We start from the raw sequence: 119,808 nt of genomic DNA, 5'->3' as shown, positions 1-119,808 counted from the left end.
TTTAAAATCATCAAAAGACATGTCGACGTTTACATGATCATCGTAAATGTGTTTTAAATTTAAATTGTCTTGTTTGAATAAAATTAAAAAATTGCAATTGTCACGTACGAGTTGTTTTGATATTTTGGTATATGTTTGCGCTAGATAAAAACAATAAATTTTATTATGACGGCCCCGTGCAAAATAAGCACCGATATTATTTTGTTTCTCTTTTATTACATCATCAAAAATCATTATTGAATGTGGTTCAATCGCCTCTGGTTGAGGGACTTGATCGTTTTCAGTATATTCATAATAGCCCATTTCAGGACTCATCATCATTAAATTTGACAACATTCTATAGAGAGGTTGATGAAGCGATTTTGAGTAAATGTACAAGTTTTGAAAACGTACACCGTTTTCTTGAACTAAAAGATTAAAAACTACATTTGTTTTACCACAATTAGATGGACCGCATACAATACACCTAATGGTGTTTGGTAATAGAGAACCATGTTTACTTTTGTTTTTAAATGTACATCCACCCAATACATTTACAATAGGGAATTTTGTTTTTTGTTGAATTTCCTTCATACCTCTCTAGAGAAAAATTAAAATTAAATATTAATAAATTATTACCAATCTAAAGTTATTTTGAAAAAAGGATGCCTGTGAAAATTAACTTTTGACAAATCAATGGGAAATTCTTTTTTAAACGACTCTACATCAAATTCATAATATTTTTCAAAAATAGTCTCACATTTATGAAAAATGTCATATTCTATTTTCAAATGTATTGTTTTACAGCCATCTTCTGTAATGTAATAAAACCAATCAATTGCAGAATTAATTTCAGATTCTATTTGCACTGGAATACATTCATCAAAATCTACATAGATTGAACATTTAAATCTAGGTGTTGAATTTGGTGAAATAATTTTATTATTACGAAGCTTCATTTTTGGTATCTATATAAAAGTTTACTTTTTAAATTCAAATAGACTATTGGTAAGTAGGTCTATAAAATTAACAATTTAAAATTAAAAATTATTACCATTCTAAAGTTATTTTGAATAAAGGATAGGGACGAAAATAAACTTTTGACACATAAATGGAAAATTCTTTTTTAAACGACTCTACATCATCAAATTCATAATATTTTTCAAAAATAGGGACCTCTGCTAACTGGTTGTTAAAAAAGTCTATCAGACTTATAGGCCACTGAAAATTTTTATTATGAAAAACCTAACATTCTATTTTCAAATGTATTATTTTATTATTATTGAAATTTTCAATAATAGAATAAATTAAATCAATTAACCTTGTTAAATTATTTTAACCAATTATAATTACATATTCAGTTGTAAATGATGGACATGGTAAAATAATTTTATTATTACAAAGCTTCATTTTGGTAGTTAAATTAGGTTTTTTGAATCTGTATAAAATATTTAAAATGAATATTATTACAATAATTTAAAATATTCAATATTTCTTGCTCTATATGTAAAGTGAAGTTTTTCTAATTCAAATAGACTATTGAAAGTATATTTTTACACAAATATTGCCAAGTTGTCGAAAAACGCTGTTTTTTAACATTTTGCAATTTTGAACTATTAGCAGTTTAAAAGGTTATATACAAATATTTCCAAGACGCTGTTTTTTAACATTTTGCCATTAGAAATTGTTTTTATACTTTTGTTGCCTATTATTCATAAAAATTAGTCGGCTGGAATTCCAGTCAACAAAATATCCTATATAAAGTGAATCCAAAGGGTACAAAATCCATTAAATTTAGTAATTTCTGGTTAAATTTAAACTTTTCAATTTACAGAAAATATTAGACATTTTTGCAATTTTGTAAAAAGTTGAAAATATTTAAAAAATAATATTTCATTGTTGATGGAAAAATTTTATTTTTATATAGATTCAAAATGACTAGTTTATAATTGATGTTTGTTACGAACAAATAAAAGACAATTTTTCATATGTTATATTTGGTGATTTTAAGCTAATTATCGACACAAATACGGATTTTTTAACGCAACAAAATTATGTCATTATGGTGGCAAACAATTTAAAAATTGGTTTCAAAATAAAGAATCTAGACAATTGATTGCTTATTATTCACAAAAATTATTCGGCCCGAATTCCACCCAACAAAATATCCTATATAAAATGAATTCAAAGGATACAACAAATCCATTAGATTTATTGATTATTGGTACTTATTTAAGGGAGAAATTAATTTTAAATTTAGCTTGTTGGATATCAAAAGAGTTTTACAAAAAATGTTTTAAAATCATAAAAGAGTATTTTATTAATGATTTCAAGTCGTATAAAGATGATATTGCTCAGTTGCATTCAAAAATGGAATATATAGAAAATAAGCAAAAACAATTGGAAATTGAAAATAATAGACTTGAAGATGTAATTTTAAAACGCAAGTTGCAAATTGACAAATTGAATGGTAATGTAAAGAAAATTAAAGCAATGGCCACCCCATATTTATCGTCACTTTATCCGCACGATGAAAGTGACAATTGTCTTGTAATTTTAGACAAAAGTAAGGATGACGAAGAGTTTAAGTGTTATGTTGTTCGTGTTCAATATAGAATTCTAGAAGATAGATTGAATAAACTTGAAAAAATTTATCCCAATTTTAAAATTGTCTATAAAAAATTAAAAGATCCAAATAGTACACGATTCTTTAACCTTGCTTTTAAAGAATTGAAATTTAAAAGAAAACGTAATCATTTTAATATAAATATGGAAATTGTTGATTTTTTAGAAAAGATGGAATTGTTATATGAAAAAGCTTTCAATACGTTGAATATTACAACACCAAAAGTACAAGACGAGTAAATTATTGTTTCATTTTATTTTTTTTATATTTTAGAATGTCTATTCAAAGTGATTTAGCAATTGAATTGCACAGGCCAGCTAGACGTAATTATCCTACTAGAAAGACGGAATTAAAGGATCTAGACGACCTAGTATAAGCAGATATAGTTGAAATGATTCCTTATTCGCGATCGAATAAAGGTTATAAATATTTATTGACTATAACTGATTGTTTTATTAAATTTGCATACGGTATACAATTAAAGAATAAGACGGGTAAAGAGGTCGCCTTTGCTTTGGAACCGATATTGAAAAGACATAAAATGAAACATTTTCAAACAGATCAGGGAAAGAAATTTTACAATCCACGTGTGAAAACCTTGTTGAAAAAATTCAACATAAATCATTATTCCACCCATTCAGATAAAAAGGCAGTCATTATTGAACGTTTCAATAGAACGTTGAAAACAAAAATGTGGACTAAATTTACAGAATATGGCAACTATAAATGGATTGATATTTTACAAACACGTTTAGACGAATACAATAATTCTATACATTTGACTACATTATTTAAACCCAAATATGTAAACAAGACGAACGAAGCGCAAGTTTTGGCATATTTAAATAAAAAATACGATAGAAAAAATTTGTAAAAATTAAATTTAATGTAGGCGACAGTGTTCGTATAAGTAAACATAAAAACGTATTTGAAAAGGGCTATCTACCAAATTGGACGAATGAAATATTTAAAATACACACTGTTCATACTTAATACAATCCTGTTACCTATGAACTAATTGATTCCCGAAACGAAGTCATAAAAGGGCGTTTTTACCAACACGAACTACAAAAAACCAAACATAAAGATTTCTATCAAACTGAGAAATATTACGACGAAAATGCGACAAAGCTTATGTAAAATGGTTGGGTTTTGATAAAACGTACAACTCTTGGATCGATTTGAGCGATGTAGTTTTGTAATATTTTATTCAATTCATTTTTTTCATTTATATATATATATATACAATGGCGATTGTTTCACTATTGGTGTTGCTCTTTTTACTGGCATTATTACTCAATTACAGAGGCTGTGAATAGAAAAAAAATTTTACATCATCAATAAAATATTAATTTTAAATAATTTTACTTTATATATAGACCAAGTAAAAATGTCTAATATTTTTGACAAATTGAATTAGTTTCAATTGTTGCAATAATATTAAAAAAATTAATGAAATGATGCAAAATAGGAGTTATCAAATTCAGAAAGTAGAGTTTATAAAAACAAAAAACGGTGATTCAATTATTGCTGCAGTTGAAGGATTTGGAAAAATATTTTTACCGCAAAGGTTCAATGATCTTGCACTGTCAGATTTGAATGAAATTAACAATTCTAAAGACGTTTATATAATATATAAGGGTATGAGAAAGACGACCAATAGTCAAAATTACCATGATGTAGGTTTTCCAATACTAATCTTTTGTCGTCATATGGAGAGATAGCTTTTTTACACTGATCAATTGAGAATATTTGGTGGTTGAAACTACTTAATAATTTCGAGGTGGAATACGAAATGTTGCTATTGAATAAACAGTCTTTATAAAGGTCGTGATTTAACCCACCGGGTTGGTCTAGTGGTGAACGCGTCTTCCCAAATCAGCTGATTTGGAAGCCGAGAGTTTCAGCGTTCAAGTCCTAGTAAAGCCAGTTATTTTTACTCGGATTTGAATACTAGATCATGGATACCTGTGTTCTTTGGTGGTTGGGTTTCAATTAACCACATATCTCAAGAATGGTCGAACTGAGAATGTACAAGACTATTACACTTCATTTACACTCATACATATCATCCTCATTCATTCTCTGAAGTATTATCCAAACGGTCGTTACCGGAGGCAAAACAGGAAAAAAAGTCGTGATTTAAAACGTTTAGATTGCAATCTTTATCTAATATACGAGAATCTTTTTTAATTCCCTTGGCCGTCTTTTTTTGTTCTAAAGCCTCCTGTCTATATTTCCAAATCATTGAATGCATTTTTGCTCTTAACCCGACAAATTCATAGATTGGTTCCCACCCATTTCATCTTTTAAACGTCCTATACTCGAACCGTAAATATTTCCATCTTTTTGATTCAATCGTTTTGGGGTATCAAAATGTTCCTGTTTTGTTGGCACTATTGAGTATAATAACGAATCTGTCATTAGCAGTTTTATGTTTTCATGAGCATAACTAGGTTATAATGGGAATCGTACATGATTAGCTTTGCCAAATCCTACATTGTAGAACTGTTAAACCTACATATATGGGTTTGTTTATTTTTTTTTTCAATAGTGTTGAAAAAAAATATATATTGTAATAGACCACATCGTTTCCATAAATGTAATAATGTTTTACTCTCAGGCTGGCGTTTAATTTTTTAAATTTTAATTTATTGTTGATTAATCGCATGTCGATTCGCTTTCTTACATTTTCAATAGTTTTACCATAAACACTGTTGATTAATAATTTATAGACTTTTTTTCAATCGGATCTTATGTGCTGCACCATGCATTAACGTTTTTCAAAATGTAATTTTTCAACCACTGTAATTGCCTAAAACTGACGGCTCTGTGTATTTTCGTCATCACCATTCCCTGTTAAAGATACAATTTTAACGTTCTATAATGTAAGACGTATTTATGTTTCTTGCAAAGTGCACAATAGTTTTTTCACGGTGCTCGTTTTTCATAGCATATTATTGGCAATGGATTTTCTCTCTGGTGCAAGTGGATAATCTCTATGTGTTTCGTGAAAGTGTTGAGGATATGTTAAATCAACTTCCGATATAAAACAAATTTCCTCATCGTCTTTTACATTTTGCACATTTGTAAACAAATATTCGAGTTCATTTTCATTACACCAACTGAATCCATCTACTGGCAACGGTTCCATTACACATTTTCCATAACGAGATCAGACAGCGTAATATTTAATAAATTTCATCGGTTTATTTTCATCATAGTTGTCTATATTGGGATCGGTAGCCAGCGCATAACGGTTGGGAATCATCGAAATCCCACCACGAATACCTTTTTCAAAAAACAAATACATATTGGGGTCTGTAACAAGTTCCAATTGTACTTTTGTCGCCTTGAGTGCTGCAAACCATGATAAATGTGGAGCCGATATATAATGACAAGGATCCAAATTGTTTGCGTCAATCATTTTTTTTTCCGAAAATTTTCAAATACATCAGCCAAAAGCAGTACTACGGAAATGGGCATACGGCCAACGGAAATGACTACATCCAAGATTGCGGCCGTCCGCCATCTTGGAAAATGGCGGGCAAGATGGCGGTGGTCGGCCATCTTGGATTGTGACGTCGGTAGCGCCGTAGCCCGCAGTCTTTCCAACATGTTTTTTTTTTGGGACGTTCCTCGAGGATGATCCTGGTCGTCGTAAATCGTGCACCGGGAGGCCGCGCCCACAATCTCCGCGACGAGAACCTTATCGTCGTCGTCGCCTCGACGTGGACGTTCCTCGAGGGAGATCCGAGCCGTCGTAATCGTTGCACCAGGAGGCGTCGCCCGCCCCGCTTGAGGTCTTCGTTGTGGCTCGTGCACCGGGAGGTGAGGTGAGACGTACTTCGAGGATGATCCTGGTCGTCCAGGCGACGGTGTCGGGAGGCGTCGCCGCTCGAGAGGTTCTCGTCGTAGATGGTGCACCGGGAGGCGGTGTGTTTGTGTGTGTTTGCATGCGTGCGTCAGCGGAGTGACGCAGGGTGTTTACGGTGCGAGATGCGGCGCTCGACTGAAGAATTGTGGGTCCGACGAGGTCTAAAGTTGTCCGATTGACCAATCGCAGCGTTGGAATTCGAATCAGCGCATGCGCACTAGCCGTTAGTGCGTAGGTGCGAACTGGATCGTCGTTTTTAATAATAGTGGATGCGATAAGGAAAGTTTTTTTGATAATTATCGAGTCACTAATTTAAATGTGTGTGTGTGTGTGTGTGTGTGTGTGTGTGTGTGTGTGTGTGTGTGTGTGTGTGTGTGTGTTGTTGTTGTTGTTGTTGTTGTTGTTGTTGTTGTTGTTGTAACCGGTTAAATCCAGTTGTGTCTGGTTCTGTAAAAGAAAAAAAGTTATGAAATGCATTTATGTGTTAAACACTCTCCTCACCAATCGCGAGTGTAATTCGACAACATATGGTGAATCTGACGTCGGAATACACTGCAGACCTTGTAACCTTCATCCAGTAATGTCGATCGACTAAATTTTATTTCTAAAAAATAGTCTTACATTACTGTATGGGGGTTTAGAGTGTTGTTGCATTTCCACACCACCCAAAAATCTCAACGCACCACGGTTGCTACCTCAACCGTTGTGCGTTGAGATTTTTTTTAGAGTGAAATCTCTCCCCAGTAGGCCTACAAAACACTCGTACAAATGATTTAAAACATAAACTAAAAATTAAGTTGGATACTATAAAAATTACTCCGAACAAAAAAATAAATAAATAAATGTAAAAAAATAAATGGTCGCATTTCCACACCACCCAGGAGGTAGGTGCGTTGTTGTCCATCGGTGAAACTGTCGGTAAGTATTTATTATTCAATTCGCTTTGCTTTACGAACATTTTCTTAACGTAACCAAATGTTGTACCATCGTCATCTTCAACAGGTGATCCGACGTTGCACAAACGTTTTTTTGTTTGTTATCGAAATCTCCATCTGCGGTTTTGTCAAACGTTTCGACAATCCGAGTTGGCGGTGGTTGGGCAGTTGCACTCCCAACGCGATAACGTCCGAACTTGTCGATGCTCATCTTCAGACTGTTTAAAATAAAAAGTTCCCTGTACTACCCTCCTTTATGTATCCGCCTACTTGCAGTTCTTCTATGATCGAAACTATCTCGTTATTATGACCGGTATGACCCGCACGCTTCGAAGCCAATAAAAGTCGCAGTCTATCGCACAGTTTATTCGGATAGTCCCAGTAAACGTAATCCGGTCTAATCGTTTTCTTCGCTCTCATCAACAGACCCGATCCGGTTATTGGACTTTCGTCGTATTGACCGCTTTCCGACGAAAGAAGCGAACGAGGGAACAGTCTTTTGATAATATTCTTGTACTTTAACGATCGACTGAAATTATGCAACCGGTATTTTGACTTCTATGCGCCTCAGTAGTTTCTAATATTTTCTTATAATTATTTAAATCTTTGGTTGTATAATCTACAGGTTCATTCAAAAAAATCAATTGATATAAACCTTTAGAACCGCTATACGTCTTGTTGTCGATAACTATTTTATTTCCTTTGAACTCGAGTTGTTTTGTTCCGATTATCCATTGATCGTCAATGTTTTTCACTCCGTATACGTTGTCTATTTTACCTTATCCGTTACAGCTAAATCCAAGAAATATTTTGCACGAAAACCCAACGATTTCGGTGTCGATGGGTCTACAGGTTTGACGAACTGTTTTTCGGATGGTGGTGTTTTAAAAAGTCGTCTCATAATGGTCGGTGTCTCTTCCACCTCTTCCTTTTCAGACACCCTTTGTATCCTCTTTTTTAACATCGTACTTTTGTTTAAACGATTGATTAAGTTCGCGAAGCGGATCGACAATAGGCTTAAAATGCTTTTCCATAACTTGTTCCGATTGCATTATTCCTTGCGTAATAGCGCGATGTTTTCGTTTAATCGAATCTCGTATTCTATCGATTTCCATTACGAACTTCGCAGACGACGACGATGGCATATCGACCTCGTTCTTGTTCGACATCGTGGTTACGAATGATCGGAAAACAGTCGGTCACATCACCATCCCAGTTCCACCGATATAAAGAACACTGCATGTTTTTTGGTTCTGCGTAGGAAACGTATAACATCGATTAACGAAACATTCATTATCACCGGGCGGAGATTGGTATTGCACAATTCGGGGTAACATTGCGTCACACCAAGATCGATAGACGGTATCAACAGTTTTGTGCTTGTGTCTTTAAAGACGACGGCTCGTTTTACATTTCCAACCCACAGTAGGATTTCCAGAACCGTTGAGTGATCGTGTTGCGGGGCCTTTGTCAAGTACCGTGTGGAAAGTCGTCTGATCGGATGACGATCGCCTTCCGAATGTAAATGCAACAAACAGCTATCCAACAACCAAAATTCGTCCGGTTTCGCGCCTGCATATTCGCAGCAGATCTTCGTTTTGGATTTCAAACAGTTCGCGTCGTTCGTTGTACCTCAATCCGAACGCATCGGCGTATAATGGCAATGTAGGTAGCGCTTCGTTTAGAAACTAGTCGGAAAAGAGCGCCTGCGCCCTGTTGTTCACGATGTCGAACGGTAATCCTCCTCATCTTATCGGTAATGTTTCCGGTACGTCGTCCGTAAATTGTACTCCGTAAGCCGTGTCCACAAAACATTTTCTACCGTATGATAACGCTAAGCGATACAACGTTTTGGGCGATCTGATCGGAATAGTTCGTTCGTGGTCACTATACAGCATCTCGCTCCTTCTAGATGACTCCGTTATTCCAACATATGCATGTAAACGTTTGTGTAGACCATAGATGCATGACGGTTTCGAGGTTTCAATAAAGGCTTTTTGTACACGAGCGGAGATGGTCTAAATCTTGAAATAAAGTTCCATCCGTGTCGGACCGTTGTGTTGAACATGTTTTTATCGTAGATCACCAGTTCGATAGGCATCTCGTACTTGTCGCATTATTCTAAAAATTTTAACCATATACGCTTATTGAAAATCTTGCCTTCGCTAGTAATCATCAACAGAACGACCAACGGATAGTCAGGATTCATTCTTTTTACACGTCGCCAGCATGGCCGGTCTTTATTTCCACAGTAGTTCACTTTACGACAGACGTAGTTGCCGCAAAACTTCTGACGGTCGCTAAAATATTTGGAACTCAAGTTTTGTGGTTTTTGTCTAAAACGTATCGCGTTAGCGTACGGTATACCATCCTCGTAGGTGTGTATGCTTGTCATTGTTACCTGTTATCAACTGATCTCTTTTACAAAAACATCGAAGCCTACTCTATATCGTCCGCCGTGGATATCGCTCTCTTTATCCACAACCAAAAATCCGTGACGTTTTCTCTATGCAACACCGCACAGACTTTTAAACCGATCGAATTTCATATCGATATTTACATAATCTTGATATATGTGACGTAAGTTGAGATCGTCTTGTTTGAATATAAGAAGGAGATTTGCGTTGTCCCGTGCAAGGTGCTTCCCGGCACTGGTATATGTCTGTGTCAAATAAAAGCTGTCGATGTTGTTAAGTCGTCCCATCGCAAAGTACTTGCGAATATTATGTAGCTTGTCGCAAGCTACATCGTTGAAAATCATTATCGAGTTCGGTTCCGCTTCGTCGGGCGCCATCACATGATCGTTTTCAGAGTATGAAAAATATCCTATCTCCGGGATACTGAGACTTGTTCTAGAAACTTATATTTTGATTGGTACAGCGATTTCGAAAACACGTAAATATTTTTGAACCTTAAATCGTCCGGGGAGAACAACAAGTTGAATAGAACATTTGTTTTTCCGTAATTAGACGGTCCGCAGATAATTAATCTGATTGTATTCGGTAGAAGAGGACCATGACGAGTCCCTTTACCCTCTCCACACCCGGCCGCTGGATATTCGACGAAGTTTTCAAGCGTAATATTACCAGCCTGTTGTCGTTCCAACCTCATGTGTGTGACTGATCAGTTCACCGCACCAAATCCTCCTTATGTATCTAACTGTTGTTTTTTCCGTCGAACCCTTGCCACTTTACAAATAGCTTATCGCATTTTCTTCATAAGACTTTCTCGACTAAATACACATTATTTGTAACGTTAGTTTTAGTTAGGTCTTCAGCGTAAAATTTACCGCTCACCACCTCACCGCGAATATCAATCAGCGTGTAAGTACACGGTCGTGTATTATCGTGTACCTTATGTACGATAAATATTTCGTTCGTCCAATTCGGTAAATATCCTTTGGCGAATGTCTTTTTAAATTTGCTTATACGCACTCGATCGCCGACATTGAATTTCGATAAAGTAGGCTTTCGATAGAGTACCGTATTCAATCGCCGTAAAACAGCGGCTTGGTTTCACTTGTTTACATCTTTCGGTTTCATTCCGATAGTGCGTGACTGGTGTTGTATTTTGCGATCAATTTCGGTAGTAATTCTAACCACTTGTAAGTTCCTTGCTCGGAAAATTTTCTCCACATGATCGTTTTCAGCGTTCTATTAAATCGTTCGACTATCGATGCTTTTTTATCCGAATGTGTGGAATAGTGATTTATATTGTACGAACGTAATAGTCGTTTAACCGACGGATTGTAAAACCCTTTACCCAAATCGGTTTAAAAATGACGCATCTTGTGTTTATCCAATAAGGGTTTGAGAGCCTTAGCGATCTCCGTACCGGTTTTGGTTTTAATCGGTACGGCAAATGCTAGTTTAGAAAACAATTTATCATCGTCAATATGTATCGATAGCCTTTGTTTGATTTATCGTACGGACCATTTCCACAAGGTCGGCTTGAAAAAGGTCAGAAATATTCTTAAGTTTAACGCGTCTTGTAGGGTAGTTTCGACGCGCCTGACGATGGAGCTCTTTAGCTATTGACGCCTTGACGTTCATTGTTATACTGACCGTATTTCGTGTGTTTGGATAGGAATAGGAAGAAAAAGGATCTTTATTTCTTTTTTAGGATTTTCTTTTTTTTACCCGCCTCACCACTCTTATATACCGTCCTTGGCACCGGCCGTATCGATAACAATGATAAATCATTAATCGATCTGCACATGTGTAGATCGGTTAAAGATTTAATGTGTGATCGATTCGGGGGGTTTAGGGTGGCCCTGAAAAGGGCCGGTTTACATAAAGCGTCGTTTTACATTTTACAAAATTAACCGAAAAACGGTCAAGATGGCATACGCCGTGTATGTTCGACATATAAATTTTCCGTCTCTTCCCACTTCCACAAGCGTATTCGACAATGGTCATATCTGACCATGGTATGACCATATCATACCTGAACCCATTCATAGATAGGATCAGGGGGGTTGCCGTTTCTAGTAACCCTGTAAAATGTATGTACTCTATCATAAGAAGAATGTTCCATTATGATTGAGTGTTAACGCAAGAATGAATAAAGTTTCGAATATTATTTTTTATCTCTTAAAAAATTAATATAAAAATTAACTTTTATCTATCTACACCTATTTTTATCGGAATGCAAGTTTCGAAAATAAAATTTATACAGAGTTGACTTTATAACCGCGATTAAATTATCGTATGCAAACTGTTTCATTTTCCAATTATTTTTATCTAAATGCAACTTCCGCTGATAATATGTATAAAATTTAATTTATTTAATAATTATTTCTTTAAATTTAGTTTATTTTAATATTTTTTTTATTATTATGTGCAATAATTATTTCTTTTTTATGAAATGCAGTATGTCTCTCTCTCTCTCTCTCTCCTTCTTGATGATAATAATTACATTTATTTGTTATAAGAAGTTTTATCAAAACCGCATAGTTGTTATCGCTCACACTGCAGTTAAAACTGTTTTTTAATAAAATTAATTGGTAACCGCGTACTTGTTATCACTCACACTGCAATAAAAAACAGTACATAAACTAAATTGATAAGATTGCAGTTAACTTAATATTTCTTAAGGTATATATATATGTATCATTCTGACTTCAACATTTTACATGTCAACATTACATATTGAAGAAGTGTTCACAATGGCATACTATACAATACAGCATGAGATAAATGAGTTGATGAGCACATTTCGAGACTTAATGGAGATTAAGGATCGCATATTGAGAAATATGTATGACCACACTGAAGTCGAACACGCGTCGAATGACTTTATGAATGGGATATTGAGGGCGAGACGAGGGGCAATGCGATTAGTTTTTCGTTTCAACCAAGATGCTCCACCACCATCATCACCATCACCATCTAACCATCAAGAAGAAGATGCAGAATCCGATGGGTCCGCAACGGATTTCAATCCGAACAACACCGATGATAACAACAGCAATAACAATGACAATCAGCCACTCCATCGCCATTACCAGATAATGAATTACAAATAATACACGAAATTATCGATGGTGATAATGGGCAGAGTAGTAGTACCAATCATCGTGTTCGTCGTGGACATCAATGTCGACGTCGACGTGTTCGAGTGTGTCGTCGTCCGGAGGTCACAGACGTGGATGTTAGTTCGACACCACGTCGACCTCATTGTAGAACTCTAAATAGAATTCTACAACAGGTCGACGCTAATTCAAGCCAGTCTGTTGAGGTCAATGATGGAAACTCATCAACCGACAGATGTCCAATCTGTTTAACAGAATCGGTAACTGTCGAGTTGTTGGTTTGCAGTAATCGATACTGCGAAGACTGTGTGCGAAAATTAGCAAGGTACAGCAGAATTTGTCCCGTCTGTCGACATGATGTATGTGGCTACCGCCACATTAGAGGGAGACGATAGTAATTGATGTAAGTAATTATAATTTTTTGTAGGGTTTTTTAAAAAAAAGTCATTTATATTATTAGATATATACTTTATTTCATATTTTTTTACATATAATTTTTTTTCACTTACAATAATTTATTACATAATGATTTTTTAAATAAAAGAAAGGCAATATATATCCGCATGATAAAAAAATTAACAATAGTCATGTTGTGGGCTACTAGGGTTTCGTTTACGGTTCTTGGACTACAATAGTCCTGACCGTGGGCTATGAGCACTTCGTTTACGGTTCTTGGTCTCTTTTGCGGAGTGTTATCGTCATTGTTGGGTGGGTGTTTACGTTACTCTTTGTTTATACTGTAATGCCCATATGGAACTGTGTTGATTTTATTTTCTAATATGTAACGTTTATCGTCGTAAGGCGAAAGTGATTTCTTTGACTTGTTAACAGAAAATATATTGTGCAAAGTGCTTATGATTCCGTACGCGCTAGTGTACGTAACGGAATCATTAAAAAGACTTTTTTTGTACAGATCGTGTCTAAGATCCTTTGCAATGGATACTCTAGGAATACCCTTTGCTACATTCTTCTCTTTCTTATTAAAGTCAAGAATGATATACATCTTAGCACAAAGACCGACAAATTCACGAAGAGCTTTTCCATTCATTTCGTCTTTGAATTTACCAAGTCGTTTCTTATTAGTATTACTAAAACATGCGTGATCGCGAGGGTAATCTGAAGTATCGAACCGATCGATATCGTGAAGAATATCGTTGTAAAAGTTATCGGTCACGATATGATACATCAGACTGTCCGTATCGGTCAGTAGAAGATTTATATTATGACCGTACTTTTCCACCATGTAGTCATAGTGGAATTCGTACATGATCATTTTGCTAATGTCCAATACGGTAAATCCGATATAGACCGGACGATTGAGGAATATCTACGTTTTCTTCAGACTTACCCCGACGACATCCTTGTTATATGTACCAAGCAAGCCTTAACTGTCGGTTTTGCATTCACCTTATCCAGTTTACGTTCGTTAGTGATCAGTTAGAAGTCTATTCTGTTTCGAACGTTTTCCAAGGATTTGCCGTATATCGCATTGTTCATCAACTTAAGAAAGTCCTTTTCAAAACTGTTTCGTGCTTGTGCACGCTTTTCAGTATTGAATTCGATGTAGGGTTTCAACCAAGGCGATTGGGAGAATTCCAGAACTCTGTGAACGTTTTTCACTTTCAGTCCTAGTCGAGTGTGTTTAGGTTTCTGTAATGTAAAACGTATTTTTGTTTGTCGTACAATGTTGTCATTAATTTCTTTACGGGACATCTCTTTATGTCCTTCGAATAGGGGGACAACATATCATCGGTTGGTACTAATCGTTCTGGTGCGAGAGGGTAATCCTTGTGACGATCATGCAATTCTTGTGAATACTCAAGATCCACTTCCAAGATGTAGCCCTTTCACCACATTCGTCAACGTTGTTAATATCGAGATTATCAATCTCTGCAGTGCTCAACCACCTAAAATTAGCGTGTGGTGAGGGCTCAACCATGGCTGTCCCGCAAAGGTTGTTGCAATCGTAATATTGAACCCAGGATGAGGGTTCGGATGGGTCATACTGATCTGGAATGTTTGGATTGTTCGCCTTGGCGTATCTGTTTGAAATCATGGCTACACCGCCTCGTGTACCTTTTTCAACAAACAGATGCATATCTATGTCGGTCAACAGTTCCAATTTTTGACGGGTAAATTTTAACATGGCATTCCACGTGAAATGGGGGGTGGAGTAAAAGTGACAGGGGTCCAAACCGTAATATTGCATAGACGTATTCCGAAAGTTTTCAAACACGTCTGCCAACAATAGTACGTCGCTAACAAGGTAAAGATCGTGGTAATCGCCTAACGTATTGCAGTCAAACGTTTCCCACACGTTTTGAGCGTGGACGTAATCATCGTCCGTTATGTTCTCTCTTCTTTTTTTTTTTTTTTTTTTTTTTAAGGCGAAAAACGATTGATCGTTATCATCGCCCGGAAAATAAATAAATAAAAGTAAAAGTAAAAGTAATTAAAACTTAAAACTAATATCACAGTAAGCAAAATCCGGAATGGGTGTAAAAGGCCCATTCTCGGATAACAAGAACACTAACATGTAACTTAAAACTACGTTAAAAACTATCGTATTAAAACTAAATAAAACTTAAAACTAAAAAAAGAGATAATACTTAAAACTAATATCACAGTCAGTCTTTAAAATATTAAAAAAATAACTTATAAAATTTAACAAATTCCGATAAGGAGTGTAAAAGGCTCCTAATCGGATAAAAATATCAAACATTCAGAGAAAAAAAAATATATAATAAAAAAAAATAAACTTATTTAAAAACTAAAAGTATTAAAAAATATAAGCAACAGTATTAAATTTTTTGTATTAACCCTATACTACGTAAAAACATAAACATCCAGTTTAAAACCTCCTTATCATCACGCAAGATACCACGGATCTTACTAGGTAGTTTAAATTTACGACGCAATGCCGCATAACATATGCAGTCCACGAGTATGTGGCGCACAGTCACGTGGCAGTAGCATCTTGCGCATAGAGGTGGTTGTCCTCTAGTAAACAGGTACTCATGTGTGACTCTCGTGTGTCCTATCCGCAATCGACAGAGAACTACTTCCTCATGCCGGGGTTTTCTGTATGAGGAGTTCCATGGTAATACAGAATCTTTAATCTGACGGAGTTTATTATCAACGGTAGCTGTCCAATCACCTTGCTACCTTGTTCTTAATAATTGTTTTACATAGTTAATGAAATCAGAAGTAGCAACTCGGGTGGTGAAAGGAGGCTGGTTACATGCTTCTTTGGCAGCGGAATCAGCATGTTCATTACCTGGAATCCGTACGTGGCTAGGGACCCAGCAAAAACTTAATTCTGTGTTGCGATTATTCAACTCAGCGATTGCGTTGTAAATTTCAATGACGATAGGATGTTTGGAATAAAAGTTTTTTAAGGCTTGGAGAGCACTACACGAGTCACTGCAAATAAGAATTTTTCTATATTTAGGGTTAATGATGTTTAGAGCCTTATTTATAGCGTATAGTTCAGCGGTAAACACACTCGTAATACCGGGTAGACCAAACATATAAGTTCTCTCATTAACAACAAATGCACACCCAACTGTATCGTTTTGTTTCGATCCATCAGTGTATACAACCGCGTCTGGTTTCATCTTGGAGAGAACACACTGAAACATTTGCTGAAAGACAATAGATGGTGTTGATTTTTTATTGTATGTGGTCAGGTCAAAATTAAGATTTATAAGGTTTATTCTCCACGGAGGATATGAGCAAGGATATATAGGAAAGAATGACGGTTTGTCAACATTTATATGCTGCAGCAGACGCCAGGTACGGATACCTACCGGTGCAGTACGACGTGGATGGTCCTCATACTTTCCTAGATTAGGATTTCTAAAGACTGACTCAAGAGCCGGGTGATTTGGTTGTCCTCTGAGACGAGCAAAATACGATAATAAAAGCTGGTCTCGTCTATCCCAAAGTGATGCTTCACCACAGTCTACAAGTAAGCTTGCGACAGGACTAGATCTAAACGCGCCTGTGGCAAGCCGAAGGAAAGCATGATGTACACTATCCATTCTCTCTTCTTAGCGTACTGTAGAATGCCATCTGCGATGGAAGTTGGGTTTCGAAAAACTTGTTTATATGGGCCATGTACTCGAACGGGTAAACGCCTTTACAGATTAGACAATCTCTTTTCTCGGGTAGCGGGTAACAGTTCGTGAGACGTTTAAATACAGTGTCTTTGTCTTGACAATCTTTTACTAGATTTTCTACAAGTTTTTCGAGGGACGACGAAAGAAATTGTAAAGAGTCCAAGAACCTCAATGGACCGACGGACAGTGACTGTAATCGCTCGGACGTGTTGGCAATACAGTTTATTTTTACATCGTCCTTATATTTTCCCAAAGCTTGAACTATGTGATGGCTATCGTAATCGCGGAGGTTATGAAAAAGTACTGGAATATGCTCGGTGCGTTTACAATTTAAATTGCACTCGTTATGACATGCACCAAGAAACCGTCCTGTGGTATGTGAGTGATGACGTACACGATCTTCGTTCAACTCACAATGACAAAGAAAACACGCGGTAGCTCTTTGAAATGTTTCAGTGTCTTCGTGAGTCATCACCATCGGTTTTTCGGTAATCATAATTTTGTGCAATCTATCGGCGTGACCGAGCAATTCATCCAGCATCTTTTCAACGATATTTTCACCATCGGTTCTCGCTCGGTAGACTACAGGACCTTCACAAATATGCCCTTCCTCGTCGACGATTACATAGGCGTAACTGGACGGAAGATGATGGGCTACCTTATCGGTAAAACTAGTGTTGGGTTTAGGAGTGGCAGTGTCCATCGGATATACAAATGATTCAAAGTCTGCATACACCGTATACGGAACGCGTAGTGTGGACGAGTAGTCCTTAAACTTCATCACGCATTCCTTTTCTTTAGTGGGATCGGGTACTCTTATCCTTTATGCACCGTGTCGCTTACACTCGATCAAATGTTGGTTTAGGTTTTGTGTAGCGACAAGTGGGTCTGATGAACTGAAACGGTGCAAACAGTAAGGGCAATATTGGCTGCAACCGTGATGTTTCGTAAGACCTGAAAGGAGACGAGATAGTCCATTTTTACCTGGTTTGGTATTTATAAGGCAATAGTGGAATTTACCTCTCGTCTCCCCTGCAAGCAGCAATAGGTGTATGCAGTGAGTACGATCGCGGTTTTTGGTAACACGTACCGGGTACACACGATCGTTATCTTCCTCATAGTCGTAGACATTGATGCTTATTGTGGGGTTCAACACCTCGAAGCGATCAATGTCTTTTACTTTTACTGGATATGGTATGTCGATCATGTAAATTTCATGTTCGTATTTTGCATACCAAACCTGTCGTTGGTTTTTGCCAGATTTATTGTAGAGATATGCTAGTACGGACCATAGGAAACATTTTTCATCATGCGGATTTTTTTACATTAATTATTGCCTCTCTTCTTACAGGTTTTTTTGGTGTTTTTATAAATGAACTAGAGGCGCCGTATAACGGACGGTAACGGATAATGTTTAAATCAATATAAATTATTTTACTCATTACTCACCTGCTGCCGTTGTTGATGAATTTGGTTAGTGTCTCTATGATCTTTTCCACAGATTCTATCCACGATTCTTCAAAAACGTCGGTTTTATCGCCCAAATTTATCACCGTTCTAGTTTTTCCATGCAGGTACAAATTGGTAAATGTTGTTTCTACTCCGTCTTCGAGATGTGTCTGTTTCATCAATTCAACATTTACAGCAATGTACCTGTAGAAACAGAATAATTTTAGTACATATTGACTACTATTTTTTAAAGATAAAAACAGTACATTTACAAAAAAATATTAACGTTTTTTTAATTACCATTTTATGTTGCCATCAAAGCGTCTGTCTTCTTCCTTCAAACGATTCAGGATGTTCGTCTGATACCGCAAAAGGGTTGAATGAAGGTATAATTCCTCAAAGTCAGACAGGTCCCATCGAAGACGGATGTTGTTATTATAGATGGAAGTTGTTATTTATTGCTCGGACAACTACCGGTGATACCATTTGTATTTTTTTTGTAATATCTGAGACAAATTAAAATAACATATATCGTAACATTGTTTTTTTTTTTTTTTTTAAATGGTAATTGTTTTTTATGTGTTTCAGACAGTAACAGAAGAAGACATTTATATATTTTATTTATTTTTTTTTAAATTTAATTAAATTATTTATATTATTTATTTAATCTTACTTAAATTTATCTATTATTTATTTTATTTATTTGTATTTATTTTTTAAAAGTTAATTAAATTATTTATATTATTTATTTGATTGAATGTCATTTAATCTTACCTTAGTCATATTAAAAAAAAATAGCTTATATTCAAACTTACCTAGTTGCTTAAGGTGATGAAAAAACTACACTTAATAGTTTTTTAACTTTACAATAATACCGTGTTCACTGATCACAAGTCGGTAAATGAATGAAACAATTTTGCAAAGGGGAGGTATATATATTGTATCAACTGTTCGTGTCAGTCGCACTCGAACTCCAACACCATCAACATCATTGGTTGTAATTCTCTGCAACTGCGTACGTACACACACACACACACACACACACACACACAGTGTGTGTGTGTGTGTGTGTGTGTGTGTGTGTGTATGTAACACATAAATGCATTTCATAACTTTTTTCTTTTACAGAACCAGACACAACTGGATTTAACCGGTTACAACAACACACACACAAACACATTTGTATTAGCGACTCGATAATTATCAAAAAAAAACTTTCCTTATCGCATCCGCTGTTATTACAAACGACGATCCAGTTCGCACGTACGCACTAACCGCTAGTGCGCATGCGCCGATTCGAATTCCAACGCTGCGATTGGTCAATCGGACAACTTTAGACCTCGTCGGACCCACTATTCTGCAATCGAGCGCCGCATCTCGCACCGTAAACATATCTGCGTCACTCCGCTGACGCACGCACGCAAACACACACGCACACACTGCCTCCCGGTGCACCATCTATGACCAGAACCTCTCGAGCGGCGACGCCTCCCGACACCGTCACCTGGACGACCAGGATCATCCTCGAAGTACGTCTCACATCACCTCCCGGTGCACGAGCCACAACGAAGACCTCAAGCGGAGCGGGCGACGCCTCCTGGTGCAACGATTACGACGGCTCGGATTTCGACGCTCTACCTTTGAGCTTTCAAAATCGCGTTAAAAATGGGCTAGGATGCACCGTTTTCGAGATACGCCCTTTTTTAAATTTTGAAAATGTATGAATTTAAAATTGGCGGGCTATCTGTCGACCAATCAGCGTGCTTGAAAAAGATGGTGAGGTTTGAGCACAGGGGGCGGGGCCATAAAGTGGTGAAGGGAGAATCGACCAATCAGCATGCGTGAAAAAAATGTTTACAAACGAGTGTAGTTGCCCCCCCCACCACTTTATACCCGAATGTAAACAAAATATACTACTAATTTCATTTCAAAACGACCCAAAACTTACAAATTATTTTTTTCAACAATAAAATACAATTAAAGATATATCTTTATTATTCAGGAAAAAGTCTAAAAAATTAATAAACCCTGATGCAAAAGGTACTAAAAAAAATTATTCTAAAATAAGATTTTATTTTCTTCTACAGTGTAATTAACTAAATTTTTAAAAAATAAAATAAAAAAAGGAAAAGACAAGAAAAAACTGACAACAGACTCACCTGAATTGAACAGTAAACTTATTTATTGTAAATAAAATCCAAATTCGGTTTCTAGGTCATTTACTTTGTTACGACTTCTCAATTAACGAGAGTTAATATTATAGATATTAAATACCGTCTACAATTCAAGTTCAAGATTGTTTGTCCTACAACACGATGTAGATGAAATTTCATGCTTTATATTGCGCTCCATTTATAAGCCACCAAAATGGGGTGAAGAGGGTGGAATGAATGACTATGATATGTTTTGTTTGGATGAAAAGACATTAATGTTTGACTTTAGATTTTCCGAATTTAAGAATTTAAATAGGTCATACAAAATATATTCTTGGTAGAATGGAAGTCGGAACCACTATCAGAAAAAGTTTGGGTAGGAATACCTCTTCGTGAAATAAATCTCTTGAGTGTTGCTATGAATATCTGTAATCAAATCGGACTAATTCGAATTGAATTGCCTTACAAAAAGTATGATGTAAGATTTACTTACGGCTTTGGACTGCGCCTGCCATGATGAATTGTAAGTGGACCTCCATAGTCAATTGCATAGACAGAACGGACGGGAAGGTGGGACCTAATTGTTGCACTTGAGTTTTTGCATTAAAACAAAAACAATTCAAACATTTATTAATGATTGATGAAGTGCTTGATTTAGCATTTAAGATTCAGTATTTCTGGCATAATGAATGATGCTTTAATTGTATACCAGAATGTAAAAGACGTAAATGCTCAGCAATAATTTAGTTATATTTGCCTTTGAGTGTAGTATGTTTAGTTTGATAATATAATAAAGAGTGTTGTAATCTACCTTACTCATAATAGTCCTAAGTCATCCAGAAATGAGTCAAGTGAAACGATTTTACTTTGCTTTTCATTTGATATTTGGATTAGACAGTGGCTAAGTATGGAGCAGAAGCGGTTCCATTCCGTATGTTATAATTGTAAGTACAAAATGTACTAGTTGATCTGGAGATTCACACCACAAAATGCGTTGTAAATTAGTGTCATAAGGTTTAACTAGTATTTGACGATACATTCTCACTATGTCAGATGTAATGACAGTTATGGATTTTAAAGTATTATTGAAAATAAATCCTGTTGGACTACAGGCTCAACTAATAGTGTATCATTAAGAGAAATCATTAGAGGTTTTAGCTGAGCTATTGAAGACAACTCTCATTTTAGTAGTTAAGACTTGTGGGCTTAAATATTGGGTGGTGAGGTAAGTAATATATATCTGATTCATTAGTTAATAAATCATCAGAATTAAGTAATGACATATGACCTAATCTTAAGTATTCTTGCATAAAGGCGGAATGTTCCCCTTTAAGATTAGAATTGTTGCATAAGCTTCATTCCAGATATAAGAACCTGTTTTTAGCATTAATGAAAGAATCACCTAGCCAGAGTTTCAGATTTACATGGTAATGAGACTATAAATCTGCCTTGATTGTTCCTAGTGGTATGAAGTTGGAAGTGTGTTTCACATGTAGAAGTTTACAAGGCAAAATAAGATTTAAATAAAATTGGGCTCCAATTAAAATATAAATATTATTTGATATATTAAATTTGGGATCTGCAAAGAATAGATTTTGAAGTAGGTTAAGATGAGAAGTTTCAAATGTATGTAATGGAAGGTTATTAGTTATGTCCAGCAAAACAGCACAATGCACTTTGAATGAAAAGTTTTTGTATCGTGAATGCAATGTAAGTACTACACTATAATCAAATTTGACTAATGTATTACTTATGCCTGAAATAGGCAAATTTTTATCAGGTTAACTGCCAGAGTCAAACAAGACTACACAAATAAGAATGACCAAAACCTCTACATTACATACAGTAGTAGACAAAATTACATTTTTGTTTAATCGTGAACAATACTCGTTATTACTAAATTTATTACTTAATTTAAAATCAATCTTATCAGTATGAACAAGTGTGTTGTGTCTGTTACATAAATCTCAACTTATTTGAGTAACATTGATTGTTAGTATGACCTTTGTGAAAACATATGAGACAATTATTATGTTCTAAAACGTCTCTTCGTTCATCATTGGATAAATTAAAAAATTTATAATATTTTTTTAACTGATGATTGAGCTTGCAAAATAAACAATGTTCAAAGTTAGATGTAGAATAATTACTACATAACATTTGAAGTAGGATGTTTGTGATGAGATTAAGTGCATTGTTGTAATGCTGTCCTTTTAACATTTTCAATACTGAATTGTGAGGTTGTAGTACTTAAAGATCTTCCAGGATGTGTCGTCTGGTCTCAAGAAATTCTTGAAAATTTGGAAAGCTCTTATTTGATAATCTTTCCTTTCATAGTCTGGCAGTATTATAATCTAGCTTTGAGGTTAGAAATTGAATTACAGTGAATTCAAATATCTTAACTGGAAGTTACATTGCTTCAATGACAAATGAAGAAATGTGAATGAATTTGGATAGAAGATCTAATGATTCTCTTTTCAAACAATTTATTTTTAAAATGCGATCTGCATTAAAATATGCATAGATGAATTTATTATCAATATTATGCTTTATTTACTTTTAAATTTACATTAAATTAATTAATTATTATATTAAATCACAATTTCATACTTTAGTCAAATATATGTTTTTAAATACTGTCTACCTAGAACAGATATAAAAAGGTAATGTTTATTTCATATTTTATATGAAAGAGAGGTCATAAGTTATTAATACTTAAGCTCCGTATTATTACACGCCGACCTCCGTGGCGCGAGTGGTAGCGTCTCGGCCTTTCACCCGGAGGTCCCGGGTTCGAATCCCGGTCAGGCATGGCATTTTTCACACACGCTACAAATCATTCATCTCTCATCCTCTGTACAGTAATGCTTAACTGCGGCCCCGGAGGTTAAAAAAAAAAAAAAGTGTTTTTTAAAATACTCGTAAAAATATTCATTGAAACTAAAGATATGGTTGTCTCGTAAACAAAAACGCTCTGCACGCTTAAATAATAGTTTTGGACTAAATCTTAATTATAATTATTGAGAAACAATCGTGTAATCTACCTCCAAAGTACAACATTTTTATCTCAATCAGTCTGGATTTTACAGTAATTCAAAGTTGACGTTCTCAAAAAAAGTGCAAAAAATCGTGAATTTTCCGCTTTTCACGTCCCTAATTTTCAAACGAAAGACGGTAATTAAAATCGGCCGAATCCAGTTATCGCAAAAATAATTTCAGTTTCCGACGATACCTTCAATTTTTTTGTGCGATATATTTTAACTGAGACAATAGTTTAAACACAAGCGCTATCTTTCATGGCAACCACTATAGCAATGAATTTCCGTATAGATTGTAGCTGTTAAGGAAAGAAACGCCCACCCAACCGGGTTGGTCTAGTGGTGAACCCGTCTTCGCAAATCAGCTGATTTCGAAGTCGAGACTTCCAACGTTCAAGTCCTAGTTAAGGCAGTTACTTTTATACGGATTTTAATAATATATCGTGGATACCGGTGGTTGGGTTTCAATTAACCACACATCCCAGAAATGGTCGACCCGAGACTGTACACTCATACATATCATCTCATTCATCCACCTGGTGGTTCCACCACGGTGGTTCCCGGAGGCTAAACAGGAAAAAAGGAAAGAAACACCTGAATTAAAGGTTAATCATTTAAAAGAAACCGCGTAAAAATAATCATTCAGACAAAATTAAAATATGCTCTTTTCCAATTTATTTTATTAGATTTTATTTCAACAACTGTCGTTTACAGTTTCAGTTAAAGTGAGACTCTTAGGTTGCATGAAATTTTAACTTCCGTAAAGTGTTCAATTTATTCACTCATCAAACACAAATTTATTTAGACGATTATATTTCCTTAAAGCAAAATAATATCTTCGTCTTAGTTTGAAATTAGTACAACTATGGATCAGTTTTTACATCCAAAATTCATTTGTGTATCTGCAAGATGGCAAACCTGCAATAAAGTAAAGAATCGATAACTACTTCTAGTAAGATTCTCGATATTAAGATTAATCGAAATCGAACTGCTTTGTCTCGAGGTGAGCAAGTCAATTATGTTGTGCTTAGTTACAGAGGAGCTTCGTGTTAGAATTACGGGCGTTGATTAAAACGTCCGTTTGAAAGTGCTGTCAGTATATTTTTGTAGCTTTTCATGAATTTTAATTTTGTGCATTGTACTTTGTTGACTTAAATGTAAACTAATTTTTTGTTTGTTTAACAGCATCAAATAACGAAAAAAATTTATTTTTTAGCTGTTATTACTTATATTAATACGTGTTTGTAGTTCACACTTTCTTTTAAGTGGCCGTTATTTAAATTTTGATTTGTGAAATCGTAAATTTTAAAATATTTTATTTATATTTCGTTGTTTCACTGTAGCTATAACACAATTTAGAATAAAGATTTCATATCATGTGTAATCGTAATAAAATTATAATTACCCTAAAAATCGTATAATAGCAAAGCGTGCAAATATTTTATTTATAAATATAATTTTCCAATAAATAATTGTATTTATATATTTTGTATTATGTAGCTTATTAAAAAATATTAATAAAAAATGTCGTGAATTTAAAATTATAAATAATTCGACAAAACAAACCGAATTTAGTTACTTTTGACTGCTTCTCATATTCTGTATAATATACATAATTGAACTAAACATTGCCGATTAAAAAATATCAATTAGTATTTATGCAAATGATGTGTGTTTCTTGTAATGATTGATTATAAACTTTCTTGGAATGATTATGTGTAATGCCTTTGATAAAATAAACTTAGAAATACATTTGATCAAAAGTTTTATATTAATCTATTACACTTCTTGATCATCAGGCCAGAATTTGTAGTTAATTTGAATCTGATAAAAAATTTTACTTGCCAAGTCATAGTATCTAGAAATCATTGGTTATTAAATATAACTGGTCTTGAAGGAATGCTGACTTTCCGCACAGGTAAGTGCACATGCTAAACCTAGGCATCATTTTGACCTACTTTTCGCTTAATTTTTAACTTACCGTACTCATTACTATTTACAGGAATCACCATCACAAAAAATAGTTTGTTGCAGTTTTAAGATTATAGAAGTGGGGTATATTTTAGTTCTGATAAATTTTTAATAGATGTAAATAAATGAAATGAATTTAATGCTGATTCAGCTTGTTCAAACTGTTACTTCACAATTTAAAATATTGTTTGTTAGATTGGTATTGCTAATTGTTTAATATTTTACACTCTGGTAAGAGTTATATTTTACTATGAATATTTGGAAATAATAATGCTGCATTAGATGGCTGCTTAACAACTGATTAGATATTTTACTATGGAAAAGTGTTGTATTATTCAGATGTTTCTTATCCAGTTAAGAGTTCAATAGGTTTGATTTGATTCTCTAAATTTATTTGGCCCATCTTAAAATACATTATTAGAATTTGAAATATGTAGTTTTAACTATTTAAACTAATTACAACCCCTTTAACATTTTCTTTATGGAGAATTCTTTGAAGCAGAGAGATCTCAAAAGAAATTTTAAAATCATAATTATTATAATACAAAAAAACGGAATAAGTCTTTAGACGTCCGTAGTGATTGATTTACAATCCAGACTGATTGAGATAAAAATTTTATACTTTGGAGATAGATTACACGATTGTTTCTCAATAATTATAATTAAGATTTAGTCCAAAACTATTATTTAAACTACATTATTTGATAGTAACCCATCATAAGTTAAGTAGGATCAAAACTGATGAATGAATTTGCTTATTAAAGTTTTTGTATAAACGCACACGTATGAGCACTTTTAATGTTTAAAATTATTATTTTTAATTGAAAAAATGTTAACTATAAAATTATTTTCTCTCACTAAAAGTAGTTTAGGTTTCTGATTAATTAGTGACAGGGAGAAAAAAACTAAAAAAAAAAGATTAGGAATGATTTAAAAACCACTTGTTTTGAATTTAGAGGTTGAATAAGTACAAAGATTAGAATGCAGTACATGAAGCAGTTAATTAATGATGTAATTTTTTTAAGAGTAAACATTAGAGCAGAACTATTTTGAATAACCATATATTAAAAAATATTGTGCGTCTAATTAATAAACTCACTGAATAAAAAAAAGCTTAACACATTCAGTTAATTGTGTGTATTTTACACTTTAGTGACATTAGCAGTTTCAGTTCCTTTAAATTCCTGTATCATTTGGCTGATAGAATTGCAGAATATTATTGTACTCGCACATAAACTTCTTACTTAAAATTTTCTATGTTCCTTTAATATATTCAATTATTTCTTTTTTGTTTCAGAACTTTTTAAAGGTTTCAGTTTGTAACGTACTACCTGCCATAAAAAAATGAGTTTATCAAAGCCAGCAAATATTTTATTTGATTTAATAGGAAATTATTTTCAAGCATTATATCTTAATCCAATAAGAACGAAGTCATTGACTAGGTAAAAAAAATATAATTTTTTTTAATATTATAAGCGATTAAACAAAGTATATATAGCACATATTGCTAGGAATATGTTTAGGATTTTCATGAATCTAGAAGTAGTTTGGGAGAAACCTGTCCCATCATGAAAATCCTTAAAATTTCATAAAATTCCTATTAAAAAACCTGGTTGATATATACATTAGAATTCAAAATGAAATCTAAAATCAATATTTTGTTACCATATTCTAGATACAGAATGTTTTATACTTACAAGAACGAATTCCAGTGAATTATGAATAACAGTTTCTTAAAAAAATGGGAGTTAAAAAAAAAGTAAAATAATAGAATTCTTAAATAAAATAGGAATTGTTGATTATTCCATTAATTCCAACAAAACTATTTGTTTATTCTTCTGAAAAGAATTAAATCTACTTTACTGTAATTATAGTGAGAATCCAGTGTTACATCAGTTTGAAATCCCCTTTTTTTCAAACCCAGGACCTCCGGATGAAAGGCCGAGATGCTACCACTTGCGCCATGGAGGTCGGCAGTGGTATGAAATCCCTTAAAATAGTATTTTTAAAATGTCAACCAGTAGTAAGAATTGTAGATTATAGTATTAATTATAATATTGTAAATTTCCTGTTAAAACTTTTTCAAATCCTTTTGTGACCCTATTATTTCCCTTATTAGATATTTCCTAATACAGGTGATTTCTAACATCCATCAGAACATTCTTATTTTTACCTCATTTAATAGAATGACTAATAGATTGTAAAATTAACATTTTCAGTGGTGTTTTAGCATCTCTTGCTAATGTAATATCACAGCGAATATCAAATAGAAAATCCTTCAGTCAAGAAACATTAATAGCATTTGCATTATTTGGGTAAGTTTCTGAATCATTTTTTTTTTTTTAGTTAATAAAATTATATTGTTGTATAGTTGTATGAGTTATAAAATTTTTCAGTTTGAATCTAATTATTTATTTATTCTCCTAATCATTCTTGCATGTTCACACCAGTTAAAGTTGTTTTAATGATGAAGAGTGAAACCATTTTCCTGCCGTCAGCTTTTGATAAAGCTGGTAAATGTTTATAATGTACTTTTATGATATTTTATCATCCATCTCATTTACATGCTACAACCATTTTTCATGAAATGAGATTGGGAAAGGAAATTGTTTGCCCAAATACTGTTTTTATAAATTTCACATCAATGACAGACGCATGTAGAATTTTATGATAAATCATAAAAGTACAATGATGTAATATTGTATTGGTTATACAAAACAATAATTTGAGAATTGTAAAATGATGACACAAGACAGCAGTAAAAATTATTAACGTAAGAAAAGTATTAAGAAATCCTGAAAAAATGAAATTAATTATAGTTTATTTAGAATTATGTAACAACAACCAGTACTTGGTAAGTAAAAAAAAGACCTTCATAGAGCTTCTTAGATGTAGTTTTATTAGCTGAAAAGAGTTAAACAGATCCTAGAAAGATACAAGAAAAATTAAATTATTATTAAGGAAATAATATGTAAAAATATCATGGACGTAAATGGGTTAAGTTTAAAGTTTCTATTTTTTTGATTTTTACATGTAGTATGAATTACATATATAACTCTCTCTGTCAGTATTAATTTTATTGTGGTGTTTCTCTTTACATTAACCTTGTCACATCTCTTGAAGCTATTATCCGTGAAGGTTATATTTTACGTAAATACTAAGTAATTTATTTTTTTATAATTACTGTTAATATTATTAATTTTTTAATTGAGTTTTATAATATATATTTATACACACATACATACACTATGAATGTGTGTGTATACTCTCTTCTCCCTCCCTCTCTCTCCCCCTCTCGCTCTCTCCCCCTTTTTTTGTAATCTCATTCACTCTCATAAGTGATAGCAGAGTACTAACTCTACTCTAGCATTGTATAAAGTCTACCATAAGTAGTAAAAATATTAAAAATAAATTCATTTATATTTACTAATATGGTCACTAATCTTTGACAAATTGTTTCCAGAAGAAACTTTTTTGTGAAAGACGATAAAGTTTTAGCAACTTAAGGAATAATGACATGAAAATAATTTTCTCACGTTATTCAAGTAAAGAAGATGAAAATCTTTACTGAGGATTCCACTTTCAATTGTGTATTTTTAAAAATTCATAGAGATCTCAGGATTTTCTTGTTTTTTCGCTATATCTTGCTGATCTGAAATCTCCTCTCTTTTTGTTGAATTAAATATCCACCATTTCTCCTCATCCCATCTATTGTAAGTTTCTACATTAATAGTTTGATAAAAACTGAAATAGTTCATACTTAGGATTTTATGTTAATAGTTTTTTATTATAAAGATTTATAAAAAAAAATTACATTAGCATTTTTCTGTTAAAAACAAAGCAATTTCTGCAGAAAAAAACATTTTTATCTATTTAGCGCATTATTAGATTTATTTGATTTCATAAAAGTCCCTCCCAAAAGTTTTAGGTTTATATTAAAAATAAATATTGTCGTATTTTATCATTATTGGTTTTTCCTCTATTTTAACTATGTAGCATATTAAGAAGTAATAATTTGCATCCATGTAATTATATATATATATATATATATATATTTTTTTTTTTTTCCAATAATGCATTAATTATTATATAACTTAAATTACATATAAAATAATCAATCTTATATTAGAACACACAGTATTCTATCTAATGTCTAGATTAATAAATAAATGATATATTTTTATTGATCCATTATGCAGATAAGAAATCAATATTACACAGCATTAATATCTCCTCCATGTATTGTTAACAATTGTTGGTCATACCTATTTATCGACAAAAGAAATTAAAATTTTTGCAGATAGTAATAAAATAATTATTTTAATCATCATTTTGTTTTGCACTATACTGTATTATTTTGTATTTAATTTCAGATTTATTTTTGGTGGAAGTGTACCACATTATTTTTTTACAATACTTCAAAAAATTGTACCTCATGGTTCTAGTCATGCAGTAATAAAACAGTTATTAATTGAACGATTTATTTACGCTCCATTATATCAAGCATTCAGTCTTTATGTTTTAGCTAGATTTGAGGTGAGTATTTTTTTGTTTGTATTCAGAATATATATTATAGTAAGTGAAAAAAATAGAATTGTTACATTTAGTAATAGTTCTATATTTTCATCTAAGTTATTACAGTTTATGTTATTAAACTAGATTGTTTGGTATTTAATTGTTGCCAAAGAGTAACCAAATGTTTTTGGCCAACTTTAAACTTTGTTTTATAGTTTAATTTTACTTTTTTTTTTGCTTCTGTTAATTTCAAATTAGTCTGCTTTTATAATTTTTTTTTTTTTGTTTCTGTTTACTTTATTCGTATAATTAATAAAATGTAAACAGAATAACTTGTTCTGTTTCTCTTAGTTATTTTTTCCTTCTAATAATTAGTTTTAATTATTGTTATAGTGGTAAAACTATAATATATAGAAATAATGTAAAGAATTATAATGAAATAGACATTAAGTTGTAATTATGGTGAGTAGATAGATAATAGAATGAGAAAGGGCATCTCAGCCACTAATTTGATCTTTTGTGGTACTTTATCTAGAAGTATAAATGTAATCACTTACCCTACCAAGCTGTTCTTCTAATGGATTTCTGCTCATTCATGCAAATGATCCCAGTGTAATGGCTAATCCAATTAACATGGCACCTAATCAGGAAAAAAGGAATCAAGAATAAGGTAGTATGTGATGAAGGTAGGAAAATAAACAGCCTTCAAAGGAATTACAAGCCTCCTAAGATCAAGATTTACCATTATATTCAGGACCAAGTATAGATTTGTTAGCTATAAATAAATCCATTAGCGTACAGTGAAACTGCCTACATTGTTTTTTAATTGTCGGTGATCTGCAGAAACCAATTTATTGAACAGCTTAAACTAACCTTCTACTGCTTCTTTGTTTCTATATTTCTGTTCATTACAGTGTTAGAGCTGCCTCAACCCATAATCTTCATTTACCTCATTCCATAAATGATGTCCTCATTTTACCAAATTCCAGTTGTTTCTCTCCTCCTTCCCATTTTCTCTTTCACATCCCCAACCACATATGCTCTCCACCCTTTTTATCTCCTTCCTCACAAAAATCCCAGTTTCCAATCGCATATTTTTTTCATAAATTTTTATTTTATTTAATATGGCCATTTCCAAGATAGATCTTTTGCCTCTGACTTCTAAAATTATCTGTGTAGGGGTTGACCCTTCAATATTGGGCATTAGGAGAAAAAAGCTACTCTAATATTCTAGACAATCTTTATTTGAAGAATTACTCTTAATTCTTTATTTCACAATCTCCAATTTTTAGGACAGTAATAATATATAAGATGTTAAGACTCATAACATCTAATATGGAATAAAACAATAAATTTATGAGATTTCCCACCCCTCCTACATCAAATTTTCATTGATATTGACTACTCAACTTTGCACCAGTCTTCAACTTAACAAGTGCACCTCTGTTAGGGTAAGTATTAGCAATTGATAAGGGAAAACTAACAGTATACTTTTCCTTAGCACCTTTATATTTGTGAATCGCATGCCCATTTGTCTCTCACAGTCTTAATTCCAGCTCTTAAATTTTTATGATGTTACTTCCTCTTCCAGGTATTAATAAACTATCCACCTGTAAAGGTGCAGTACATTTAGCCTGTGATCTCCTAGGTTAGTTAATTATCAGTATTGATACTATTAGTGAATCAATCACTTTCACTTACTTGCCTGATATCAGTCATTATTTGACTGTTCCATGATCCTGATGAATCTAAGAGTCTAATTTCTATTAGATTGAAAAAGTACTTATTGGAGATAATAAGTGCTTAAGTTACCAGTGTACTTTGTTCGTTCAATTAATAGCACTACTTTGAAGTGGTCAGTATGAAATTATGTTAGACAGATTATTTTTATTGTAATTAGGCTAACAGTCTATTTTGATGTAATCAGAATTTACTTAAAACGTTTAGTTTTAAGATTGATAACTAATTCAGAGCTAATAATTTTGCTTATTCTATGTTTGATAATGTAAGTCTATTTATTATCTTTTGTTTACTGCATTCTTTTATTTCACATTTATTTAGTAAGTAATGTGACAGTCATATGTTATGTAACAATTAATTATCAAAGTCTTATTGTTTGTTGTTTTGGTATCTTTATCTTCTATTCTAAATTATCTTTATTGGGTAAATATTATTTTAGATGGTAGTATTTTTTTTAAATTATTATTTTAAGTGTTTTGCTTCACATTTTCAATAGAAAATGTTTACGTATGTTAACTTCGGCATTGTTGATAAAATATACAATTAAAACAATATTACAATTTATTATTTGCTATAATTATTAGTATAAAATATTAAAAATAAATACAATTTTGTATTATTCAAAATAATAAAGTTTCAGTATAAGTTCCATGATCCTTACAAAAAAAAAATATTTTATAAAAAAATACATTTTTATTTAAGGTACAATTTTGTCATATCATTTCACCAATGTAACTTACATTAATATCATTCTTATTCAATATTGTCATATCTAATTTTCTTGATATTTTATATATATTTATTTTATTTTTTGCATTTAAAATTTGTTCCTACTACTTTTAAATTTAGGTTTTGTTATTAATGACTGTTTACATGAATAAGACCAAACAATAAACATTTCCCAAAATTCAATTAATTGTCAATATTTTTGACAGTTCATTGTTTCCATTTTCTTTACACAGCATTACACATCAAAACATATATTAAAGAATGGTTGGTTATATTTATGACTAAAATATAATTATAATGTTTAAAAACAAACTTTAAAACGTTTATTTTGATTGTTACAGATATTATATGGTTTTAAAATAATAATGAAGTGGTAAAATTTTATTTTCAATTAATAATTTACATAAGTATACATGTTTTGTATTAGATTATTCTTTTTTGCCTGCAAATTTCCAGAAATGTATATTAGTTCCTATTCTAAAGAAAACACACAACAATATTTGAATAGTTTCATATAATAATCTTCGATTCCAATGCTTCACATCTTTTAACTGTGATAATACTAAATAGGATCAAAATTTGTCACTAAGAGAGGATCACTTTGGCTTTAGAAGAAGAAGAGGCACAAGGGAAGCCATTCTAGAACTTCAACTGCTCATTCAAAAGAACATACGAAAAAGTAAACATGTATTTATTGCATTTTTGGATTTGGAAAAGGCATTTGATAAAATTAACTGAAACAAAATTATTTCCTTCTTTGAAGAAACAGAAAGATAAAAGAATCATCTGCAATTTATGCAAGTATGAAACAGCAATGATCAGAATGAGAGAGAATCAAGAGGAAGCTTCAATAGAGAAAGGGGTAAGAGAAGGATAGAACTTACTACCATTCCTCTTTAACTCTTGTCCAAGAAGAAGTAGAATCATTCAGAGAAGAAATTAGCTTAGGAATCAAAATCCAGTGTATAAAAATAGACATAAATATAAAAACAATAGACAGATATAAAAATAGCTGAGATGTAGATGACTTAGTAGTCATTACCGGAAGTGAATATGACATGAATGTACTATTTCAAAAATAGAAGAGATTTTTACCAAGTCAGTAAAGCCAAAACAAAAGTTATAGTTTGTGAACAAAATAATGGAAGAACATAAAAGTTAAAAAATGAAATTTTAAAGCAAATCAAGAAATTTAAACACTTAGGAGGTGTCATGGAAGCAAAAAAAGTATAAAAACAAAAATTAGTCTAGCAAAGATAGCTTTCAACAAAAAGAAGGAGATACTGAGTGCCAACAACATTAGTTTAGGATTACAGAAACAGTTTCTTAAAACATACATCTGGAGTAAAGCATTTACTATTATATGGGAGTGAGACTTGAACTGTTGGAATTGAACTGAAAAAAAATTCAGAAGCATTCAAAATGTGGTGCTGTAGGCAAATGTAAAAAATCAGATAGATAGACAAAATCAATTAACAGATATTCAAATAAATGAACAACAATAGAACTGTCTGGAAGACTTACAAATAGAAGAGATACTAATTGATCATATTGACATGAGGAGTTGAATAAAGAAAAAAACCACAGAGAAAAGGCTAGGCTGGAGTATGAGACAGACCGTGGATGATATGAATTGCCTAAGCTATAAATAATTAAAGAGAGAAGGCTCTGAAAACCCATACAAACCAATCTGTGTCTGCGGATTGATAACAAAGAAAAAGAAAGACGTGTTTTGTAAAAAAATGTATATCACTCATTTTTATACCCTTTTAAATATCAGCTAATATTGTAAAAAATGTATTTGTGAATTTGATTTTTTCTTTGTGAAAATGTTTTTACAAATGTGAATTTTTACGAAAAGTTCAGTATTATATTTTTTATTTGCAACATGTTACGGTTTAAGTTTATAGTTTGTTGCATGGTGCATCTCCTGATAATAATTTCAACCCTCCATCTGCCTAATAAATTTTCCGCACTAAAATATTTATTTTCCATTGTACCATTTAATTATATTATCCCTTGTTCAGTGTTTAAATATTTAAATTTTATAAGAAATGTATCTTTGGTCCTTATTTTTTAACTGTTTATAAAATCCCAAGTATTCACAGTTGTTTAATTTCATTAAGTATATTTTTATCTGTTAAATCATTATTTTGTATGTAATGTAGCAGAAACATTTTCAAATTTGTTTTCTCACTGAAAGCAGAATTAGAAAGATGTTCAAAAGTAACTCCATTTCAAATCTACTGTAATGAATATTACATCATAGCCGAATGTGCAGAAAAGTATTATTCCTCCTGCATTAAATAATTCTGCACCATTCTCATATTAAATCCAGTATATCAAATTTTAAAATGAGCGTGTCTTTGTTGGTTTATACTAGAGAACAGGTGTAGTCTATAATTTGGTTTTTAAGGGCTAAAAGAATAAGATCCCATGAAACTTACAAAACATATAGATCAGATGACATGGACGGGGCAGTGAATATCAGGATGTTCATTTTTTTTGCAATTTATTTAGTAATGGCTGATCATCCATATTTTTTATCAAGCAAGTGTCAGAAGATTGTCTCATCAAAATCAAACAATATTTCATATAGTGTTTTCTTATCCAGAGCAAGGAACAACTAACAGTGCTGATCGTTAAAAATAAACTCTCAGAAATCTTTGTCAGGCACTCAAAAATAAGTATTCCAACAGACTTTCGCGTGAAAATATTCTCCATCATCACAATACCAACATCGTAGAAGTTTCTACCTCTTTTGGAATCACGACTCATCCATTGTACAACCCGGACTTCGTTACCGCTGACTTCCATTCATTTAGAAAGTTAGGGAACCATCTTGAAGAAGTGAAATAAATAGTCAGAGTTCCTTTCAGAGAAGCATTCAATATAATGTCATTTAATACTGAGAGAAATGATTATCCAGTTATGGTGATGATTAGAAGATAAAAAAGATATGTAGATATCATTTTTTCTATGAATTTTTGCATTTATATGGAATAAATATTGTAAATTGAAAATGGATGTACTTCGTTAACATCCATTGCATTAAAGAAAAGTATTTAATTTATTTTTAAATCTACATGTGTAATAATAAAGGCTGCTAGTTCACAGAAGGTTGGTGTTATGCAAGATTTAATCTTTAAGAAAAAATATTAAAAGAGACTTCATATTACTTCCCCTATTTAAACATTTTTTTTATAGACCTTGAAAACTTCAATTGTTCTTAAAGTTTTTAATCTACTAATTGGTTTTAAAATATAGCAATCCAGGGTTGTGTAAATGTATGTAAATTGATTTGTTACTTTCAAACAGACAAAGATTATCCATCTGAAGTTGTCTTCTTTTCTATTTATATTTGCCTTTGTTTAAATAAACAAATTTGTAATCAGTTTTTATAATTTTAATATTTTGATTAATAAATATTTTTCATAAATTTGTTAGAACCATAATCATAATTAATTTTTTTTTCAGGGCAAATCTCATAACTCTGCTAAGTCTGAATTACTATCACTTTATTGGCCTGTTTTAAGAAATAATTGGAAATATCTAACTTTCTTCCAGTTTATTAATTTAAGTGTGATGCCGCAATCGGTAATGTATAATGAATCATTTTTAATAAATTTTCTTTTTTATTTACTATTTTAATCAAGCTATTTCTGAAATTTTAATGCTCCTAAAATTATATTGTGATATGATTTCTAGCAACATTTGAAATGGTAATTTTCCTTTCATCACTGTTTTTGACACTTATGTCAGTTTTATGAGTGTTCTTGAAGTTACCTTATAGAAATTTAGGAAATAAATGGTTTTACTTTTTTCTTAATTTCTAAGCAATACTACTGATTTATAAATTATTTTTATTATAGAATATATCCATTTTTTTAATGTCGTAATTGAATAACTCTTGACTGATTAATAAATTTTATATGCATTTTAGTGAAAAAAAAATAGAAAAAATGGTTTGATGCTTCTATTAGATATTGAGGTCAGTTAAATTCATTGCTTGAGGATTGGTCAACCTGAAGCTGTATAGTATCAGTTGGTAATTGGTGTTACCAGCCTGTGTTGAAACACCATGATTAATTATTAATATTAGATAATATTAAAACATTTTAATTTCACAGTGTTGTCTAAACTTGTTTGTTGGATAAACCTGACCTTACATGTATCTCCTGTCTTAAGTCAGATATTAGTTTTATCACTTGCTATCAGTACCAAAAATCCATACTGACAGTTCTAATCTTTCACTAAAAAGAATACGTAACTGTATAGGATTGATTAATGCTGCTGTATAACTTATTTACTATCTTATCTATTTTAGTATTTCTCTAAATGCTTAAAGTTTAATGTAACTTTTCACATCTCTGCAATTCATTATAGTTTGTTCTTAAAGAAAACTACACAAGCATAATTTCCATATCTGTCATTGATAATTTTATGAGTTGTTTTGAAAGTTTTAAATAAGTAAAAGTGTTTACATAGGTAAACAAAATATGAATTACACTGCATATTGTGATTTTGAATATATTTGTGCATTTTTATTAAAGTCATGGAAGTATAACAATTATTTTATTTTAAGAATGAAATAACATATAAAAATAATATTGCTTGAAAAATGCATGAACGAGGTAAGTTAATGAAATATTTATCCTTAAAGGAATCATGGTTGATCCTTCATTTAATTTTGTTTCAAAAAAAAAAATGTAATGGTTAAAATATGTCATAAAATTATAAGGATCTATTGATTTGTTTATAAAATAATTATATTTTAAACTTTGAAATGGAAAATAAATAAAAGTAGACTATCATTTTTACTTGTGATGTTTGTTGATTTGTAGTTGGAATCTCTTTAGTGTTTTGTAATGATGAAATATCTTTCAAATTTTGGTAAAGTATAAATTGTTTAATAATTGTTTAAATTTGAATGCCAATAATACTATACTCACTGGGAATCAACAGAACTGCTGATAGATGTTTTGACTGATTCTGGACATACCTCCTAAAAAAGGATTAATAGGCATGTACAAACTTAATGTTAACTGTAACTTCTTAAGTTTGTAATTTATCCTTGCTTCATCTTTTTATTTTTGAAATTACTTTCCTTCATTTTAGGTGTTTAGGAAGTATCACTTTGTACAAGAATTTAATTTATAATCTTGTCCAGAAATCAGAATAATGTTTTATGAAGCATTATGATATCTTAGTAGTTACAGGCAAGCTTTGGGAATTTTTAGTATTATAGATAAGTCATTTTACCTGGGTTGTTTAGTGATTAATTTATTTTTAATTGATTTGAGATGGATTTCTACTAGCAACCACTCAATTAGAAACCAGTACTTTTCCATTGAACTCTCCTTAAGTTCTTTATAAAAGAGTAAACTTCCAAGTATATCAAAATAATATATTACCTATTTTTATTTAAAATAAAAAAGTATATAAGAGTTCAATTTTAAATCTGCATTGAAGTATGCTACAAGAAGATGTTATCAAAGCTTTTATTTATCCTTTTCATTATTGATATTGAAAATTGCATTGTATTCATTAAAGATTATTTAGAAACTATCTTAAGTTTTATTGACTGTTACACTTATCTGTAATAGTGATGATGTAATAAATGTAATCACCTGCACACAGTATAAATGTGCATTTTTTTATATTTTCTATTAACTACTGCATGCATTTCCACAGCTGTTTATGACTAATTATGATAGTTATAATAAAGAACAGAAAAAACAATGTAGCACTTGCTGATTGCTTATGATTTTTTTTGTTTACATTTACTTGAAAAATAAAAAAAGAATTTTTTTTAAATCTAGTGACTAAAATGCTAACACTATAATACATCAATCATAAACATAAAACACAAAATCAAAGCATGCTATTAAATGCAAATTGGATTATGAAAATTAAGTTATAGTGACTTATAAAAATATTACTTTGAGTTGATTCAATAACCAGTACAAAGAATTCACCCCAATATTATATACATTAACAAATTCAGCCTTTGTAAAACTCTTTACAGAAACCAGCCACATACACAAAATATAATGTGAAAGTCTTCCACATAGTGTGTAAACCTATACAAACTTTACACCATTAATTTGATGGAAACATAATATAGTTCTCCTACAGTATTTTGTAATGAAGTAAAATGTGTTTTCTAACCACCTAAAACTAATACCGTTAATTACAACACTACTTTAAAAAGTTTTCCCTCTTTCCCTTGTTTAGAAATAAGACAATTTATAATTTTTTATCATTTATTTAATTAACTTTGTATATCTTATTTTTGCAGTTACAAGTTTTATATGTTAATATGATTGGATTCTTTTGGGTGATATTTCTTAGTTATAAAAGAGCAAAGGCAACTGAAAGAAAAGGTATCACAAAATCAGAAAAATAGAGCCATTGCGCACTTTAATATTAAGATATCTATTTAAAAATATATATATATATAAATATATTTAAGAAATCTTGAAAACATATTTTACTATTTTTTGTGCATAATAATTAATTTAAAGGAATTTGAACTTGTTTATTATTATAGATTTTGTAATATTTAAAGAAGTTAATAAATATAACTAATTTTAAGATTTTACTTTGTTTTTTTTTTGCCATATATTTCTTCTCTTTAAATCCAAATTTTTAATTAAACTTGCTTATTTTAAAATTTAATGATCAAGTTTGATGATGAAATTAAGGAAAAACACTTGCTAGTTTTTTTCTTTTTTTACATTAAGATTAGAAAATATTTTATGGTAAGACTGAAGATAAGTAAATCAGTTAATTATTTAAACAATGAGACAGTTTTATTGGCCAAGACATAAATACGATCTAGTGAGCAGCAAGTTTAATCCATAGGTCTGTCGTAAAGCTGCAGTTTGGTAATATTGTGTTGTCTCATGCTATACACTAGTTGAAGAAGAGTACAAAGTTCATGAAAATCAAAAAGAGTACAGTATATTAAAAGTGTGTGGAAATAAATGAGACAATTAAAATTATGAGAAAAAGAAATGCTGAGGGATGTGATGAAATACCAATTGGAACTGTTCAAAGCGCTAGGAGAGACAGAAAAATTGTTATTTCTAGATATACACAATGGAATACTTGAAGAAGGAAAGTGGCTAGAGGACTTCCAGGATGCAGTAATGGTATCAATAGAAAAGAGAAGAAATACAAAAGTGTGAAAAACGAGAACGTTTAGCCTAATATCACATGCAGCTTAGGTACTATTAAGAGTTCTAAATAAGTGGATGTACAAGAAATTGGATGTCAAAATTGAGAAAGAACAGTATGGGTCTAGAAGAGTTGTTGGAACAATGGCTGCTAAGAGTAAATAGGTAAGAGATACATGGAAAGGAGGTGGAGAATGTATGTTGCATTTGTCAACCTAGAATAGGTGTTTGACAGAGTTAGATGGGATAAATTACTGCTAATTTTGAAAAGTAGGAAATTTACTGGAAAGAGAGGTGCCTAATAAAAGAGTTGTACTAGAACCAGAGAATAAAAGGTGATGGTAGGAGACAAAATGACTGGAAAAATAGGGGAGTGAGGCAGGGCTGCATGTCACCAACACTAGTATTTATCTGGAAGAAATAATTAAATGCTATCTGAATGAGAAAAGAGGAAGAAGAATAAGTGTATACGTTTTGCTGATGACATGTCTGTACTGTTGGAGAGTCCAAGTAAATTAAATGAAGTGCTTGGTGAGGTTAAATGAAGTTTGCAAAAGTCTATATGAAATAAAAAATGTGAAATGAAGACAAAATCTTTGGTATTAGGTCGAAGGAGGATTGAGATTAAGACAGAAAATGAGGTTTTAGAGCAGGTGAAGAAATTTCAATACTTGGAGCTTTATAGCTGATGACCTGACTTACACAGCAGAAATTAAAACAAAAATATCAAGAAGTAAGCAGGCATTTAGTATGAAGGGGAGACTGGTGTGTGGAAATTTAAACTTAGTGTTAAGGAACAGATTAATGAAGTGATTTATTTGGAGTTTGATGCTCTATGGAGCAGAAACAAGGACAATGAGAAAGGCAGACAGAGAACAAATTGAGGCTTTTGAAATGTGAGTGTGGTGCAGAATGATAAATGTCAGATGGCAAGACCATATAACAGATGAGGAAGTATTAAGGAAAACACTAAATATAGGAAATGGAACTGGCTAGGATATTGTATGAGAAGGTGTTTCAATAGAAGTCTTGTTGAATGGAAGGAAAGGAAGAAATTTCAAATGATGGATGGGATTATGGGAAAGGGAAAATATGCTGAAATAAAAGGTTAGCAAAGGACAGAACAAGGTTGAGAGCAACAGCTGTGACAGGACCTGCCCTATGGCAGAACACTATGAATGATTGAATCATGCCAAGCATTTCAGAAAGATAGCTAAACTTTGTTTTAGTTTATATTAGTTACATATCACATCAACAAAAGACATGTTTTCTTAAATGTGTAATATAATCAATTTAAATCTTGTTTTGCCAGCCTCCATGGCACAAGTGGTAGCGTCTTGGCCTTTCATCCAGAGGTCCTGGATTCAAATCCCAGTCAGGCATGGCATTTTCACATGCTACTTGTCATTCATCTCATCCTATGGAGCAATACCTAACAGTGGTCCTGGAGGTTAAAAAAAATATATTGTTTTGAATTTTTAGAAGATACATTGTAGCCACCAAATTCAAACTACAAAACATAAATTTTTCTGGATTTAATTTATCAATTATGACCAAATGATTACAGTGGTATGGTAGATTGGCTACGGTATTTTTTAATACATGTAATTTTTATATATTACAAGTCCTCTTGTCTGGTTTGTGTTTCCATTTATGCATTACAGTAACTTGTACCCCTACTAAACTAGTAACGATTAGTTTCTTGGTTCAGCAGAATTGGATTCCAAAGTTTGATGGACTGATTATAAACTATTTTTTTCAGTGGCAAAGTGGAGTAGTATAGCTAGTTGGTTAAATTTCCTGCACCTTTGGCACTTTTTCATCTATTCTTTTATATTAAAAGCTATTAGTATTACATATAAGGTGACCCACCAGGTTAGTGGTGAACTCATCATCGCAAATCAACTAATTTCAAAGTCAAGAGTTCTAAGGTTCAAATTCTAGTAAAGGCAGTTATTTTTATAAAGATTTGTATATTAGATTATGGATACTGGTATTCTTTGGTGGTTGGGTTTCAATTAACAATGCATCTCAGGAATGGTTGACATGAGACTGTACAAGACTACACTTCATTTACATTCATACATATCATCCTGTGAAGTAATACCAAAGGATAAACAGAAAAAGAGAGAGTATTATATATAAGGTAAAAGATACTGAAATAAAATATTAAATATAGCCTACTTTAATTTTATTTTCATTTACATTGCTTTTTCTTTCTTCTTTGTTCTTTATGTATGTAAAAAGTTACCCGCTTTCTGTTTTTTTTGTTTGATATCATCTTGAAAATCATTTGTTCATAAGTTTGAAGTAGGTAGTAAGATGAATAAAACAACTTTGAAATAAATTGTATAAATTTGCTAGTAATTTAACCTAGAATCATAAGTTTGGAGAAAATGTATTAACCACTATATCACTATTCCATAATTTTATTTTACAGCTATATTTATTGAACTAATTTCTAATGGAGAATAAATTTTTCTTATGTATAAAGAAAAATTTTTATCAAATTAAAATTATCACCAAAAAATAATATGAAATCAACTAACTATTACAGTATAGAAGCTTTATTTCTATGCTATCTCTAGACAACGCATCTAGATTGTACACAACCTACTCCACCTTCCTAAGGATCTTAAGAGGTGTTCAGTAATATCAAAATCATGGATATTCCATTATAGAAAAATTTTTAACTTAATAACAGAGATTTTGCCCATGAAAGGATCAGCCTGGCCTTGTATTAAGCAAGTAAAAATACTTGTTCAAGTACTTTTATTTTGTATTAAAAATATAATTAATAATTTATAGACTAATTCTTGCTTCCATTTTTTTTTTGTATTAGAAAAATTGTCTTTATGAAATGGACAGATGTTTCAGAAATCTTTTTAGGCACATTGGTAGATCTTGTTGCAAACCATAATAAGTTTATCCTTAAAACTTTTCCATAGACACAACACATAGATTATACATTCATTCAGTTGCTTTTTTTGTGCCGGCCTCCGTTGCATGAACGGTAGTGTCTCTGCCTTTTATCTGCAGGTCCCACGCTCAAACCCTAGTCAGGCATGACATTTCACATGCTACAAAATTCTCATTTCATCTCATTCTCTGAAGCAGTACCTAACAGTGGTCCCAGAATTTAAAGTTCCTGTCTTAGTGTGTTTTTTACTGTGTCTGAGTGTATTATATTAGTTTTGTGAAAACATTGTTGTATTTTGTTTACAAAAATTATCGATGTCATTATAGTTTTGTAATTTTTAAATTTTCTGTTGTTAACGGAATCTGTTTTTTAGACTACAATAAGTTTAATGTAGATCTACATTAAACTTATTGTATTATAATTTCACTTTATTATCATGGAAGGTGAAAGTAGTGGGGTGGGGTGTACAAGAAAAAACTGGAAGGGGGGCGTAAACTTAACCATAAAAACAGACATGATTGATTGGCTTATATAAAATAATGTGTCTTTAAAATGTTAAAACCAGATCCGTACAGTTTAATAAAACTGCATAAGCCGCATGTTACATTATTTAAAATCAATTCATTTTTAGCCTAGAAAGGTCACAGTATTTTGAGATTGCCTCATTCTTCAGAATTAAATCCGATTGAAAAAATTTGGGCGGTTTTAAAAAATTATCATGAAAAAAGATGTTAACTTTAAATTAGATGATGCTATGGCATTAACTGAAGAACGAGCAAATTCAATTACATATGCTGAGTGTAAATCAAGGTGCAAACATGACAAGAAAACAGACACATCTTAATGGTCTCAGGTACCTTTAATTGACTACAATAGGCAGTAGTAGGTAGAGCAAGAAGCCAATCATCAGTGCAACTGTTATTCCCACCCTGTGTATCAATTGAACTTTTTTAAACTTTGATGAATAACAATTGAACTGACTACTTTATATATATATATATTGTCGCTGAATGGCCTCAACGGCACGTAATTCATAACCTTGAGGTGGCCCTGAGAAGGGCTGTTTTTTGCGTTAACTGAGAAGAGCTGTTGGGTCCAGAAGCTGGTCTCCGGCGAAGTCAGGGAGTTGCGGCTCGTCCATTGAAGTCCGATCGGGCTTTCCCTTAGCGGTAGTTGGATCCCCACTACAGCATGGCAGTGGTGGCCCCCAGACCCCTGCAGTGTCGGGTCGACATCGGTCAACCTTCACCGGCGTGGCCGAGATGGTTCTCCCCGAGCGATCCACGCTGGGCCGGCTCCTGCTGCTTAGTCCGCCGGCCAGGGCGATTGAAGCCCGTCGAGCTGGAGAATGTAGCATCCACGTCCAGCGGCTCCCTCGGCGGGTCGGCCAAGCCTGCTGCTAAGGCAAGGATGTTGGCAACCGCCAGGAGGTCCCATGTTGAACCACTCGGGGAACTTCTTCAGTCTTCGTCTTCTTGGTCTTCTCCAGGTGGTGGTCGAGAATGAATTGAAAATTTACTCTTGTGCACGCTCATTTATTGGAGTCTGAGAGTGGTAATACCCCGTTTGAATTTTGAAAATCGGACGAATGTTTGCAGAGATATTATGAGAGCACCTCATTGCACTTCACAAAACAGCACCACAGGGCGCTCCGTTTGTTACCAGTTTATAGTGATGAATGGCCAAGCCTCGCACGAGGTGCTCGCATCACCTCATCATTCGAGTCTCACACGCAGTCCCCACGAGAAGCCCATTATTATTAAACAGAAAGTTTTAAAGGGAAGCTTCGGGATGAGTCAACTGAGAAAAAACGATTGTCATGAAAATGCTTCACGCGATAGCTGATAACAGAGTTCATTCAAGAATTGTGCTCAAAGAATGATACTCTTTTAGGAACGGTTTTTGATCACAGTCATGTGCTCAATGGTCCACGAGCAAATAATTACTCATGGCGTCAGATTAGTTCCATCAAACCTGCACTGGAAATTCGCTCCTTCACTCACCTCCTTGCAGAATACTACTATTTCCATTATACCATTATACTACTACTATTTCCAACCAATTTATAGCAAATAAAAGCTCATCTTAACCTAGAAATGACTGGGCTTCTGTGAGGAATTTGTATGGTTCATAATCTTTACCTAATAATAAAGTATAAATTAAAAATAGATTATCATTTGTGTGTATTGCTTATACGTTATCTTGCACCATTAATAATTCATATAATATTGTGTAGGAAGCTTCGATTCCGTCGAGTGTCCACGCACCGACACACTATTTTTATTTAAATTTATTTAATATTATTTTATTATATTTAACGTAAATTTAATTCTATTATTTTTGTAATATTATTCATTAAATTGATTAGAATCATTCATTTCAAACTCAGCTCAAATAGTGATAGAAGCTCACAGTTAACAGTTTATTAATTCAATTCATTAAAGATTGTGCTTCAACTGGCAAATCTCCTCTTCTACATAAATATATTGTTGTGTTCGCGGCTCGATCAGGATATTGAGAAATTGACAAATGAAAATGTTTATATCATGTAAAAACAAAAAATAAAAACAGTTCCAAGCATTACAAACAAAATCAGAATTAAATTTTTCCATCATCACACATTAACAAGGGGGATTCACATATATTTGCCAAATAAATTAAATATTACTCATTGTATAAAGAAGTTACAAACTCAAATTAATTGAATAGTATTTAAATATATAAATTATTACAACTATGGATATCAACTACGTAAAACCAGTATCATCTTCATATAAGGAACCATTCTAAAATTATTATGTATAATTTTACTTTTTTGTTAAATAGCTTAGACAGAACTTACAAATTTGAAATTAAGACATATTTTAATCGTATTATTGCTTAGCATTTCATCTTATTATTGCTTAGAGTTTCAATAGAATTTTCATGTCATTATTGCTTAGAGTTTCAACAGACCTTTCATCTCATTATTGCTTAGAGTTTCAATTGGGTTTAACTCTGGGGAGTTGCTGAGCCATGAAAGTATTTTAATGTTTCATTCTTTGAAAAATTTTTCCACTTTTTTGGCATATGGCATGGCGCAAAATCTTATTGAAACACTCTGTTTCCTCATTGGAATTTACTTTGATGCTGTGTTACAATCCTTTCCTTCAGAATCTTGATATATCCATGACTTTTCAACATACCATCTACTGGAAGTAATGAACAAGTGCCTTCAAATATAAAATAACCCCAAAACAATTTTTTCTGAGGATGTTTAAATGATTTTTGGACATGAGCCAGTGATGTATTTTCATCTGAATCTTTTCTAATGAATTTAACCCTTTGCCTTGAATAAAAAATGTGATTCGTTGAAAAACATAATTTTTTTTCCAGTCTTCTTTGGTGAGTTAGTGTGTACTTTGGCCCACAAGAGCATTTTTTTAACATTGCTGGTGATGAAAGCTCCCTTTTAGCTGGCCAACAAGCTTTCTTTTTTGGGGGACCTGCATCATCAGTTGGTATACAATTTTATTATTACATCAAATCAATTATTATTTTTAAGAAAATAAAAATTTAGAATTGCCTAAACTATTACTATTTTATCTTGAAACTTTGGTATGGATGAATACGCAACTCTGCTGCCCATCACTGGAATCTAAGATAGTTTTGGCAATTCTAAATTTTTTTTTAAATAATTGATTTGATATAATTATAAAATTGTACACCAACTGATGATGAGGGGTCTCATTAAAATTGATTACTGGTGTTAATTTGGGAAGTTTACTTATTGTTTACTGTCTTTTGGTGGTTAAGTTTCAGTTAATATTTATAAGTTAAATAAATAAATTTATTTATATATATATATATATATATATATATATATATATATATATATAAATTATGTATATATAATGCATATAAATGCATACATACACTCTGATGTTCCAGTATTTTCACACAAAACTGAAAAATATAAAATTGGATTTTTTTCAATTCTTAAAATTTAAAGATTTTGAATTCATGCCAAATTAAAGTTTGTGAGTTATCTGTTTTTAATTTACAATTAGTTTCAAAGCATAAAAATTTAAAGAGAGACTGAAAAAAGAATATTTTTATTTATGGCAGAAGTTTCACCAAAAAAGTAAGCATGCTTTTCAGATAGAATTTTTAGAATCATACATTCAACTTTGCTTTCATCAATTCAAGGTGCTATTTAATTTTTTCTTTAGTTTTAATTTCATTTATCCCTTTTTAATTTTAATAACACTAAGTTTTTAATTTATTTTAATTTTATGATTAATTTACTATGCTAAAGGTATTATACTTGCAATACTAAATACCTTACTGCATATACCAGTGCCTATTAATTCTACAGTGTTGTGTATTATTTAATCAAAGAGATCAGTATTATTGTTCTGTTGTCACCATATAATTTCAACCAGTAAGAAAACAAATTTAATTTGTCCACAAATGCTATATGTTTCCATTAAAACAATTATTCCAATCAATTTTGACTGGTAATAAAAGTGCTTATGCTTCAGACTGGAAGTAGGAAGTGTTAGAGATAGCTCAGACATGGGTTAATGTGTGGTAAAGCAGGCATGTTTATTGCCTTAATATTTTAGAAACAGTTTTTTTTTTTAATTTACTCTTTAGTTTGTTAAATTAATTGTGTATCTAAAAATTAGAATATATTATTCACTACTTCTGTTGCTGTTTGACTTCAGACATTTGTCCATACTCAAAATTCAGGATTTCAAATTCAATTAGAGAAAAAAGTAAATCTTTTAGAAAAGATTCGATATACTAAGATTTAGTTTAATATATTTCTGTTTCTTCAACATACTTAGGAAAGCAAGGATAAAATCTATTTTACTGTGTTTCTACACAGAACATTTTAATTTTGTTTTCTTCTTATGACACTGAATTGTTGGATGGATGAAATGCAGGTTGACATAGATAAAAACAAAAATAGTTTAATCAGATGTAAATAACATAAAGAATGTTTTACACACAATATTAGTACCTATCCACAAGAATGTCAATGATGTGACAATATTGTGCCGATAGTTTGCTTCACCAGGGAGATGTAATTGCTGCCATCTGCAGCTCGCTGAAAGTGTTTTTTTTTTTTTGGAATTGTGAATCATAATATAATAAACTTTTGTAAAAAAAAATAAATAAAAAAAAAAAAAATACTTTAAAAGAAATTAATAACCAACTAGGAATAGAGATACAGATCTCAGGAAATTTTAGTCAGTTATCAAAATAGTCTGTTGGTTGCTAGAAAATAGTTTTTACCCCTTTACAAATTTTTCTCAATTTATGATAAAAAACACTTTCGTCATTCAATAAATTAAACCACTTTACAAATGTTTCATATGTTTGAAATTTAAAAACATTAAAAAATTTACGGTCCGTTATGTTTTCAATGACGAATTTATATTTACAACCGAAAAGCCAAGCCTCCTTCTGATAACAGAAAAAGGTGATCAAAGTCTCAATGTTTATTCTGTAGAACCATTCTCGTAAATTGCATCTAACAAGTTGTTCTCCTAATTAACATATTAAAATCTCTGTTACGGGTAGTTTAAACTTACTGAACTCTTTTCTAACACCGTATGAACGATATGTATTTTAAAGATCTTCAAGCAGAAATAAGACTATCAATTACTATAGATAATATGCTTTTATGAAAAAAAAAATATTTTTGTGAGTAAAATTCTTGCTACACTTCTGCTGCTCAGAACCCTGAATGATTCACTTGTTAAGACCCCCACAACGAACTGTTTTCTGTTGTGTTAGTAAAGGTTCGAAAGATCAGTATATCTTGAACTGTGAGACCGGCCGTGGGAAAGCTCAGTGATAAAACAGGTTATGTTTATTGTTTTTTAGTGACTGTCATTGACGATAAATTTGTGAGTTCAAAGCTGGAAGTTTTCTATGTTCTGGTGCTGACTTAAACGTTAATTTTTGTCTGTTATTTGCAGCTTGCATTAGGCTTTTCTGTATATAAATATCGTCAGAATATTTTTCTCACAAAATATCAAGGCATTAAATTGACATTAATGACTTCTTTTTTTTTTTAAAAATAAGGTTAGTTTTTATAACGTTATTTTTGTGATTTTGTATATATATTAGTGTCACCTAATATAATTTTGTTTTCCTTTTAAAACAAAATCATGTGTTGCAGTCTTTTTTTATTATCTTGCAAAATCTTATTTTACTGCTCATATCTGCTAAAAATATTACAATTAAATTTTATTTACCTACTAGAGAAGAGCCGAGATTCAACCCCTTTTTAAAGCAGATTGTTTATGGAAGATACAGCCTACTTTACTGTTATTGAAACAGGATTGGGAGATACCTTCCAAAGCGGTTTTTAGTATAAAATAAGAACTTAACGTTAAGGGACAGATCTTCACCTTTTTTTACTCCAATGAATTCATTTATTTGTATATTATTAAAAAATGCCTGTATGTAACTTTTAAAATTAGGTTGCTACATGTAAACTAATCTTCCTAAGAAAATCATTTTCATTTTACATTGTGTTAATAACGTCCATAAAAAATCATCCCTCTTTAGCTTGATACCAAAACTGAATGTCTGAGGCAGTTTAACTTACTGTGACTTACAATGGAAACATCAAAATTTTGCATTTAAGTTTAGATATGTTCAACTTACTAATGTTCAAAACTTATGATGTATAAATTGTTTGCTCATGACTTTCCCAACATGGTCTATTATTTCAAAATGCCCTAGGCCTTATTTGTAGTCTGTCATACATGTCTTGTAAAGTCAGTCTTATGTCTTGATGGTCTAGCCTTGAAGGGGAACTTTCTGATTTGTTTGCCTGAAATATTTTTGCGTTTAATTTTGAATTGCATTTCATAGAATCATATTCATTGCAAAGCAAGTTGTCGACTAAAGATGTAGAGGAGCAGAGTGAAATTCAGTAGTTTAGATGTAAAACATGATGAAACATGACAAATTTTTACAAATTTGGAGAATATCTGATGAACTTATGGATCCCTTTTTAAATTATTTAATTACACCTTCTAGATTTTTTGAATAATGCTTTATTAAACCAAACATTCTTACAAACTGGTTTATGTTGTAGAATATAGAAAATTCTTACTACTAGTTATAAATGAATCTCTTCAACAATATGTGTTAAAGTGAATGTCAAATTAAATTTGTAGTTTAAGTATGGAATTGAAGAGTATTAATCACAGCCAGGTGTTGCATTTTTCATAGAATACAAAATTTCCTCCACAATTTCACACAAGCTTTAAGCTATTATGCTGAATTAATAAACATTTTTTGGTAATTCTGAGCAATTACTTTATCAACTTCAATTTTGTTCATACTATAATATACCATAGTAGATATGCTTAAATGTTGAAGAGTGGGTTAACCCATGCAAGATCAAAGTCCACACTACATTATCAGTGCTCTAAGTTAGTTAGATTTGTGAGCTATCAAGACCAGTTCAGATACTAATTTCTTTGGAGAGAGGTTAGATTAAGGTTAAAATTAGAGTTAAAGTTAGACTTTTGAGGAGAGAGGTTAGAGGTAAATTATTTAGATATGCCAATACTTAATGTAATCTCGTAGGACACTTGGGCAAATTTATGCTTAAACAGAAATGTAGTAGCAACAGAAATAAACTGCATTACTGTTTCATACTATTAGTCATGTGAATGATGGACAATCACCTTAAGAAGAGCACCATCAGCCATCTTCAACAGCTGATTCTGAGTCCAAATCTTAACAGCTGTTAAGTTTAGTTTATGGTTTATTCCTCTCTCCACAAAACTGTAACCTTAACTCTTAATGGAATCTTAACTGTAACTTTAAACTTAACCCCTAAGTCTCTCCACAGAACAGGTCATAAGCATCTGAACAGGTCACTGTAACAAAACTTTGCCAACTGAATAGGGTTTGATAACATGGTGCAGTTTTGTATCTTGCACAGGTCACTTGCTATCTAAACGTGCTTTCCAACATTTAAATCTTGTGTTTTCCTGATTCTAAGCACATTTACTACGGTATATTAAAGTATGAAAAATTGAAGTCTACAAGTAATTGCTCAGAATTACCAAATTTGTAAAAAAATGAAGTTTTTATTGGAATTTTAGAAACACATTAATATATGCCATTTTTTTAATAATTATTTTGAATATCTGTTTATTTGCATTTTTACAGATAAAACATGGCAAGAATATCACTGCTGCCTAACCTTATGAATATTTTATTTCAAGAAGTTGAAAATGATTATAAAAAATATAACTGTTGTAAGTTTTTAATTTTTTAAATTCCTTCTGTGAATAATTTCATTTCAATGATTATAATACTTGTAAAGTCACAATGATATAGTTTTTTAAGACAGTGGAAAATATTAATGATGATTTTCTCCTTTATATTAATTAGATGAGCTACTTCATTGAGTTAACTAAATAAGATTCCAATAAATAAAAAAGCTTCTGAAGAACCTTGTCCACATGTAATCCTGAATGGCTCTCAATGTTGTAAACATGAAAACAAAGTTTGTCATCAATATCATCTGGTGATATGCCTGGCAGCAGATTCCTTATGCTACCGCATCCATTTCTATCCTAAGCCTTCTCTTCATTCCCCTTGTAGTTTCCAATTTTCACCTTACCTATTAACTTCTTCCTCCTCGCTTCCTTTCTCCTCATACTGACCCTTCCAATGCAGTTGTCAAAACTCTACCCTCTAACTACATGTCCTAAACAGTCTCTTTTTATTTTGTGTATTACCCACATAAGGATTCTTTCTTCTGTAATCCTGTTCATTACTTCCTCATTCCTCACTTTATCTGTCTGTCTTACTTTCAACATCCTTTTCCTTATTCACATCTCAAAAGCCTCATTCCTTTCCTCTTCCTTGTCTATGCTTCACTTTCATACAAGACATTAGATACATAGCATTTGGCTAACATCTTACTTTTATTTACGTGTTGCTCTTCGAGCCTCAAGACAACATAGTCCCCAAATATCTGTAATAAACAGAAAACACTTTCAAACAAAGATACCTCCATAACTATATTAAGACTCTTCTCCTCTGCATAAGCTAAACGTTTAGCCAACATCATCATTCTATTCACTCTTGATTCATTGGCATTATAATTTTGATCAGGTTTTTAAATTTTTTTTCTCTATTTTTTGAAACTTATTTTAAATTCTGTAAAATCTACTATAGTCATTGGAATTTTTGTCTTCAGTAACCAAACACTTAACATTCCAAAGCAGTATTGTTTTGTTTTTTTTTAAATCATCTACCCAGTCATTATCCAAATGTTAGCTTGAAAATCTTCTGTACTTTAATAAAGTTAATTATAGTATTTTGGGTATTTTGGAGTTTCTTGTGGAAAGTTGTAAAACAAATTCAAAAGTAGCAAATAATTTTGAAAGGTATCACTTTTTCAGATTACCACAACTGTACTGTTTTTAATACTTTACACACTTTTCAGGTAGGCTCATTAAATGCAATCTAAAATGACCTCTGTAGTTATTAAAATAAAAGGATTCATCATATTCATAAAGATATGTCTTTTTTTCTTTGTCAGTGGCCACTAAAGGACCACGTTTAATAGTTAATTCCTAGCTAATTTTCTTTTCTTCCAACTTTCCTTAAATTTCAAACTATGTCATTCCTTCATTTCTTGCGAACATTTTTTTACTGGTACACTCTCGGTGTAACCTAGTTGTGAAAGGTTCCTTTCTGAAAACTTTCTGAAGCTTGGATCTTCTTCCTAAATTATCTCTGTCCCTTATACCTGTTGGATTTATCCCTACAATCACAAGATCTTTCACCTATGTGAACCACTTAATGTTCGTTTTGCCTCTATTACTCTTCTCGAAGATCCTCTTTGTCAGTTTGTTTTTATTAATTCTAGCCAAGTGCATATAGAAGGCCAGTCTTCTTTTTTGCATGGCATATGTGAGCTTGTGTATGTGGAGGTAGAGTTCTTCGTTCTTTTGTCACCTCCAACCCTCATCAATTTTCTGTTGTCCGAGTAGTTTTCTTTCAGCCAACTCCAATTTATCAACTCTTCTTGGTTTAGAGTTACAATCTGTGTAGCATACAGCACTGAAGACCTAACTACTGTGGTATAATGTTGAATCTTTTGCATCCTTAATATCCTCTTTTTATTATATAAATTTTTTTTAAATCCATAGGCCTTCTGCAGTTGATTTATTGTAACCTTATTTGCCTCTCCATCTAATCCATTTGGCTGTATTGCTCCGCCAAGATATTTAAATTTTCCCATCTTCCTAATTCTTTCAAGGTTTGTTACCAAATATTTTGATAATACCTAATGTTGGTCATATATTCAGTTTTATTGATTAATATCCTTAGAACTATTTTTTTATGGTAGAGGAATTATTGAACATCTTGATGTTCAATAATTCCTCTGACATTTTTATGTCCTCCATTAGGATTGCAAGATCATTTGCAAAAGCAATACAATCCATGTTCATATTTTCTTTATCATATCCTAATCTAACTTTTCTAATTTTGTTTTCTTTGCAGATTTTCCTCAGTTCCCTAATGAGCTCTTCCAAGACACATTGAAAAGAAACAGGGATATGTCATCTCCTTGCCTTATACCTGTCTTAATGCTTGACAGCGAGTGTAACAGCGAATGTCTCTTGCTGGTGCGAGATTTCTCCTTTGAACTTAATTTTTGATATTGTTCCCATTAGGATTAGCCTTACCAGGTTCATTGTTTCCTCATCTGTACCAAATTCTCTGAGTATGTTGAACAATGATGTTTTGTCAGTGGAATCATATCCATAATAAAATCTACAAAGATGATCACTATATTTTTCCCTGCAACATTATATTTTCTAATCACTGATTTCAGGATAATAATCTCTTCAGCCTAAAATCTATTTTTCCCAAACCTCCCGTGATATTCCCTATACGTTGGTCCATTTATTTTTTTAGCCTGGTTAGCAAGGCTTTTGGGAGGATCTTGTGTGAAACAGGTAACAGTAAAATTCTGTGATAATTACTGACATCCTTCTTGCCTCCTTTTTTATGAAGTGGATGAATTAAAGAGATCTTTCATTCCTCTGGCAATTCCTCTTTCTTCCATATTTCCATGATAATTTTGTTAAGTATTTTAACACTATTTTCAGTTGTATTTATATTATTTGATATATCTTTTATTATTATAATATTACTTTACATAAGATCATTCAAAAATAGTTCAAGAATCATGTCTTCATCTTGTAATGTTTCACATGTTTCTTTACGTTTGAACAGTATATATTATCAGCAACTAATATTGTTAAACTGAAATGTGAAACAGCTGTGACCATTAAATTCATTTGATAACTAAATCAGTACAAATAAAATTATATTTCTTACAGTCCTGATGACTTCTTACCAATTGGCTGATCTTACATACTTCATCCATTATTGTATTTGAACAAAGTTAATTTTTATGATAAATGGTACCAGATTTAAACTAAATGTCTTGACTTATTCTGTAGCCATTGTCTGTGTCATTACAGATGATGTTTTGTACACGATTTAACTTAAATTAATTATTTTTTGCCTGAGGACTTGTATTTAAAATGTATATTAAAATTTAAATGATTTAAGCTTTGTCTGTCCATTTATTTATCAGTATTATTTTTACTTTCCCATGTAGATAGCGCTATAGCTGTAGAAGGGAAAGTATTGTAATCGGTCCAATTTGGGTATATGCGGTTTTCACCAGATCTTGACATTTTGACTTCTAAGGAATTCAAAAATCTGGATGGAAATTTTCCAGAGTTAACGTTTGTATGTATGTGTGGTTTTGGCCTCTAAATCACCTTACATCTCTAGAACTATTAGACTAATTTTGACCAAACTTGATCAGATTACTACTATATATGGGACATTGATGCCATTAAATTTTCAACTTAAGGTCAAGAAGGTGAGGTTGTAGAACAAGTTCACCTGTAGAGCAATTATCTCTAGATTTCACCTAATTAAGGTCATATTTTTCTTAGGCACATTTATTAACAATTAAAAAATAACAATATTTGCAAAAGAATTTGTGCAAAATCACACCCCCACATCAAAATGATTCTAAGTAACTTTTTTTTTACTGCTATGTTGTGATGTCACAGGTGAATGGTAGAATTAAATGAATTAATAATATTTAAAGTGTAACAAAGTAACTTGGTCTGGTTGGGTCTCCAATTTCGATCACCGAGTTGGCTTGGTACCTGATGTGTTAAGCCTCATAGCTACACCAGTATGTTAACCGTACAAGCGAAATTCGTTCTGTGTAAGTTGTGAAATTACATTAGTTCAGTTAGTGCTGACTGCTGCCGCTAGTACTGCAACACCCGCATGAATTAAATACAGTGCATGCTTTATTTGTGGTAGAATTATTGAATTAAATAAATGAAAAAATATTATGTTTAAATAAAATGATAAATATTTTAAATTAAGTTGTGCCTGTAAGTCATGCATCAGAAACAACCCACAGTTAGAACTTTCCCAGAACACGGCTTCAGCTACATGACAGGAAATTCCTACAACTGCATTGTTAGCATTTTTAGGTGTTGTTTCAGTCATTTATTCTTCCACCTTGCCTGTACTATTGAATTATAGAAAATTATGCATTGTTTATTAAGTTGATGTAACAGAACTTCCCAGTTGAATGACAACATGAGATAAGGATTAGAAGATCTCTCTTAGTTGATAAGTTTTATTAATTTGGAAATGCATCGCATATCACATGTTCATTAACTGTTTATTTGGCAGTTCATTTATTAATATTGATATTGTTAATTAATAAAATTTGGATATTATGTAAGGATCACTATGTCTGAGAGAGTGGACACTATGTTTCATAAATATTAATGTAATATTGGCAACCTCTGTAACTGAATTTTCTCTACCTTTCATCCAGAAGGTTCTGAGTTTGAAGCCCGATAGGCTTTTCATATATCATACACCACAAAATTCATTTTTCATTGTAAAATAGTCAGGTAACTGTATCTAAGTATCAGCCTGTTGTTGCAAAAATGAATAATAAATTCTTTTTATCCTTGAAAAGGATTTTATTATTAGTTTTTCTCTGATAGGAGCAGACATTTTTAGTGTTGCATATTATGAAGTTAACTTACTTTAATTAAAGATGTTTATTTAGTTACAGATAATATATTATTGGTGCTCCATCATTTCTTTGGTACTGTTTTTGAAAAAGCTGTAGAATTAACTGAAAAAGATAACGTTAAACAAATATCATTACAAGACAGCTCAAGATTTATTTATCAGGTGAAAATTATTATTATTATTTTTAATACCATTATTATTATTTTAACATATAAAAGAAATTTTAGGTATGCTTATTTCATTTAAAGCTATAGTTAAGATTTCTAAATAATTAATAATGTGTATCTTGAGCTGGCTACCTTATCAGTAATTAATGTAGAACTTACTCAGGTGAATTTACATCATTTTTCTTGAAGCCAGTGACGAAGATTTAATAACCAAATTAGATTAGACCTGACATTCTGTTGATGACTAGGTTTTTAGAAGATTATTGTACTATGAATCTGTACATTAACAATCAGTTTTTGAGATAGTTCTTTAAGATGATGGTTCCAAATTTCCACTGAAGAGTGCTAATTACCAACCACCCCAATCTGTACAGTTGGAAGTACCGGATATTTCAAACTTTTTTGAAATAATTTGTAATTATTTTTATTACACTTTGGTTTCAGATCATGTGCTTTTACACATGAAAGTTACTTAGACTATCTCATGAAACCTACTTGTGAAATAATGTGCTGCTATCAACCTCACATTCTCTATTAGTGTTTTTATTATATATATGAGATGTTTTTTTAAAGAAGATTCATTTTGAAATAAAAACAAACATTATTTCTTATACATAAAAACTACATTTATTTATTTTACTTTAACTACATTTATATAACTACTATATTTATTTATTTTTATGCATTAAAACTACTATTTTTCTACTTATCTGCCTTCAATTACAACACATTTTTCTTAATGTTTCATTAGCTTCTTCATTCCCACTTAAAGAAATTCTGCCCCAGTGACTTAAACTTTTAATCCCTAAGAACATTCCAGTATGTTGGCACCCAAATGTATCTACATGGCGACACATGTACCAGTACATTGCAATCTTATTTACTATGCCCATACATGAACATTCGTTTTTTTAATATTAATAACAGCATTTTTTTAATACTAATAATACACTCTTTTATGGATTTAATGTCTTTTTGCTATTTACAAACGACAACACATTCAGAAGGCTGTGTTTTTTCTTATTTTCTTGAATCATATTTAGCTTGCTATCTGAGAGAAGCAATTTTGGTTATGTTATTCTATTTGTAGTTAGTGATTTGTGTTGTAATCTTTTATTTGTGTTGATGAAATAATTCTGTATCTCACTAATCCTGAATCAGACATTGAAGATTCAGGGGAAATTAGTGGTAATGATAGTATAATATTAGGTGTGATTGATAATGACAGTTCTGATACTGATGAAAACAAAGTAGCTGTACAGGTGGGACCCAGTGCTTCACCACAACCTGGACCTAGCAAAACTGTAAGTAGGCCTATAAAATGTCACAAAAAAGGATAATGATGAATATATCTGACGTAATGATAAAAACTTTCAACTCAGATTACACACTTTTAGTGACGTTGACTTTTATAAATATTAATATAGTATTGGCAACCTCTGTAACAGAATTTTCTCTATAATTTGAAGGTTAGAATTCTCTACCTTTCATCCAGAAGGTTCTGGATGAAAGGTAGAGAATCCTAACCTTTAAATTTCAGAAGTCGCTCCTGAACTAGACTATTTTTTTCTAATTTTTTATAAGACTCTGATGATTTTATAATCATTGAGACTAATAAATATTTATAAATATCTTTTGGACAATAATATTATAACTTCTGAGAAAATACCAGTAAGCGTACCTGTATTATAAAAATATTTTACTTATCAGTGCAACATTTATTTATAATTAGGCATCCTACCCCCTTGGGTTATTTGTGACTTTTTGTACAATTATTTAATAATATACATGCCCTAACTACATTAAAAATCAGTTGCTGTTAGTGCAAATAACATGTTTTAAGAAAAACCTAGGGATTAAAAGGTTAAACCTTTAATACAGTAACACTATTTTTCAGTTTGTTGTCATTGTTAAACCTGTGTGATGCAAATAACTGTTTAAGGTGAAGAAAAAAAGATAATCACTTGAATGCAGATTCAAGGCTATAGGGTGAAAGATTTTCCAGTGAAATTTTCCCAATTGCGCCTCATTGTCCAATTTGCCATGTGTGGCCAAGGATTATTCAAAAACAAAATCCCATGGGATAGTATCCCATAACATTTGTTTTTTATAGCTCTTCTAAGATAGTTTAACATTTCCCATGCATAACGGCATTCACAGTAGTTCTGCATCACAAAATTCAACAAGCAAGACTATTTTTGTCCCAAAAAAAAAACAAGTAGCCATGTGCTACTTTACTAAATACTTTGTTTAAACTTCTTCGGTCTAGGAGATGATGAATGCCACAATTGCATTGATTGCTGCTTTGTCTCAACATTGAATAAAAAATCCAGGTAACAATTTGGTGAAACAATTAAATATCTTCATTATCATAACACTGCAAAAATTCATCTTCTGCAGCAAGACATTTATTTTTCTTTTTGTGTCAGTTACCATCTTCAGTACCCACCTGGCTCACAGTTTTTTTTACAGCCCAATTTTTAGTTGAAACTTCGTAAATCATCAAGATCATGAAATGTCAAACACAATGGTGACTTGATGAAACACTGAATTTTTTCAACTTTTTCAATTAATCATCTGTTATCACCAACAGTTAGCCACTACATTTTCTATCATGAATGTTAATGCTTCTCAAAATGAACATCCTGATCCTGAAGGGGAAGACACCCACTATGTGACGCTTCCAGTCACCACACCACCCCCTCTCCATACCTAGACCTGATAGGCTTTACCAGAGGTCATCTTCAAAAACCTCAGTGGTAGACATATTGCAGTCTCTCATTGGTGAGGATGCCACCAATGTGAATGCCGCAAATGATATTCCCATCAATGTACTTCTAACAAAGGTGGACACATAGAGACAAAACACATCTCAGTTAGTATTAACAAAGACTGAATTTGTAATCATTGAGTGAAGGAACTGAAAACACCTACACCTACCCGAGGAAGTAAAAGTGAGTCCGACATACACCTTGAACTAAAACTAAATCACACAGAACATAAAACTAAAACATAAACCATAACATAACTAGTTAAGAATTAATAAAAACAAAGAAACAAGAACAATAAAAACAAAAGAGACAAAGGAAACTGAACCATGACTAAACCCCCTTCACTAGATAAACCGTGAATTTCTCAACTATAGACCATTCAGCCTGATTACCCCAGTTCTGCTGCAAATTCAGCACTGACCCAGGGTTTGAACCTGTCACCAGAGTTGGGCTCTCAATAATATATCTCTATAACTACGTAATTTCATCCTATCCACCCAAACTGGTGCAACATACAACATAATTGCTTCGCACACACCCTTGTACAGGATTCTTAGGGTCCTTTAATTGAGACCCCACTCTGGATTGACCACACATCGGATTCCAAAAAAGACACTACAGGCCTTTTCTGCGACGTATTGAAGGTGCTTCTTGAATTGAAATTTCTCATCAAGATACATCCCGAGGTACTACTGAACCTGAGTGTACTTTATTCGATGACCTGACATCGATTCTCGAACTTGCTGACCCTTCACCAAATGGCCATTGAGGAGCATCATTGTGGTCTTCTCTGGGCTGAAAGTCATCTTGTGTTGATGACCCCACAGCTCAAACATCCTGCATACACAAGTGGCCCTGAGCTCGACCTCCCTCCGTGAGCATCCTTTGACCAGCAAGGAGCCTTCAATTCGTCCACATAGGCCACAACAAGACACCCACTGAGCAACCTCAGCCACAGAAGAGAGCCAAACTCCACCACCCACAAGAGAGGATCCAACACACTGTCTTGGGGACAGCCCTTAGACATGTCTTCCCTACTTCATGGCTGCCCTCACAGAACAACACATCCCGATGACTGAAATAACTTTTCAACACCTGCAGTTCATTTTCAGTGCATCCTCGCCTCTGTAATTGGAAAATGGCAGAGGGCCACCACTGATTGTTAAATGCATCGGAAATGTCTAGGAGGATCCCCAAGACATATTCCGCTTCACTGGTCGATACCATACTCATCACACAAAGTATGGCATCCTTGGTGCCTTTTCCATGCCAAAACCCATACTGGTTTTCCATTAGCAACCCATGCGAGGACAACCTCTCATTTATACGAAGATACAACACCTTCTCAAAGACCTTGGCAATAACCAGTAGCAATGTCAGGGGCCAATATGATGAACTAATGTCGGATCCTTGTTGCCTCCCTTAAACAACAATTTTACAATCCCTTTCTTCCAGCACACTGGGAAGAACCCACCAAACAATAATTTATTAAATACATGTGTGATAATTTTCACATTAACTCCAACCGAGTGAACAAGGAGCCCAGACATCAGTCCATCAGAGCCAGGTGCCTTACCTCTACCAAGACTACAGATAGCTTGATGCACCTTGACCTCAACATTCTCCACAGATACTGCATCTTTGCAAAAAGAGCAGCCTCATGCCATACTTGCAGATGGTATGCGATCTCTCCAGCTTTGCTATCACCAGGCAGAAGATCTTCAACTAGTCTGCATAAAATTCTGGAGATATCCAAAACCACACCCCGCTGGATTGAGAGAACAGATAAAAGAACGTCCTTTCTATGTTTATGTCCTAGACCTCATAACGACTCCCCAGAGATCCTTGTTTCCCTGGTCCTTCACAAAGGAACACAGGACTTTAAGAGAATAGTTGGATCTCTGATCCCTGTATTCACCAATAAGAACTGCCCACTGCTCAGGATCACCCTCACGTTGAGAGGCCTTCTGTAAATGACAGACAACTTTCTTCATATTAGATAACTCCATATTCCACCAAGGGGCCAACCTCTCTCAACCAGAATTGCGGGGAATTGAGTACTCAGCGGCATCCATAAAAGCTACTGTTAACCTCTCTGCTAGGTTTTCTAGGCCAATCATGTCCAGACCCTGATCTAAATCGCAGTTTGGTTTACAAAAGATCAACAAACTTCCTCCAATCAGCATGCCTGTGCAGAAGCCAACCCAGCTGAACCAGAGCATTACATCAGTAACGATCACGCAAAACTACCAATGATCTCATAAATAATTAACCGATGATTGTTTGATTAAGTGTCAACCACTCTCTAGTTACAAAATACCTACCAATGGAAACATCAATGTTCATTCCACCAAACAACTGACGCCCATCCACCATACATACGTAGGTGGATTCATTAAAAATCTGCAGACCATGTTAGGAAGAAAATTAACATACTGACCCATGTAGGGAAAACACCCTCCACCTTCCTTTCCATTCCTAGCTGTTATGGGCCTTACCAGCAGTCATCTTTGAAACCTCAGTTTTTGACATATTTCAGTCCGCCTTGGATAGAATGCCACCAATGCAAATGCTATGAGTGGCATTCCCATCAATGTACTACTATTTAATAAACTTAAAACAAAACATATCCTACGGAGTCTTAAGTAAGACTGAAAGGACTTAACTAAACAAAGGAACTAGACTACCCACCCACCTGTAGAAGGTAAAAGTGAGTTCAACACCCAACATGAAACATAAAAATATTACATGGAACAATAACAACACAGTAACATTGAAGTAAAACAATGGTCAAAAACATAATTAATAAAACAAAACATCAACAAAAACAGAATACAAGAGATATCCAAGCAGGGCTCTAGATACCATCAGCAATCCATTCCTTTGCTAAGTACACTAAAACTCTCCACTATTGCCCATTGTGCCTGTCTCCTCCAGTTTACACAGAGATCCAATGCCTACCCGATAAGATCAAGCCGACATATGGCCTCCATGCGCAATAACTCATTCTTCGAACACTATAAAGAGCATGGTAAGTGTCATCCAATTGCCCACACTGAAGACTCATCCCAGAATCTACCAGGCCAAATTTCTGCATTCTGTCCCTAAAAGCACCATGGCTGGAAAGAAATTGCGTCATATATTTATTAGGGTGCACCCAATAGGCATCCCGCAAACCAGCAACATTTGGAAAGAGATTATGCGTATAACTACTCACCTTCTGTCTCATCCCATCTGAGCTGCCACAAGTCATTGCCATGTTGTTCAATTTCTTAAACTTTATCTGAAGTCAACTCACTGAACTTCTTAGCAACATACTGCTGCTGCTCCTCAGACACAATCAAGTCTATTGGTTTCACACCTGCAATCACCAAGACTGCCTCTGGTGAAATAGTACAGTAACCACCCATTACAATTAACAATGTTAGGTGTTGAGCCCTTAATAAGTCCCAATAACTTTTATATTTTAGCCTATCTGCCCAAACAGGCGCTGCACATAGCATAATAGATTCACACTTTCTTTAAACAGGATGCTTGTAGTCTTAAAGTTAAGCCCCAATCAGGATTGACCACACATCGAATACTGAAGAAGGCATTGCAGGCCTCTGCGACGTATTAAAGGTGCTTCTTAAATTGCAATTTTCTCATCAAGAAACAACCCGAGGTACTTTTGAACCTGAACATACTTTATACATCAGCCTGCCATCGAAATATGGACTCGCCGACTCACTACCAAATGGCCTTTGAGGAGGATCATCGTGGTTTTTTCCAGGCTAAATGTCATCTTGTGTTGATGACCGCACAGGTCACGCATCCTGAAAGCGAGTGGCTCGAAGTTTAACCTCCCTCCGCAAGTTTCCTTCAACCAGCAGGAGCCCATCATCAGCATAAGGCAGGTTTGATTCTCTTCTGTGGCTAAAGTTGCCCTCAGCCATAGAAGAGAATCAAACTTCACTACCCACAATAAAGGACCCAAAACACTGCCCTGGGGATATCCCTTAGACAGCATCTTCCCAACCTCATGGCTGCCCTTGCAGAGCACACATTCCAATGACTGAAATAAACTTTCCATAACTTGCAGTTCACTTACAGAACATTCTCTTTTTTGGAGTTTGTAAATAGCAGAAGGCCACCATAAATTTTTAAATGCTCCAGAAATGCGCAGGAAAATCCCCAGGACATATTCCATCTCACTGGTCATTACCACACTCATCACATAGAGTATGGTGTCCTCAGTACCCTTTCTGGGATGAAACCTGTACTGATTCTCCATCAACAATCTTTGTGAGGTCAACCTCTCATTTATACACAGATACAGAACCTTTTCAAAGACCTTACCAATAACCAGAAGCAACATCAAGAGCCTGCACAAAGAAGTAACAGCAGGATCCTTGCTGCCACCTGTAAACAACAATTTTGCAATCTCCTTCTTCGAACACACAGGGAAGTATCCATCAAACAACAGTTTATTAAAAATTCATGTGACAACTCTCACACTCACCCCAACCGAGCAAACAAGAAGCTCCTCCGTTATTCCATCAAGCCTGGGACCTTTCCCCTACCTAAACTACAGATAACTTGACACATCTCAGCCTCGGTAATCTCCAAGGACACTGAACCCAGGTGGAACTGAGCAACACCTCTCGCCACACCCGCAGATGGTATGCAGTCTCTCCAGCTTCACTATCATCAGGCAGTAAACCGCCTTGTAATTTGAGTAAAATCTCTGAAGTATCCAAAATTACACCAAACCTGGCTGAGAGAACAGACAGAAGAACATCCTTTCATCATTTGTATGCAACAATAACTGCCCATCATTTCAGATCGCTCTCACATTGAGAAGCTCTCCGCAAACAGCAAACAGCCATCTTCATGCTGGACAGCTTCCTATTCCATCATGATTGCAATCCTCTCTCGACAGGAACTTCGGGGAATTGAACAGTCATTGACATCAAGAAAAGCTGACAAACCAACTGCCAGATCTTCCAAATCCAAGAAAACCAGACTCCATTCCAAAACTCAGAGCCTGGTCGAAAGAAAATCAACAACTTTCTTCTAGTCCACACACCTGTGCAGAAAACAACCCTGCTGAACCGGAACGTTATATCGGTAGCGCTCACTCAAGCCACCAGCAATCTCATAGGCAATCAATTGATGATCACTCGAACAATCATCAACTACCTTCTAATTAACATTAGCTGGGATAAACCTACCAACAGTAACATTGATGTTCCTTCCACCAAACAATCAACGCCCATCTACCATACCTACATAGGTGGGCAACTCACCAGGTACGTTATATACCTGTAGATCATGGTGAGCTAAAAAGCCCTCTTTTAATTCATCACCATCATCGGTGAAACCGCTATGCTACAAGAGTGACTTAGCATTCACATCCATACCTATAAGGATTGGACCAGTGCCAGAGAATCATAGGATTTTATCCCAGACCTCAAGATGACGATCAGCAGGATCTATGTACTAGAAATATGAACTAGCAACATACAGATGCAAGTTCTGAACATTCACACACACACAACATGATTATTTGAGGAGAGCTGTTGAATAAAAACACAATCTAGTTCCTTTCTGCACAAAACAGTGGGCATGCTTTCAGAACCACAATAGAACCTCTTCCAACGAGAAAAACCTGACAGATCACTGGACACAATATATGGAGATGCTGTAACAAAACAACATCCAATCCTGTACGTAATGCTATCTCTCCAAATTCAACCTGAGCAATGTAAGCACTCTGTGCATTTAACTGACCAAATCTATAATTTAATGAAATAGCATTATAGTAAATATCAAGAGCTCTCTGCTAACACCCACAATTTTTACTGTTCACAGAGTGCTTATGATCCTTTTGAAGACGTTTGCAATTAACACAAGTCAGACCCTCAAACTTCTTTGGATACTCTTCACGCATGTGTCCTTAATCACCACAATGAGCGCAAACTATCGGATGTTCACAGGACTTAGCCCTCTGATCAAACTAGCAGCACTTAAAACGGCACTGGATATGGACATGTAAATACTCCTTGATCTTACACAAAGAGAAGTCTACAAACAACCTGCCCTCTGCAATGAAGGTGTTGAAAAGTTTAGGACTAACCTCAAAAATCCCAAGGTAGCACTCCCTTGTGCCTACCCGATTTAAATAATAATCAACACTCAGACTTGAATGTAGCCTCATCCATGTGTGTATTTTGCTCCCTAATGAGAGCCATTAATTCTTCCTCAGACAGCTGTCGATCTATGATATAGACAATCACTTTAGGACGCCTCTTGCCTTTAGGGTCGGACTTTCCAACTTTAAAGTAGTCATTCCAACCCCCGTAGGGGGAAGACACCCACCTTGTGACGTTACTGGTCGCCACACCACCCCCTCCGTTCCAAGCCCTGAGTGACTTTACCGGAGGTCGTCTTTAGACCCTCTAACTGATTACATCTCACAGTCATCAGCCAGGCCTCGGTCATGATGCCACCGATGTAAATGCCTCGGCAGACATTTGCATCAGTAAAATACAAATCAAATTTCACCTTCACGTAGGCCTCAAACGGACATCTTCATATCCAACCCAACATGATTCCCTCAAAACTAAATAACCGAAACTGCGGAGGCGCGAACCCCTCGCCTAGTAAAGATTTGACAACACTGTTCGTGACTGTGAATGCCTCAGAGAACGTACGAGTTCAAAATTAAATCAGTGCTACATTCATGCCAATCAAAATTGTGTTTTACGCAACATAGAAATTCAGATCTACACCCAATTAAGTCGACCACCTTAGGTCACCTAACAAGGAAAACGCAACCTCATTCCGGTCCGCCCAGGAGCCGGGGACAAACCCCGCACCACCACCCGGTCCCATCATGGTGTCCGCGTGGCATTACCAAGTTACAATCAGGACCGCCACCGGCGGAGGGAAGCCACGCCCTCGGTTGCACAGGTACCATACCCCGGCAGCGCGGCCACTCCCACCAGCGGTAGCCCCAAATCGAATCACAAACAATACCAATATAACCATGGCACTATACCAATGCGCCTACCTCCAACCAATCTAATGCCTAAGCCAGAACCCCAGCCACCCGGCATCCTACCACGATCGAATACCTCGATTAAACTCCCTCTGCAGACCTACACACCGCAAGGGTGCAAAGAAAACCAGCCACTATAGACCACTCCTCGTGGATCATCCAGTTGATACGGAGATCCAGAAAGGAATGTTGGGAACCTCAAGTTCCCTGACAGCTCCTGAACGTTCGACCTCGTATCGAGGACAGACGTAGAGGACGTGGTCCGCTGTATCATCAGTCTCGCAATCTGGGCATTGAATCGAATCCTCCAAACGAAACCTAGCCAAACTTGCCCGGAGAGAAACTGTGTGATATACCGATTGGGGGAGACCCATTTATTTGAACCTTAATTAGACACTATAAGAAATATACCATGCTTGTAGCGACCTCTGGGGGATTCGTCCCACCTGACCTGCCAAGACGCAAGGCCCGGTCTTCAACCTCCGGCTTTCGTTCTGACGTCAATAGGTTATTTACCCTGGAAATGTAGCGTTCCTTACGCTCAGTAGCCAAGATTACACTCACTATTGGTTTGACTCCGGCTGTAACACAGACTGCCTCTGTAACCACCTATAACAGCCAGCAAGAGGAGTCGCTTGGCCCGCACCAAAATGTCCACGCAATACCTAAAAGCCATGCGGTGAGCCCAGACAGGCGCAGCATACAGCATAATAGCTTCGCTGACAACTTTGTAAATGATACGCATGGTACGGTAATTCAACCCCAATCGTGATGAATGACCCTACAGATTCCATAAAAAGCATCAGCGGCCTTTTTTGCTACATACTGTAGATGTTCCTTGAAATGAAAATTCTCATCAAGGATAACACCCAGGTATTTTTGAGTCGTAGCCTACCGAATGGAGAGACCAGCCATTCGAACCCGGATTCGTCGGGAAGCAGCCAATCGGCCTTTAAGCAATACCATTGTGGTTTTCTCTGGGCTGAAAATCACCTTATGTTGGAGACTCCACAGTCGGAGTGTCTCATAAGCACGAGCAGCTCGGAACTCTACCTCGTTACGCGAATCCCCTTCAATCAGTAGCAGCGCGTCGTCTGCATAAACGATGACACGACAAGTATATGGCAACCTTAAACTCACCATCAAATCAAATTCTATGATCCAAAGAAGGGGACACAACACTGCTCTGGGGGCATAGTTAAGGGTGGTTCACCTTAACTTAAGGATGCGCCTTAACTAAAAGATGCTTTATTGGCGGTTCAGAGGTTTCTTATGAACCTCCGAACTGCCATCATGCAGGGAAACAGTCCAATGGCTGAAATAACTTGAGAGCACTTCTAGTATCCTTTTTCGCCTCTCTAATATTACAAATTCTCAGGTTCTGCTTCTTTTGTTAGAGGACGACCTGAAACTCATCCTTCATCTCCTTAGTTGTTTTAGTAGTTGCTCCCTCCATTAGGTTTATAAGCACAACCTCTGGCTGCTTACGGGACAGACTAGCTTAGGCTAAAGACTAGCTCAGGCTTAATAGTCAATTTTTCATAGCCTTGAGCCAAGGCCTCAACAATGGGTTTGAGTTCCCTGATGTTAGGGAGAATCTTAACTCGCACATTAGCCTTAGTACTTCTTGGCTTTTCCAAACATTGAATTAAGAAGTCGTACTTCTCTTCTAACGCCTGCACTAACAGGACTGAACCTCCAACCCTCCTTTTACCTTTAGAAAACTTCTCAATCATTAATTGATCTTTACTCTTTTCAGCCCACAAAGAACTGGAAACACTTGCTCGCGACTCCTTATCCCCAGAAGCAGATGAAGAGTCACTGGGCCTAACCTCAATCGCTTCCATAATCTCCTCGCAAGGTTTAGCCTGCTTGGACTTACCCTTTTTTCTTTCAGTTTTAAAAATTTCTGAAATCATAAACACTGCAAAAACAGTATTCTAAACAGTGTTAATTAATTAACACTAAACACAAAATAAACAAAAACATTGTCTGTTTACAAATTATAAATATAAACACAAAAAAAAATTGGCCTATTACAAGCATGTAAACTGATGATGTTGATCAATAGCAAGCTAGATACAAATAAAGATGGTTGCTATCAACAACAGCTGTTATAAAGAAAATAACAGCTAACTTAATAATAAATAAATGTCAGAAACTGAAATAACACTGAACAATAAAAACAAACAGATATATAACAAAATACAGTAGAAATGTAGAAATATTGGTTTCACCCCCAGGTGTGCAGTTCAAAGGGAATTTAAACTACACACCAAACTAACTTAGATAGCCTATTAGGCTATCTACACAAGTTAATATTAAATAAGACTAATAAAATATTTCAGAAGCCCTAAAACAATTACAAAACCATAAGCCAAATCATAGTGAACACAATCAACTAACAAACTATAATATAACGATAAACTTACACCAAATAAATATCTAAATAGTGGAGCCTACACACAAACTCAACCTTTCATACTCATGTCGTGTTTTGAACTAAGAAAATGAACAGTACAATTGTCTTTAGCATCACTCGTAATATTTGGCCTGTAAAGTAACCAATTTACTTATGAATTTCAGCCATAGAAATGATTTGGCCATCAAAAATCAGATTACTCTATCTTCACACTTGGTGGATCACGAATTGTAGTCCATATTATAAATGGATGAATATAAATAACTAACAATAAAATGATTAGACTGTTGTTGCTGACAGTTAACGACTATTGATTGAAATAACTGATCTGCACAAACACCATCTGCTTACATATCACATATAAACAGAAAATTCAAAATAGACCTTACTTTAAAAACTCGCCTTGTATTGTTACCATTGTTTGATTTTTTAAATAAGAATAGAACAGCTAATTGGCCAGGAAGGAGAATGGTTGATTAAAACAATGTAAGAAAAATCAATAGAGGGTACTAACAAGAGAAACCTGAAAAGATGGATGAAAGATTAAAACAATAAATATCTAAAAGGAAATAGACGCTATCAAGAACCCAAATGTTAAGTTAGAAATAAAAAAGATTGCAAAAAATGGACCTGCTTTGAGGTAGATCTGATGATGAGTTTGATTTTTGTTTCATAAATGATGCTTCTCTGAATTTATTTTATAATATGCACTTTATTTTAATACTCTGATAACTGATTAACATTATAATATGCATTTTAATTTTGTTTCAGGTAACTGGTTCATCCAATAGATACTATTATATATTTCCAGATATTAATTTCTGCCAATGCCCCGCATATTATCATTTTGTATTAAACAATAGATCTCAAATTACATGCAAACATATATTAGCATGTCAATTGGCTATTATTATGAAAAAAATTATTAAATATGAAGTAAACATAAAAGATTTTAATGAAATTCAGAAAATGATGATGGAATTATAATAGAGTTTATTTTCAATAAAGTAATTATTATTTATATATATTTTTAATTTTTTTATTTATTTTTTGTCCTAACACTATTTTCCCTCTCAGCTTTTTTGGGCTTAGGTAATAGAGATCTAATTGGATTTCTACGTCAGCAATTAAAAGTTGCTAGCAGTGCATGTTTTCAGTGAATGGCCATCCTTTATGTATTAATCATGCCCAATATTACAGAAGTTTTTTTTTGTATCAACAATGGTCTCGCATAACTTTAATGGTTTGTGTGAGTAACATCATAAAAAATCATACTCTGAATCAATAGAGCAATATTCAATCTAATTATAGGTATTAAATAAAATAATTGTTACTGTAGTGTTTAAAGTAAAATGACTGATAATTCAGTCATGTAATGAATGTGTTAATGTATGGCATTAACTGTCTGAATTTTTTTCTTTTAATATCATCCCCTGGTGAATTGCTACCAACTACAGATGAATCAGAAGTCTATTTGAACAGCTAAAGCTACATGGTGCAGGTTATTGATTTTGGATATATAACATCTATTTGTCAACACCAACAGGACGTGGTTACAGATAAAACTTTAGATTACTTTGATCTTTCATGATAAGGTAGATCATCCTTTCTCACCACCCACCTCTTCTTCTTATCCTTAATTCCTAGTTTTCATTACTGGTTATATGAGTAAGATTTTCCTAGATTCTCCAAACAGAGAATATGAAGATGTAAAGATCCATTGTATTTTTGTATCAAGTAGGGTGGACTGCCTCTGACCTACTTAGGGACTTTTTGCATTTAAGTGGTTGCACAATAATTGTAATTTCTGAGGTGCCCAAACAAGTCAACCCTTCTAACATTCTTACAAATAAAAATTGAATTGTATGAGGAATTTATGTTTTGGCTCTATCATGCATAATATTTTGTTAATTTTAAAAGAATGTTAAATTTTTCATCGATTTGTTTTAATTTTTTTTTTATTACTATTTATTTAATTGCTGAACTATACATTCTGATGATCTTTACATTATTAAAAAAATTACACTTTTTTTTTTTTAACTAATCTTTCTTGTGGCAGAATTACAGCATTCTAGTGATTTTTATTAGGTAAAACTTATTGTAAACAGTTTATGGGGTCTCAATTTTAATAATTATTCAGAAATTTTCAAAAAGTAAAATTCTTGCCAGGCTGAATGTGGTAAATTCTTTATGCACGCAACAATATCCAAAGTTCTGAAGTACAATTGGAAACTATACATATTTCCAAAAATTTATCAGTAATCACGCCTTCAAAAAACTTTTTGTTACAAGTTTATTCATGTACATCAATTTATACATGTATTGGTCTATTATTATAACATGGTTTTTTAAGCATTCACATTCAATTGCTTATTCATTTGATGATTATTTAACGTAAATTGTGGATTATTTAGCATAAATCATCTTTGCATTGCCCAGTACTGAAAATTATTAAAAGAACGACTTACTAGTTAATTTATTTTTGTGCAGTCTTCTCATTATTACACAGTTTCTCTTTTTGTGAAACTTATTTTCACTTGTTTGTTGTATATAATTATATGTACAGTGTATACTGTTTTAGTTGACCCTGATGATAGCAGTTCAAAAGTTTTGGCTGTACTGGATAATTTAACAATATATGAATTAAAAGATAACTTTGATAAAGTATTATTTTCATTATAGTATTTAAAATGAATATTTTCTTCTAAGTGTTATAAATATTGTTATTGTTTGATGTTCTATATTTTTTCCAATGAATATCCAATACTTTTTATGAACTGGAAAATGATGCGATTGAAATCCAGTATTTAGGAACTTCAAATATTTATTTTCATTGATTAGTTTAGATTTTTTTACGGTAGAATGATGGGGTGTTTTTTTCATAGCCAAAATTCTTTCTTCTCTTTGTAAACAATTTTTTTTGCTGTCCAAGTATGGATATATGGTTATAAATTACTCTTCACTACTGTCAAGTTTGCTGTGGAGTTTTATAAAAATTAAAATTTTATGTTTAAATAATGCAGTATTTTAATATGGGCTGCATCTTCTTTCCATATGGGCTAGATTTTATGTTAATATTATCTTTGTTCTTTCTTAAATTTTTAACAAATTGTGCTCAGTTAGAAAGTAGTCCTAGCATTATTTGCAATGATAAAACTTAAGATAAATCCATTACTCAAGTTGAAGTTAAAATTGATTCATCATAATAATCACAGCTTGCTTGTTAGTAATCGACATAAAAACTTTTTAAAAATAATTTCTGATGCCCTTAAAAATGTTTCAAAATTTTCATTTTCCAATTGAATAACATTTCATAAGAGGAAATGATGGATTTAATTCCTTAACTATAATTATTGAAAGTGACTAATTTTTACAAAATTGACATTTTACTAGAGAATTTGTTGCTAGTTATAATTTTAATTAAATTTTTAATTTTCAGTATATTTTTACTTTTTTGCTACATTGCCAGTCATAGCATTGATGTGAATTATAAAATTAAAAAAAAAATAGTACTGCTGTACAATAAATTCTACCATGTGGTTGTTAGGAGACAGTATTTGTATGTTTTAGCTGAATCAAACATTACTCAAGTTTTAGTCAGATTGTTGATCTCTTGTAACACTAGCAATTTAAAAGGTCAAATGATAAGGTTCCTATGAATTAACGCTTTTTTTTTCCCCATGAATTAGATTGTTGCATATGGCCAAATTAATAATTTATAAGGTAACTCGTGAAAGATCTGATTCATGAAATTTTTATATTCATATTGTAAAGTGTCAATTTTATTTAATTTACATTTAAGTGACTCAAATCATTGCTATAACTGATGATCCAATCATACACCACGACCAAAAAATAGTAATCAAAGTTGAATTTTTTGTTATCTCTTAGGTTTTGAGCTGGTAAATCTATTTTAGTGGGCCCAAAGTTACGGTAACATATTTACAATTGTTCAAAGTACCATAAATGAGTGTTCTTGTTTCAGTGAGTACAGCTTGCATTAATTGGAAGACAAAACATATAATAGTAACTGCAATAATTAAAATATAACTGATTGGTAACAGTGTAGTTTACTGTCGCAGAAGCAACATTTATTTCATCTTTTGGTAATTTATTCTGTTTGTTGTTACTTCAATGCTGAAGCATGTATTTAGTAATAAAAATTAACCTGTGAACATCATCAAGGATTAATAAGTCGGTTTGGATTCAACTGAGCGAACCTCTAATATGTATGGGTGATGCGTTGGGTAGAGAAGCACAGACCACTTCCCACTACGCCATCTATATTATTTTTTATAATTTAGGTGTGTCATGAAACAGGATAGCAGCATTGCCACCTCTTTCTTAAAATATTGTTTTCCATGATTTGCTTGCCTGCTAATCAGATATAAAAAAAATATAGTATAGGTAATTTTTTTTTTCAGATATAGGCCATATTTTTTTACTGTTATTAAATTCAGTTGCTTCATTATTATTGCCTCTGGTGAGGCTAACATTATCTGCCCCCAACGACAGATAACGACAATTATTGTTTTTTTTTCCTTCACATTTATTTTTCAGTGTGGGCTTAAGATAATATTTCTGTCAAATGAATTTGTTATAATTAGCTACAAAATAATTTCTTTAATTGCTGACATAAAGGATACTAAGTTAAGATTAATAAAAAATTATTCATTGAGGTGCAAATTCTACGATTTCGGAAATGAATTAGTAGACTAACGTGTTAGGTAACTGACAGCGTGGTCTAGATTCCGTATGAGTCTTGATGATTTTCCAGTTTTAGATGAAAGTAGGAAAGTAAACATACTCAATGTGTACATTAATAAATTATAAAAAATATAAATTAACATTGACTGTAGAAAAATGTTGTCTAAAAAATTTGAGCCCAATTTATATTTTTCAGGATTGATTCATATAACAAGCTCAGCCTAAATTGCTAAACGAACATTTTTATGTAATAAAGTTTGGATAATTTTAATAATCACATTATATATATATATATATCATCTTGAAACGTGTATCATGTAATTCATGAGTCAAAGTCGTAAGTCATTTAACTGTCAATGCACATGACGCTTTTATTTTCAGATATTTAAATATAAACAAATATTGTGAGATATTTAATATATTACTTGAATTTTTCTAAATTAGTTTGAAAGTATTTTTTCTGAAAGTACTCTGCAAATTTAATCAATTGCGACATTATCTAGTCAGCTGGTTGTGAGCAAACTCCCTCTATAGCAGAAATTTTGCAGGACGAATTTGTTGTTTTCTTATCGGTGTTAGTATAACACGAAAGTTGCTGTGTTCGTATCTTACAATCTTTTGAAAAATTTTCATCAAAATGGATTCTTTTGGAATGAGTTGTGTTAAATATTTGCTCTTTGTTTTCAATCTCCTATTTGCTGTGAGTTTATTTTATTTATTGTAATCAGTATTGCTTTTTATCTGTATAACCGAAGAATAATTTGAACCACTATAAGGAAAATACTGGTCTTTTGTTATGCTAATTATTAACCTTATTTTCTGTTTTTTGTGAATTGGATTCATTAACGTTTTATTGTATAATCATAAATAATTTGTTTGTTTACTATAATGTACAGATTGAAACTGTCAACAGTTTTATTTTACTATTACGTAAGCAGGTATTGATAAACATGATAAACCGTTTTTATTTTTTACGAATATCCTTTTTAATTGCTTTTAAAAATAGTGTTATTAATTAATGAGTATAATATAATACTGTGTAGGTTTTTTATTTATAGCTAATTATCCACACAGTGGATAATTAAAAGACAATGCTTCGCTTGTTCTTTTGCCAGGTGTCTTCTTTTGCCGCAGTACCTGTACATATATTTTTTGCACGTTTCTTTCAATGGACGTCATTTCACTTCGATACTTATAGCTTTTTCTTATAATTATTTGAAACGTATGATACACATTATTAATTATTTAACATTGTTTCAAATTACGAAATTATTTAAAAATATATGTTATTGTGCAATCTTTGTTTTGTTATTATCGTTTTTTCTTTTTTTAATTATTTGAAAACTTATGAAATACATCGTTAATTAACGTTACGTTGTTTAAAATTACGAAAGTATTTAAAAATATATATTTCGTGCAATTTTTGTTTGTTAATTATTCAGTTACTTTGTACGTGTTTCGTGGAATTTAACTCGTGACACTGAATCACCCGTAAATATCTGTATAAAATATCCTGTTGACCATCATTTTTTTTTTTGTCGGTGGTTAGCAGTGATGATTAGTCATCCATAAAGTTAAATTTATTTGCATGATTTAGTTACTTTTAGTAGAAACCACACCTGCTGAGTTTTTTCCTGTCATTTAGGCAGCTATAATGTATAAATCGCAAGATGATAATTTATTTATATTAAGGCCCTGAGACCTAGGGAAACATTTACTGACTAGCATTGCTACCAAATTTTATAAGAATTTTATACAATCAATATTAATACAATGTTATTAAATTGTTAATATTAATACAATATTATTTTACAATAAATTTTTACTCGTAGCATTATTTACATGTTTTATTTCATTTGGCTTTTGTAATTAATGGATTCACTTTTGTCATTGTAAAGTTAATTAGACAACATTTTTAGTTACATAGTTTATTAAAAGTTAAGTTATGTTGCAAATGTCATATAATCAAAAGGTTAAAGGTTTCATTATCCGAGAACTATACAATTGATTATAGCCCACTGTTTATATATCATAATTGTCACGAATTTTAATTTATTTGGTGTAGAATATTACTTTTTATCATTTGAGCATCCTTTATATGAGATTAATATTCATCCATCTCTAAGAACCACTTCTGAATATCAGTAATATATAGACCTCATTATAAATAATGAGTTTCTATTTATAATTGCTAATACACAGTGCTGTGGCATTTGAGTTCTCTGACTGCAGTAACTGTCAGTTCCAAACCCCTCCATTAAACTGAAATTTCTCATATTAATTTATTCTCACCATTAACCATCTGGTCTAGGCCACCAATCATATCTACTCTTAACTCTTTTTATATTATAAGAAACAATTTTATAACATATAAAAAAAGTTTGAAGATTGACTGGGACTTAAAACTCACAACCTTCTGAGTTGAAAACAGAGATAACACTATTCACATCAGAATAGAGGTTTGCGCAGAGAATCGATCAAAAACTTTTAATACTTTTACTTTGGAAGTAGCTGCATAACTCGTCACAGTTTCATTTCCTCTCATTTTAGCAGAGAATGAAGTGATGGAAGTTTTCTAAAGAAGGGCTACTTGGTGTCTTTGGTAGAAGAATAATATCTACAGAAATTTTTTTACTTCTTAATATTACTTAATTTGGTAAGTATTTTGAGCACTTTTTAAAAAAGAATCCCTGGATAACTTTCAAATGATAAACATTCTGAAAACCAGAACATATTTAGGTTTTTTATTTAAAAAAAGTGTTTTGGAATTGAAGCATATTTACAGTATTCTTTGATATCTAAAGAAAAAAATCTGGCCAAGTATTCCATATGACTTTCCTGAGTACTAATAATAAAAATTAAAAGAGAGCAATAAAACAGAATATATATTTTTTTGGGTGGGTAATAAATTTTAAGAAAGTTTTTTAAAAAATATATAGGTTAAGTTTTAAAAATTTGCTTAAGTAAAGTTTTCTATAAATCGTAACACCCCCTTCAATAAAGACTAGAATAATTTTTTTTTTTTGTCTTATCTGACTGGTGTGATGCAGCTCTCCAAGATTCCGTATCTAGCGCTAATCGTTTCATTTCGTTATACCCCCTACATCCCTAACAATTTGCTTTACACTAGAATAATAAAAAGACAATTTTCAGGTACTTTTCAAGAAGATGCTCGCAGCCGATCTGTAGTTAGTCAGCTGTCATAGTTAGATGGCGCCGCTGAAAGGAGAAAAGAAATAAATAATTCATATTTTTTCTTTTTAAATACATAAATTGTACTGTAATATCATTAAAGTGACATAATGATACTATAATAATAAGATAGTAAAAGTGCAATATTCTTTGAGTACAGTAATTTACTGTATAACTTAACAAGAACCTAACCTGTATTTCTGAATTAAATGCAAGTCTCAATTTATGCTATTTCATTATATGCGGAAATTTTTCGTAATGTAACACCTGCATAAATTTAAGGTGCACTGTATAATAAATTTATATAGATAACTAAATAAATATATATATATAAACTTACATAATAAATAAATCTAAAAGTATAAAAATAATTGAACCTAACTTAACCTATGTTCGCTTCGCATACTAACCTTCGCTTGCTAGTCAAGGTTAGCAAGCGTAGATTAAGCTTAGTTAAATTATTTGTTTATTATATAAAGTTAGATTTTTATTTATTTTCTCCTTCAGTGGCACCATCTAACAACTAACTAAATAACTACCACGACAACCGACTAACTGCAGATTCCATTTTAATTCAACAAATGATGAGTGCATCACTATTTTTGATTTTGATGGTATTTTGTATGTGATAACTACCCACTTTGTAATGACCAAAAAATATTTTTTATATTTAAAAAAAAATTTTCTTGAGTAATAGACTATTTTCTAACGTTGGTAAAAACAGCCATATTCTTAACTTTTTCCATGAGCTGTAGCTGTCTTATTTTACATCATACAGAGGACAAAAAGGCCATTTTGGAAAGAGTAAAATATGGAACTTCATCTTAGTCTAATCAAAATTCATTTTGTTACATGACCAAATCTTGTTAAGTTTAATCAAGTTACGTTTACAAATTGTTTTTTAAATTTGGGGCCCAAAATAAATAATGAAGGGCTTAGGTTAACAGGCCTGCTTTTACCTTTTAAGTCTTTACTAGTAGTACTATTAAAAAAAAATTAGACTGTTACCGAGTGTCCTTCTTTAAAAAAATTGGCCACCAAATCATAATATTTTGAAAATGTTTCATTTTTGGGGCCCAAAACCACATGTGCGATAGGTGGCAAAAATCTGAAGTGTTTATACAACAGTAAGAACGTTTTAGATACTTTAAACAATAAAAAATTTATTTTGTCACTCAAAGGGGTTGACAAGTAATGATGAAGCAAACAGAACCACTAAAACACTGTTGCTTCTAACCATAAACAATGTATCCAAAAATACTAATTTTATGTATCTTTTTCAGATTATAAAAATTACAACTATACTCCTTAGAATGAATAAATTGATAATTAATAAATAGTTAAAAAATGATAAATAGCCAGTTACAGATTGATGAATAATAATTTAAAAATGATAAACAATTCAAATACATTAACAAGCTGTACAATTCACTTTTACCTTATTTTACTCCTGCTAATGGAAGTTATGAATAAATATTGAACTTTTTGATAAACTTTAATAACATATCTTAGTTCTCCTGCCATTTTTTTATTGAGTAGAATTTATAAGTCCTCATTCATCTTTGGTGTAATGTTGTGTCCTCTTCCAGTAGTTGATAGAAAAAGCTCTGAAGGCGTGAGGATCTTTAAAATATTTTCCAGTTGAACCCATGTTTGATTTCTTGAATGAAATACCAGGACCCTGTGAGTGGAAAAAGTACATTCGATATTCCTCTTCATTTTTATGTGTTTTGACTTCAGTGACTTTGCTTAACCACCACTTGCCATCATATATGCAACAGACATAATTTTTACATTCTGGTTTTGGTAAACCTATAAAGCAATCAGAAACACTAATGTCCTTGTGTACTGATACTAATGTAAATGTTTCTGATTCAGAGGTTGCCTGGACTTTCAGAATACATTTCTGACTTGTTGGAACATACTGTGAAAGGTTCTTATTTCTGGGACTGTTGTAAATTACCTGATAACAAGAACTGAGGTGTTCTTCAGTTTCTTGAGCATCTTTATTAAAGCAGAAAACAAAATTTTATATTTTTAATATTGCCTTTGCAATAATTGTACATTTCAGAAGGCGTAACAATTTGATTGTTGACTGTCCTTTGAAGTCTTGCTTTAGTCACAGTCCTTTTTACAGTTCCACCAATACCATCACATTGTCCTTTTCCATGGTATGAGGGAAAAAATATCATTCTGCTGCAATTTCAAAATCTTCTTGATGGTAGCACAAATTTGTTTTTTTTACACTGGGCTGAAGAGCCATCAGAAAAATAAAAAAAATTATTTAACTTGTGGTAACAATGTGTTAACTTTATTTATAACTTGCTTCTGGAAGCAGAAGAATAATGTAGTACTGTGCTTCAAGTACTTGCTAATCACACAATAGCTTTGGCTTAGTTAATTTTCCTTCTTATGTAAAATATATGAGAAATGCTGTGGCATACGTTTTTGACCAGTGATATGACTGGACTTCATCCTGTATCACAAAAGGAAAATTTTGATAGAAGTCTCCCATTACATTCATCCTCCAAAAAGTTTTCCTTTTTATGTTGAGGAAATTAGCTTGTTTCTTTGCAACAAGATGATGCCTTTTTAGATTATTTAAATTTTCAGTAAGCCTATCTAAGTACTCTTGAAATGGAAGAATTTGAGTAGTTAGTTCACAGTCAACAGAAGCCCACTGTTTGGAAATAATTTCAGAATCAAAATCATCCCAGCTCTCTTGCAGTAATCTGAGGACTTCATTAGTGCCTGGATATTTTTCACATTGTGATACCATGAAAATTTAATTTTCTATTTCATATACCATGGTTGAAACGAACATTTTTTTTTATAAAATTTCATTTTTAGAGCAGATAACATGAGTTTTACACTTTGGTGGGTGACACACACACACACAAAGTGAGCCAGAACACAAAATGTAGGTCTTAAATCAGCAAATTTTGAAAAACCAATTTTTAAATTATGTTTTTCTTTGAAGGGTGTGTGTGTACAATTCTTTTAAGTTATATAAGATAAGTCTCTTTTGAATATTAATTTTCTTCTCATCAGCTTGTCTTACAGAGGCACAATCCTTCTTGCCTGGCATCATTCGGTTGTGCGCATTGTTCTGCTAAAAATCTTGGACACATTTAATAGCATTTTCATCAGTTACATGACTGGGTTTCTTTTTGCCAATTTATGGCAAAATTCCACTTGTTTTAACTAATTGTTTGGATTGATGGGCTAATACTGACTAACACTAAACTCATTTAAAATTTTTTGAATGCTCCAGCTGCTTGGTAATTAACTTAAAATATTAATTTTTCCCTGGGTTGATGTAACTGTTTTCATTTTATCTTTTATTTTAATGATTAAATCTTCATATTCCCTATCTAAATCAACATAATTTTGTGGTACTGAACTAGTTTCTTCTGTAGAAATATTTAAATCAAAAAATTGTTTAATTTACTGGTAACTGACTCTGCCATTTTTGTAACTTTATTTTTTAAAATTGGTTCCTTTGCGCTGCTCAGTAATTTTTGAAACTTTACAGGGGAAATTCAAAGTGTTGAACAAGCTTTATTCACAGACTCAACTCTCATATTGAGGCTCAAATATATCTTGACATTCAGGTTTGCTTTGTGTATAATCTTGTGCTTTTTGTATTGTGTTTAAGCATTTTGTACACAGTGCTCTGCCTGGAATTAATTTTAAATTTGGATTGCTTGTTGAAAGTGTCAAAGATATTTCTCGAAGAGATTTCTTAACCAGTTTAGTGTGACAGCTAAATGGGTCAGAGCAACTATATGAAAATATTTATCCAAATATTAGGTTTTATGAAAAGTACAGATATTTTTTGTTTCAGTGCATCCACTTGTTTAAGATATCAATGTTATTTGCTCTTCACTAAGCCTGAAGTATCATGCACGATCTATTGTAAGTCAATTTGTGACATATTGTTTCATTGTGAATGCCAATTGTACACTCCATAAGCCGTTTTTATAAAATGCAAGGATTCTTACAATCACAATACAGTTAGTATAAATTACATAACAACCAATTGCACCTCACTTTGTCTTATCCCAGTTTCTCTACAGCCAAAATAAACATTTTTGTAATGAATAAAATTAAAAGTAAAAGATTTCACATAAAAGATAAGTTCACTGCTAATAAAATTACTTTATTAACAAGTGTACAGTATTAACAATGTAACATATCACAAGGTTTCATAATGAACAAGAAGATAGGGAAGAGAGTAGAGTATTTCAAAACGCATAGCGATAGAATCATTGTAATAAGGATAAAATCAAAACCTAAACCGACAACGATTGTTAACGTCTATAGGCCTACAAGCGCCCATGATGATGATGAGGTAGAGTGTGTATACGAAGAGATTGATGAAGCAATTAAACACGTAAAAGGAGATGAAAATTTAATAATAGTTGGAGATTGGAATGCAAGCATTGGAAAAGGCAAGGAAGGAAATATAGTGGGTGAATACGGGCTGGGCAAAAGGAACGAAAGAGGGGACCGATTTATAGAGTTTTGCACGAAGTATAATTTAGTAATTGCCAACACTCAATTTAAAAATCATAATAGAAGAATATACACTTGGAAAAAGCCAGGCGATACTGCAAGGTATCAGATAGATTATATCATGGTTAAGCAAAGATTTAGAAATCAACTCGTTGACTCCAAAACTTACGCTGGAGCATACATTGATAGCGACCATAATTTGGTGATAATGAAATGTAGATTGGGGTTTAAAAACCTGAAGAAAAGGTGTCAGATGAATCGGTGGAATTTAGAGAAGCTTGAGGAAGAGGAGGTAAAGAAGATTTTTGAGGAGGACATCGCAAGAGGTCTGAGTGAAAAAGATAAGGTAGAAAATGTAGAAGAAGAATGGGAGAATGTTAAAAAAGAAATTCTTAAATCAGCAGAACCAAACTTAGGCGGAATAAAGAGAACTGGTAGAAAACCTTGGGTTTCAGATGATATATATTGCAGCTGATGGATGCATGTAGAAAATATAAGAATGCTAGTGATGAAGAAAGTAAAAGGAACTATCGGCAATTAAGAGATGCTATAAACAGGAAGTGCAAACTGGCGAAAGAAGAGTGGATTAAAGAAAAGTGTTCAGAAGTGGAAAGAGAAATGAACATTGGTAAAATAGACGGTGCATACAGGAAAGTTAAGTAAAATTTTGGGATACATAAATTAAAATCGAATAATGTGTTAAACAAAGATGGTATACCAATATATAATACGAAAGGTAAAGTCGATAGATGGGTGGAATATATTGAAGAGTTATACGGAGGAAATGAATTAGAAAATGGTGTTATAGAAGAAGAAGAGGAAGTTGAGGAGGACGAAATGGGAGAAACAATACTGAGATCTGAATTTAAGAGAGCATTAAAAGATTTAAATGGCAGAAAGGCTCCTGGAATAGACAGAATACCTGTATAATTATTGCGCAGTGCAGGTGAGGAAGCAATTGATAGATTATACAAAGTATACCAATTTGGTTTCAGGAAAAGTATAGGAACAAGGGAAGCAATTTTAGGCCTCAGATTAATAGTAGAAGGAAGATTAAAGAAAAACAAACCAACATACTTGGCATTTATAGACCTAGAAAAGGCATTCGATAACGTAGACTGGAATAAAATGTTCAGCATTTTAAAAAAATTATGGTTCAGATACAGAGATAGAAGAACAATTGCTAACATGTACAGGAACCAAACAGCAACAGTAACAATTGAAGAACATAAGAAAGAAGCCGTAATAAGAAAGGGAGTCCAACAAGGATGTTCCCTATCTCCGTTACTTTTTAATCTTTACATGGAACTAGCAGTTAATGATGTTAAAGAACAATTTAGATTCGGAGTAACAGTACAAGATGAAAAAATAAAGATGCTACGATTTGCTGATGATATAGTAATTCTAGCCGAGAGTAAAAAGGATTTAGAACAATGAACGGCATAGATGAAGTCCTATGCAAGAACTATCGCATGAAAATAAACAAAACAAAACAAAATTAATGAAATGTAGTAGAAATAACAAAGATGGACCACTGAATGTGAAAATAGGAGGAGAAAAGATTATGAAGGTAGAAGAATTTTGTTATTTGGGAAGTAGAATTACTAAAGATGGACGAAGCAGGAGCGATATAAAATGCCAAATAGCACAAGCTAAACAAGCCTTCAGTAAGAAATATAATTTGTTTACATCAAAAATGAATTTAAATGTCAGGAAAAGATTTTTGAAAGTGTATGTTTGGAGTGTCGCTTTATATGGAAGTGAAACTTGGACAATCGGAGTATCTGATAAGAAAAGATTAGAAGCTTTTGAAATGTGGTTCTATAGGAGAATGTTAAAAATCAGATGGGTGGATAAAGTGACAAATGAAGAGGTATTGCGGCAAATAGATGAAGAAAGAAGCATTTGGAAAAATATAGTTAAAAGAAGAGACAGACTTATAGGCCACATACTAAGGCATCCTGGAATAGTCGCTTTAATATTGGAAGGACAGGTAGAAGGAAAAAATTGTGTAGGCAGGCCACGTTTGGAATATGTAAAACAAATTGTTAGGGATGTAGGATGTAGAGGGTATACTGAAATGAAACGATTAGCACTAGATAGGGAATCTTGGAGAGCTGCATCAAACCAGTCAAATGACTGAAGACAAAAAAAAAACATATCACATTGAAATCAAATCAGTAACTGAGCCTTCTACAATGCTTACATTCAGGATTATGTAAACATTCATATCCATGTATGTCTATTCACTTTCATGTTTAAATGAGAGTTTGTACGAGTCATACTTTAAGTAACAAACTATCTAGAATATAAGATATCTCGTTATAGACATATCAAAATATTTTGTATAGTAGGCGTATATTATTATCTGAAAAAATACATGGTGTGAATTTTTTGGATACATTGTTCACGGTACAGCGAAGGAACAGCGTTTACAGCGGTTTTGACAATTTTATCACTCATTAACCCCTTTGAGTAACAAAATAGATTTTATACAGTTTTAAAGAACATAAAAAGTAGTTACTGGTGTAAAATTTTCATTTTTCCACTCCTTTGTTAGTCATACGTATTACTGCATCCTGTATTGAACTGTCACACCCACTTTCTAAACATTCTATTACTCATAGCTTTTTCACCATAAACTTCACTAATTTGCAGATTAATATCAGCTGGTTTGACATTCCTCACATTTCTTCTGATGTGCCAAAAGGGATTATTTTGGCCTTGAGAATTATTCAGTCCAGTGCCCTTTACCCTTATCTGTTTACAGATCTGGTAATCATCGTGGGAAAACTTTATCTTACCCACAACATAGAGTAAAAAGTAATGGCCATAGGCCATCAAGATGTTTGCAATGTCAGCAACCTTCCTTAACCTTCAATCTGCAATTTGATAATTTAATACAGGATTGTGGAATTATGTGACAATTTTTCAGTTGTAGCAGATTTTAGGTACTCTGAGCCTTCTTTATCTTAAATGGATATGTGATCCCCGTTTTAATTTAGCAGCATTTTTTTACTGTCAAAAATAACAGAAGAATCCTTTAAAGTAGAATCTAGCTCTTTTATATGTAATTAAAGTTAAACCTTTCAAACTTATACATACACATACTTATTTTATAATATATTTTTAATATGGGTAGATTTTCCATCCTGACTGACCTTACCCAATTCAGCTGATAAGTAAATTGTGCATAAAACGTATAATGCATGTATTAAATTCTCTAGACCAGCATTTCTCAACCTGGGAGGCGACTCCCACGGGGGTCGCAAAATTAGCCTACAACTTTAGACATAAACAATAATGAAGTCATTTTATTAAAAAAAATCATTTATTACAAATATTTTACTTAAATTTATAAGTACATTTGTAAAGAAAATAAATTAATGAGATTTTTTCATTTAAGAGTGTTCCTATACGTGGATCTGTGTTAGAAATGCACAAAAACAGATTGTTATCAAATGATGAAAGGCGATTCCTGTATTTAGTTTTTAGAACAACAATAGACGAAAAACCATTTTCACTGAAGTAAGACCACAGTGTAGGGAAATGAAAGGGATTTTCAATGATTTTGTGACTAAATTTCTGTATTTACTTTGACGAGCAAGCCAAAACATATCTAAATCTTGAGATGTGATTTGTAGTTGTAATGTTTAATTGGCAGATATTTTAGTCATGAATTTCAACTGGTAACTTAGCAACTGCAACAGCGTTTTCTATAAATGGATTCAGTACCCATTTCTTTGAGAAATCATTTTTATCTTCTGGGAAATACTCTTTTCTTTTTTGTTTTTCCTGTTTAGCCTCCGGTAATTACCGTTTTAGATAATACTTCAGAGGATGAATGAGGATGATATGTATGAGTGTAAATGAAGTGTAGTCTTCTACATTCTCAGTTCGACCATTCCTGAGATGTGTGGTTAATTGAAACCCAACCACCAAAGAACACCGGTATCCACGATCTATATTCAAATCCATGTAAAAATAACTGGCTTTACTAGGACTTGAACGCTGTAACTCTCGACTTCCAAATCAGCTGATTTGGGAAGAACGTTAACCACTAGACCAACCCGGTGGGTTTCTGGGAAATACTCTGCCAACTGAATTCGTAACTCATGCAAATGCATCTTCATGTTATCCAGACTATGGTAAATAGTCTTCTTCATCCAAATTTTTATAAGTATAATCGGAAGTGAGTGGAAACATCAAAATTTGGTACTTTTTCATTCTTCCCCACCCAAAAGTTTGCAAGTTTTTCACCCGGAAATAAGTCAAAATAGCAGTCAAACTAGCTTATAATTATAGATATAAATTATAAATATAATCTAATAAAACTTAACCTATGCTCGCTAACCTCATCTAAATAATCAAAACAGTAATGTTTTGATTATTTAAATAATTAATAACTACTGAATCTATTATTTTTTTATATACTCAAAACATTACTTTACTGTTAATTAGTCAACGAAGCAACGTTAAATTTGGTTAGATTATATTTATAATAGATAAATATAAACGGTTATATTGGGTTATTTGTCCAACCTGGTTGTTAATATCAATATTTCCTGCTATTTTGAGTTATTTTCAAGTAAAAAACTTACAATTTTTTTTTTGGGGGGAAAGCAAAAAAGTACAAAAAATTCTTGCTCTGAATGTGAATAATCTTTATCAAGCTTCTTAATGAAAGCATGAACTTTGTAATTAATAAAATGTTTTTGTTGTGTCCTTGTAAATTCACATTCAAGTTGTTTAAATGCAAAAATACATCAGCTAAGTAAGCCAACTGCAACATATATTCATTATTCTTTAAAAACATTGATAATGGCGTTTTTTTTATCCTAGAAAAATATTAATTCATCTCGCAATTCCAATAATTGGGATAACACCCTCCTCCTCAAAACAACCATCTGACTTTTGTATGGAAAAGAAGAAATTTTTTCTTTTTGCCTATTTTATCATATAGTTTAATAAACAATCTATTCTTTAATGGTCGACTTTTAATAAAATTAACCATTTTTTTTATAGCTTAACAAAGAATTTGTTTGAGATTTTCCTGCATATTCTTTGTGGCAAGAGCATGTATGTGAAGGAAGCAGTGCGTCCATTCCACTCTTGGTATAAGACAATCTTTTAATTTTTTCAGAAATCCATTGTTCTACCCTGTTATCACCTTTGCACCATCCTAGATACTGATACATTTTATCCAATGTATGTTATAGTTTTTAGTAGCTTCATAAAAACTATCAAAAAGACATTGTCCTGTTGCATGACCAGATTCACAAAACAACATATTTTCTTTGATTGATTTTTCCCTATTGCATTCATATCTCACAAAATATTGAATTGAGAAATGTTTGCCACATCTGTTGGTTCATCAAACTGAGTACTAAAAAATTGACTTGAACTCACTTGCTGAATTATCTCATCGCGAAGATCGGCAACCAAGTCATTGATTTGCCTTGATACAGTGTTGTTAGAAAGTGGAATTTTGTTTCAGTCTTTTTGCTTCTTTTACGCCTATTAAAACACTGACCCTATCAATTACAGCAGGCAATATGAGGTTTTCTGCAGTTGTATAAGATTTGGACATCTTTGCTACTCTTAATGTTATGAGATAAGATGCTTCAAGTGTACTTTTATTAGTATAGTTTGATTTACAAAAAGAAGCTTGTTGATTTCTCAAAGAATGAAATTTCTTTTGAAAAATTACAAGGGTTTGCTTTTATGATCCCAGATGTTTAGTTTCCAAGTGTTTGATTAATTATGATGTCTTCATGCTTTCATTGGAGAGGATTTGAAAGAAAACAGCGCACTGTGGCTTTCCATCCAATGAAGTAAAACCACAATTTAAGTAACTGTCTTTTTAACTTACAATTAAACTGTCTTTTAAGTAACTGTACAATTCTGTCTTTTTACTAATTGATTCACTGGTTGTAAGTGGCTCATTTTGTTTTTTAATAAATTTATCCAGTTTGCATAAGAATCTAATTCAGAGTTCCCAAACTTATTTTTCTCATAGACCACTTTCAAAATTTTGCTGGTTCGGTGGACCCCCTACAGTTACATTTCTACCATATTTCCACTCGACCGAAAATGTGAAGATTAGATCTAACTATGAAAATTTGCGTTACGGCTAAGTTCCACGAACTAACAGCTTCCGAAAAAAAAAGTGAGAATTGATTGGTTAATTTTTGATTGACTGTGCTGTGAGTGGATGTCAAAAAAGTAAAGTTGGCCAATCAAAAAAAATGCTTCCATCCAACTTTACATTTTTGACATCTACTCACAGCACAAGAAAGCAATCAATTCTCACCTATTTTATTTAGAAAACTTCCCATTCAGAGTGGTAAAAAGCAAAAGAAAAATAGTATATTTTTTTGTGTTGCATTTTTTCAAATATGTTATCATTACACTATTAATTATTATTGTTATCATATTGCAATGTAATATAATAAAATTGTCATAATATAATTAAAATTAAACATTAATAACGTAATGTAACTTCTACAATGACAATCACAAAATAGACAATTTTAATGGGAGGTATGTACTTGATGGATTGACAGCAAATTATCAATATTTGGCTTCAGTTTTGTTAGGAATAAGCGCAAATCTCCCTGTTCTGTGATATTGAATCTGCTCCTTTTTTTTTATAAAAAGTTTGTAACGACACTAAAACTTTTTTTGACAAGATATGACGAGGGAAATGCTATCAAAAGCTTTATCGCAATTCCCCACTGTCCAGGATATTTTTCTGGTATTTCTGCCTGCAGCCAAAATGTTTGATACCCTCTTTTAAATTTCACCTTCAGCTCCTCATTAGTGCTAAGCTCGAGTAGCTCCTCTTGTAATATCACATTCTCCACTTCCATTTCATCAAATGGATTTATGATCTGTGGTGGTATTTCCATCGTCAGAATATCTTCAAATCTGATTTTGAAGTCATTATGCAGGGCAATTAAATGTTGAACGTATGTCTGAATATCATCAAGGCATTCTACCTGTGACAAGTTTGAAAACTGGGAAAATACGCACAGACTAATATTTTGCTTCATAAATTTCAATTTTCCAAGAAAAGCTGAAATTACACCCTTTGTTTTTATTAAATTGAGACTGTCCCCTTGTAATTGTAAGTTACAGTCGCTGAGCTTCTCAAAACATTATCTGCCTAGATTGATACGCAAAGTCAAGCCAACATTTTAGTTCTTCACTATCGAAACCAGATGAATTTTCGTGGACCCCCGCTTACAAATTGTGAACTCCCATTTTTTTGTCACGCCAACGTAGACTCCCGTCGAGTCTCCCGTGGACCCCTGGGGGTCCACCTGGACCACTTTGAGAAATAATGATCTAATTAAAAAAAAAAAAAAAAAAAAAAAACAGCTACCCATTTGACCACACACTAAAAAAACCGAAACCTCAGTTATTATCATTTTCAATGAAACTACGCTCTTAAAACTTCAATAAATGCACCAGATGTATGCTTCGCATTTGAAACTAAACTGACATTCTGCAATCTCTTACAACTCTTTTATACTGCTGAGAGCATGGTGTGTTACATACCACATACATGCTCAAACATGACGCTCTCACAGCAAATGTTATGCAAGCAGACAAAATTACAAGGAGTATGCAGACATCAAGTTGGAACCTGTAAATTGCATGTTTGTGCACTAAATACATGCAAATTCATACCCGTTATTATCATAAATAGTTTTAACTAGGTTTCATTGTAGGGAGGGGGGGTGAAATATTCATCATATATATATATTTTTTTTTTACTTTTTGGGGATCTTGGAACAAAAAAGTTTGAGAATCTGCTCTAGATCTTCGGATACCTTGTTTGTTTGTTATCTTTTTTTATCTTTATATGAAACTACATTTCAAAATTTTTTTTATTTCTTAGCAATTTTTTTATCATTATTTTTATTTTTGTTTTACAGATATCTGGTATAGTAATATTTACAGTTGGTGTACTTATTCAGCAGATGTACTACACTTATCAACAGTTTATTGATGACAAATTCTTTTCTGCGCCTATGTTACTGATTGCTGTTGGCGTCATTGTCTTTATTGTTGCATTCTTTGGATGTTGCGGTGCTATCAGGGAAAGCAACTTTATGCTGATTACAGTGTGTATTATTTTGTTATAAAATTGTATTTAATTATTTTATAAATAATATTTTGATTGTTTTCATAGCCTATTGATGCACGTTTTTGCTTGTGTGCAATTGCTTAAATTTTTTTAATAAAATTAGTAAAGTAGCTAAGATAGATCAAAAGCATTGAGAAGCTAAGTCTCTATTATGCAGAAAAGAAATCTACTAGTATTTAATGTAGATGTAAGACTTACAAAGATATCTTAAAAATAACTATATCATAAGAAAAGCAGAAAGGAAAAAATAATGATTTTTTAAAATTGATATTGCTGGAGAATGTTGAAAATTAAGGTACATTGTTGATAAAATTAAAAAATGAACAGTAATTAACATGAATAGAAGAGAAAAATTTGCGGCAGAATCTTATGAAAAGATTTGTGACTAGATCAGCGATTTTATATTTTGCCTTCCAGATTTAGTTTTTTTTCTTTTGAACAAATTACAATTTAATGATAAACTGAATAACTAAAAAAAACTCTTCTATACCATTATATTATAATAAAAGCTATTCAATATTAAAAAAACCTTTAAAGAATATGATAAAAGTCTTGATAAACAGTAAGAATGTTCACCTCTTTGAAGAGTGGGCTCAAGCTGTCTTAGTTTACTACTATTATAAAACAGAATATTTGCATTTGGGCAGTAATAATTAGACCTATTTGCAACTGATAGCTGGCTTCATACCAGCTAAGAATGTATTTATTTTACAGGCTACAAGAATATGATGTAGTAGCTGAATATGTTTGTCATGTTATTTATGACAAATCTTATTTAAAAAATTAACTTTTTGAATTTCCTCAATAAAAAGGTTTAGAGTTGAAAATTAATTCAAGCTGTTTTAATGGATTTTATTTGATTTTTGGTATTACAATTATAGTTTACATCAAATGTTATACATCACATCTAAGAATACTCTGTCAACAATTTTTGTAGAATAATTTCCTAGATTGGATTTAATTAAGTTAATGTATTGATATTTAATAGGTTGTTTTAGCCAACTGTTATTGAAGGTGGTTAAAATGTTTGCATCTTTTAGTTATTTGTTTCGTCTTATTAGGCTTACCTGTTGTTTAAATTGTTATGATTTTAGATTGCTGGTTGAACCCTACTTACCAGTAAACATCTCATTTCGTTTTGGTATTTTGAGAAACCTCCTCAAATAGGATATGAAATCTGTGATTAGCCAAGAAAAACCATGTATATTTTGAAGAAGTGAGGAAACAGTAATTTTTACTGTCATTATTTTTCACAAAAAATTTTAGATGTACAGGTGTCCCACAAAGAAACTGAGAAACTTTTAGAATATGTTCTACTGGTGAAAATAATGGAAAAAATTCATATAAACAATGTCTGGAAATGCTTTGTTTTTGCAGTAAGGCCAGCAAAAGGTTTCACCTGGATTTCAGCTCTTCCAATAAAATAACCCTGCTGTAAATTCTGGGACCCAAATTAAGGAGTAAAATTGGTTAAAGATCATGTGATTTAGGATATTAAGTGTAGCCCAGGCACTAGTACAAGGGAAATTTCATGTCACACTGGTTTGTAAAAAAACAAAGTGTGGCACATCCTATGGAAAGAAAATCTTTTCTGACTGCAAAAGGTTTAAAATTTGCAGCCCACAGATTACCCCAGCAGTTGAACTTCTTTCATTGGCTCCTAGACAACACTGACAAGGTAAATTTAATTTTATTTACTGATGAAGCTATTTTTATGAGAAACTGAGTACTCCAATTCTAAAAATAGTCATTTTTATGAAGTGAAGACATCCTCATGGTACTGTGGAAACTAGTTTCCAACATAGATTTCAAATTAATGTTTGGTGTTGAATTATTTATGAAAAATTCTAGGACCATTTGTTTTCAATGAAAGCCTTACACATTCATATGTTTTGTGAAAGATACATTTGTTAATTTTCTTGAAAAACAATTTGCCAGCCTTTTTTTGGATGTACCTTACAAACTACATTTCAAATGATTTTCCTGCACAATTGTGCAATGCCACATTTTTCTTTATTAGCTAGAAATCACTTGAATGTTAATTTCTTAAACTGGATTGGATATGATGTCTAATCAATTGGCCACCACAATCACCTGATTTAACTCCACTAGATTACTTTTGGGGCATTATGAAAATGATAGTATACTGACAGAAAGTTAATACTAAGGAAGAGTTACTCATTAAAATACAAATTGCTATTAAATTTATACGAAACGATCCTGAGATGTTATGGAAAGCCACCAGAAATATTTTACATCGGACAGAATGTTGTGTTAATTTTAAAGGAGGGAATTTTGAACAGTTACTGTAAACAAAGTTTGTTATTCTGTTACTATTTATCATTTCATGCATTTTATTTTTTTGTTTTGCTGTATTAAGAATAATGTTTATTAGGTACAAAAAGAATAATACAATTTTCTGTCTGTTTTGCCTTAATAAAAAAATTTTTAAAGTTTTTATTTACTTTTTAAAAGCTGTATTTACATTAATTTTCCCAGAATTAAATTCTGTACAGGTTTTGTTATTAAGTTCTTCACATTTATTATTCATTTAACAAAGCTGTTGTGCTACAAACCTAAAAAAAAACTTTTTTGATACTGAATTTTATGTTTTTCGTCTGATATCTTAAAAACTATTGAAGTTACAGTGTGGGACCTGTTTTATCCTATTTCCCAGCTCAAATTACATAAGAAACCACCAACTTAATTCCTTAATTTGGGCCCCAAAAGTTACAGTAAGGCCTCTTTTTATTAGAAGAGCTGAAATCCGGGCAAAATCGTACGGTAGATGTAACTCGAAAACAAAGCGTTTCCAGACCTACATTTATATGAACTTTTTTCATTATATTCACCAGTAGAATATGTCCTGAAAGTTTCTTTGTGGAACACACACACATATATATATATATATATATAATTACTATTATCATCTTTTATGACCACATAGCATCACTTTAGTCAGTCCATTATCCAAGTCTCTTCGATGGAACTCATTGGACATTGGACATTGCAGTCCTCCCAGTACTTTTTCATATGTTCCAATTTTTGTGCCCTTTCTAGTGTTAAGAATGTTCATGTTGTGAGTTTTTCTTGAGTGTGTAGCATGAGTATTTTCATTCTTGATTTTCTTTTTTAATTTTAGTCTTTAGGTTTAAGGTTGGTCTCCTTCAGATCCTCTTATTTCTCTGATCTGTCTATATCCTGTCTTCATATTTTTAGAGTTCAATTTGTACTGTACTAGCTGTTTCAGAAGTCTTCAACCTTGCATCCTCATGATATGTCCAGAGAATCCTAGTCTCCTCTTACTCGTGGTATCAGTGATTGGTTCTAACTCTTAGTACATGATTTTGTTGGGCACAATCCACCACTGCCCGTCTTTCTGATACTTTTTATTGATATGCAGGCTCTTCCAATTCATCTTTCGATTTTCTGCAGTCTGTCTGTCTTTGTTCATTCAGGTGAAGAGTGTATCTGCTGTGTAAGTGGCTTCTGGTTTTATAACTCTATTGTAGTATGTTATTTTTACATTTATTGATAGCATTTTTTATTGTAACTGTATCAGGTTAATTTTTTAGCTTTAGCTAGTTTGTTTCTTCTTATTTGGATTGAGGTATTTTATTTAGATTGTTTGTTATTGTTTCTCCAAGGTATTTAAATTTGGATAATATTTTGATTTTATTACCATTTTTGTTTACTTATTTTAATCGTGTGGGTTTTTGAGGCATAATTTCTGTCTTTTCGAATATTTTGAGGCCAGTTTTATTTGCAGTGTTTTGAAGTTCTAATATCTATGATTTAGCTTCATCGATGTCATTTGCTAGCAGTGCCAAATCCTCAGCAAAGCCAAAACAGTTGGTTTTGATTTTTCAGCCTATTTTTACTTTTGGGGGCATTTTTTGTGCCATTCCCTCATTACCATTTCTAAAGTACAGTTGAATAATACTGGTGAGAGCCCATCACCTTGGTGCCGGCCTGTTTTGATCTCCAGTTGGTCTGAAAGCTCGTCTCTGAATTTTACTTTCGACTTACTGTTTGTGAGAGTCAATTTTATCATGTTTTTTAATTTGGTATCTAGTCCAAGGTGTCTTAGAATTTTTAATAGGGATTCTCTGTGGATGCAGTGATAAGCTTTCTTGAAATCTACAAAACTTATCACCATGTCTCTGTTTCTTTTGTTGTTGTAATTCATTATTAGCGTGAGACTCATGATCTGGTCTGGTCAGCTCCTCCATGGTCTGAAACCTCCCTGGTGTTCTAGTTTTTTCTCGAGTTGTCCCCTTTTTTGTGTTATGGATGGATGAAAGCTGTCATCCAGTGTTCTGGTAGTTCTTTGAAAGCTGTTGATGAAGGGCAATTTTTGCTGATCTTCCTGCATATTTGTAGATCTTTACAAAAAGTCTGATCTTCTCCCGCTGCTTTGTAATTCTTCATCTTACCCAGTGCTTTGTAGACTTATTTTATTGTGGGAAGATTGATGTTGTCTGGTGATGTTATTGGGGTGTTGGTGTTGAAGTTTAGGAGTTCTGTCCTTTCTTCACAATTTAGGAGTTTATTTAAATGTTTAGCTAGAATTTCTGCATTGTCTTTATTGTTACGGGCCAGTTTACCATTTTCATTCTTTATTAGTAGAGTTGGGAGTTCTTTTTTTGGAGCTAATTTTTGAAGGTTTTGTTGTAATCTCTCAACTGTGTTGAATTCTTCTATTTACTTCAGTGCTTCTTTATGGTGTTGTCTTTTTATTTTCTAGGGTTTGGGTGGTTTCTTTTCTTTGTTTTACTAGATTTTAGAAGTGTTTCTTAATTTTGGGATTGGTGAAATAGCCGTGCTTGATGTCTTTTCTTCACTGTTTCGTCATATTCGCTGTTCCATCATTGATGTTTTTTACAGGATTTTATTGGGGCTAATTCTTCTGCAATTGTTGACTATTTAATTCTTCTTCTAAGGTTGTTGACTAGATCTTCAAATTTATGTATGATTTTATTTTTTTGGTAATTTTCATTCTTGATTAGTTGGGTAGGGTCGTTTTAGTTTTAGGGGCTTGGTTTTGTTGCTTTCTTTGGGGAGTAAGTTAGATTTTAATTTTGACTACCTAGTGGTCTGAGCCTGTCTACTCCTCGGAGGACTTTTATGTTGTAGATATCCTTGTGGTGGTGTTTGTCCATGAGGACATAATCTATTTTCTATTTTCCTTTAGTGTAGTCAGGGAGTTTCCAGGTGTTGAGTTTTTGAAATTTCCCCCTGAAATATGTGGATTTTGAGATTAAGTTGTGATTTCTGCGGAGTCAACAAGTCTCTGTCGGTATTTTCTCTTGAGCAGGCCATTTTCTGATGATGGTGTGTTATCTTCGTTCTGTGCCTAGTTTAGCATTGAAGTCTCTGAATAATTGTTTATTGTGGTTTTTAGGAATATTATTTATAGTCATATTAAATAGATCCTAGAACCTTTCTTTTTCTTTAGGTTTTTTGGAGAGTTATTTTTATTATTAGTGGGTGCATGGGCGTTTATTATAGTGTAGATTTTATTAGATGCTTTTAGGGCAAGTGTTGAGATTCTTGGGGATTGTGACTTGAATTTTTATATGATGTTTATTATATGAGGCTGACTAAAAAGCCTGTTCCAAACTGTGAGACATTTTTCATCACTCTCATCCCATGAATATCGTTGTAGAGTTTGTATCCTTGAAATTCCATGGCATCCTGGTCAGTGTTTCTTATTTCCTGCAGATGCATGATGAGAATTTTGTGTTGGTCCATTAGGCTAGTTATTTTTAGTTTATCGGTCTGCATGAGCGAGTTTACGCTGTGTGTGTGGAAATGTAGATGATCTGCTGTGGTTTGATTTTGGACTTCATATTTTTCTTGATCGTGTATGTAGTGTTGGGGCATTCCAATGCTTCCAATCGCATTCAAATGCTGCCTTCTCTGAACTCTGATGTTGCTTAGTTCACCCAGGGGAGTATTCCTAAAAGACTTTTCATGGTTGACTGTCAAGGGTTCACCTGTGGTGAGACTAGGTCCTTAGTTACAACTGTAGATGTGGTCTAGTGAGGTATGATTTGATGATGAATGAAGCTATGAAGTTTGTTTAGAATCGGTTCACTGGACAAATTTCTTTTATTTATTCTGAATATATCCAGGTGCACCTCATGGAAGCTGAATCCAACTTTTGTTAAAATTGATATTTTGGAGAAAAGTTACAAAGTCTGTTCCTAAACATATATGCATATATATTCTTTTTTTAATTCAAATAATAATGTATTGACCACTATGTTAATAAAATATTATATGAAATATAAACCACCAAAACACAGTAATTAGATAACTTAAACTTACCATATCAATTTCAAATAATCGATTTTTATGGGATCCCGCATCTTTAATTGGTATTGAATTTTATAACTTCATTTCAACATATTCATTTGTCAATTTGTCAAAATTCTTTTCTGTTTTAAAAATTTTGAAACTATGAACAAATATGCAAATTCTGCAGTATATGATATATGATATGAATGATATAATATTTTAAATAAACAATTTCAGCAAATTAATAAATTATAAAATGAATATATGTTAATGTAGTTGTAAAATTCAATACAAACTGAAGATGCGGGATCCTGTGAAAGTCGATTATTGGAAATTAATATAGTAAGTTTAACTTATGTTTTTATATATATTTTTTCTAAAATCAGTCCTTTCAAGACTCATATCACTTGTACACTAATATAAATGCAAATATATAATTCAACTCAATTTACCCAGATACAGATATAAAACAATTATTAACTTATTTGTATGTTATATTTTTTCATGAAAATACTTTCCTGGAATCCCGCATTATCAATCGTGTGATATTTATAAAATTACATATTAAAAGATTGAAATTGCAATCATATACAAGAGCATATGAAGTCATTAAATAAAATATATTAAAATCAAACACTTAAACATGTTTGTGGCTAGCCAAATACTGCAGTACTAACTATGAACTATGCAACTATTTAAATAAATATCTTATGAAATATCTATGAAGGTGCTGCTGTTTATTGCAGCTTTTATGATTGTCTTCTTCAAAATCTGTCTGTGAGTTTCAAGTTGAATTTTTGTTTATATTTATGTATATAATATTTTTCTTATCTAGATTTTTTTATGTTTAAGTTTTTAATATCTAATATTTCTAAATTATTATTAACATCGATAATGGAATGTTTATTGTTTATAAGGTGATCCGCAAGTTTAGAGGAGCTTTTTTTTTATTTTTAATACCTAAAATGTTCATAAAATCTGGCTTTAAATGATGTATTGGTTTTATCTCTATAAGTATCTTCACAATCATTACACTTTGTCTTCTAAACCCTACATAAATTGCATAAATCAGTATTTTTATTGTTTTTTAAATATTTTATTATCTGGTTCTTAGTTTTGTATGGAGGTTTAAATTAAAACAAAATTTTATAATAATTTAAGATGCCATACTAGATTATACCCTTTTGAATTGGTCACTCCAGAATTAGCAGGACTTCCAAAAGTACATAAACCAGGCATCCCAATGCAACTTTTGATTGATTTTTCATCTGCTCCACCTTATACCATTTCCAAAATAATAGATAAAATCCTTAGGATAAAAATGAATTTATAATGTACTTATAACATAAAAAATGAATATGAATTTGTAAATACATTAAAAACTTAACAGTTGGCATAAACACTAAGATGGTGAATTTTGATATTTGTAACGTGCATCCTATCATACCTATTGATAAAACAATTTGTGTAATAAAAAACAAATTAATAAACGATCATGAAGACCCTAAATTTATTGTTAACATCATCACTATTATAAGGAATATGTCAACAAACTTACTTTGAATTTAACAAGTGTTATACACAGGAAAATACCTTGCCTATGGGATTTCCTTTGTAGCCATTATGTTAGAAATATACTTACAAGATTTTAAAAATAAAATAGTTTATAGCATTATTCACACACAAAGTTTCATTTTGTACTCGTTATGTTGATGATGTTTTTGTTGTTTTTGATCCGGTTGTAAACAATGAGCACCTCATAATTTTAAATAAACTTAACTCATATTATACCGATTTAAAAGTTACATATGAAATAGATATAAACTGACCAGTAAATTTTCTAGTTGTTAGCATTGAAATTAATAAACATAATTGAATTATAACTTGGGTATACAGAAAACCTATATCCAATGAAGTACACTTCAAAAAAAGTCAAATCATCCTTGGTCTCATACTATTAACATATATACAAATATTATTAACAGAGCTAGCTATCCATTATATACAAAATAATAAAGAAAAATTAAATACAGAAATAAATATAAAACAAATTGCAATTCAAAATGTATGTAATTAATAATACAGTAAAACCTTGTTAATTCGTCTCATTCAATAATTTGTCACTCCTTTGGCAAAGTTGTGATTTTTATTTTAGAGGTACAACACTGATACACAAAAGTAAATTAAATTTCTAATTACTAGTAAGTGCTCTTATCTGCTTAGGCCTACAGAATAAAAATTTACCCTTAATTGCGATCAGTTTTTATATGAGTCTATTGTATGTTATGTATAAATTACATTAATCCGCGAGAAAAGAACTGATAAAATTACTTCATAAACATCTTCATTTGGGCATTGTTATCTAATCAGTGTTTACATATTTCTTACACAGTATAGTACTTTTTCAAAAATACTGTGTTATATCATTTCCTTTCCATTTCTGAAATTCATTACAGTAGTGAACTTTGCATCATGTGAGTCAGTTTTTCATACTATTGTTGTACTTATACTGTACTTATGGAGCAAAAATGTCTAGCAAAAAAGTTATTAAAAGTTTTGAATTAACAAAAGTTTGAGATTTTTTTTTTTTTTTTAGCTCCTTGAGCTGGAATAACTGTCCGACCAGCTATCAGAACCTGAAGAAGAAAATGCAGACAAAATTTGAAATTGAAAGAAACTTATGAGCATTCCTGGTTTAAATGAGGGAAACAGAAGAATGGATAAAATTAAATGACACAAATTTAGGCTACGAGATATTAAATGATGAAGAAATTGTTATTGATATTAAAAATAAAGACAATTTAAAGGAAGGTGTCGTAGATGAAGAATTTGATGATAATCCAGTAAGTAAAATGAGCTGCAAAGAAGATGAAATGCATCAAATGGTATTCTGATCAAAACGAAGCACAAGTGGGGCGAAGTTAATTGCTATGCGACAAGTTCGTCACTTTGCATTAGAAAAAGAAAGGAATGTTAAAGTGCAAAGAAAAATTACAGATTTCTTTAGAAAGTAAAATGAAGTGTAAATATGTAAACATAAATTTAAATACAGTACCTGTTAAGTTACAGGTTTTATAGAAAGAAGTGCTTAAATAACAAAACGTAGGCCTACAATGTTCTGTAGTTACTGTGTATTAGTCTTTGACTTATGTATTATAGTGTTGTATGTGTAGTGATTTTTTTTAAATATAGTGCAGTAAAGTATATACGTCATTTCTATAAAAAATTGTGTTAATGGTTTACTTATGGTACACTGCATGTTGCTGTATAATAAAATGCTAAGTGTTCAGTAGAATACTGTGGTTAAATCTCATCGGTTAACAGTTTTTTTATGACACGTTTAGTAACAGGAGGGAGGTGATAACAGTTAGGCCAATACAGCATTAATTTTTATATAAGCAGACTTTTGTTACAATATTCGGTAAATCATCATTTCTGTTAATTTTTCACCCCTTCGGTCCCAAAGGTGATGAAGTATCGGGGTCCTACTGTATATATAAAAAACAAATATCAAAAATTAATGGTACAATAACTTTGATACCAATACATAGCGCACAGAAGATTGATAACGTTTACTTAAAGTATTCATGCACTAACAGTATTTTTGAAAATATAATCAAAGTTTATGACAAGGATAAATTTAAACCTGCATACAAAACTAACACCCACATAATAAAATATTTCAATAAAAATATGATTTATACAATTTATGTGGAGTTATAAGATAAAGTGTAATGATTGTGAGGATATTTATATAGGTTAAACCAATACATCATTTAAAGCCAGATTTTATAAACATTTTAGGCACTATAAAAATAAAAAATTGGGCTTCTCTAAAGTTGCGTATCACCAACAGTAAACATTGCATTGCCGATGTTAATAATAATTTAGACATCAGAAATTATAAAAGGAAACATAAATAAAAATTTAAATGTTTTGGGAAAATATTATATATATAAATATAACCAAAAATTCAACTTGATCAACTCATAGACAGATTTTGCAGAGGAGTGACACTCATAAAAGCTGTAATAGATAGCAGCATCTTCATAGATGTTTCATAAGTTATTTATTTATATAGTTCAGTACTGCAGTATTTGGCTGGCCATATATATGTTTTAATATATTTTATTTAATGACTTAATATGCTCTTTTATATTATTGCAGTTTTAATCATTTAATATGTAAAATTTATAAATATCACACAACTGATGATGCAAAATTCATGAAAAAAATATATATAACAATTGTTGGTAATAAGTGGATACTCTATTTTTATATAAATAAATATACAAGTAAGGTAAGAATTGTCTTATATCTTTACTTGGATGGATTTAGTTGAATTATATATATATATATATATATACATTGCTCTCAGTGCTTTAAATAATCATTGAGAGTCATCTTTTGTTTCCAGAATTTGAATGTTAATACAGATATTGTCAGTTCTGTATGTGATACTCATCTTATTTGCCCTCCTTTTCATCTCTTCCGGTACTTGGAAGATATAATTCCTCTAAGAGTGTGTTTATACTTCTCAAAATATTGGTTTATTCAAATAGATTAGGAAAATCATGAAAATTTCTGTTGGAGGTAACTGTCAATTTAGTTCAGTATTTTTTTAAATGCCTATTTATACTTTATTGAGAAGAACTGAACAGTGTTTTTTTCCAGGTTTTGGGAGTGAAATTTTGTCATCCTATTGTTGCAAAAAAAACTCATTGGCTTGCCATTATAGATATTATACCTTATTACTTTATATAACCTTACCTTACTTTACCTTATATTAATTATTATTATAGATATTTTACCTTTATTAAGTAGAGGGTAGCTTTTCACATCCTGTTGGGGTTAACAGTAAAACTGGATCCTTCAAGATGATTATCTGATTTGAAAACGTTTAAAAAACTGGAAGCACAATGTATAATAGGTTTTTTATACTGTATATGTTTTATACTTGTATAAAGATTTTTCTTTGTTATTTATCATGTTTTAATAGTAGTTTAAGTATTCTTGAATATTGTATATTTTTGAGTGTTCATTGTAATAATTTATATTCAATTTACTTTATTTTGACTATTTATTATTATTTGTAACTTTAATCTTTCAGTTCGCTATCTTGTTATGTGTTATATTTATTACTGAAGTTGCTGGAGGAGTCACTGGTTATTTAATGCAGGATGATATTCATGATATGTTGGAGTCAAGAATGACTACAGCTATGGAAAAATACAATATTACAAAGGATTACACCAATTCATGGGATGTTCTTCAATTCGATGTAAGTTTTTTTTAGGTTGTCATTCATTCCATTACATCATCTAGTTTATCTTTCTGTCTGATGTTGTAATCATTTGCTCTCCTTCACTTTTATAATATAATATAATATATATTTGGGGATTTTTTTTCATAAATAGTTTTATAATCATTACATTATCTAATATTAAAAAAAAATGAGAGAAGTCTTCATATGACAAAGGTGCTCTGTGTCAAGAAAAAACTTTGCACTCAGATTCCAATGTAGAAGATTGCCAGGACTATGAAGATAATAATTCTGAATCTGATTGTCTGAGAGTGATCATTCAAATGTTGAAGATTCATGTCAGTTTGAATTAATAGATAAGAGTAGAAATAAATGTAGAAGATATTTCTCGTAATATTCTGCCCACAGAACATTGTGAAAATAGTCAATCTCAAAACAGTGTTGCTTCAACAGAAATTGCAACTGTGTTACCTACCATATATATAAATTGAACTGTTGGTTCTTCGTGGATCAAATAATGTAATAAAAGATTATACATATTCTCAACAAAAAGACTTTTTTTTGTTAAATAAATAACAAATCTTAAGAAATAAAAGCATAAATCTAATAATCGTAATAAATAATGGTAATTTCATTATAATTTTTGTTTGTCTTGTGAATATTGTTTTGAAATAAATTGAATATTATGTAAGGTAAAAAATATATGACTGGTTGGTCTCTTAAGCATGCCAATGGGACCAATTGGTCACAAGACAGGCTTTTTTCATGTTTTTGAAGGTAAATAATAACAAACAAACAGTATAATAACCATTATTTATTAATATTTAGTTCTGGTATTTATTTAGTATCTTGAGCCCAGGAGATGGAAAAAAACAACCGTTTAATGTATAAGTAGGAAGGTTGACATATTGTACATGATTTTTATGTAACATAATTACAAGAAAAACAACAATGAAAACTGTTTTTTGCTATTGCTATTTTTGTGATTGTAGTAAAAAAATCCCTGTAGTAACTTTTTTATTTTATATTATATTCAGAATTACATTTAATAACAAACTTTAAACTGTTAATGATGAAATTAATGGTCCAGACATTAATAACAGTCTTCACAATAATAGTCGCTAATAATAATACACAATAACTAATAACTTGCAACACTACTACAAATTAAATGAGTTGTATTATCTTGTTTTATAACTACTGTGATATTTCCATTTTTACAACTTTGATTGTGTATAACTCTAAAAAGTGATGGCATTTATTGAGAAAGGTTTTCACCATCATTTTTCTTATAAAATGTTATATTAAAATCATGTAATACATATCTACCGTGCTATTTAAAAAAATGTTTGATTCAAAGTGATGGATCCAAGAGGCAGACAAAGATTTCAAACACATCATAAAGTAGTAATTCTGTAACTATGAAGATCTTCCCCTGTTTTTGCCTTCTTGTATCCCGCAATTTTAAAATATGAAGCACTTTCCATACTTTAATATCACCCCCTATGTGTGTGTTTGCTTGCATGTGCATGTGTATTTATATTTATATTATTGCTACATTCTGTGGTTCATATCGGCAAGTGCAATGCTAGCCATTTGGATGTCAGCTAGAGTTACAGTATACCTACATGCCTGCAAAACCACCCCTCCCACCAAGCCAGCTGACTGCCCAACATCCCACCACAGTGGCAACTCCCCGATTACAGCCAAGTCTACATTTCTGGAGACCAGTGAGTGACCAGATTCAACAACCCTTCTCGACTTCCCTGATGCTACCCCATCGAACACACTATCAGCCCTTTTCTGAGTAACCGCTGAAAAACTCTCAAACAGTCCTTTTCAGTGCTACCACAAGGTTAAATTCAAGCATATACTGATTTTGAATCCTTGAAAATCTAATATATTACACCAATTAATCTCATCAGGTTTCTGACCAATTGATTCTGAGACCGTACCTTTAATTGAATACTAATTATTAATATCATTTAGTTACGGTCCATTCAAATCTACTTAAAAATATTTTTGGCTTCTGTAGTGTCTAATCTTGTTCTGCAGAATCATACATGATTGCTGTTTAACAACTGATTGGCGTGGTACTAACTATTAACCTAGCTGTCAATTAGTTATTTTTCTCTTCTTTGCTTCAGTAGAAGCTGCAAAACTGATTCAAATCATTGTTTTGTCTTTTCTAATTTCAACTGATATGTTCAAAGATATATGATTAATTGAACTGTATTAGTCAGATTACAAACAATAAAATCTCATTCAAAATGTATTAGCAATCATAACATCTGTTTTGCAGTATTTTGTTTTCTTTTATTATTTTTGTACATAGTATAATAAATGTTATTTCTTGTCTGAGGTATATAATATTTTTTATAGTAACTTGTTAGAGTAATTTTTTATTAGTTATAAGTGAGAATAATTAACATTTATATGTGAATATGAATATTCATATTACTTAACAACACAGTGTTGTTTTAATTTAACTATTGTCCTATGTTTGCAGTTTGACTAGGATATTGAGAGATATCACACGTAAAAATTCTTACAAATACAGTTTATTTACTCCAGAATCATGTACAGATTAATAATACACATATACAAATTAAGTCAATTATAAATAGCAAAATACAATTCCAATTTTACTATAAACTATAAATAGCTGATGCAAATTAATATAAAATTAACAAGAGATATATAACAATAAGATGAACAATTCACTTTATGCAATAATTATTTACTTTTAATGTATACAAAAAGGAAAGCTACCTTACATTTTTATAAATGAATAACATAACATCACTTTGTTCCCATGTTTAGCTTCTTTTACTTATCTGTGACAACACTATCCCAACAATACTAATGATGCTTTCTTGCTCGTTTGTCACCCCACTCATGTTCTGACTGAACTTTGCTGGCCCTCAGCAGTATTTATATCTCTGGACATAGGGCTTGAGCTGTAGTAACAGTAGAATCCACCCTTTTGTTTGTTAAAGTGTAATGATTTCTACTATCTGCAACTACTCTATAAATTCTAACGTTTCTGTAAATTCTTTCCACAAAGAATTCTTTTTTTCCGTTCTGGATTATTCTTTTTATTGTTCTTTCTTCTTCTGGAACCTTCTCCACCTGTTACACTACGTTTTATATATATAAAAATAACCATTATAATAAGATATGCAATAGAACTTTTGAGACTGTTCAAATATATTGTGTACTTTTTGAGTTAACTGACTGACACTTATGCTTATTATCAGTATATAATTTTATCATGTCACTTTAATCTATATCTGAAATCTATAATTTTTAGATATTGATAAGTTGAATTCTAGCGCTTTTCTACTACAGTCCACCAGATATATTGATCTACATGATTTTGGTTGGTTGTATGAACTTATTTGAATTTCACACAAAATCAGCATATTTATTGCTGTGCTTTATACTGTATTTAGATCTGCAAAAATATAATACCATAATCCTTGTGTACTGTTCTTCAGTTACTGCTAGATTTGAAAAAAAAAAATCTTTTTTAAATGAATGATATGAAAAGGCATCTCATTCTTTTGGTTTTAAACTAAACTTTTTATTTTAAATAATATAAACTTTAATGTAAATATTTTCTTTTTAATAAAATTTTTATTTTATTTTAACTTTAGCTCCAATGCTGTGGTGTAAATGAACCAAAAGATTGGGAAAAGGTACTGAAAAGTCCCACTCTGCCACACTCCTGTTGCTCAAATATACCAGTCGAAGACCAGTGTACTTATGATAAAGCATATCAAAAGGGTTGTTTACAATCATTGCAAACCACTCTTGAACATAACACCGTACTTGTTGGAGGTTTTGGTGTTGGTGTTGCATGTGTTCAGGTATAAGAAAACTTTTACTATTTTTATATTGTTGAATTTATAAATATTAATATTCTTTTCTTGGTATTTTCTCCTGGGCATTGTTTGTTTCCAAATTTTCAGATTAACAATACATTCTAGTCAAGCAAACCTAGGGTATATTATAATTACATGTACACTGTTTAATTTAAAAATTATTGTACTTATTAAAAATTAAGAAAAGTCTTGTGTTTATGCTAGAATACATAGGTATGTGTGACTGCATGACAGTTCGGTTTGTGTTTTTAAGTGTTGGGATTGAGTAAGTTTCTTATTCAATGCTCTGAGTTCTTACTGAGGTTATTTATTTTAATGCATTCATTTTTTAATTTCTGAAGTTAAGTTTTTCTATAAAATTTTTACTCTTTCTAAGATTTCACTATATTTTTAAGAATTGTGCAAGTACAACTTATTTTTTCTGATGCGTACTAAAATGATTAAAATATTTTGATCTCTAGTAAAGATTTTTTTTCTCTAAACTTTTTTATTGTCCTTATTTTTATAATTATTTCTGGATTTATTCAGTGTATTATATTTTTAAAACAATAACTGACTGCTAAATTTTGTCAGTATTTCTGAGATCTGTTTTCCCTCTTTTTACAATTTTGTCTTTATTATTGTCATTTCTGTTTCCAGCATCTTACTTACTGTTTTGTATATGGATTAGAATTAGTAATCCAAAAAAATTCATTTTAATTTTCATTTGAATAAATATTTTCAAACTTAGATTATTTCAGTAATCAGTTATCACTTAAAAATGGCAAAATAAAAAAGCTAAGTTACATCAGTAGTGAAAATAGAAGTTCTTTATCATGTGGATTCAGCATGATCTCAATTCATAGGAAGGGTATTGTATCAAATATAATATAGAACTACATATGTCCATGTTTGGGGGTTTACAGTTAGTGAAAATAAATTTTAAATATTTTTTTAATTTATTATAACTCCAGTATTCTGATAGCTGAAAATAGAATATTTAGATTCATAAATAAATGATCATTATAAGAAATATGTAAACAAATTTTCTGAAAAGAGTCATAGTACTGAATTTTGAAAACTTTATTAACTATTTTTGTAACAGCTTTTTTTGTTATAGTAGGGTGTTATTACACTTAATATATTTTTATTATTTGAACATTCAGAATGTGTGTATTTTGAGTGTTCTGAATATGTAACAATGGATTATATTTAATATAATCATTAGCATTCACATTAAAAAATATCTAGATGGGAAATAAAATATCTAAATGCTGAAATAAAAGCATTAACGAAATTGGCGTAATAGTTTCTGTAAAATTAATTTTGATTATATATTCAATTTTTTCATATAATTCGTTATTTACATGTATATTATCATATTTAAGTAGAAGAACCATGATGAATCCAGCTTATTTAGGCAAATAAGAAACAATAGAAAATAAATAACAATTATATGTTATACAAAACAACTTAAAATATGAAGGTTAAACCATTTATTTTACACAGAACTGTTTTCTGTTGAGTTAACAAACTGTTAATAATGATAAAGAAATATAGACAGTGATTTGCTGTTGTGCAAGTGGCAGATGGCAAACTGCTGTCATTACATAGTTTAAATTAATCATTAATATAATTATAAATAGATTATAGTTTTTCTATATTTAATAGTCTATTAAAAAATAATAACCTGTCATTATATTTACTGAACTATATTTACTAATTTACTGAACAAAAATTATATTTTCACATTTCACTAAATATTATTAAATTATAACAAAACTACATCTCAAAACACAAACTGAAAGATTGTTTGTTGAATTATAATTCAACAAAACCACTAAGAGAAACAACCACAGAAAGCCTATTTGTTTGTCACTTTCAAATTTGTGCTGGGTTTTTTTCTTTAAGAATTGGATACATTTTCAAAAGAATATTTTAGTATCATTTAGAAGTAAGCGCAGGCAGTAAATACCAATATTAAGAATAAACCAGCCTTATAAACTAATGTTAAACACATTTTGTACTATTTAAAAAGAATGTTTCTTTAATTCATACTAAATTTGTAGTTAACATTTCATCTAATATATAATGTATTTATTTTTGATAATTACCAAAATAATGATTTAAACATTAAAGTAACTACTGCCTTGTAATCTGAAAATGTAAAATTACTTTTCTTTATTAGATAATTTTGGTATATGTACAAGAGTACATACAAAATGCTCTTAACAAAATGTGGTAGTAGTATAGAATACTACATTTGCCACCATTAGGGTTAACAAGTAAAATTCAATTTCAGTAAATAATCAAATTATTATCACATACTACTGCATCAATTATTAAATTACAGAAAATAAATTGAGAAAAAAAGCTGCTCTATATATGTGGAGATTGTCAGAATCAATCCTGAAATCTTTGGATTTGTATTACAAATCCAAAGATCATTCAAGTTACAAATCAAGTTAATAATTTCAAATAATAGTTATAATATGCTAGTTCATTAGTTTATAAAAGGTTTTTAAAATTTCTTGTTTATAAGCAAACCAGCTACCTGTTGCAGCTTCACCTGCACTATATGGTTACTTGCGTTTCCTGTAGCAGCCAATCTTTTTATTTTATGTTTATTAGTCAAGTAACAGGAGGCAGGTGCAGCCAGTCAGACATACACTAATAGTGGCAGTGGCTGTAGTGGTTGAGCCACTGTGCCGGATACCATTACACCCCTTAAAAAAAAATGTTAAAATAGTTTTTAAATATTTATCTGGTGAGTATTTGCATGCCCAAATTTACTGAATATCTCATTTACTATAGTCGAGATTGGAAAACAATCATTGTTCAAAAAATCTTTTACCTTTCTTCATATCCTTTCAAGGTTGAATTTAAAAAATCTAGGAATTGGTTTATTGAAATGAAGATTACGCTTACCAAAATTCAAATTGTTTCTTCATTTATTACAGAGAAAATATAAAAATAACAGGGTTTCCAAAAAAATTCAAAAATCAATTTTAACACTTGAAACACTGAATTAAACTCAAATAATTTAATTGTGAAAGATCAGGTAGTTTTTTTATACATCCTGAACAAACATAGGCTCTCTTCCTCTTTATATAATAGTATAGATTAATAATTTGATACCTTATATATTTTGGCTCTTATAGATTGAAATGATTATGTTATAACTTTCATGTGGGCTTTTACAAAATTGATATGCTTTTATAAGGATCATTCAATAGTTAAAGATACAGATTGCTCTGGAAATAAAACTGTTTACTTAATTTATGTTGCATCATTATCACTTTTCAACATTATCTCCAGCAGCATTAATAATACACTTAATCCATCTTGGATTCAGCTTATTTATGCCTGCTGTCAAGAAATCGCACATTTTCTTTGATGATGACATCATTTTTGTTAAACTTCTTACCATGTAGCACCACCTCCTTCAATGTATCAAACAACTGGAAATTTGATGGGGCCAACTTAGAACTGCATAGAGGGTGAGATCTTGATGCTTGATGGTTTCTCAAGTTACCTGAGCTGTCTGAAGCTGGTTGTTATCATGAAGCAGAATTACACTTATGTGTTGAGATCCAGGGTGCATCACAGTAGTATGCCCTATTTATTTTTGCTAATCTTCTAGAAAATCAATAAAAACCTGATCCTTTGCATTCCAGAAGATTATCATCATGATTTTTCTTGTTAATGGTTGGTTCCAAATTTTTTTGTAGACAAGTGAACTTGTTTGCTTCCACTCTGTGTTCTGTTTTTGTATTCTGGTTCATAATGGTAAATCCATGTCTCATCTTTAGAATTAAGATGATGTGACATTGTAGTTGTAAAGATAGACATCTTAGTTATTGCAAGTTAGAATGCTGTGCAAAAACATCATCTTCCTGCAGATGTTGTTTCAGCTCTTTGCACATGCAAAGTTTTGCCTCTATGGTGATCTGTCACTCTCTTGGAACCCATCTTTCTCCTGTTTTATACTTGAGCTTGTCTGTGATAATGTTATGAACCGTACTGACATATACTTATAATTGTAACTATAATCCTTCTCTCTTGGATAAAAGAGTCTACGAATTTCAAGCGCTAGAGTTTAAATTCCAATTGGACTTCCAGAACAGTGTTTGTCAGTCACTGAAGTTTGACGTCTTTAAATGTTTTACCCACTTGTAAACATTTCTGCAGTTCAAACAACTTTATCCATATTGTTTGGTCACACAACAGTAAATGTTAATGTTTTTCCATCTTAGGTAAACAAAAAAGAGATCACTGCACACCGTACTACCTAATTGTAAACTTCAAGAGGACACCATCATAAAATGAGATTTTGAGTTTATAAAAAAATGATTTTACTCAAACAGTTGATCAAAAGTCATGACAGGGTTACCAATTTACTGTTCTGAAAGTATCATAACCCTCTTATCAACTGTTTTACCTTCACAGCCATTTTTAATTATTGAATAGCCCTTGTAACAACCCTGAATCTGTTATAATAGATTTAATCAAAATAAATAGTAGGCGATTCCTATTACCTAAGATGTTATGAGTGTTTATATATATATCATTTTGGTACAAGTTGCCCCAGGGAAAAACATTAAATTATCAAATTGATTCAAGGCATGAAAAATTGAAGAAAAAAATCATATAATCACTATTTTAATCATTTGGTTATTTTTCTTGATACCACCATACATTTTTATATATTTTAAGTAGAAATTAATAACTCAGAAAATAGATTGAGATATCTTATTAATATTTGGCACATATATCTACATCAGCATCTAAAAAAGATAATTATTAAAATTTAAAAAAGTGCAATTATTTTAATTTGTAAATCATTTTAGTATTTCTTATTTCTATAACATTAGAACTGATAAATCTATTTATTTTTATTATTAGATAAAATTCTAACCTTGAATTCAGAAATAATTAGAATAACTTCTTTTTTTTAATTAGTAGGTTGTATAGTAGACATTAGAAAAGCCAGAAATACAAAGATAAATGGTTTTAAAATACAATTTAACTAAAATATTGGTAATTTAAAAATGCACTTATTTTTATTGAATGAAGAGAAATAAAGGTTGTGACAACGTTTTTAAAAGACAAATAAAGTTTTCATTGTGAATTAAACATTATCTGCAGTCAAACCATATCTATCCAGTTAGTGGCTTTTTTCAGTCAGAGGTTAGGATGGTTTTTGGTTCCCATCTATGCATTCTTTCTCCAACTGATATTCTTTACTTGTAGACTTTACTCCCTAGATCTATTCAGTTTAAAATACTAGCATTGCATTTCTTGAGAAAAAGGTAATCTCAAAACCAGAGACCATTAAGATGCTTTGTTAAAACTTCTTAGTTACTTTGATTGATAATATTATGGTAGGTGGATAAAGGTTGTATACCACCGATAACTAAAGATAAAAATATATTTAATGAGTAATTAAACCTGTCGAATGTAGTAGAGTATATGTTACATCTCCTGTATATTAATTTATTTATTGGTTCAGATGGCAGAGAAATCAACACACTGGAAGTCCTGAGTTCAGTTTCTGGCTTAGACTTTGTATTTTTTCATCACTTGCAGTACATATTATTATGTACACACAAGGAAAGTGCTTACATAGGAATTGAACAGTGTATCAAATTAAATATCATGTTTATTCTTAATTATAGTTAGTTTTATAACTTTTATTAAAAGGTTTTAATTTTTTTACAGCTGGTTGGGGTGATATTTGCCTGCTGCTTGGCTCGTTCAATCAGACAAGAATATGAAACTGTGTAAACAAAACCATAAATAAAACCAACCAATTGTGTTTACTGTATCTTTTGTCTGCCATTATTATAATATAATAAATTCACTTCAGGCAGTATTCTTAAAAAGTACACAAAAAAAATTTTATTGTTAAATAATTTTGATGACAAAAAAAGAAAATAAATGGTTTTGATGCATTATTTTTTATTATTAATATGTTTATGTTGTTTGTGAGTGTTTTATTTTATCCATCTCTCATTGTATTCTACAATTATTTCAGTTTTATGGTTTTTAGCCTATCTTTGATGTTAAAAGAAAACAAACATATTGGTAAATGTAATTAAATTGTAAATGTTTATTTTTTGTTTGTTGTATCTATTCTGTAATATATTTGGACCAATATTTTTTTTAATGGTGAAATAATTGATCTTATTTTTTATTCATTCAGGAATTCATAGAGATCTATTCTTTATTATTTATGTGATGCCTACATGAATATCCATTTATATTATATTAAATATGATAATGTAATATTGTAATGCATTTTTTATAATAAGATTTTTTACGCCACAACTATATGTATGTATTGTAATAAATACAAGTAGTGCGTTTGTCGTTCTTATTTTTAAAATGGATATGCACTTTTATAATATTATTAAATAATTATATATAGGAAAAATGAAAATAAAACTTTTTATAATACTCTTAAGTTCATAATAGTAATATTTATTGATAAATGTTTTATTCTAGGATCAAATCAATTTAGATTTGATCATTATTTCTTGCCATAAATTTATTGTGAACTAAGTTTTATAGAATATAATCAACAATCTTTTTTTAACATATGCTGATTTGTACCAAATAAAAATTTTTTTTAAGTGAATTTAACTTGTCATAATTTTAATTAAATTTTTTTTTTTTAATAATCATAAAATGAGTGGTAATCTTTAATGTCCTGAATTTTTTTATTTTTATACTCTTGTTTTGTATATTTTTCTGAAAAAAGTATTAAATGTCATTGTTTTCACTGTACATTCGATGCTGTGTTTTATTTACTTAATTATATTACACTGGTTAAAGAAAATGTTCATGGATATATTTTAACATAAAGCAATGAATGAGATAAAATTGAATTTTAATGAAAAAAAATTTATTAAATATAAACAATGGCTTAAGAATGAGTTGTAGAAATAAAAATTCTGTGCTATTTTATGTTGAAGTTTTATAAAATTAAGATGCATAAGGAGCAGTATCGTTCATAATTCATGTGCCATATAAAAATATTTTGCTTTTTTTTGTTTTTTAAACGTTTGTATTTATATAACACAGTATATTGATAATAAATATGTTAAAATATGTACAGTTCTGTAATGAAATATATTTAATTTCTTAGCCAGCTGTTTTGTGTTTATACTTTCTTCCATTATTTTTTTAAATGTTTCTAAATTGTTGTAGATTTTAAAATATTTGTTACAATGTTAATTATATTATTATACTCTTTATATTATGTGTTTTTACTTGAATGATTTATTGTATTATTATACTATATTGTAATTAGTTGTTATTATTATATATATATGTACCTAATTGATGTACATTTTTTTATATTACTCATATATTTATTATCTGGTGTGTATGATAAGTACTTTATATTATAGTAATAATGTAATGCATAAATTTTATTAATATAAAATTCTCATGTTTTTTATTTTATACATTGAAAAAATTAATGTATGATCTATTCTTGCCATGGCAGAATGATAATGTTTCTGCACACACCTTGGCTGTCCTTTCATACTAAAGATTCTGGTTTTAAATCCCAGTCACCCTTGCCATTTTTCACATGCTTAAAAATTCATTCTCATCTTAAAAGGAGTAAGTAGGTAGCTGTAATTTCAGAATGAAATAAATATTTATTTATACAAGAAGGGTGATTCCCAATAACAGTTATTGGTGGATGATGAATTTTGTAGCTTCTGAAAAGTGCCATGCCTTTACAGGCTTTAAAACCAAAACCTCCAGATGAAAGACATGAGATGCTACACCACCATGAAGATCAATCAATTTAATACTGCCACAAAAAATGCACCAATTGATTTAGTTTTTGTCCACCTAAAATTGATTCCCACAACCCAAGAACTGTAGGTGACATGATTGATGCAAATGTCTCCAAGAAACAAAAAAAAAATCATTCTCTAGTCTGCTTTCAAGAATTTAGGCCCATATTTAATAATTTCAGTAAGGTAGAACTCTTGACAGCTACCAGAAAATTGCAAAGAACATCAACTCATAACTGTTTACTTTTTCTTTGGAATAAAAGATTGTTTGCTCAGCTATCATTTTAGATGTTGAAGTAGATGAAGTTTGTCATTAATGCATATCTCATGTTAGTGAAGATTTAAAAAATTACCGACGGTTATTAATTTTCTGGACAGAATATTGTACTATTTTTTTTTTCTTTGCATATTACTGTCAAATTTGAGCTTTTTCTATGAAACACCCCTGTAACCCAGATGTTTTGTGTTGTTGTTTACTTGTGTAAATCATTTCTTAATATTGTATTTTTGTAATTTATGTTTACATAAAGATGTGTTTTGGATGTACTTTGTGCAAAGCATAAATTTTGTTTTTGGTTGTCATATGAACTTTTCTATATTTGCATTAAATGTCATCTCGCTTCGGTGATGTAGGATTGCTAGAATTGTTCATAATCATTCTAATTTGTTCAACTCAAAGGAAATTTGCGTACTTTCAGTTTTTCTAAATTTGTATATTTTGATCAATAAACATTTTTACAACACTCATGTTTCATCTATACATGTTTAGTAGTTGTGTGCAGTTTTCAAAGGTAGAGATTTCTCTGTATTAACTACCATTTTAGTAATTAACCCTCAATACATTTTGCCTCTTGAGAACATTTCCACATGACAAGTGCATTTTGTCATACTGAGTCCATGTTTGAAATCATCATATTTACCCTCTTGCTGCAATTGTGTTGACTAAAATTAAGTCTAGATGGACTGTAAAGAAGTTCTTTATTGTACAAGGATGAATCATATGTAAACCAGAATTTTTGCCGTTGACGCATGGCTAATGGAGAGGGGCGTGACTTCTCAGTGTTGTACATAGGAATGCGTGGAGGGGATCCTATTCTTAGAAAATTTTGAGAAGACTTCAGGCACAGTTCAGGGACAACACACTATAAAAGACTCAAGTGTATGATTGGCAGAAGCAGTTATCGGATGGACGGGAACTAGTTGAAAATGAAGGTCACCAATGTTGCCCAAGGACAGGTGCTGCTGAAAACATTTTCATGGTTCATTACCTTATCGAGGACGACCATCTGTTAACAACTGCAGAATTGCTTCTAAGATTTGAATAAGGTATAGCAGTGCACAGGCAATCATTACTGGCGAGCTTGGATTTAAAAAAGTGGCAGCACAATGGGTCTTTTGTCTTCTCACCAAAGGTCACTAGTTCTATCGGTTAGAGGTGTGCCAGCAGTTGTTGAGTCATTACCAAGCTGAAGGAGAATTTTTTTTGCATCAAATCATGACCTGCGATGAAACTTGGGTGCACCATTACACCCCAGAATCAAAACAGGCAAATATGGAGTGGCAAAAAAGGGAGGAACTGCACCCATAAAGCCAAAACTTGACTATCAGCTGGAAAGGTTCTGGCGACAGTATTTTTTGATTTCAAAGAAGTTTTGCATGTTGATTTTCTCCATGAATGTTGTGCAGTGAATTCTGCGTACTACTGCCAACTTTTAGACAAAGCGAAACTCGTATATCGTCAAAAAAGACGTCAAATTCCAATCCGAGACATCATTCTGCTTCACAATACTCTGCCCCATACCACTGCTCAAGAAAAATTACTCATATAATTAATAACTCAAGAAAAATTGCATCCTTATTCCCTTATTCTGAACTACACTAGAGTACCTTCTGTACACTGGCCCTATGGTTATCATTTGTTTGGGCCACTAAAAGATTCACTTGGAGGACAAAACTTTGAATTCAATGCTGCTGTTGAAGCGTTCGTGTACGGTTGGTTGACATGCCCACCTCATTTTACAAGTGGGATCAAAATTTACCTATCCACTGGGAAAAATGTGTTTCAAAAAAAGGAAATTATGTAGAAAAATAATATTGTGTATTTTTATTACACTTCAATAAATTATAAAACAAAAATTCGGTTTATATTTGATTCACCTTCGTATGTATAATTGTACCACAAACAAATTCCAACTAGAAATGGATGTACTTAATTTTCTTTCTGCTCCATCATGTGGAATTTTTTTTTTTAGTTTTGAAGTGAATTATTTTGCATATTTGCAAAAAATTTATTTGGAATTTTTTAATGTTAGTATATATTTTTTGGTAAATTTGTAAAAAAAGCCTATGTAAGCAAGGATAATGTATAATGATAAAATTGTAGAACATGAAGGGTTTAATTGGACACATTTGATAGTAATGCAAAAATAATAAATTCTAGAACAGGATTTCTATGAAAATGTAATAAGATTTGTTAAAGGAGAAGGATTTATTTGGCAACATTTTATGTGAAAGATAACCAACAGTTTCACGTCTCGACCCTGAATTAACCAAATATGGGAGTTTAGATATATAGAAGGTGACCTTCAGAGGGGGAGCCAATAAGAAGTCCATCCACATGACATCTTAGATACTGAGCCCACGTCCCAAGACATGCAAGAGGGCATTGCATGTGCCCTTTAGAATAAAACCTCTAGTTATATTCCTCAGGCTGACTTTTGCAATGACTAGAATGCAACTGCTGTGCTGCTCATAAGCTACATGCTATGGGCAGGATCTAAATCAGGTGGGTCAGCTACCATGTCTTAAGACATGGGAAGAAGTAAAGTGATTTAGTTGCTGGGATAAGTGCCATCTTGCCTCTTCTGTGCAAGGCCCCTGAACACAGTGCTTTGTTTCAATTGGCAAGGCCGGCTGCATCAGGTCCAGTTATAAAGATGCATCTCCCTTCTCAGACCAGCTACAGGAGTGGTAGTAAAGCAAGCCATGAAAATAGAAGATAAAAGCCCTCCAAATTAATTTAAACAGAAGTTGTAGGGTCTATGATTTGTCTCGGAGGTCAGAAGATGGAAGTAAGCTGGCTTCATGCTGTGCAGCGAGTCAGTTATAGAGTTTGCGACAGGGTAAGAGGGTCTGCAGTACTGACAACAGTGCCACTGTTATTTTCATCTCTGATGGAGTGTATTAGTGGCTAGTAATTCAATCTGGCAGCTGTCCACCCTGTACCTGGCTAGAGACTTCGACAGCACTGTTGTTTAGTTTTGTGTATCGCACCAAACTATTCATTTGATGCTTTTGAGCATTGCTAGGATGGTTTAATGGTAAAGATAATTGGCAAAAACATACTAATTGGAAGTGTTTTCAATTTACCTGTTTGGAAATTTTGGAATAGTAAAAATTTTAATAAAATATACTTATTTATTCAGAATATATTGACCAATTTGATATTGCGTTTGTTTTGAATATAAAAATCAAAATGTTTGCAACATGATTTGTTTTTAAATATAAAACTTGGGAGGTAATTTTTCAATCTTCAGATTTCTGGTCTAATTAGGATGCAGTAGAACAAAAACAAAGAATGAATATTATTTTAAACAAGATATTCTCAGGATAATGATTATAAAAAATAAATAAACCAATGTTGTTCATAGATAACTGTATACATAATCATTGAGGTTTAAGCATAATGGCTGAATTTTGTTAAATATTTATTTTATTTAAATCCGTGCTCTGTGTTTGACATAGCAGTTGTTAAATATTGATTTTACACACTTTTTTCATAGAGACAAATTAGGAATTTGTTTTAACAATTGATTAGTATGTAAGCTGTGTAATTAAGTTTATATCTGTACACAATTGTTATGATTAGTTCTATGAGCATTTTATTTACAAATTTTAAAATCCCTTTTGGACCAAGATTTTATTTATTTAAATTTGTTCTTCTGAATGTTTCCATTGTAAAGTTTGATCAGTAAAACCAAATATATAATAAATAGAGAAGTTTCCAGAAAGAAAAAATGTAACAAGGGATTCTTTCTAGAAATGGATTTATAGAAAATCATAAGGTGTGGACAATCAGGGGCATATCCAATCCCACCAGGTTGGTCTAGTGGTGAACGCGTCTTCCCAAATCGGCTGCTTTGGAAGTCGAGAGTTCCAGTGTTCAAGTCCTAGTAAAGCCAGTTATTTTTTTTTTTTTACACATTTGAATACTAGATCGTGGATACCGGTGTTCTTTGGTGGTTGGGTTTCAATTAACCACACATCTCAGGAATGGTCGAACTGAGAATGTACAAGACTACACTCATACACATCATCCTCTGAAGAATTATCTAAACGGTAGTATTGGTGGCTAAACAGGAAAAAGAAAGAAAAATCAGGGGCATATCCAACTCAAAACAGAAGGGAAAGCAGCTTTCTGAATTTAACTTCTTTCATGGTGAAGGGTAGTCCATGAGGGGGGAGGAGGTGCTGTGTAATAATACACAATAACAAACAAAAGAATAAAATATTTATTTTAAAAAACTAATTTGGTAACAATAATTTGCGAGGATTAGATGCAAATTGTCAAGCAACCATTAACATATCCTGTTCTTAATTCATTCCGCAATTATGCTTTTATATTAAAGTAGGAATATACCAAATTGTCGTTAATTTTCATTGGTGAAGTTTTAACTGTTGACAAATTTAAATTAATTTGTTAATTGTTTTCTTGGAATTTCTCTCAAACCACCTTTGTATTTTAGGTAATTAATTGTATTTAAATGACGTAAAAAGACCCTGTTTGATGGACCAGTGGTTAGATACTTACACCCAGAATTCAGTTGGTTGAGATGAACTGGAAATGTGTATTGTGCTTTTTGTGATGTGTGCGAAAAACATTTTGGACTCTGCAATATGGTTTGAAAGACAATAACTTTGCACAATAAAAGAAAGCAGCATAATGAAATAATTAAGATAAAGAATTCCCAGCCTTCATTAAAAACCTTTTTATCTCTCAGTGATACTTCAACTCAGCAGACTAAAACTTTGATCAGTTATGAGAATGGTGGTTGTGATACATCTGTGTATTCTTTGCCAAGATCTTCTGGTCATAGTAATAGTATTTCAGCAACAAATTATAAATTTTAATCCTGACTTCATTTACGCAAAATGACAATACAATTACTTATTTTTGTTAAAGACGATGTTTCTAAAGCAGAGATTATGTGGGTTCTCAGTGTTATACAAAATAAGTTATCCTTAAGTTTATATAAAGATACTGGTGCAACTTTTAAAATTTCCTGATAGCTGTATAGCATCAAAATTCCAAATTGGAGCTACTAAATGCTCTTCGGTCATTAATCATGGCCTTGCACCATACTTTGATGGCAATCTGCAAATAGGCTAGAATAATAATGACAAAATATTTTTGTCATAAACGTTTGTTATCTATACAAAAAATGGTGTTCTGTTGTAGTTTTCTTATCTGTATTACCTTTATCCCCAGTGATTTTAGTTTTCCTTTAAGTTGTGATCATACATATATTTTTTTTTTGTTAAATTGAAATTGTGTTTCTTAGCATTTTTATGCAAACCAAGATTTTAAATAATTTTTTTGTTTACTTGCAAAATAATATAGGCTAGTTTTTGTGAAAATTTTTTAGGAATCTTAGGCGCAAGCCAATTATTTTAAAAAATTGCTTTAGTTAGTTTTTATTTCTTATATGTGTTACTTTTTGTTACCATGATCATTTTTATGCAAAAAACTTATTAAATGTTTTTTTTCTACTTTGCTATGTAATTTACTAAAACAATTTATCACAAAAAAGCTGCCCTATTTTAAATGGATATTGTAAAGAAATTATTAAAAAATAAACTCTCAAATGAGTAATAAATAAAAAAAGGCGTGAGTTGGGCAGCTACGGGGACCGTGGAGGCTGCAAAAAATAAAGCATTTATATATTTTGCGGAGTAAACGGCAATAGAATAATATTTTGAGAATCAGGAAATTTTTACCAAATTGGGCAGGAAAAACTAATTTAAAATTCAGTGGAAACACTCTTTTTTCGTGTTCAGCCTACGGGAACCACCGTCAGGTATTACTTCGGAGTATGATATGTGTAAGTGAAGTGTAGTCTTGTACAGAAATGGTCGGTCGACCATTTCTGAGATGTGTCGTTAATTGAAACCCAACCACCAATGAACACCGGTATCCACGGTCTAGTATTCAAATCTGTGTAAAAGTAACTGCCTTTACCAGGATTTGAATGTTGGAACTCTCGACTTCGAAATCAGCTGATTTGCGAAGACGCGTTCACCACTAGACCAACCCTGTCTGGGTCGGGAACTCTGTCTTAGCCGTGTTAGGTAGATTTCATAAGAAAACTACCTATTGTAATGGGTACCATGACTCGACTTCCGGAATATTTCGACATATCTTCTTGTTTCACTTCCCCGAAACCCCAAAAATACCATCAGCTCAAAAGTTTATATGTACATATATTTCATTTTCTTGTGAACACGATAACTGGCTTAATTTTACGCCAATACCTCTCAAATTATTCCTTAAAAATAACTCGACCCAAAATCTCAGTCGAGTTAGTTAACGGCGAAATTCGGACAATGGGGGTAGCTTTTTCGAAAAAACAAAATATCGCTATAACTTTCTTATTAAATAAAATATCTAATTCGTTTAAAGTTCCTACTAATCTTTGGATAAGTCCCTAAAACGTATGAAAGTAAAGTTTTTTTACTTCATCACCAACCACTGGCCCAGGGGGTGGAAAAAATGAGGTTTCGAAGACAAAAAAAAAATCTTATTTCCTTTAATAGACACAGTATTGAATCGGATTAAAGTGGTCGTTAGTCCTTTAAACATTACCTAAAACTTTTGTCTGAAACAATTTTTGATATGACCAACCCTTAAATACAAGGGATGACCAAAATGTTACTGGAATTCTAAGATGGAACTTGTATGATAAACATGTGAAACGTTTTTTCATATGCAACAATTGTCGTATTGAGTAAATTGAAGTTTTTATTAACTTTAAGGTGGTGCGTTTTTTTTATTCGCTACTTAACACTGGTGAAATCCACCTCCGCCTCCTGGTGTGCCGAAAGGGATTTTTTTAATTCGACGAAGGGAACTAAATGAGCACTTGATAGTACATGTTGTGCGGGCTGTGAAAGCAATATCAGCAGAACCTTTCTAATAGTCGGGGAAAAAGATTCAATCTTTTTTAAAACCTCATGTCTAGCGTTTCCTATAACTCATTCCACATTTTGAACCACAATTCCCTTTCACATTCAATGTCTTCTAAATTATAGAAAGTTGCAGAAGATGAAGACTTTCACTCCATTTCTCCAGTGAATCACCATCTATGTTACGCGGACGGAAATTTATCAATGAAAATGCAGGCGGTGGGTCTGCAGAAAATCTGACTTCGAAAGATGATTTGATTGAATCTGAGTAAGGAATTATTAGACCTCTAGAATTCGGATGAATTTTTGGCTGCATGATTGCTTCTATGCTTTTGTTGGCCAGCAATGCGAGTAGCGGTTATATCAACGTTGGAATGCATTGCAATGTTGCCTGCTTCTTTTAAAACGGCATTCGTGACATTTTCCGCATCGCGAAAAATGTGAAATTTAAAATTAGTAAATAGTAAAGCAATTTAGTAATAGTAATAAAATTATAATTAAAACT

At 31.9% G+C, this 119,808-nt stretch overlaps 3 protein-coding genes across 9 annotated transcripts; all 3 read left to right on the top strand.

The window, feature by feature from the left end:
• The first annotated feature begins 24,693 nt into the window (after nt 1-24,693).
• Nucleotides 24,694-39,270, top strand: LOC142323779 (peroxisomal membrane protein 2). Of its 2 annotated transcripts, none has more exons than XM_075363978.1 (6): nt 24,694-24,803; nt 26,980-27,124; nt 27,902-27,997; nt 30,056-30,218; nt 36,144-36,263; nt 38,968-39,270. In XM_075363978.1, exons 2-6 carry the CDS (start codon nt 27,027-27,029, stop codon nt 39,073-39,075), a joined length of 585 nt encoding a protein of 194 aa, XP_075220093.1. In that variant the 5' UTR covers nt 24,694-24,803; nt 26,980-27,026; the 3' UTR covers nt 39,076-39,270. The 2 variants fall into 2 exon arrangements, with proteins under 2 accessions (XP_075220093.1, XP_075220094.1); XM_075363979.1 differs by lacking the exon at nt 24,694-24,803 and adding an exon at nt 25,308-25,629.
• Nucleotides 39,271-48,199: 8,929 nt separating this feature from the next.
• Nucleotides 48,200-69,330, top strand: LOC142322926 (zinc finger SWIM domain-containing protein 7-like). Of its 6 annotated transcripts, none has more exons than XM_075362014.1 (4): nt 48,200-48,237; nt 50,958-51,046; nt 55,936-56,063; nt 69,075-69,330. In XM_075362014.1, the coding sequence occupies exons 2-4, from the start codon at nt 50,965-50,967 to the stop codon at nt 69,288-69,290; spliced, it is 426 nt and encodes a 141-aa protein (XP_075218129.1). In that variant the 5' UTR covers nt 48,200-48,237; nt 50,958-50,964; the 3' UTR covers nt 69,291-69,330. The 6 variants fall into 6 exon arrangements, with proteins under 6 accessions (XP_075218129.1, XP_075218130.1, XP_075218128.1 ...); XM_075362015.1 differs by having other exon boundaries at nt 48,201-48,845; nt 55,942-56,063; XM_075362013.1 differs by having other exon boundaries at nt 48,203-48,461.
• Nucleotides 69,331-73,526: 4,196 nt separating this feature from the next.
• Nucleotides 73,527-117,890, top strand: LOC142323778 (CD63 antigen-like). The gene is made up of 5 exons (XM_075363977.1): nt 73,527-73,710; nt 88,664-88,852; nt 100,289-100,459; nt 104,101-104,313; nt 110,029-117,890. The coding sequence occupies exons 1-5, from the start codon at nt 73,648-73,650 to the stop codon at nt 110,092-110,094; spliced, it is 702 nt and encodes a 233-aa protein (XP_075220092.1). The 5' UTR covers nt 73,527-73,647; the 3' UTR covers nt 110,095-117,890.
• Nucleotides 117,891-119,808: the final 1,918 nt, after the last annotated feature.

This window comes from Lycorma delicatula, chromosome 4 (genome assembly GCF_047948215.1).
Source record: "Lycorma delicatula isolate Av1 chromosome 4, ASM4794821v1, whole genome shotgun sequence".
Lineage (NCBI taxonomy): Eukaryota > Metazoa > Arthropoda > Insecta > Hemiptera > Fulgoridae > Lycorma > Lycorma delicatula.
This window is presented reverse-complemented; position numbering and strand designations above follow the sequence as displayed.

Excerpts from the sequence above, each read along its gene's own strand:
- LOC142323778 (XM_075363977.1), top strand. The coding sequence starts at position 73,648 with ATGGATTCTTTTGGAATGAGTTGTGTTAAATATTTGCTCTTTGTTTTC. Across the intron at positions 73,711-88,663 it reads TTTTCAATCTCCTATTTGCT|ATATCTGGTATAGTAATATT; the intron begins GTGAGTTTATTT and ends TTTGTTTTACAG. Across the intron at positions 100,460-104,100 it reads GGGATGTTCTTCAATTCGAT|CTCCAATGCTGTGGTGTAAA; the intron begins GTAAGTTTTTTT and ends TTTTAACTTTAG.
- LOC142323779 (XM_075363978.1), top strand. The coding sequence starts at position 27,027 with ATGAGTTTATCAAAGCCAGCAAATATTTTATTTGATTTAATAGGAAAT. Across the intron at positions 27,125-27,901 it reads AGAACGAAGTCATTGACTAG|TGGTGTTTTAGCATCTCTTG; the intron begins GTAAAAAAAATA and ends TAACATTTTCAG. Across the intron at positions 27,998-30,055 it reads ATAGCATTTGCATTATTTGG|ATTTATTTTTGGTGGAAGTG; the intron begins GTAAGTTTCTGA and ends ATTTAATTTCAG.
- LOC142322926 (XM_075362014.1), top strand. The coding sequence starts at position 50,965 with ATGGCAAGAATATCACTGCTGCCTAACCTTATGAATATTTTATTTCAA. Across the intron at positions 51,047-55,935 it reads TTATAAAAAATATAACTGTT|TTACAGATAATATATTATTG; the intron begins GTAAGTTTTTAA and ends ATGTTTATTTAG. Across the intron at positions 56,064-69,074 it reads GCTCAAGATTTATTTATCAG|GTAACTGGTTCATCCAATAG; the intron begins GTGAAAATTATT and ends ATTTTGTTTCAG.